The sequence below is a fragment of the Pagrus pagrus genome, assembly GCF_965226575.1.
Source record: "Pagrus pagrus genome assembly, chromosome: 21".
Taxonomy (NCBI): Eukaryota; Metazoa; Chordata; class Actinopteri; order Spariformes; family Sparidae; genus Pagrus; species Pagrus pagrus.
In genome coordinates this window covers 20,841,010-20,969,627 of record NC_140208.1, presented here as the reverse complement: position 1 = coordinate 20,969,627, position 128,618 = coordinate 20,841,010, and the positions used below count along the sequence as shown (strand labels likewise).

The 128,618-nt window shown below is 39.9% G+C and overlaps 2 protein-coding genes across 3 annotated transcripts; both read left to right on the top strand.

The window, feature by feature from the left end:
* Positions 1-9,012: 9,012 nt before the first annotated feature.
* On the top strand, positions 9,013-71,546 carry abcc3 (ATP-binding cassette, sub-family C (CFTR/MRP), member 3). 2 transcript variants are annotated; one of them, XM_084341635.1, is made up of 31 exons: positions 9,013-9,302; positions 28,199-28,375; positions 29,515-29,640; positions 34,240-34,377; positions 36,354-36,479; positions 36,768-36,829; positions 38,076-38,207; positions 40,536-40,787; positions 45,978-46,155; positions 46,276-46,437; positions 46,575-46,667; positions 47,280-47,483; positions 49,455-49,601; positions 49,688-49,775; positions 50,073-50,139; positions 50,229-50,355; positions 50,510-50,686; positions 50,898-51,065; positions 52,993-53,176; positions 53,285-53,393; positions 53,627-53,783; positions 56,549-56,756; positions 59,854-60,167; positions 64,099-64,298; positions 65,272-65,398; positions 66,203-66,304; positions 66,902-67,048; positions 67,139-67,297; positions 67,880-68,046; positions 68,171-68,365; positions 70,653-71,546. In XM_084341635.1, the coding sequence occupies exons 1-31, from the start codon at positions 9,267-9,269 to the stop codon at positions 70,762-70,764; spliced, it is 4,641 nt and encodes a 1,546-aa protein (XP_084197761.1). In that variant the 5' UTR covers positions 9,013-9,266; the 3' UTR covers positions 70,765-71,546. The 2 variants fall into 2 exon arrangements, with proteins under 2 accessions (XP_084197761.1, XP_084197762.1); XM_084341636.1 differs by lacking the exon at positions 59,854-60,167 and adding an exon at positions 57,288-57,598.
* An 8,072-nt stretch (positions 71,547-79,618) lies between these two features.
* On the top strand, positions 79,619-82,586 carry LOC311250086 (WAP, Kazal, immunoglobulin, Kunitz and NTR domain-containing protein 2-like). Its single transcript, XM_084341602.1, has 2 exons — positions 79,619-79,997; positions 80,312-82,586. Exons 1-2 carry the CDS (start codon positions 79,812-79,814, stop codon positions 81,854-81,856), a joined length of 1,731 nt encoding a protein of 576 aa, XP_084197728.1. The 5' UTR covers positions 79,619-79,811; the 3' UTR covers positions 81,857-82,586.
* The last annotated feature ends 46,032 nt before the right edge of the window (positions 82,587-128,618 follow it).

Below are 128,618 nucleotides of genomic sequence, written 5' to 3'. Positions count from 1 at the left end.
AGCAATCATAACCAGATTTTATTTTGAACCAAAATACCCATAATTATTTATTGAAATAATAACGATATTGTCATATCAGCGTTATTACCAATATCTGACTTGTAAAAAGCGGTCAGCTTCCAAGTTACAGTTATGACTGGGAGACCATAGTTTAGTGTAAGTGTTTGCAGTCAGTCATGCTATGCGGGGTCGAGGTGAAGTCTGAACAAGTGAATCTTGAGTCTTTTGCAGAAGATGGCGAGTGACTCTGCTGTCCTGACATTGGCTGGAAGCTCATTCCACCACTGGGGCGCCAGAACAGAGAAGAGTCGTGACTTCGTTGAGTGGCCTTTGTTTGCTCTCAGTGTTGGAAGCTGGGGCTGGGGCGTGTGGTCATTTGTGCAGGCCTTTCTATGATGATACAAGTTTCAGTCTCAGTGATCCTGTGTGGACATCTGCCTTTGGCATTTGACCAAGGGCAAAAGCCACAGGGCAGCAAACTCGAGACGTATCTGTTTTATTGTGAGAGTTTTTGGATATTAAATCCGGTGTCTGATTTCATCTTTTAGAGTGATCCTGGACCTGGGGTTTTCTGCAAGCCTGTTTTTTTTCTTTTCTTTTTTAAAAAGAAGTGTTAATGTGAAATGAGGTTAAGCTAGCCCTGGGCTTCATATAGCCACAATTGGTTTGGCTATGAGTGATCTGATAAAAGAGTGTGATTGATTGTATCCTGAAGGGTTATTTAATTTTGGCAAAATTACCTCCAAGGTCTTGGTAAGATAAAGTATGAGTTGTAGAGTTGTTGTGGTCCTGCAGTGCATAGCAGCTGATGATAATTATCCATTACATTTGTGATTTTCATGGAAAAACACCCTGAGCAGTATGTGCATGCATATTGTAATTAATTTGTATTATCCTTGTCATGGCCCAGGATCCAAAACCCAAAGACAAAAGCCATTAGAAACAATGGAAACTTTGTCAATGCTATGTCATCAGCATTTTGTCACAGAAGAGATTTGTTTTAGAGATGTGTTACAATAGGAAGAGCACAGCTGTAAATAAGAAATGAATAACACTAGAAAATATCAAATTGTTTGCTGTGAAAAGATCTCTTGCTTGCTTTCAGTTTTGGGTAAACATTTAGCCAACAGTAACAGTGTAAAAATTAAACATAAAACTCAAAAAATTTTTCGTAGGATTAATTTTTGTTTTCAAACAAACCGTTTGGTCAGCCCCATCATGTGGCTCTGAGGAGGACAGCTGTGGTTTTGGAGTCAAGCAGGGAGATGTCACAGCCTTCAAAAGGTTTGCACTGCAGATGCAATCCCTGGTTGGCATGCTCCAGACCTTGGGAACTGATGGACATATGGAACTTAGATGTGGCTCACATACTTACATGTTGCCCGTCTTACTACAAAACTCCCAATTGAGTTGACCCTCCCAGAGGTGTGTCATTCCGCTAAGTCCCAGCTGCTCAACCAAAAAAGGGCTTAAGAGTTGTGCGAGCCTTCATGTTGCAGCACCTTATTCTGGCAGAACACTCCAACCCCATCACATCTCTGCAGAAGAAGTACAAATACTGGGTGTCGTCCGGTACACTACTCCCTTACTGCAGAAACAGAATATGCCCCTCTTCCAAGCAACTGATGAGTCTGTGATGCCAAGTCTCAGGAGTACAGAAGGAAGGCTGGAAAGGACCCACCAGGTTCGTTGCCTCAATTTTAATGATGTTGTGCTGCCTGGACCATCCCTAGGCATCTCTCTTCTTGGAGTCTTACTGCACTTCAGACAACATCAGCAGTTGCCGGCAGTGCCAACACACAAAGTATGTTCCATCAAGTAAGGCTCGTATCTGAACACCAGTCACTTCTTAGCTTTGTGTGGAGAGACATTAGGTAAGAAGACCCTCCAGATGTGTACAAGTGGCAGGTCTTGCCATTTGGCACAATCTGCTCATCATGTTGTGCTACATCTACACTTCAGCTGCGTGTCAGGGAACACAGCTGATGGCGATATTAGGCAGTCTGTAGAGCAGTGTTTCTACGCTAATAACTGTTTGCAGATTGTGCCAACAACTGAGGAAGCCAAGAGGCTTGTGAATAAACAGCAAGCTTCTAGCCTTGGGTGGCTTTGACCTCCGCCAACCGGCAAACAAAACCCCAAATATTGTCAACCACTTGCTTAAAGATGCAAAGTCAGACAGTCTCGGGCACTGGTTTTCACAGGCTGATGCCACCCATACTGAATCAGCCCTAAGGCTTAGTTGGAGTCGGACATACTTGGCTAGCTCGACAATGCAATCCCTTGGGGTCCATTCTGCCATACATGACAAGGGTAAAGATACTTGTTCAGAGCCTTCAGGATAAACAGTGCAACTGGGATGATCATTTTATCCTTCAAGAGCCACTGCAGTACAGCTACAGCAATACATAGCAAAACATCTGGTAAATACCTGGCGAATCAAATCAAAACAAAAACAAAGAAAAAATTATAGCTGCTGCGCAGCGATGGGTCGGGTCCGGGCTATTTTTGGCAATTCTGAGCAACAAAACAGGAGAATAGGAAGACAAGACAGTTGACAACAATGCTCATTTTGGACCACTTGAGGATTGAACCCACAACTTCTGGAACCAAAGACTGTCATCTATCGCTCTGAGCTAATTGGCAAGTGGCAACACAACAGTGGCTTCACAAATTGAGTAAGCCAGTCACTGTTGCGCAGGCAGATTTGAAACCACCGTAAAAAATTCAGTTATCAAGACAAAAATCTGAAAATACACATATTGCAGCATGGAGATGTTGGTAATTTTAAAAATGATTGATTTGCTCCATAAGTGAATAACTGGTGTTTAGCTATGTCATCATTGCATTGACTCCAATTGTTCACATGAAAGAAAAATTAAAAATGCTGTGAAAAATTCAGTTTTTGAGGCTCAATTTTTGATAAATCAAAGGAGGAGAGAGGAAATAGGTTTAAGAAGTTTTACAGTTTTTGAAAAAAAACTGAGTGATGTACTTCATAATTTTTAATAGGTTTAAATGTACAAAAGTTTCTTCAATATTGAGGCTACAGTTTGATGAAAGTTCTGAAGCTGTAGCAAGTATGGTTGATTTGTTATGAATTTTCAAAGTTTTGAACTTTAGACACTTGCTGTAGCACCACCATCAGGACTATTGGCTTGGGTTTACAGCTGAGGTAATCTGGCATGAGACTGGACCTTTGTGCAAAAATTGGTTAGCTTTCTTCCATGGTCCAGTTCAAGCTCTTTGTTTTTATTTAATTTAGAAGCTTGCTGCGATGCCACCGTCAGGACAATGGGCTTTTGTTTTATGTTGAGGAGATCTGACATTTTGATCTGTCGTCATCATCATCATCCTTGCTGGGTCTTGAACCCACAACCCCTGATACCAAGCACCAGCTCCTAACTCACTGAGCTAATTGGCTGGAAGTGAGACCTGCTGTGTAGCTTGATTTGTCGACTCAGGGAGTCACTGTCTGGGCAGCTGTTGTCAAGGCAGATTTCAAAAATGGTCAAAATGTCGGAAATTCCTTGACTTAAAAAAAATCTGATAATACATAAATTGCATCTTGACAGCATGGAAATGTTGGTGATTTGTTTTTAACTTAAAGTGTTTTGCTTCATAAGAGAAAATTTGATGTTTAAAAATGCCACTCTTCCATTGACTCCAGTTGTTCCCATGAGAGCAGAATTCAAAATGTTCTCAAAAATTCAGTTTTTGAGATAAAATTCTGATATTTGCCAAACTCCATCAACCATGACTGCAAAATATTCTCAATTTTTTTCAGGAAGATTGAAAATGTATTTAGCAAGAATTTGATAGTATATGTTTACAGTACTGTTTACAGTCAAACATTTTGATGCACTGTAGGCTTAATTTTTGATAAATCAAAAATCCGAGAAACAAGTTTTGTGGAGGACGGTCTGAAGATGCTCTCTAGCAAGTTTGGTGACAATTGGGCAAAAATTGTGGGAGGAGATAGGTTTTATAAGTTTTACAGGTTTTGAAAAAAACTGAGTGATGGACTTCATAATTCGTAATGAGTTTAAGTGGACTAAAGTTTCAGCAGTATTGGGGCTACAGTTTGGTGAAAGTTTCAAAACTGTAGCATGTACTGTTGATTTTGTAGGTATTTTTAAAGTTTTTAAATTTAAACGCTTATTGTGCCCCCCCCAGGAGGAATATTGACATGTCCTTGGAATTAAGTAAATCTGGCATGGGGCCGGACATTTCTGTAAAGTTTGGTGAGTTTTCGCCCATGGGAAGTATGATTTCCTCGGAAGAAGAAAGAAAGAAAGAAAGAAAGAAAGAAAGAAAGAAAGAAAGAATTCCTAGGAATACAATAGGTTCCTGGCAGCTTAGCTGCCCGGACCCTAACAAGAAAACAACAAGCCAACGCATTCACAGTTAGATATTGATACAATTTTCACAAGTGTCAATCTATACTGACCAGAAAAAGACCCAAGTCAAGAATATATCAATTTCTTTCTTAACAACAGAGATATACCACAGCTCACTAAAAAACAAATTGACACACTTGAATCACTAATAACAGAGAATTAACTTTCCACTGCCCTTATGCAAATACCAACAACAAAGCACCATGACCTGATAGCTTCCCTGCTGAGTTCTATTAACATTTCTGGCCCATTTTACTTTCAAAAAGTAATTATGGAAACAAAAAAAAATTCAAGATTACCCGCTTTTACTTTTCAGATTAATGGATTATTCATCACAACGACAAGCAGGAACCATCATAGTCACCCTAGATGCTGAAAAAGCCTTTCGAGAGAAAGTAAGTGAACTGGTCATTTCATATATTCACATTACAGAAATTTGGTTTTGGGAAATCATTTATTAACCAAGTTAAATTCTTTACACTGCACCTTCAGCCACTGTAATGAACGGACCAACATCACAAAGTTTCACACTCCATTGGGACTAGGGAAAGATGCCCACTCTCCCCTCCCTTCCTATTCACAATTTTCATTGAGCCTTTGGCTGCAGCCATTCACCAGAACAAAGGAATAAAAGGAATCCAGACACCAAAATGCAAGTCATAAAATTTGTCTTTATGCCCATGACATATTGCTTTTTTTTTTTTTTTTTGCAAAACCCCTAACTTATCACTTCAAGAAACCTTAAACTCATTTAACTCATAGAAACATACTCCAACATCTTTACTGACTCGATGTTCCATCCTCCCACTACAAGGTAACAACATGGATGTGGAAGCCCACACACCACCTATCCCTTTATGCACAAGTCACATCACATATCTGGGCATTAATATCTCCCCCAAGCTGGCAGAGTTGTTCGGTCTGAACTTCACCCCACTACTTAAAACAATATCTGACAACCTCCTCCGCTGGATGTCCCTTCCACTCTCCTCTCCGTCTTTTCACTATGATCTCAACCCAACTCACCATCTCCTGGTTCAAATCTCTAGACTCAATCATCTCTAAATTCTATTGGAAAACAGGACAACATGAATCAAACTAACATCTACAAAAACCAAAACCACAAGGAGGACTTGCAGCACCAAACTTTTATCATTACTTTCTGGCTGATAAACTTCAATACATATTCAAATGTATCCACCCCCCCAGATTTACCATTTCCCAGCCAGTCCAGACTATTAAATCAGCAACTCTGAAAGCATGGTGGTAATTCCACAAAGTCACAAACCCCACCTTAGCACCATCTAAATGTTGAAACAACCCTGATTTTTTAAGCAACAAGAAACCAATCAATTTCCACTCATGGTCCAAAAAAGGCATCACACAGTCCCAACACATCTTCCATAACAATAAACTGGTTTCATTTCACCACCTGGTACAGAAGTACAGCATCAGAAGCAATGAGGTTTTGGAATATCTACAACTAAAATCATCTGTTTGAAACATATGCAACATTACAGTTACCACACTAGAACTTCCTCCCTCAAGCTTCGAGTTATTAACATCTCTTTAAAAAAAAACTGCTCTCCAATATTTACAAAATGAAATTTAAATCCAATAAAGCACCATACAGTACATACCATTATTGAAATAGGAAAAAGACCTCTCCGTTGCTCCTTATGCTGACTACTGGAACCAAATTTGCAAAAACATCTACCTCACGACAAGAAATGCCAATGTACAACTCATACTAAGATACTTCACCGGACAAAACATTTTTGAATATTGGATCCTCATCAGTAATTTGTTCAAGCTGTACACAAAACAACCATGACGGCTATATTCATGCTACCTAGCATGGCACACCTGTTCATTGCTTTTGTTCATTCGTCACTTTCAGTCTTCCTGGGCTGCCCTTTCATCATCTCTTTATCCCCCTTACTTTGCCTACTGGGTGACATATCATCCCTCAACCTAAACAAAACAAACCGTAGATTATTCCTCGTAGCGCTAACTATGGGCAAGAAAACAATCCTCATGTATTGGAAATCAACGAACAACACACATATCACACAGTGGAAAAACTAACTTATGGATCACTTCATCTAATCTTTCTGGAAAACTGATCCATCTCTGTACAAAGTGTGTACACACACACACAAGCACACACTACATACATAAATATAAAGAATTCAGAAAGGAGACATTGACCCACAATGCTATGAGGATGATGGTAACAACAATAATAACAATACTGATCATAATATGTTTATACATTTATCTTTTTATTTCATTTCCTGTACTGTATTTATAGCATATAGGAAAGTATAGTAGTTGGTATATTTCTTACTTTTTACATTATGTATGTTTTTTTGACTCCTTTTCTTTTACTACTATAAGTAGTAGTCATAGTAGTAATATTATCATTATTATTGTTGTTGTTGCTGTTGTTGTTACTATTACTATTGGTTTTATCAGTATTACTAGTATTGTTGCTATAATTACTGCTATTATTCTTATTCTTCCTATTGTTATTTATGTAAGACTTCACATTATACATACATAAATACATACAGACACACATACATATATTCAAACATGCATACATACTATACAACTATGTATTCATTCATTTACATAGTGTCTCTTTATCACTCCCCCACCACCACAAATACAAGTTCAACTGTTGGGGCTGTTCTCAGCTTTGTCCCAGGCAGCAGGAGCTCAATTTGGGGCACTCTGATGGTTCTCTCTGGAACAGGCAGCATGGGAAAAGAGGGCTTTGTCAAGCTTACTTTTCCATTAAACCAATATCAAACAAAAAGAAAATAATATGACTGTTAAACTGGCCCCCTCCCTAGGGTGTGGAGGCAAACGTCTTAAGGCAATCAAAGGCACTATGGGCCAGTCCCCTCCTATTAGGGCCTTGGGGCAACCCTAAGTTGGATTAACCAGTCTTTATTCTGTACAGTAAGTGTTCGTTTTTTCTCTGTCAATATTGAGTATTGCAAAAAAAAGAAAGAAGAAAAAACGGCTTGACAAAAAATTTAACTTCAAAAACAAACCTGCCCAGAGCACCTGATGCTCTACTAATTTACGCTGCCTTGTCAAAAACTGCAAAAAAAACCAAAACGCAAATTGATAGTACTACCTCTCTCCCTTAAGGATAATTTATGCTCCCTTTATGTACTAAAATAGATACATCCATTGCAAAGGATATAAGTCTAACTCACCACATACTCACTCACTGACATTGATGTTAAGCAATACATCTGGATAAGGGCAGCCTACAGTCAATCGTTTCTAACAACAACAAACACAGCAAAGGTGGATAATGCACCTGTTCAGAAAAATTACAGTGAAAGCAGCTTGGTAGACGGTGGTGTTTTGTGAGGCCATTTAAAACACTGCTATGTGTCAACAAACATTCTTTGTTATGTCCTATGATTGTCTCGTGTGAACTATTGGCTACACTGCCCTCACAATTTTCAGTGGTAATGCACCTTTCGTCTGTAACCGTACAGTAAGCTTTTATGCCGGATGCGGACAAAGGCTTTCCGTCTATATCAGCATCTAATGTTGAGCACAAATCAGCCTTTAGATGTGAGAAGTAACACATCTCGATAGGTAGCAAGAAATGAACAGAAACACAAGATGCAGCTTCCCTCAAAGAGCTGTAATAACCCCAATCTTCTCCTCTTGTTTATTTATATATATGTATATATAATATTTATTATTTATATCAGCAAATGTGTTGATGACCTGATCACTGTAAGATGGCCAAGATCATTCCCCAATCAGAAGGCCTGTATGAACGGAGGGCTCAGCCAAAAAAGCTGCCTTTCGGTCAGGTGACAAAGAAGCATACATCACCACCAGAGCAAGAGTGAAAGCTGGTATCAAGGAGGCAAAGAGGAGACATCAGCAGAGACTGGAGAGGGTGGTGGTGCACAGAGAACAATCTACTGCTCACCATCACCAAGGAGTTTATTGTTGGTTTTAGAAAAAATGGAGGCAAAGACACACCCCCCCGAAAAAGGGCTCTGTTGCTCTATTGCAAAAGGTACATAAGTATCCACTGCCATACCACCAGACTACAGAGCAGCTTCATTCCACAGGTTGTGAGGCTCCTGAACTCATCCTCAACACTCCATTGTCTAAAATAGATGTAGCAGGACTCGAGGACTCAATTTTTATTATGTTTTTTATAAACCTTGTTTAAAAAATGACATCTACCTTCTTGTACTTGTACCATGTTCACATTCATTCTTTCACATTATAACAAAAACATTTTATGTTCTTATGTGATAGTGTCAACATTACACAAGGGATGGGACTTTGCTTCTCTGTTGACCATTAATTAATTTATTGATTTGAGGACCACGAGGAACCACCAAGTTCCACCTTAGACATTACCGATTACTATCTCTCACATGCAAACTGTGATATGACTCATCAACTAACTGCTGAGTCATGGTGTGTGTGTGCATGTTAAAGTGAGGGAGAGAGAGACAGAGAGAGAGAGAGAGAAAGGGGGTGGGGCCTAGTAAACGGATGCCCCGCCTTGCCATCACGACAGCCTCCCATAGAAATAATTCTTCTCCTGCCCCAACTTACTTTCCAATTCGTTTTTCAGCAGAGCGGAAGAAGCGGACCGTTTCCTGCCGCTTGACGGTCCACGCTGACGGCGGACACCGAGACCTGAGGCGCCGACACAACACATACCTGTCTGTGTGGCATGTGACTGTCGGCGAGCGTGTTTTTCACGCAGAAAGGAATAGGAAAAGTGGTCGGCCAGAAAAGGGCTCGACCTGTAGAGAAGACACACAGCTCTCCGGTGGTTCCCGGTATCCCGCCGTGACGGAGATGGAGAAGCTGTGCGGACCGGAGCTTCCCTTCTGGGTGAGTACGTCACCCATCGCCGGTGTCGGCTCCGGTGGTTTGTCATGACTGCTGCCGTGTATGTCACAAGATCTCCCATGGCCTTGTGTGTACTTCGCGTACTACCTGACAAGGTTGTACCACATTATGTCATGAGCTGCTTTTGTTTTGTTTCCGGGCAGCCATTCAGAGGTACACCACCGGCCACGGCGAACCATAAATAACCTACTTAATAGCATTTACTGTGTTAACGAGCTCCCAATTAATGTCATGTTAAATTAGGTGGTTTCGTTTGGTGTGTTAAGAAGTCGCACACGGCTGTTCTATCCCCGAGGAAGGACAGTCATGTAGTAAAATGTCAAACACAGCTTAATATTGATACTGTTTTAGTATTTATGATGCACCTCCGACACGATAACGACCGTAAACTTATCTCAGAGTCAGTATACAGTAGCTAGACTACTAAGCCCCTCTAGGAATAATAAAGGGAGAGCATAGTAGATGACAAAAGCAGAGAGTAGGAAGTACCGAGCCTAATAAAACACACCACAGTCCCACTGGGAACGTTTCTGTATGGTGATAAAAGCTCATACACTGGGCAGAGGGCCCTTTATAGAGGTATCATAGGAGGCAAAATCCCCATCAAGAAATTTTAATATCACACTCTGTTTAATTATAAGTATCGTACTACAGGCTAGTATAATGAGGTTGCTAATCAGTAGCACAACAAACACACAGTAAATCCCAATGGGAATATTATGGAAGTTTTGGATTTGTTTCACAGAGACCCACAGTAGCACTCACAACACCATGTAGACTGCCTGGATGGTGTCGCTCTATTAGAGTTATCTGAGGTCATGTTCGGTATCCTTTTCTCGCTGTGGTAATACTAATGTGGCTTTAATCTCGCAATGGTTGTTCTAGCCCTGTTGCAATTGTGTATTCCTACAGCTGTGAACCATAACAAGAAGTCCTACAGTACAGTTCACATATATTGATTTCTTGGATCCTGAACATCACAATTTTGAGAACTCAATTGCTGCAAGGTCCTTGATAACTTTTTGAATTTCACGTTGTTGTGTGTGTCGTGTGACCATGGGGAAGTGTCATTGTAGAGCTGTTGCAGCGGTAAATCACACACAAGGGCTGGGCAGTGTGGAGAAATCATGACGAGAAAACATGTAATGTGTGAATGTTGTGATTGGGATGTGAGATGTGACCAAATAGTGGTCTATCATGCAGATTCCGTGTGTCTGTAGTTTGTGCTGCATTTATGAATACGATATAGTTTACAACATACTGTATTTACAAGCTTATTTAACTTAAATATCATATATGAACATGTATCATTACAACTATATTCAGCATGTTGAACATTCATTGATATCCTGATACATCAACAAAAAAGCACACCCAGTCATTATCTCTACACTTATATGTATGCCAGAAGTCTGTAGCTGCTTTAAAGTAAAACCCTTCCTGTGGTGCTTCCATACATCATGTCCTATCACTTTTGATTGTTTCTTGGACTTTGAAACGCTTATACAAGTGATTTTGACATCCTAGACTTAGGATAGGACTTAGGATATATGTACTTCACAATATTCACACTCCTCTTAGCTTTGTTGTGGTCTCCATGAAAATATCTGTCTATTCAACAGCTAAATGCACCACTGTTTTCACCAACTAGTTTCTTACGCTGTAGAGTTTGGGTGGCTTGTTTCAAATTAAACACAGTCAGTTTTTTCTCTTAAGATACAAAAATTTTGATTTGTGTTTTTAATGTTAAAACAAGGAATACATAGATCAAGGTCTTTCATTTGTCATTTTATAGCACAGGGTTGATCATTGAAATGTAAGTTGTAGCCCCTTCATGCTAGACACACAAATATGCATATGCATAGAATACAATTACAATAAAATAAAACAATATAGTTATTTATATACATGCTGTGCATCAGAATCAGAATCCTTTTTATTGTCTTTGCACAAGTGTACAACAAAATTTTAGCAGCATCCGAGTATTCCACACAAATATAAAATAAAGTAAAAAGTACAAGTAGTAGTAGATATTATTCATACATACATACATTCATACATACATACATATAATATTCATACATATCTAAGAAATTATACAGTAGATATGCACATATACACCCAGAAAGTAACTATTCTGTGGTGCATGTTTTGAATTCATATCTGGGGGAAGATACTGTACTGTACCATAGTGTTGATTATGTAGTCCGTATGAAGACTGCAATGATCATTTTAATTATTGATTATTGTGCTGATTATTAATTGATTAATTGTTTTGCCTATAAATGTCCAAAAATCAAAAAAGCACTCATCCAAAACCCAAAGCCTCTTCATTTACTATCATAAATGGCAAAGAAAAGCAGCGACTCCTTATATTTAAGATGCTGGAACCAATAAGTGTTTTACATTTTTGCTTGAGAAATGACTTAAATATTAATCAGTTATCCAAATAGTTGGCATCTAATATTCTTTTAGATTAGTCGTCTAATTGAAGAAGCACTAGTTTGCATCTTAAAATTAAAAACTCAGCATAATCCAATCTTCAGTTTGTTGGGATTATGTATGAGTCCTGTGTTCCAGTTTCTGATTTCCTGTCGCTGTGTCAGCCTCAGTCCCTTTTTTTCATTCCATTTTCCTGTGACCAAACATTAGCCCGGAATTGGCTGGGTAGTAGGGCTGCATGACTCACTGTAAAACATCACAATCTCGATTCATACATCTATGTGGTCTCCTTTCTAGTTGACAGCGATTCACTTGCCTCCATTTCCCTATGCAATTGACATTGTTGACTTGTTGATTAATTCAACATTCAAGCATACAACTCAATCATCTGTCTCATTTCTCTTCCTCATTCACAGTGCTGTCAATCTGTGTTACCATAGTAACCTGACAAGCCAGCACGTGTAGGACAAGCAGGGAGGAGGCAGTCAAAAACAGTTTAGCCAGCCTCAATGTTTTTGCTAATGTGAGTAAATCTCACTCTGCCTTTGACCCCAACTTCACAGAAAAGCCCTGGCAGCTGCTGAGAAGCTCAGAGGTGAAGCACTTGTGCGGTGAAACAAACAAATGCTGGATGTGGGTTTTGACATTAGCTAGGTAGCTAACTTAATGCTATGTTAACAGAGGGTTGCCTTCACAGCTAACAACAAGTTTACAACATGTATGGTGATAAAAGGACAACAGTCATAAGTAGCATCTAGGGTTCGACTTCTGTCTGTGCTATGATGTTTCTGGCCTAAACTCATATGAGAATTAGATGCTTTTATCACATCTGATGAACATAAAGTTAAATGAATCACAACCACGTAAACCTCTAAGATTACATTATCAGAAGCGATGCCTCCCTCCTCGTCATCACAGGGCTTTTCAGTATCTAAACTTTATTACTTAGCAAGAAAGCTATCAGTTTAAAGTTATTTGTAGTATGTGAATGCCCTGTAGTGCACAGAACTTACAACCACATGCTGACATTGGCTTTGGCAATGCATAAGCGTTTGTATACAGTGTAGAGGTACATAATAAATATTCATAGTATTCTAAATTTGAGCATTTAAAATTTGAAAATAATGTGAATATTGAAAATATTAAATAAATAAATATTAAAGGTCCATGCTCTGTAGCTTAGCTCTTATTCTGGCACTTTTCTATCCCTTCATGGGGCGATCACAATGCTGATTGGGTGGTCTTAATGCTGTTGGCAGTGGTCGTCTCAAGGTCTGCTGAACTTAATCCAATCACCTGAACTTCCTTTTCCAATGCAAGTGAGTGCAGTGATAGGCAATGCATGCTTCAGCAGTAAAGGCAAATAAAATCACAAATAACACCATTATGTTCATTGGAGCAACAGGTTAAGGTACCACCAGTGCCATGTTTTGCTTCTATGCTATTTAGACTTTAAACATCACAACACTTTAAACTGTCTGTCTGAAGGTTGAGAGGCTTTTGTCCCACACTGCCATGACAAAACCCCTATGTGTACCAAACTCAAGAGCTTTGAGGCACTTTGTTGTTTCAAAAAGGGTTAAGACTGTGCACCTGATTTTCCACAGGCTGCATATCACACTGAGAGCTGGCTTGTTTATGGGGCCATCTGAGGTGACCCAAACTAGTTGCTGCTGTTTATATCCACTTGAAACAAACTGGAGGCAGTTGTTATCCTCCAGCACTCAACAGTGTGTAGTCAATGCGAGTCAATGTGAGTCAGGTTGTGGGCTTGGCCAAGGACTTCATTTTCAATGTCATTGTTTGTAAAAGGTGTTCCATGTAACCTAAACCTTTATATCTAGCCGATTGCTCAATCAGTCTTTACATAAGGAAAATCTACACGTGTATTGTCCCGTACTCCTTCAGCAGATTTATTAATAAACTTTCAAGTGACAGTCTGCATGCACTCTTTATGAAAAGAGGGTTTGAAAGCCCTCCCACTCTGCAAACAATGGCAGCTTTAATTTCATTCACTTTCATACTTGACTGACACAAGATCAGGATAAATTATGTCTGATTCAGGTCACTTTGATTTTACCCCAAAGCATACCAAGCGTGAGTGACTAAAACTGAATATTGGATCTGATGCTGATACCGGTATTAGGCAATAAGAAAAATATGTCATTGATATAATAGCATTATTCTTCATATATTTATACATTGTCCAAAATAACATCAGTGTACTAAACAGTAAACCTAAATTGGAATAAATACTTGTAAGTAGTGTGCGTGTGCGTGTGTGTGTGACTTCTGATATGTACTGATATTTCTGTGATAGGCCAATATCGGCTGATGATATCAGCTGCCTGACAAATGGGTTAGACTCTACTTGAAAGTCACTGAAAAGTCCTTGAACTGACGAGAAAACATGCAGTGTGTAAATACAATGATAGTGGTATCAGATTGTATTTGTGAAGTATAAGGCTGTCAAAGGAAACGCTTGTTTTTTAATCCTTATTGAATACCAGATAAGAGCAGCTATGAACTCTTGTTTTACTTATTGAAAAAGGTGGTGCTTATTTTAGAAATACAAGAGTATCAAGTTTTTGGTCTTTTTATTAATGAGTAATTTACTGTTGAATGACTATCAATTAGTCATCTAATCTCTGCACCAGTTACACCATAAGTGCAAATATTCAGCATCATAAATATGATCTATATCCTGTTCTGATGTACTAACAGCAAGAGCCTTTCTTGTACAATGTTAGGGCTGCACAATTAATCGATATATTATCTAAATTGCAATATGGCCAAGTAAAATGTCAGAGGCCGCAGATTTTTTCTTATAAAAAGGTTACATATGTGACAAATCAGCATTATAATAAAGTACTGTAGTGCTGCAGAGATGCCCTGGCCTACAAATATTGTTCTTTTGTTTATTTGGTACAATGACTAGAAATGTTAATGATTAATCATTGATTGATTAATCTCAGTTAAGAAATTAACTGATTAAAAAACACAAAAACATCCAAAAGTATCTTGTTACAAATGACAAATACATGCTTATCAAATATGTGTAAAGAAAATGTATTTCATTCAAATACAAGTCATTTGTAAAAACGAAAAAAGACTTTGTATACAAACTGATGTTATTACATTTTGGCCATTTAGTAGCCTTAATATACACACTTAAAATTAAGTCATTGATACTGTGCGATTTATTTGATCATTCAAGTACCTTGGTGTTTGCTTTATCCATCCTAATGTGGCCCTATCTGATTTTGCATTTTACAAAGATCATGTCAGTGTCCCAAACAGCTGTGTAATGGAGAAAGATCCACCATATTTCCTATGTTGGTATTGATGAACTGATAATCGATTGTTAAGGCAGCCGACTATCGTATAAAGAAATTGCTTAAAATTTGCCTTCCTAGTACTGACTCCAATAAATGTCACAACATCATGATTTCAACAGTTTTTTCAGTGAAAATGAAAATTATTATGCAACTGTGGTCATTACCATTGATCATGAATCATATCACAGTCATAATATTTCTCAAAATTATCACAATATGAATTGTTTTACCATATTGTGCAGCCCTATACTGTATGTGTATTTTATGTGATGTCTTCCTTTTACTTTGCTCCTACTGTCTGAGTTGACTATATTGTTGTTCTTGTTTTATTGATTTAACCCATTTCTTTTATTCTTTTTCTTATTCTTACTTATGTTCTTCTACTACTACTCTCAAATCTGTTCTGTTGTCCTCTACAATTTTGCATTGTCTTTGTCAAAGCACTTTGTAAAACTCTGTTTTTAAAAAGCGCTATATAAATAAAGTTTATTATTATTATTATTGTGTGTTATGCCTGTAGCTGCTTCACAGTAAAACCTTTCCTGTAGTACCTCTTGCATTGGATTGTAAAAATCCAGAATGCAATTGTGATTAAACATTGTGCAGCCCTATCATAAAATGTTGATAGTAAATGATGTATTATTGTGATATTAAGGTAAAATATTGTGTGCACTGGCTTTCTGGCTAGGAGACCGATAACTGATAATTGAAATCTTAATCTCAAACTGGAGAATAACCAGTGATGGAATGTAACTCAAGTAATGTGCTTATGTATAATTTAGAGGTACTTTGCTTCAGTGTATCCATTTTCTGCTACTTAATACTTTCACTCCACTTCATTTACTGTATTTGATAACTTTAGCAAGCAAATTCAGATTATTCAGTGCTGATCCGCGATTAATCCTGACGGCAGAGTGTTGTGGACGCTGAGACCACAGAGTGGTGACCACTCATAGAGAAAGGTTGCTACATCAGAGCCAGTCAAGTACAACATTTTTCAGTTTTTTATATGTCATTGGCAATTAGACACAAAAAACACAGATACCAACAATCGTAAAAATGCTGAATATCAGTCCTGACAATCGGACAGACCGATAATCGGTCCGGCCCTAGTACTGGTTGTGCATCTGCATGTGGTGTACAGGATGGGTTAATGTGTTACTCATCACAACTATTAATTGGATGCTTTGGCTGGGATGTGACTTGCATGTTGCATGAGGAGACTCATGAACAACAGCTCTGGTGGCCCTGCATTCAGCATGCCAAGTGCACGCGTCCAAACTTGCGACATCTTTGGCAATGTGTTGGTTGATAGGGCTGCACATTTTAGAATGGCCTTTTCTTGTGACCACCTCAAGAACATGTGCAATGATCATGCTGTTCAATCGCATCTTGATATGCCACACCTGACAGGTGAATGAAATATCCTGGCAAAGGTGAACTGCTTAATAACACAGATTTTAACACATTTTTTTTTTTTAATTGAGTTGAATTAATTGAATTGAGTGAAATAAGCCTTTTGTGTGCACAGAAAAAGTGTTGTCGCTTTGACTTGAACTTGAACAGGAAGGCATAGCAGAAGCAGAACAGACAGACACGTAGTACACACATTAACAGGCTGATCTAAGGCCTGTTTATGTGCTGCATTATATGCCAACAATTCAGCCTGTCAGCAGCAGCTTGGATTAGAATTGTGTGTTGCGGAAAGGTGCAGCCAGTAGCCAAAGTACCAAGCAACATTCACTAACTGAATAAAAACTAGGATCAGATGAAATCAGGAAAGGCAGAGCGTACATGGCAGAGTACATTTTAAGCACAGATTTGAGAGAAGCCTGCCATATTTCCTCCATCAGGGTGTTGCAGAGCCTCAGGGTCTTCAAAAGCTCTGTCCCCCAAAGTCTTCAGCTGGGAATGTCTGGAATAGATAAAAGCCCCCCCACCAGAGAACCTTAAAGTGTGAGCAGGGTCTTACAGGAATATAATATCAGAGAGGGATACTGAGGAGTCAGACCATTTAGTGCCTTGTACAGATAGAAGATACCTGTTTAATCCGGTTAAAAGCCTAGCAGCTGAGTTCTTTATTGTCTGTTGCTGGTCTGCATTTTTAGGCATTTAAAATGGATGTTGTAGTTATCCAGGCATGATGAGCTAGAGTCATGTAAAATACATTCTGTACCTTTAAATCTTAACATACTGTACTGTAGTTTGAATTCTGGCAATGTTCCTTTGTTGAAAAAAACATGTTTGTACATGTTTTGTAATGTGTTGCTGAAAGCTTAAATTTAAGTCAAACAACATTTCTACACCAAGATTTCTAGCAACAGCTTAACTGCTTAATGTATTTAGACAAGTACCAAACAGATGGCTGTATTCGAATGTTTGTGTTGCTGGCGCCTCTAAGAAGAATTGCTGTTCTGGCTGAGTTCATTTGAAGAACATTCGGAGACATCCAGTGTATTACTAGAGCCCAACTGATGTGAGTCTGGAAGTGGATTTTTGCAGCCAATGCCAAGAGAATTTTCTGTCTGAAGATAGTATTGATGATCCAAAGTACTGTATTCAATATGCCCAGCCATATCCACAGTCTATCTAATCAACTGATATCGATTGTGTCAAAAGCAGCACTCAAGTCAAGCAGTATAAGATTGGAACGAGTCAGCATCGTTGGTCATTAAGAGGTGTCATTAGTGAATTTTAGGAAGAGCAGTCTGTTATGATGGAAACTGAAAAAGAGGAAGCTGTTTTGATTGAGGAAGTCAGAGAGCATGATGACAAGGGACGTTCCCAGCTTCCCAGTAGTTGAACTTGAGAGTTGTGAAACTGTCTCGTTTGCATCTTACAGCCCTGTGACAAAATGCTGATTAAAAACTACTAGTGTATGCAAACTACATTATGTCAATGTGGCAAGTCAAATTCCTTTCAAACCTTCAAAACATGCGTGGCCCTTTTCTGTTATCCACATCCTACTACAGTAGGCTGCTCTGTGATTTATTATCCTTACAGTCTGCAAAGTCACTTCCCAGTCACTTCCTGTGTGTTCTGTAACTTTTTATTAGTTTTCATTTCCAAGTGACCCTGCAAATTCTAAATCATAACTTTTTGTCCACTCTGAAAAGGAATATCTATCCTATCATTCACATTTAAGGAATATGGTGTCTAGTAAACTATAAAGTATGCAGAAAAACACAGATTTAATGTTTTCCATGTCAGCGCCAACATGGCCAGCAGCAATTCCTGTCCTCCTGCAGTCTTTACTGTCGTCGGCCCCACATTCATACGACTCGACAGTTTTTTACTCTAACATAGAACAGATGGAGAGCCTGATATACTTTATTTTCTCAAACCTTGAAATACACTAGAAAGCATAAGTGAAATCTGTCACCCCCACACAACCATTCCATTTTGCATGGAGGATACTCTAAGTCAGTCATCATCATTTGAGGGCCACTTCTGCTGAAAAGATCGAAATCCTCTTAATTACCTGCTGTACGTTTACGTTAGATATGCAGCAGCCATACATGCCTGCCACGCATTACTCTGGCCATGGGTTTAGAAAATATGGGCTGACATTAAATCTTAACGGACTGTTCAAATCAGTAATGTATAAGTCACTGAGCCATGTACAAGTGTTCAAATTAAGTTTTGTTAGAGTAATTTAAATTGTCGTAGACATGGCGTCAGCTTGCTGCCAATGGCTTTACCACTAATGATGTCTCAGTCAATTATTGTCCATAATGCCCACTCACAGTATAGGTCTATATCATTCTGTGACATGACATCCACAGAAAAGGTTCATAGCAGATTAAATTTATGCGAGCAATGTGATAGGTTTGGATTGTGTAACATCTTGAATTCGAGGCACTTTTGAGTACAATGAAATTCTTAGAGCTTGGAAGCTGGAGAACATGGATTTATGTCGCTTGTGGCCCTGTCTACACACAACATCAAGTCACTGAAACGAAAGAGCACATGCAAACAGGAGCAGAGAATTAACTGAATCAATGTAAGTCTCATTTAAGTCTCATTCCTAGCTCATCAAGTAATGACGCTCTGGGTTTCCCAACTCGTCAAAAACTGACACGTTTGGGATTGTAGGACGGGTTGGCTGCCATCCCAAAGTGTCGAGTTGGGAATGAGACTCAAAAATCAACTTTTCTTACAAATAGCACCTTTAAGCTTAATTTTTGCAGAGAAATTCACCCATTATTTCTCTTCATGGTATTTGAGTGGCTGGTTCCAGTCTGCCATTCTTCTTTTGAAGCACAATGGAAATATTTTTTACAGAAGTCTTCTAGTGGGACACTAGTTGGGGCTTGTTTTTTTAATTTTTTTTTTATCTTGGGGTTGTCTGATTTTACTGTTTGTTGGCCCACACTACCGATAATATCATGATACAGTGATTCTGCGATAATCGATATATTGCAAGACATACAACAATACATCACGATATCTGTCAAACTGAAGAATACACAATGCCTGTAAGAAGGTAAAGTGCAGGATTTCTCTATTTATTCACTGCAATTTGGTGTCAGTTTCCTAGAATTTGGCACAAACTGAGATGAAACGCTGAACAAAAAGTGCATCAAGTCTTTGCATAGTGCCTCTGTTAGAAACACACTGAATGTAACTTGTCAGTCTACATGTGCCATCACATAAACTGGCAAAAGTCCAAACTGTCAGAAAATAGCACAGTTCTACTGCAAAACAAGTCTGTAAATAAAATTAACAGAACCATAGAACTATGAAAAAAATAAGTGTAAAAAAAAAACTTTCTCTATAAAAGGCACATATAAAATTACAAATTTTAGTTTGGTTGTAAACTTGTCCACATTTTATGCTTATACTTTTTAGAAGCTTAACAAACGTGTAACACATTTTAGTACATAAACGTAAAAAAGCTTTGCAAAGTAGTTTTTTGTATATCTGGACATATTTAACTGCTTATAAACTTGTTTTATATATAAACCTGGAACATTTCAGAGTTTACCAGCTTGCTTTACATAAACCTGAGAACATTTCAGTGCCTTGTAGTAATTTGTATTATGTAAACCTGAGCACATATCCATTCATCCTCAAATTTGCATGTTCGTCTTCCGAAACAGCAACTGATCAGCATGCTCAGAGGTGAGTGCACTTCTCTGAGCTTTGATAAGCACAGGTATGAGTCTTGTGCATCCCCCTGGTTTGCAGCACGTAGGAGTACATTTCCCACTCATTATCAATAAAATGGTCATAGGGGCCATAGAAAAAGATGATGTTAGCTACTTAAATGCACCAATCAGACTTAACCAGCATTTGAATCTAAGTGTGATGACAGTGGCGGTTTGTTGATAGGCCATTGTAAGTCCAATCCCACACATACCTGACTAAGCGCTTGAGTTTTCTACTGTTGAACCCTTAAAAAATAACACCTAATGGGCCATGTCACCAATTTCCCACATAACATTCAGTTTGCTCATCACAAGGAGTAGTACTTAACTAGGGTTGTGCTGTTACAGCCCTGCGCCTCACCCTTTTCATCCCACCTTTTGTTGAAGTTTCAGGTTACAAGTGTAATGATCACTGCCTTGAAGTCGAAGTGAAAAAAGGCCAGACACTCTGAATTTAGTAAGAACTACAGTTTGTTAAAGACGGCTTTTCTCTTATTTTTCATGATAATTGTCAGTAAAAGTCTGTTTTGTTTAGAAATGATGGTAATTTCTACTAGTTTCCATTTAATAGCTTTCCTTTGATATGCTTCTCACAGTCATCTCTTGACTACTAAGGCTTCTTGTCACTTTTCATATTTAATTATCAGTTTGCATGTGAATAAATATTGACTGTTGACTTTCTCAAGGCTCCACAAGCTTGTATTTGCAGTTATCAGTTCATTTTAAGATTGCATCGGTAAGCTCAAACCTTTTAGGGCCACAACTTTGATAAGCAACAATGAAGAAAAACAGCCTCCTTATCAGATGGAAGAATGTGAAAAGGGAGTGAGTTTATGCAAGAGCCACATTCTTCCATAGCAACCAAACAGCTTACACAATGTAGCATTTAATTTTTCTTGTATTAATAAACTGTGTACTGTACAGAAAAAACAAAAGTGTAAATATCCATCATACGAATAAGAATTGTTTTATATGCTCAGATGAACATTGCATTTGAAGCAGAAATGAATTAAACCAGGTCTCATGTACATTTAGTGCCTTGGGCAGCATGATAAGTATTGATGTGATATGTGTGAACAAAGAAAAACTCTTTGTTTCGTATGGTCAGTCATTAAACATGGGATTTGCTCAAGGCCTCCTACCCTGTGTGCAGTGGAGGTAACTTAATGCTTTTAAATTTGAAATTTACTTTTCAGTACTCTGTTCCATGCTGCGTGAGATAGGTATTGTTGCATGTAGTGTAAACACAAGTAATGTGCTTTTGGCAGCAGGAAGTAAGGAGAAATAAGAATGGAGGACATTTAAGTTATTGTGCTGTGCACACATTTGCAATGCAAACACTGCCACAGCCATTACTGCTCACAAATATATAGCAGAGACAAAAGCCAGTTATGAAAATGGAGCATTAGTGATGTCCTTTTTGGCTCTAGTGTGATGTCTTCAGTTAAACTGAATTGATATCTTTGAATAATTACATTTTTTTTATTGTGGTTTTGCTTTCATGGCTGTGGTACCACTGGTGTCTCTTTTATTTATTTAAGTCATTATATACAGACAGCAGAGAGATGACAGTAAACAAGGGAAAGAGGTGGGGAATAACATGCAAACATGCTGTAAATGCCTAGAAAACTGGGGAAACAACTAGCCTGGCTCTGTTCAGCAGTAAGTCTATAATCAACATTTGTTACCTCCGCTGAGGAGGTTATGTTTTCACCCCTGTTGGTTGGTTGGTTGGTTTGTCAGCAGGATTACACAAAAACTACTGAACTGATTTCCACTAACCTTGGGTGGAGGATGGCCCAGAATAGACCCTATTAGTTTATTTAGGTGGCTGGTATCTAGGAGTGAGTACAAGAGGGGACTGTTGGACCTTGGCAGAGGCATGTGCTCTCCTGAGTGCCACTCGAGTTTTCATTATGGGTTGATCTGCCAGATACAGTATTTCCTTAATTTGTTGTTTACTCTTTAAAAAAATCAGATATTGGTCAAAAATGCCCATCAAAGTACAGTTAAATATACCTTGTTTAACTGTACATCTTAAGTTCTCACATTTTGGAACCCGAAGCCATCAAACATTTGGCTTTTGTGCTTGTAAAATGATAATCAATTACCAAAAAAACTAAATGTTATAACTATCTCGTCTTTTTTCTATAATTCCAAGGTCCAGAATGTCAAAATGTCAAACTTGTATTATGATTCGCTGCCATATACAGTATGTTGAAGCAGCCAAGTAGTTCAATCAGGAGAGACTGAGTGAACATGAAGATTTATGGCCATGTGTACTAAAGAGAATGTGAAAATCTTTGGTGGTTAGACTCCATCGTGATGAAATAATATTTTGGGGAGGTGATGAAGCTGTGTGTAGAATAGAAAACCCCCTGATGGAGTCTCGATGCTGGTGGTTGTGATGGAGGAAGAAGGATCCTGGAGATCTGACAACAGGGGGAGTTGATTCTAGTGAATAGAACTGAGCCACTGGATGAAGAGCTGGAGGAGGAGGGGATGGAGGAGGGTCGTATGGATGCCTGAAATGACAGCTGACAGCAGAGAGGGGAGCGGTTTGAAGTTTGACAGCAGAAACATGATTGGCTGATCTGGTTGGTTAAATGGAGGAGAGAGAGTACATGAAGAAACGCCTATGTCAGGTGAATTAGAGGGAGCAGGGGGAGAGGTGACTGAAAAGATAGAGATGTAGTCAACAACTGACTGTATGAAATAAAGTACAATTATATATTTTAGAAATTTTGTAGGTTCCCCATTGGACTGAAGTGATTTTAAATAAGCACTTGTATAATAAATGTTCTGTACTCATTTTAGGGAAAATAAGGGCTGCATTTTAAAATACAATACATAACGGAGAGCTTTTGAAAAATGTTGCCTTTTAAAATAAAAAACAAAAACTGAGTACTTTGTTTTTCCCTTTTTCTTCATTTTTAACCCCATTTCACATCTTAACAGTCTCAGCCAACGTTATAAAAAACAATTTTATCTGGGCTGTAATGGTGTCAGTGCCAGCACATGTAGCTGGAGCAATATTATGTTTTCAAATAAAGGCGGCTGTCTGCACTATCAGCATTATTCTGTACACATAATTCAGTTTTGAGTGGGTATGCCTGCTTAAAAGACTTCACATTGACACTTTTAATAATCGTCACAGTCCCGACTGCCATGGTCAGACTGATTTTGAACTGCCTAATTGACATGTAAGAGTCCATTCTTGATTAAGCGTTCTGTTTTCATTGTCTACTTTTCTCGTTTTAGCTCATGCCATGTGGAATGTCTCTTTTCTGACTCCCATATTCCTTCAACAGCTGTCAGTGCCTCTGTGTGTGTATTTTCCTTTCCATCTCCAATTTCCACCTTCAGAGGTAAATGGAATGCACGGCTATGTTAAAATTTCAGTAACAACTAATCTCTACCTATCAACTACTTTGTGAGGTGTAACCAGTTTATGTTTGTTGATGAGTAAATCTCCTCTAAGTAAAAACTTTAGTCATAACTATGCTCAGTTTGAGCTGAACTAGGGCTGGGCGATATGGCTTAAAAATTTAATCTCCGATTTTTTCACACCAAACTCGATTTAAGATTTTAATCGATTTTTTTTCCTTCTCAAAAACAAACTACAAATGACAAAGAAATTATTAAAAGTATTGCTTTAATTTTAATGCTTTTATTGTAAACAAAATGGCCCTGCCATTGTAAACAGTGCACCTTCAAACTCACATGAAAAAATAAATAAAATTGCCTCTTAAAAAAAAAGTGGCCCTTTTTGATAAAATGCTTTTGTAAACATAACTTTAACATGTCAGATTGCATGCTGTTATAAAAACAGATCACTTTCCCCATTGGGATTGATAAAGTGTTAACATAACTTTCATTAAATACATTTTTTGCAAATAAATAAAAGGTGCCTTTTGTATACAATAAGTATTTTGTATCCCTGAAGATATGTAAACAAAATTAACGTCTGCATGCATTGCATAGTAAATATCACATGTTGGTAGATGTCCAGACATGGGGAGTGTGCTTGCTGTCTTTAGTTTCAACATTTCTTTTTTTTTTACACATTTTTGGCCAGGAAGACAAGCATGTCTACTACCTCTGGCTTTAGACATGCCCTGTTGCCGCTTTCTTAGCACATACCTGGGGTCAAAAGTTTTCAGCATGTGAATGAACCCCAACTTTTCCACTGTATATATGGGCACCGTATCTTTACTGATATGCAACGTGACTGCATCTGTAAAAGCTGTCCACTGGGCCCCTTTCTTGTCATACGGGATACAATGATAATGATTCTGCTCATGTTGGCTGCTTTTAGCGGGTGTTTGTGGGCTGCCGCGGTCTTGTGCATTTCGTAGTGAACAACATTTGTCCAGATCTGCTGCATGCTTCTGTTTGAGATGCTGAAATAAACTGGTCGTGCCACTGCCTTAAGCCACAAAAAAAACTACTGACGAGATTGTACCTTTTTGGGAACAAACTCTTTGCTTGCTGCCATGTTGTTGTTTTTGTCTCTCTTTTAAATAACTTCTTAAACCACAAACTCGAATTACCGATTAATCGCCCAGCCCTGAGCAGAACCAACAGTCGGTGCAGCTGTTGTGTTCTTGCCATCATGATGTTGCCAAGCAAAAAAAATAACCCCTCATACAACCTTCCCATTAAAAAACAGAATTTGTTTTATTAAGACTTCAATTTTCAAACAGATTGAACAGATGAGATATATCGTGTCAAAGCTGCCGTCGTCATTTTAACTTCCTGTCTGTTAGCATTGCTTCATGTTTACTGCACAGACATGAGAGTGGAACTGATATTCTCACTAAACTCTCCATAAGTCCATTTCCCTAAATGTCAAACTGTTCCTTTAAAATAAAAACTAAAGCCTTCCAATATTAAATGAATTACAGTACTATTGTAGAGACATTATTATTTGCCCATCAGTGAGATGCATCATTATAACAATGAAAGTCTCTCTTCTTTATCACTTTGTTAGCAGTTGCATCAGATGCTGGTGATGTGCAATATTGTCACTTTTTTCCATTTATACTTCTCCACTTCTTTTAAATGGCATCTGTTCATTTAGACACTGTAGGCTAGTTAAAATGGGAAAAAAAAGCAGACTGAATTACATAATGTTTACATCTGATCTAAAGTGTTAAGTGTAAACTTTCTGTTGAATCATCATGGGAAAAGACGTGAAATTCAAAGTTCACAAAAGAAGTCAGAAACTTTTCTCTTGTGATCTTTTAAATTGCTGCTGTTAAGAACAGTAATGAAACCATCAGTTCAACACTGCACAAGTGTTAAGGGCTTATGAGCCAAAATGTTAAGAACTTCTGAGGTAGAGTGGGACATTTTACAGCTACCCTTCATACCCCACTACACACACACCAACACACACACACACACACACTAGCATGAGCAATTACCCGTCACCTCCTTACCACCACACCACTTTCACACACACTTAGCCATATACACATGCTTCAGCAGATGGGTGTGGCGATTTATGGAGAGTGGCTAGAGGCGGGCAGCTGTGTTTATCTTGGTTCCATCTGCGGGTGGGCGTTCAACAGTGTTTGTTCAGGGGAGCACGATAACAGTTGTGTCAGGGCTGCATCTTGCTACGATCCATATTTACTTTACCTTTCTTCTGCGGATGTCCGCTGGATCACTCGTTTATTGTTCTTCAGCAGCAGAATAAATGAGTCATACTGTTTTCATACTATGTCATGGAAAAGTTTAACCTTGATATATCAACACGTGAAGCTTGTCTCACAGACTTCTCTTAACCTTAAGCAGCCCATGACCGTGTTTTCAGTGACCTAGATTTATAAAAGTGTATGAATTGGGGCACACAAAAGTATATATTGGAATGACCATGACCACAATGCTGACAACTTGAAGGGTCTTTTCAATCAATTTACAATAAAATCTACAGTGCCTATAAAATATATTAAAAAATTAATTCTTTAATGTCAAAGTGAAAACAGATTTCTACAAAGCAATGTCAATTAATTAAAAGATTATAATAAATAAGTGACTGCATAAATATTCACCCCCTTTAAAGTGATTGACCTAATTCAAAAGAGGACCAGCCAATTGGTGCTCGTAGTCTCATAAGTATTAGTATTAGTGAAATGGAGAGAGCGGTGAATGTATCTCAAGTGATTGTAGTATAAAGACACCTGTGTCTGAAGGTCCAGTCACTGGTAAATCAGTATTCCTAGCTACAATTAAACCATGTACGAAAAAAAGAACACCCAGTTCCGTTAAATCAACCATTAAGAAATGGAAGAAATGTGGCATATGTGTAAATGTGTAAAAATTCAGTCTGCACGAGAACTACGACTTGGGAGAATATTTATTTTCCAGCAAGACAATGATCCGGAGCATACAGCGAAAGCTACACAGAAATGGTTTAAAGAAAATAAGGTGAATGTTCGTAATACGTTACCCGTTTTATTTTCTTTTTCTTCCAGTTTTTTCCACTGCAAATTAGCACACAAACAACTTGGACCGTTAAGGCCGCGTCATTACCTTGACATGTTTGTGAGATCTTGTAGTGTGTGACCCCCTGTCGCTGATCAGTCACACAGTGTGAAAACCACATCGACTGTACAGGACAGCTATCTGACGACTTTGAAAGTTGTGTAGTGTGTTCAAGCCTTATTATAAACTAATCATTGGCTTCCACAGAACCCCTTTAAACAGAAAATCACAACCGTTCACCGTCTGAATTCATGTTTCTCTCTTTCACCAAACTAAGATTAGCTTAATTGCCTTGTTTATTCATCTTAAAATACACTTTGTCAAATTTGACAAAAAATAAATAAACACTCACCAAAACTGTCTTGGTTAGTTTTTCCACAAAGACAGTATCTGTATGCTCCACGACCACTGGACGAAGTGTGAAAATGTTGGAGGTGACTGTGTTGAAAAAGAAATGTGCTAGGTTTTCTGAAATTAACGGCTTCTACCTTATAGGCTAGACACACTGGATGCGTGTGCAACGCTGCTGCGTGGCGTTCTCTCTTGCTTTTCATTTTGGCATCCATGTTAATAGGTTAGACTGTTCACGCTGGATGCGCTGAGACGTGCTTCTGGAGGCTGCCGCGTCAGGTGATCTGGAGATTCAGAGTCTTGCCTATTTCTACCGCAACACATGCGCGGTTCTCAGCAAAAATAGACCTGAAAAGGACCTGTAGATGGCGATAAGCAGCAATTGCAGGTGTATTTTTGCTGTCTTGCAACAGAGAAAATAAATTAGACCTCTCCCGTTCGTTGTTTGCAAGCCAAATAACGTGGGAACCAGCTACTCCCTCTGGCCGACCAACCACTGCTCACTACTGGGTGAACGCATCACTAACTGTATGCTGCTTGGGATTTTTTTCCACGAAAGCTGCCACCGACACCCAGTGTACATCTTTGCTATTACAGCAAATGCAAGGCCTTTCATCAGTGGACCATAGGCTCAATCATCATTGAGTTACCTCACTCGGCAATAGATAGTGACTTAACAGATATTTATTTATATGTAAATGTTCGAGATTATTACTTTAACTTGCTTCATGTAGGTTGCTTGTAGAAGTCATAATCTTGGAATTTGAGGTTATTATGTTCTTGCTCTGAGGCTGTCAGCCAACTTTCTAAATGTGAACAACTGGCTTTCATATCATCTTTCCCAACCCTGACCACAGATACAAATATTAACACAGTGTTTACAGATTTCTGTTCAAGGAAAACATCTGGCTGAATGAAGTTATGGTGGTGTGTTTGTGTGGGTGGTGGAGGCGTGGTGATGCATGTGTGCACTGTCTGAAGTGTGTGTAGTTGTGATCTCTGCTGGTCAGTGAGATGGTTCAAATTGCACCTTTTGGGGTTGTTATTAAGAGATGCAGGACTTAAAGCTAAAGTGCTGTTCTCCATGTGTTGTGTGTCTCTGCAGGTAGCCAATCAAACACTCCACACAGATCAGCCGGACCTGCCAGATTGTTTCCAGCTCTCTGTACTGTCATGGCTGCCATGCATCTACCTTTGGGTTGTGTGCCCCATCTATCTCTTCTATCTCAAGAGGAACAACAGAGGCTACATCATGATGTCCATCATGAACAGATTCAAAACGGTGAGAGGGGATGTTGTTGTTGTAATTTTAATCATAGGGTACACAAAAGCAAGGTTACACTGATGCATCTGGTGGTATCGGTCACTCAGCAGTGTCCACTTCTGAGAACAGTTGGTCAATCAATACTTCACTGGTTGTCTCCAAAACAATTAGTTAAAAAGTAAGTAAGATTAGCTTTTTTTGGACATATTTGTGGAAACAGCATCAAGCTTTCGGCCTGTAGGGAGGCAGTGGTCTGATGTTTAAGTGCCGATCGTGCTAATAAAACTTGATTTCCATGGTATACTTCTGACTGAAGCACGTCATAGCCCTGTGGGCTACAAACATACAACACATTTTCCCTCCCTTTTTTAAAAAAGCCAACAGTTTTGGTTGTACTGATTTAAGACATCTGTCCCTGCATAACATTTAACATTTAGCAAAACAAATCATGCTGTTAAGTTGTTTGCATCCAGAAAGTGGAAACGTCTAATCTGTGCCAATTAGCCTAAGTTAGTAAACCTTGTTTCTTAATGCTAACACCATGGATGTATTAAGGACGACTGTACACCATATTCAGAATAAAGTCCCTTTAATTTCTATCAAAGTTGCCCAGAACATCATTGGTACCCATCAACCAAGCGTCAGTAATAAATGTCAAGGGAGATGTCTGCACAGAGGCCAAAGGATACTCGAAGACAAAACCCACCCCAGTCACAGTCTGTTCATCCTGCTGCCATCTGGCAAAAGATCTGGCAAAAGTATCCACTGCCATATCACTGGACTACAGAGCAGCTTCTTTCCTGAGGCTGTTATGCTATGTTCAGATCAAACACTGCGCACATTTTTTGCACGATTTTTTATTTTTTATAATTGAACATATATTCAATCATTTTGTTAATGACACTTTACGTCAAATAAGTATACACCAACAATTGTTTGCAAAAAAGGAAAATAATAACAATTTTGACTTGAAATACAAATGGTTATACTACACTGATGAATGAGCACAGAACTGGACAGAAACACCCTACCACCCTCTGTTGTTTGGATGAGTTATCAGCCAGCTCACAGTCTCTTTTACTTAAATGTATTTTTGCAGTAAGTAGTGTAATGAATGTTTTTTCACGTTGCTCCTCTCTCTATCTGTCTGCTCTCAGGTGTTTGGCTTGTTGTTATGGATTGTGTGTTGGACAGATCTCTTTTACACATTCCATGAGCTGCGGAATGGTCAGACCCAGCCGCCCATCTACTTTGTCACCCCGCTGGTTCTCGGCATGACCATGGTGAGTATATGTCCATCCAAAAGCAGTTGCACAAGAATTCACATTGTGAGAAGAAGCCTCTTTTGTAGACTTCACAGCCAAATGTGTCGTCAGCAAGGGTTCTGAGAAGAGGGAAAAAAGACCTTATCAGAGCTATGAAATATTAAATCAGCCTCAAGTGTGAATACATAAACGTGATATTTATCTTATCCTATTGGCACGAGAAGCAGGTAATTATCAGTATAAACTAAAAAAAACACATCATGCATCCCTTTTTCAAACATTTCTTTTAATAAGTCATGGCTTGGAGAGCCTCACAGAGCTTGCACTGTTGAAACCTGTAAACTTAGGACAGAATCGCTCATTTGACACATAAAGACAGACTGCTCTCATCGGTTTAGTATTTAAATTACAACTTTATCTCAGTTTATTACTTCTAAATGTGGACCTAATGTTCTTGTATGTCTTCATCCACTACTACTAATGCATTGAGAAACAGCTTGTGGCGCTAATTCTCCATTTGGTACCATCAAACCATTGCAGACTATGAGCGCACAAATTAGATGACACCAGTTAAACCTCAGATGAACAAAGATGATGTGGAAAACATGATGGAAACATTTCATGTTTTATGTCAGGGCGCTCCGATTGATGGGACACCGACTGTTATTGGCCAATATTCGTTGTAAAATGTTCGATTGGTGGTCTCTAAAAAGCCAGATCAGAAGAGCCGATCAGATAAAAAGATGAGACAGTTTCTCCATGCGCCGCTATTATGCCATAGCGTGCTGTAGGGCTTGAGACAAACTGTGACGCATCATCCCCCCAGACAGAAAATGTACTGACTAGGAACAGAAAATCCCAAATGACAATTTGAACTGACTATTTCTGACTACGGGGACTCGTATGCTGCTGCCATAGTTACATCTCTCTCCACTGAGCTGTTTCAGTACTAGTTAAATCACTGGCTGGCTTCTCAGAATGAGACATAACGTTGTGAGAAATGTTCCCCAGTACATATGTTGTGCTGGTGAAATCCAGCACTGCTAATCTGTATGTGCGTGTGTGGGTGAATGTGACAAGTGTTGTAAAGCGCTTTGAGCGGTCTGTAGACTGGAAAAGCGCTATAGAAATGCAAGTCCATTTACCATTCCATTTATAATCTGTATTGAAATCGACAAGAGGGGAGCTAGTTAGCTGTTAACAGCCGGGGAGCAGCAGAGTCCTGTGGAAAAGCAAACGGCTAACGGAGCTTAACACACAATCAGACTGAAAGTATCTTTTCAGAGGAACATGAAGCATCAAACAACTGCAGTTTAACAAATCAAGTTTACACTGAAAAAATGTACTGAAGTACTTTAGCTGAGTACAGTTTTGAGGTAAAAGTACTTTCAGTTTGGAGTAAAAGACACTTAACATCAGTGTGCATTTTATTAATCTTCTGTTAGAGATGAAAATAATCAGATATAAGCAGAGAACAGCTGGTGGAGTGGCTTCACGTGACAGAGACCTCTGTACAAAGACAACTTAGACTGCTAAATTTGGTGTCCTATTTACTTTTTAGTAATTCACTTCTTACAGTTCACAGATAACATTTCATATTGTTTAAATCTTTTTCTTCAAAACTATCAAAATAAATGTCATTATTTCCTCAACATTTAAATGGTAATTTAATTATGCCACTAATAAATAATGACTTTAGATAGCAAAAAAAAGAAACAACTTTTGATTGGTGATTGGTATCTGCCAGTACTGCTTTCTAGCATGCTTCAAAAATCCTGATTGGAGCACGCGTAGTTTCTTTTATTCATTTAAAAGAGGTTATAGTCTCTACACAGATCTTGGGTCTCATGTATAAAACCCTGTGGAGAAGCCACACTTAATGTTTACATATGTACAAATGAGGAAATGTTCATACGCTAAAAGAAATATTCATATTTATCAAACCTGGCATTTGACCAACAGTGCGCAGTTTCCTTTTATAAATCCCAAATCATCTTGTAAATTTGTGCACAGCCCCTTATCGCGCCCTCTTCATTCCCACATTCAACCATAAATGGCCAATGCAAAGTGCCTTAGGAATGTTAATGCATGGAAATGAGCCGCTGATCAATGGTTCTTTGCAGTGACTCATGGCCACAACTGAGAGGAAAACTTTTAGTTCTTTCATTCACGTTGTCCTCTAGCAGTGTTAGGACAGTGAAAGTCTGTGCATCCATCATGCAGCATTACACGAGTGATACCAGAGTAGCCTATTTACAAGTTTACACTGATCAGACTGACTGCTTCACACCTGCCAAAATGATCATGACAATCAGTGGTATCCCCCACCCTGGGATGTCATTTGAAAATGGCCTGCACCATGATTAGGACTCACAATGGGGATAAAAAGTGTATTGTGTGAGCGAGCAGTCGCTGACTTAATTTCATAATATATACAATCCAGATGTGCAGGTGGTGAACATACCAGGTGAGGTGACTAGAGAAGGCAGAGCGCATGTAAGGCAGCCACCGTGCTGTCTCCAGTGCGCTCTGATGGAAACTAACATGGTATATCAACATGATGATAATTTCATCAGTGAAGTTGATATGTGCGTGTCCTGCGTCTCTAAGGCATTAAAATCTGAAAGGATGCGGTGAACTCACTATCCGTGCATCCAGGGGATGCACCATATTTTATGCAACAAGACCAATCCACACAGAATTTTGACAATCAAGTTACAGACTTGGTATTGGTGAACAAACTAACTGGGCCACTGTCAACAGTAAGTTCCATCATCATTACAACACGTATGTTGATGACCACATTTTGATTGGCATCGACTCTGCCCTCTGTTGGCAGCATGCAACATGTGACCCTCAATAATTGTTTAGCCAATGTTGCAATTATCTAACTAACTCAGTGTTTCTGCTTTATCTGCTTTGCTCACATTTATCTGTAAGTAATCTTCAGTGTTCACACGACTCTGCTGTTAAGAATGCAGGAGAATGCAATAGTAGCATTTCATAACAGGGACAGCAAACACAATGCGTGCCTTTCAGTATCTATTTTGCTAATCTAGCCATGTTAGAGCTGACTAAAGCAACTTAAAAACCTTTTATACTGTAGCAAGAAGAGCTTTTCTGTGACTGTGGCAATGTGCTGGTACTTCTCTCACACACTGGGAGAGACTGTCTGCCCCCCACAAATCCACCCACAAGGCCACCTTTCTGAGGGGACGGGGCAGTTAGGCTGTGGGTGTGCTAACCTAACTTGTTACAAAACACAGTAACTATATTTATTCATATACTGTAATAACTGTGTTATGGGTGTTAAGTCTGCTGCCATCTAGCAAAGGATACAGATGTAAAGAAGAAAATCTGCTGCCATACCCCAAGACTATGGGGCAGCTTCTTTCATCAGGCTCTGAGACTCTTTTTGTTGCTTTTATGTAGGATAAAGGGACTTAAACTATTTTGTTACCCTGCTGTTGTAAAATGACAAATAAATGAACCTTTAACCTTGTTAATTCCATACAGAAATTGATAGATAATAATCGCCATAGCAGATTGTCTGTTCTAGCTGCTAGTGTACAAAGAAGTCAACATGCAGGAAATTATGCATTACGTGCAACATCAGATTAAACCGCAAATGTGAAATCTTTAATCTCTTATCTCTTATTTCCTTTGTACATTGCATTTAGAGGAAAACTGTTGCCTGCACAATCACAAGCTGAGCGTATATAGTCTGCATTCCTTCTTGTTTGACTCACTTTTAAATTGTGAACACACTACATACTCAAAACCTGTACAAGCAACATAGAAAAAGCAAGACTGAAATTATTCAGATAGAGCACCATAGCTCTTCTGAGCTCAGACGATGGTTTACCTCACATGCCCTCAGTGATTCTGTCTTAGCCAATCTAAAGCCCCTTTCACAAATGAATTCCAGACCACATTCAGAGAATCAAATCAGGATATTGTCCACATTTGCTTGTTCACATATGCAGCACACAACAGGAGATTGTCCGATTGATTGGACGTATCCGCGTTATCAAAGAAAGAGTGGAAAGTAATATACAGGCACGCAGAAACGGCTACACACTGTGCATGAAGATCCCAACGTAGAATGGAAGCCGCAGCATTTTGGATCTGTGTCCAGCAGCAGCGTGAATGGGCTGTATGGAAGCTTGAGAGACCGAGAAGGGACATATTCTGGGCAGATGTTCTATAGAACTTTGACCATGAGCAGTTTAAACACCATTTTCACATGTCCAGGTGTACACTTCAGTATATGTCACAGCTGATTAAACCAGCACTAACTCTGAAGATTACACGTTGTCTATACGCCCACTCACTCTCTGTGAATTAATTCCAGACAATTGTCTGCTCTATTCACACATATGGCTCACCTAAGCTTAGGACTAAGGAGCTGGCAGGGTAAAGTCTGGGGAAAATAATGCAGACATTTGTGTCCATACATACAGTTCCTCTGGATAAATCCAGAGTTAGTGCATGTGTGAAAGGTGCTAAACTCAGTCTCTCCCTCCACCCCCCCCTCACCCTTTTCCTCACTCCATGTAATATCCCCCTCCCCCCTTTTCCTCTCTCCATGTAATATTCCCCTCCCTCCTCTCTCAGCTGTTGGCCACATTTCTGATCCAGTTTGAGAGGTTACGCGGGGTTCAGTCATCAGGGGTCCTCTTCATCTTCTGGTTCCTGTCCGTGCTGTGTTCCATCGTGCCTTTTCGCTCCAAGATCCTACAGGCCTCCAAAGAGGTGAGAACATGCATTAGCCCTCATATTCCTTTCTACATGTCTGTCATCACTTCTCTGTCTGGTACCCTTTCATCTTCCTCGGGTCATTATCCCCAGTCTTCTCGTCTTGATACCTTTTTGTACTTCATACAATCTTTGCTCTTGCTTTTCTTTCCTAGTTTCTTTACCCCTGCCTCTTATCCTTCTCAGTGCTCTTGACATTGAAGAATACTTTGTTAGTCAACTCTGCCTCCCCACCTCACTTTCTTGTTGTCTCTTGGTGTCGAGCTTACAGTGAGTGGATGTTTTGAAGGGGTAAGCCCAGTACACCACTAAGCAGAACTGGTATAGTAGGTCTGTTGTTCCAACTGTATCTCACCTCTAGTGCTGCAGAGGTGCAGCACACTGCAAACAAACCCTGCAGGCAACAAGATAAGCCAGTGTATGGTGTAAGGGTGGTGCAAGATACAATGACAAGACAATTTGAAAAACTTGAAGGAAAATGTAAAATATGTATTAGAAGCAGCCACATTGCACAAATTATCAAGAGAACAATCACTGATAAATACCGCTGACCCAGGTGACTACTTGGCTAGGTGCTGAGAATTTTGGCTTCCAAGGCTGTATAGCTGTAATCTACTGGAATTACAAGACTCCTAAATAGATAAGTCCGCTTTTCTTTTGGGAGCAAAGTGATTAGTGACCTATTAAACATTTCTACTACAAAGGCTGGAATGTGTTGTTTTCAAGCAAAACAAGGTTACCTTAAAGCAGCTATAATATATATTTTTTTGCATGACTACTTGTGTATGAAGGGGTTACTTATAGTGATGACACCCACAGACAATTATCACTTGACTACAAAGATTTGTAGAGTCTTTTGAGCCCTAGAGCTTGAAAACCCTGACGATGCGCCAGGAGTCCCATTGTTGATCTTCCCCGAGGGGCCTCCCAGATGAAAGTTTTTATTTCTTGCGTGTATGAGCGTAGCAAACGACAAATTTAACCGAGTGCAGACCATCACAGAGTGCGTCTTCTCACGCTGTTATCATAGTAGTCTCTTTCTCCACAGCGCTGTTGCAGCACTGGTTACAGTCACTGGCTGGCTACCGAGCACGAGACGTATGAACAATAGTAGAATTCAAATTCTGAACGGACGTAGTAACTACCAGGCACAGTCACCATCAACAGGGGAGACATCATATGTTTCCCCCTGATTTTGGGACCATTTACATTTAGTACTGGACGTGTAAGGATCGCTATTTGGGATGATGGTGAGAAAAGTAAGTCTGGAGCCCCCATCCAGCAGCTACTGTTTTGTGTCACGCTTGCTGCTCTTATCAGTGTTGTTTCCAACCACAGCAGGCTGTTGTTTTCAGTGAATAAGCTCAAGCTGTGGATTTCAAAATGGACTCTGAACTCAACTCAGTTCCCCAGAATTCTCCAGTCTTCACACCTAGGTGCATAGACTGCCCATAGACCCAATTCTGAGCCACTATTGGTCAGAGTTACAGACCCCCCCCACTGACAGGTTATCAAAACTCCTGCTCCCTTTTGCGTTCTCTCTCTTGTCCCACTGGGTGGCCTGGCCCCCAGCTCCTCTCATAGACCCTCCTGGGCTCAACAGCTGCTGGGAGCTGCCAACAGCAGTTCCAGCAGGCCCACAGAACTTCTCCCCACAGCAGCGACGCAAGGTCCTGCTAGTACCCAAGCTCAGTTAGCACCAGCAGCTTTGACACAACGCTTGTGCACAATACTAGCCTGCAGTTTCTATCCAAATACAAACACACAAGGATTTTAGTACTTCTAACCATGTCATCCTTGCCGAACCACCACAAGAGCAGGCAGTTTCACAGCTGCAGTCTCTTACTTTTGTAAACTAGAACTATTTGTTTCCTGCATGTAAACACATTGCTCGACTGTGGATACTTGCAACTTTATGTCTGAACTGACCTCTTTGTTTGTGTGTATGTGTGTATCCTTCTTTTACATTGCAGAGTGCAGTGACAGACAAGCTTAGATTCACCACGTTCTACTTCTACTTCGCCTTGGTGGTCTGTGAGCTGATCCTCTGCTGCTTCAACGAGAAACCTCCCCTCTTCTCCAATGTTGTCACAGACCCTGTGAGTCGTACACTGCTGCTACAGTGTAGTGCAGAATCCATGGAGCGTGTGTGTGTGTGTGTTTATGCTATACAGTATAGCTTATGCTTCCTGCTGACATTGTATGTTCAGTGTTGTGAGCAGTTTTAAGTCTCAGTGTGTGTTCTGGGGCTGCTTCGTGCTGGTTCAAGCAAGTCACACACTCACTCAGAGAGCACGGTTGTTATTGGCTGCTCACAGAAGTATGTCCTCCTTATCCTCGTATAACCTCTCTGTCCTATTTTCTGCACATTTTCAATATCTTTTCAGAATCCCTGCCCTGAAACCACAGCAGGTTTTCTCTCCACCATAACGTTTTGGTGGTTCACGAGGTGGGCTCACACTGCACCCAGCATCCACAGACACACACTTTGTTGTATGTGTGGTGATTTGCTTTTAATCACAGCGAATAGTAATCGTTCTATACAGTATATATATACAAGCATGTATATGATTATTTTATAATTTTATAAGTCTTTTTTAATATTCAACACTTTTGTGCTCCCTACAGTATTTGCTATTATAAATCACATAATTGCGGTTTGGAATACTGAAGAGGTTATGTAACATTTTACACTATAAAGATAAAGAATAAATGTGAAATTCTGCCTTTTTACCTGTATTGTAAACAAATGAGAGCATGTTTGAGATAATTGTTGCCTCAGTCTCACACCACCTGTTCTATTATTTCCATTTTTGTTATTTCTATGCCTCTGCGATAGCCAGGGCCTGAGGCATTATGTTTTCAGGTTGTTGGTACGTCTGTCCCATTTTTTTTAACTTGATATCTCAGAAACACCCTGAGGGAATTTTTTCAAATTAGGCACAAATGTCACCTTGGACTCAAGAATGAACTGATTAGATTTTGGTTGTCAATGGTCAAAGGTCAAGGTCACTGTGAGCTCACAAACGTTTTGAGCAAAATTGTTCAACATTTTCAACAAAGAAAAAACACTGTGACATCATAATCAATTTCATTTTGTTTTTGTTTCATTTCACATGTCTGAAATAACATTTTCATTCATTTATTCATAATGTTCTGCAGAAATGTTCTGGCCATTATTAAAGGCAATAACTCAGGAACAGTCACTTGATTTGTTGTGCGGAGGCATACATCCATTAAGCAGTAACTCTAGTTGATTCCCACAAGAAGCAGGATATTATTCTTTTTCTGATGGAAGAACCGCTTCTTCTTTCTCTTTTCTTCTGTAAGCCAATCTCCCCTCATGCTGGAAAAAACATCAACCAAATTTCCGGTGTAATCCAATCCAATTGTATATAATGATGATTAGCAAATCCAGGAAACTCAATTAAGTGTCTTCGTGGAGGGCATTCCTTCTGAGTTGTCTCTGAGATAAGAAGGATTTTAGTTTTAGAAAATGATTTTGTCCAGAGATGAAACACACAAAAGGGGGCATAACAAACCTTACAATAATGATAGCGATTCAAAAAGCACTGGGACAGGTGGAGGCTGACAACCATTTAACAAATGTCTCATTTGTTTACATTAATTACCCTTGTTAGTGTTGAATTGCTAAATGTACCAAACTGAATTAAACTGCTGTTATTATCTCTCAGTATGGCCATCAAAGGCTACAAAATGCCCCTGGAAGCAAAAGATCTTTGGTCCATGAATCCACGTGACAGCTCTAAGGTGATGGTGCCGAACCTCCTCAGAGAGTGGGAGAAGGAGCAGTCCAAAGCCAAGAGGTATGTTGATTAAAGAGGAGGTGAGAGGGATGGACGAATAGTCAATGTATTGTTAAATTCTGGAATAAACAGTACAAGCTGTGTCCTCATGAAATAGCTTTACTTGGAGTCACGGTCTATCATTATAGTTTATAATTACAAAGTTACATTTTTCACAAAGGATCAATAATTTCCGACAATTGGATTTGTCGGGGACTGCTTTCACCTATCGAGTAATAAACATTTAGTACATTAGTGAGTATTTCTAGCGGTGTAACAGTATGGCTTACTAATATGTTTTTAAATTAGTTTTTGGACAAAAATGAAGCTCTTTGGCACAGAGGAATAGGATGTCAGACTTTGGATACATACACAATGCTTGTTAGTACAGTAAGATCAATTAATTGCTGGCAGGAAATCCGGTTTCTTCAGCTGAATTTAAGCTGTGTTAACCAGGTTACTCCTTTAAATTATGTTTAGATGACTGGTTAATGGAGAAATCGGACACTAATCAGGTTACTTGAGTGCATATAAACCAACTGAATGAGACTTGTGGTCTCAAATAACTGTAAGCTAATTCTAATTCCCAGAGTGAACTGTTTACTCTGAATCACACACATCTAAAATATATATAAAGAAAAATCCAAACGTTGTCACACTCAGTGGCCCCACCTTCTACTTCCTTGTCACAATAGAGAAGGAAGAGAAAGTTGTCTTTGAGGGCAGAGCTATATGTGTGTGTGTGTGTGTGTGTGTGTGTGTGTGTGTGTGTGTGTGTGTGTGTGTGTGTGTGTGTGTGTGTGTGTGTGTGTGTGTGTGTGTGTGTGTGTGTGTGTGTGTGTATAGACTTATGTTCTCCCTTTCCTGTAAAAGCAAAGCTATGAGCATGCTTTTGTAACCTCAGCAGCAGGAATGCTGCCCGTGCGCAGAGATGAGAGACAACATGCATGCATTGCTTTGCTTTCTTTTGTAGCATTGTTGCTCTTGTGTATTCTGTACAATTGTGGGGTAGTTTGTTTTGTTTCTTACTGTTAGAGCCTTGAAGGATTAAATCCACCCCCACTGTTCTGCACAATGTGCTGCAGAATGATTACTTTTCTCATGTCTGCGATATTGCATTCCACTGTTCAAGTATGAGTGCGATGAATGTAGTTTCTTGGTCACTGAGAACGGGACTTCAGCTCCTCGTTGTGCTACCCCAGTGAACAACCACACTTGACAATCTTGGTGAACTCTGGCCTCCAGGCTGCTTCCTCTCCCTGTGCTGTGGTTTCATTGTGCTTTCTCACTGAGAGCAACATGTAAAATGATATGGGAAAGCATGTTTAGGCCTTTTCACTTCATCTGGAAACCAGTTTGGCGTTAAGCCGAATGTCATCACAGTTGTTGAACTGTTGGTGTAGTTGCCTGTTCACTGCTGGAATCCGACTCCTGCGCTTGAAGTTGGTATTAGAATAGATTTTGTTTGCATTCCTTTTACTGAACACTTGGAGCATTTTTGTTGCATTATTATTTTTGTGCCCAGAGCTCGTGCACTGACTTCAGACTAAGATTTTGGCTCAAAAAAGGGTATTAAATGGGGCACCCCATTAGCTCAATTGGTAGTGCATGTAGCAAAATTGTTATTCATTTGAGGTCATATATCCAAACAACTGGTGAATGTACGTCCAATAATCACTTTGAATCACTTTTAGCTCTGGCTTGGTCTGCACATAACCTGCAAATATTTGGCTATTTAGCTACTGCCTACAAGCTTGTTGCTAACTTTGTCCGTCTGCTGTTTTGTGGTGGGCAGGTAGTGTACAGGGGTTTTATTATAGCTATTTCTGTGAAAACAATTGCCTGCTAAAAATGACACTGATGAGTGCATTGAGACAGAATCAAAACAGCAAAGTTGTGGCCCATTGAACCAAAACAATGAGCCAAAAGTGGCTTAAAAGTTCTGAGCTGAGTAGAACTGCAGAGTTGGGTGATTATTTTCATTTATCACTACGTGACCCTCTTCACATACATTTAGTGATTTGAGCCATAGTTAATATAAAAATGTTGATTTAAGCACCTTTACAGTAAATTGTTATGAAATTGGGGCCCTGATTATTGGTGTTAATAGCATCACAACTCTGGTATAGCTTAGTCTAAGCTTACTTTTAGGTTGTAATGTAATATATTTCTAAATTAATAGTCTTTTTTAAAGCAAAATATGAATTTGTCCAACTAAGAAATATTTAATAAAAATATAGTCTCTTGTCTTACTTACTTACTTATGATGAAAGTTCCCTACCCTTACATTACTGTTATTCTCTGTGTCTTTTCTATCCCATCCAACCTCCCAAATTCCAAATTGTCCAGTGAACAGAATCTGTCCAGCCAGGCTGTGTACTCCAAGCCCCCACCAAAGACCACCAACCATATTGTTGGAGAAGGAGGAGGTGAAAGCAGCCCAGAGGAAGTAGAGGTCCTGCTGTCCAATCAGAAAGCTGCTCCTCACCAGCCTTCTTTCCTACGAGCCCTCATCAAAGCCTTTGGGCCTTACTTTTTGATTGGCTCGGCCTACAAGGTCCTGCAGGATGTCATCACCTTTGTCAACCCTCAGCTGCTCAGGTAAAAATACAGGTGACATGTTACTGCTGCCTGCTTTTTTTTTTGCTACGCCACATTTGCAAGTTTCCAACACCAACAAACTCTCATTGTTACTACTGTTCCCAAATACTATTTTCAGGAATTCTTTTTGCATGTTGTATTTGAGTTTTGCATGTTGGTTTACTTGATCCAAGCATGATGGAGGTCTTTATTTAAAATGCATACTGTCCTTGTTCAGGATGCAAAGTCATTATGTAAATAGGGTATGTTTCCTTTCAGCTTCTAATAGAAGATTGAACCGAGCGATAGCAGGTCCCTTTATATAGATAAGGTATCAGAGATGGCTGACCACATCGTTTTCCTGTATGTTTTTTTTTCAGTCATGTGGTTTGATAAGGCTAGTTAGTACCGAGTTGTTGTGTCACTGCCACATGAAAAAAACCATCACGTTTAGCATAAGAATATTTTAATCTGATATTATAGCTGTCAGATTCTTTCACACAACTTATTTTATATTAAACCTATGTAATATTCGTAGACTAGTATTGCAGATCTAACTTTTCTCCTTTTTTAAATGTACATGCTGAAAGCTATGACCATTGTAGTACTGCTGCTGCTCTATTCAAAAAACGAGTTCATGATTTGCTGTATATTTGATTAATTTGAGTCATTTAAAAATAATTTTGTCTAATCTGACACAACAGAGAAAAACAAAGAAAAGAAAGTAAAGTTTTACACCTCTGCAATAACAGTAGTACGGTCAGTGCTGAATTGGCACACTCGCCAGTCAGGTCAGTATGTAAAGAAGTCACTTAATATAAATATAGTGTGGGGCTGGGGGTCACTTCTTAGACGTAGGGATTCAAATGTATTTTACATATCCAGATCCAGATATAATAGTGTCCTCATTGTTTTCAGTGAAGATGATCCATTTGTTACACTATGTCTAAACGAGAACAGGACCCAAACGCAGACAACACACAGGAGGCAGGATTGGGGGAAGAAAAAGCGAGCTTTAAAAACACACAGTTGAAATACAAAAACCTGGATAAACCAAAAATGAGTCACAAGGACCAAAAACAGTAGCAACTAAACAGCTTAAACAAAGTGCAACAGAAAAAGCAAAGTTCAAATCAAACGAGAACCAAGAAACCAAAATCAGAAACATACCAAACGGGAGGCACGAGGAAACACTGGGAGGCAACACGGGAGAAGACGAACCAAGACAGAGTAACGTCTAACAACACGGAACGAACTGACAAACACATGAGGGAGAACAAAGACTATATACACAGACACACTAACGAGGGGATCAGTAACAGGTGGAGTGAGGAGGGAAGAGAAACAGGCGAGGGAACGAGCAGAAAAACACAGGAGGAACTGAAAAGCAAGAAGTGACACATGAGGGCATAGTACCAAAATAAAAGATACACAATAACAAGACACTGACTCATGACACCATTCATCCCATTTTCTGAAGAAGATATCTCCTTTATTGGTCAGAAAGCTGTCAGTTATTCCATCACATAGCCATCCCTTGCGATGACCATCCATTGTTTAAGATCGTCTGAGAGATACTTCCACGTCCAGTTGCCTATGATATAGCACTTAGAATTACCATGACCCGGATGACTGAGAACCTTCATCAACATCTCATAGCGATACTTGCATCCTTTTGATTCTCTCCCACAGCCATTTGACACTTGATTAAAAACAATTTGATCAAAACCATTTTGATGGTACAGTGTCTTGTAATACCCAGGGTAGGATCACAGTGTTAAAACAGTGTTTTCAAGACATAACATTGTTATGACATACTTAGTTTTGTTTGTTGTTAGCACCTACATTACATCTGACAAATTATTACAGATGTGGGATTCGTATTTATGATGGTGGTGTTGCACTCAGAAACTGTGGGGGGCACCAAATCACAAATACCAATTTCTACATAATGTTGTACATTATGTACATTATGAACATCTGAGAAACTCAGGAGGATCTTTAATAAACATCACATCTCAGTTCACTTTAAACCTACCAACACACTGAGGCAGAGACGTGACCCTCCTAAGGACAAAACACCCAGGTATAAACAGAGTAATGTAGTTTATGCTGTTCAATGCAGCCAGGACTGCACAGATTTGTACATTGTGGAGACAAAACAACCTCTTCATAAACAAATGGCACAACACAGGAGGACCAACTCCTCAGGTCAAGACTCTGCTGTCCACTTACATCTGAAGGAGAAAAATTCATTCATTCATTCCTTTGAGGACAACAATGTAAACATGTTGTCCAGAGAAGACAGATGGTTTGGAAGAGGAGTAAAAGAATCCATCTATGTCAAACTGGAACGACCGTCTTTGAACAGAGGAGGTGGCCTAAGACATTACTTATCACCCACCCACAATGCAGTACTGAGTTCTAAAAGTAAAAGTGTTACTTGTAAATTGACGAGATATATATTTGCACACAGTAATCACAAAAATTACAAAACTTATAGCCAATTACTCTCCAAGGCACAACAGAGTAGTCTTTGTGAAGTATATGTGGCAGCAATGCTGAAGCCTTCCTGGTTCAACTCTGACCTTTGGGTCACCTGATCTCAGTAGACTAATCACAGTGTCAGTACAAGAAAAACGGAAAATGCACATCCTCTGCTACTAGGAGGCTCTGTAAAAAGATAATAATTAACATAATATGTGCCATGACAGACATTAACACAACTTTCCAAACAGTATTTGTCAATACACAGTAAAATCTGCTAAAGGTTTGCTTTACTGAAAGCCCAGTATTCACCTATCACCAGGCGCTGCAGTTGGTATGAGCCCCAATGATAAGCGACACCACTCTGTAACTCTGCTACACCCTTTAAGCTGCCTTTAAATCCTATACTCACCCTAGCAAAGAGCAGATACTCAGCAGCTTGGCCTCACCTTATATCTACATTGTATCTACTTAGGCTAAACTACAGTGGCTGGCCCAGCTGGCTTAATTAGGCAACTTTATCTGAATGCCATGGCCCGCTCAGTATTCCAGCTGTCATTCCTGCTTATCTAGCTCAATTAGTCTTTCAGGTAGTGACTTGTTATATCAGAAAACCTCTCCACATAATTCTCGAACCTAAAACACCTTTAAAGTGTTGTTGGATCCTATCCTCACTCAAGCAAAGAGCAGATACTCAGCAGCTTGACACAGCCTTATATCTACATTGTATCAGCTCAGGTTAAACTACAGTGGCTGGCCCAAATAGCTTGATGGGTAGCTTCAGCTGAACGCAATGGCCTACTCAGTCATCCAACCACCATCACTTCCTCTATTATTACTATTAGCCACTAGTTAGCAACCCCTCTGGTATAGAATATTAAATAGAATATGCCTTTATTGTCACTATACACATGTACAATGAAATTGTGAATGGCTTTCTCTTCAGGTCAGTAGAAATGAATAGTGCAAAGTAAGAAAAGGAAAGTATACCAAATAAAATATATAGTAAAGATATATATGCATATATACAGTAAAAAAAGAAAAACAGAATAAAAATATATAAGTACATACACCGATCATCAGGCATAACATTATCACCACCTGCCTAATATTGTGAAGGTTCCCCTTGTGCACCCAAAACATCTCTGACCTGTCAACACCTGGACTTAAGACCTCTGAGGGGGTCCTGTAGTGTCTGGCACCAGGGCGTTTTATAGTGGATCCTCTGGGTCCTGTATGTTGTGGGGCCTCCATGGATCAGACCTGCTCCAGTACATCTCACAGATGCTCGATCAGAGTGGGATGTGGGGAAATGGGAGGCCTGGTCAACACCTTGGGCCCTTTATTGTGTTCCTGAGCAGTGTTTGCGGTGTGTCAGGGCACATTGTCCTGCTGGGGGGCCTGTTTGGATGGGTGGTGCGTGTCAAGTGGCATTCACATGAATGCCAGCACCCAAGGTTTCCCAGCAGAACATCGCATTATGATGAGATAATCAATGTTATTCACGTCACCTGTCAGTGGTTTAATGTTGTGGCTGATCGGTGTACTGTATACAGAAAAAACAGAGGTAGCAGCTTTAAAAGTGTAACAGCTATCAGAAACGTTTCCTAAATTATGCCCCTTTAAATGTCTTACCAAAGAAACAAAACATTTTTTATTGACTTGGGCCCACAATACAGGGAAGGTTCAACAGTGTGCTCCAGCATCTCAGTACCACCCCCCTGATTCTGTGAACCTGCACACTCAATTCAGTGCCACAGATGATATTTTGTCAGAAGACATCTTAAGTTTCCCGACTATAACTTCTGTGTTGTCAGAAGTGTCAACAATGTGTTGCATGCCAGCAGCCAACTGATGAAAATACTTTGCATGTTGTATTTTAGGAACGATCAGCACGTTAGAGAAAGCCACAGATGATTATTATCTTTGGAGGGCATGCAAATGGAGCTCTGACCTGCTCTGACCTGCTCACAGCAGGGAAGCAACAAGGCTGCTAATGTCTCTGCCAATGTGAGAAATTCTGAATAATTATTCTGGGAATGGTTCCGTTGTCAAGTGAATGCTTTTAAAGTGGTATTTGGGGTCAGCAGTTCTTCTGAGTGCACAGAGACCAGACTGTGTCTCATAAACAGAAGTGGTATTATTTCAAGACGTCATTGAAAGTTTACAGGGAGGGCATGAAAAGAGACTGGAAAAGGTGTCATGTGGGATCTACATCTTGTTTTTCAGTAAAGCCTCACTGCAGTGCTCTGCGCGTTGCTTACCATAGACCGTCTGAGGCAGGTAGACAGACGGGTGTTAGCAGTGGAATTGTTGAGGCGCGATTTAATAGAAGAATGGAGGGAGTTCTGCATATCAAAGGTTTAGTGTCTAGATGCTTTTAGGTAAGTAATGAAGTACTGAATACATTTCAAACTTTTCACTTTTCTACATCCAAATCCCATCATTTAACTGAAGAACAACACTGTCTTTGTACAGCACACTCTAGGCCTGAGGCTCAAACAGCAAACACATTATTATTTACATAAACTCCAACCTAGAGATAGTTTAGTATAGTATAGTATAGTTTTGCATGGAAAAAAGATGTGTGTGTATCTACAGACCAAGTGGGCATTGCATAAAAAGTTAACTATATGTCATTTATAACACAGCTGTTTACCGGTTCCTTTGGTGTTGTGGGTGTAATCTAAAGGAATCGTCCCTTTTGTCACTCTTATACTGTAGGATGCTGATCTCGTTCACAAAACAGAAGGGTGTTCCTGATTGGTGGGGTTACTCGCTGGCCTTCCTCATGTTTTTCACAGCCTTCCTGCAGACTCTCATCCTCCACCGTCACTTTCAGTACTGCTTTGTCACAGGCATGAATGTACGCACAGCTGTCATAGGAGCTATCTACAGGAAGGTATCCACAAAATTCTCATGCATAGCACATTTCCTTAACAGATACAGTACTGCTTCACAGAAAATAATCTTGTTGCAATGTTGAGTAAAGTGGTTTTTTCCCCCCGTCATTGCTCTGCAGGCGCTTGTGATAACTAATGCTGCCAAGCGCTCGTCTACGGTGGGAGAGGTAGTCAACCTGATGTCTGTGGACGCACAGAGGTTCATGGATCTTACCACTTTCCTCAACATGTTGTGGTCTGCTCCACTTCAGATTGTTTTGGCACTTTATTTCCTCTGGCAGGTATGCTCACACATTATACATGGATTACTGTAAATAGCAAAATACATCTAGTTATTGAACACAGGAGACTTTTGCTTTATCTCTGTATGTATTTTGAATTATATTTGCATTGATTTACTGACTGCTGTATTTTATAGAACCTCGGTCCATCTGTGCTGGCTGGGGTGGCTGTAATGGTCATGCTGATCCCTTTTAATGCTGTCATTGCCATGAAGACCCGAGCCTACCAGGTGGGAACTGTCAGAACAGGACATGGTTATAATTGACTGTTAATGTTTATTGATTGTCAATGGAACTGCAACTCATAAGCAGATATTGTTTTTTGGCAGTTTTTTTAAAACTTAATCTTTCATTTTTGTGCAGACGAATGATATTGTCCCCTATCAGTTACATTGGAGGCACATTAAGGAGAGACGGCTAGTATGAGCAGGTTGATTACAGCAAACAAAACTGCTTCAGTGTTCATATGGGCAACTGACTATTGTTTTACGACATTGTTTCATTGTGAACCTATCCTTTAATTCATGATACTAGTGCCTCAGTCAAAAGCACGTCTGGTTTTGTGAATACCAACATCAGCCTCAGCTTTTCCAAACAACAGAGTTCAACTCTCATTTTGTTTTAAGTACATTGAAATACGCTGATTCCTTTGCAAAGTGTACTGTAATTCAATCAAGTGTTAAATATGTAATTCTGCATGATTTGACATTATACATGGAGTCAACACTTGAGAAGTATCCTTTGTCCACTTTCCAATATGTTTGTTGTATTGTTAGTCTATAAATTGCCAGATAAGGAACAATATATCTTCTTGTCTCCGTCTTCCGCTTGCTCTCTCACAGGTGGAGCAGATGCAGTACAAGGATGCTCGCATCAAGCTGATGAACGAGATCCTGAATGGCATCAAAGTCCTAAAGCTGTACGCTTGGGAGAACTCCTTCAAAGAGAAGGTCCTAGCCATCCGACAGAAGGAACTCAACGTGCTGCGCAAGACAGCGTATCTGGGAGCGCTGTCAACTATGGCCTGGACCAGTGCCCCTTTTCTGGTAGGCTCAGTCCTCATGTCTGAATACTGTCTCTCCCTCAAGTATCTTTGTTATGTGAAATTAATTGGTAATCTGTTCCAGAAAATCCGCACAGGCTGCCTGAATTTCTTTAAAAATGTCTTTGTATTTGCTATTTCCTGAAGATTACAGCATGTTGTTTGTCATCAAGGGCTTGTCAGAGGAACTCTCGTTGCCTCTAGCAGCTTATAAATCATGTTTGACAGCTGTACATACAATTTGCCAAGTGTTCAGATAGCCTGGTTTGTGGTCCAAAATTACAAAGGAGATTTTGTAGAATCTATTTCAAGAACCTGGTGATAAAAAAGCTACTTTGTTAAGAAACTACAAGTAGAAAAGAATATATGGGCCAGTTGTGTAATTGATATAATTGAATAGCTTAACTGGCTAAAAATTCACTTAACGAGGGGTGATTGAAAAGTTCATGGCCTAAGGCGGAAGGAGTCAGAAACCTAGCACATTTATTTTTCAGCATAGTCCCCTCCTACATTTACATACTTCGCCCAGCACTGTGGAGCATACAGATCCCTTGTATGAAGTAAGTAGAAATCAGTATCTTTGACCTCCAGAAAGTGGTCCACGGCAGCAATAACTTCACGATCACTGTTAGAATGGTGACCACTGAGCTCCTTCTTCATGTTGGGAAAGAGGTCTCACTCTAAAGCGGGCAAATCAGGTGAATAGCGTGTGTTGTACAAGTTCAAATCTGCATTCGAGGATGTCGCTGCTGTTCATGATGCAGCACATGATCGTTCATTTACATATAACACTCATATTAAACCTTGAAAAATGTTTTGTTAGCAGAATCACATTGTGAACACCACTCAAAGTGAATGTGGATACTTAAGTAAGTATTTGAAAGCAGCATTTGGAGCGCTATAGTTGCAATGCTGTCCAAATGCACAACGTTTAGAGTATAATTGTATACAAAAACAGTGACCCATTGTGGGCAAATATTGCACTTACAATACAGGGTTAACTTAACCCAGTACCAATGGGGTGTTTGATGCATTATCAGTTGTTTTAGTCCAGTAATCCAGTGGTAATGTAAAATAACACTGACACTGGGTCATAACATCTCATTGGTACTGGGTTAAAGGTCCAATATTTAAAAGTTTACAGCTGCTGTAAGTGAAACATTTTTTTTTAATTAAAATACAAATTAGATAGCAGGAATGCACTGAGAGCAGGATCCTCCTGTTTGCTGCTATGTATGGTGATTACCGCTGCGCATTCATGTGGTGATGTAGAAAGGAGGGAAGGGATTGCTAACTGCAAAACGTAAAGGAAGTTAGCTAAAACAACGACAAGGCTTACAGCAGCTTTGAAACATTAAAAATGATCACATTATCAACAGAATGTGAAAAAATAATAATATAATATAAAAAACTGATGTTTTGATGTTATATTATTATTTTTAATTAAAATATATAACCGTAAACCTTCCATCAAGTTTCTTTTTTTTTTTTAACTAATACTAATTGAACTGCCTAGTAAGGTCAGTGTAAAACACACTCCATTCAAACTCATCATAAAATAAATAAAACTCACAAACAATCTCACACTTTTCCAACAATCACTGTGGTTTGCTCAAAAATAAATCCCTAATTTACTGAGTTAGATAAGAAAATAGTTCGGCTGCTTTTCCAAATTGGTGATTAGCCATGTTCTTTTCATTACTCTCCTGCTTCACGTGTTTCCTGACGTTGCTTGATGTGTTTTCTTGTCCCTGGATTAAGAGTCCTCAGAGCAAGTGTAAATAACTATGTCCCCATTATCAAACTGGTATCCCTCAATTTCAGTAACTTTTGATAATGAGGTCATTGATGAGTCACTGATTGAATCACATTAATATGTAAATGTGTGAAGCATCAGCAAACTGACTGCTGTACATCTCTCCAGTAAACTGACAGACCTTGTTGTTGAGTGGCCTGTTTACCGATGTGTTTCCAGGTTGCCCTGACAACATTTGCTGTGTATGTGACTGTGGATGAGAACAACGTTCTGGATGCGGAGAAGGCCTTTGTGTCGCTCTCGCTCTTTAACATCCTCAGGTTTCCTCTCAACATGCTGCCCCAAGTCATCAGCAGTATGGTACAGGTAGGATCTGTTTTTTTCTTTTCTTTTACTGTATGTGTTTGCTTACAGGTTTCATTGAGTGCCTGTGTGTTTATTCTACATTGCAGGCCAGCGTCTCACTTAAGCGAATCCAGTCTTTCCTGAGTCACGATGAGCTGGACCCAAATGCTGTAGAACGAAAGAACACAAGCACAGGTAAGATTAAACACTGCTCCTTTTTTCTTGTGTCATTGCTAATGCTTTTAACAGACCTCAATGTGTGCATTTTTGTTATATGTCATCATTCTTTTGTGTTAATTTCATAGCTCTTTTAATTCAAGGCTTAAGGGCAAAATCACCACATTCCACTCCCACCCAGTGACTCAGAGCTTGAAGAGCTTTTGGATGACTCATAGTTCAAAATCATCTTTTAGTATTTTGTCCTGTCAGACAGACTTCATCACACTGTCGCCAGTTCAAAAGGAAATAACGTGACATTTTGTCGGTCAACAGAGTTTTCAGTGACAGTCATTAACGGGAAATTCACCTGGGCTAAAGAAGATCCTGCTGTTCTCCACAAGTATGTCATGAAAAGCCACATAATGTCATATATCTGTGTTGTCATCTCTGAGGCTCTTCTAAAAACATGTGTTGACTATGTGTTTGTAGTATAAACGTGATGGTGCCCCAGGGCTCCCTGCTGGCAGTGGTGGGTCACGTCGGCTGTGGGAAGTCCTCCCTAATCTCTGCGCTGCTGGGTGAAATGGAGAAACTGGAGGGAGACGTCTCTGTTCGGGTAAAACTTCACTTTCATGTTTCATGTTTTTAACATACCAGCAAGTAACAGTATTAATTTATTGTCTTTTTTGTGCCTTTTCATTCTTTATTCACTCAATATTCTCATATTAACAATGGATCAATTGAGCATGTTTGTGGGCCTCTCTCCTCAGGGGTCAGTGGCATACGTACCTCAGCAGGCCTGGATACAGAATGCCACGCTGAGAGATAACATCCTGTTTGGAAAACCCTACAATGAGCAGAAATACTCCTGCGTTCTGGACGCCTGTGCCTTAACTCCTGACTTGGAGGTCCTGCCTGGAGGAGACATGACTGAGATAGGCGAGAAGGTACTTTCATTTTCCGTTCTCTGACTGAGTAAACACTTTTTTTGTTTGTGTTTTCACGTGTCAGGTTTGGTTCTGGTTTCCTTTCAGCAAGTTTCTTCACATTTTTCCACCATTTGATTGAGGCTGTGTCATGAGAAACACCTTTTGTCTTTTACTGAAAAATCCACATAGTATCTTAACACAATTCCGGTGACATATCTCTATCCTGCAGGGCATCAACCTCTCTGGTGGGCAGAGACAGCGGGTGAGTCTGGCCCGATCTCTGTACAGTGACTCTGATGTCTACCTGCTGGATGACCCACTGTCTGCTGTGGATGCCCATGTGGCTAAACACATCTTTGACAACCTCATTGGTCCGGAGGGGTTGCTAAAAGGAAAGGTGAGGAGAGTCCTGTAACATTCGCAGGAGATGTATCATATTTTTTCACCCAATAACAATGATAATGTCTTGTCAAAAACATCTAAAATACAACCAGTAGTGTTAACTAACATAGCTGGGATCAACCTGGGGCTAAGTCAAATAGCAAAGTCCTCGATTGTTTAAAAATGAGCCGGATCTGTTTGAACTAAAGCCTCATTATTCTTGATCTGTTTGACTACAGTAACAATGTGACTGCTTTCTTGCGGAGAGTCTCCTTCTCAAAATACTTCAAATTCTGTTGCATTGCATAATAAAGATAATTATTTTAGCAAATACATAAAAAAAAACAACCAAAGTTAAGCCCTTTTCAGACCAAAGCTATGAGACGAGTTGAAACTTGCAACTTCTTGCAATGTGCCAATCTGCAACATTCTAAAAGCCTGCCAGTTCACACCTAGGAGGCAAGACAAGACAGTGTATCATCTCAGCTGCAGCAACTGTTTGTGCCTACGTGTTAACCATAGACTTTTTAGGCTTTTTGTGGCGGGCTATAATTTGATGTGCTAGAGTTACTTGTTACATTTGCATTCTGTAGTAAAGATGAAATGGCAAAAATAAAAGATGTGTGCATTACAAAGGGAGTGTGCAGGAGAGAAAGAGAGTGGTGGAGAGAAGTAGAGTCGAGTGAGCGAGCGGTGGAAAGTGGATGTAAATGCGAGCCGAGCAGAGGAAAAGCAGTGAAGTTGTCAGTTAAGCAGTAGACGCTGATTACATTGATTACATGCATTATGTTCTAAAACCGGACTTGACAAGCTGATTTGCTTGTCAAGCAATCAGCCGGCCTGAAACATGCTGCAACTTTCCCCTGCAACGTTCTCAGTGAGTTTTGTCACGTCACAAATCTTTGGTCTGAACTGAGCTTCCACCTTTGGTCATTACTAATACTAATGTGAAATAAGTACATCGTAATGATAATCATTTTTCACTTTTTACTGCACTGTGTTAGAACCACAGATTTATACTCATATTTATTATTTATACACTGCCCACACTGTTTATAATTACACAGTTTATACTTGTACATATTATGTATATATGATTCTATCTCTATTCCTTCCTTTTTATTATATTGTTTATTTTTTACTATTGTTATTGTTTATTGTTATATTGAACTGTCCTTTGGCTGCTGTGACGCATAAATTTCCCCGTTTGCGGGATTAATAAAGGAATTCTGATTCTGATTCTGATGAGCCTACAACAATGCGCAGTGTGTTCACACAATAATTGACCAGTTGAATATCAAAACCATGAGTCATTTCTGTGAAGCCCCCGGCTCAGTGTAGAAGGATTTTTATCCATATGCTAGTGACGTTACTCTGTCTGTTTTCCACCAATTTCGTCCGGACTGAAATATCTCAACAACTGTCGGATAGACTGATAAACTTTTGTACACTCGTCTATGATCCCATGAAAATGACAACTTACTGACCAACTGGTGATCTTGATGTTTTATTCAGCACTATCATCAGGTCCCATGATTGAAGTTTATCTCCAAATATCTCCCAACATTCCCATGAGCTTCAGTCGTAACCTTGTAAACATTATACCTGCTAAACTTGTTTTATAGCATACCGACATCAGCTGTTGGCATGGCTGTAGACTCTTGTTCCAGTGGAAGTTGCATCTTATCTTTTTACTAGAGAGGAGGCTGCTTCTTTTATTAGTTTATTCCTTGTTGGTTTTTTATATTTATTGTACCATTTTCTGATAAGAGCTGTTTGACTTCCTGTGTGACCTGATTCTGCTGGGAAAGCACACACTGAATATGTCATTGAAGTTGAGCTTATAATAAAAGGTGTGCCTATGTTTGACTGTGGGTTTGTTTTGATATCTGTATGTGTGTAGTTTATTAGATAACAATGTGTATTTTGCTGTTTGTCTCCAGACACGTATACTAGTGACACATGGCATTAGCTTCCTGCCCCAGGTGGATAACATCATGGTGATGGTGGATGGCAGGGTGTCCGAGATGGGCTCCTACCAGGATCTGCTCAATCAGAATGGAGCCTTCGCTGAGTTTCTCAGGAACTACTCCCTGGAGGACATCATAGAGGAGGACGAGGCCACTGGTAGAGAAACATCTGCTTTTACTCTTTTCTCATATATCTCATATCATTTTTATGGTTGAGTTTCTTTGAAAAAAGCTTTATGACATAATGCTCGCGATGCTGTTACAGATGAGTTAATTGAAGATGGAGAATTGTTCCCTGAAGATGCCCTCAGCAACCACACAGACATGGCGGACAATGAGCCGGCGATCAATGAAGCCAAGAGAAATTTCATCAGGTAGTGGAAGGATTTTAAGATTTTAGTTTCTTGACCTGTAAGGCTAGACTTTTTCATACATTCTGCATTTATCTGGATATGATAAGGCACACAGCCACTGAGTGAATATTATTATTTGTCCATCAAAACTCACAGCAGACATATTCTTGAATGCTCTTCTGGTGAAATTTTTTTGTAAATGGCATCCTCCGAATAAGTTCCATACATTGACATTGTTTTTCCTCACTTTACAGGCAGATCAGCATACTTTCAGCAGATGGAGAGAACCCCAAGTCCCGCTCAGTGAGGAGACACGGATGCAGCCAGAGGAAACACTCTGAGCAACAAGAGAAAAATAAATCTCATGATAAGGAGAAACTCATCCAGGCAGAGACCGCAGAAACGGGCAGGGTCGGTTATCAAATCTCTTTTCTCTTCGCATGCAAATATCTTTAACTGTCTATTTTTATTTTCAGATTTTTTATTTACAGATAGACATTTTGAGGAACTTTCCTCAGAGACTAGGAACTTTTGGAGGAACTGAGGGCATTCACACTACAGGGACCAGGGTCTAAATTACAGCTCAGTTGGTAGTCCAAAAGTACAGGAAGTTTGGTGGTGGGGCTCATAACGCTTAACATTTCAGCCACCATTTAAATAGAAATTGGCATTTTGTGGGATTTGACACCCCCCACAGTGTGAGTGCAACACTACAGTTCTAAAAACAAATCCCTGGTCTGCAACAGTTTGTCAGACGTAATGTAGGTTCTAACTACAAACAAAACTCATTACATCATAGCAATATTATGTCTTAAAAAACTTGAAGTAAACATGTATGTATCACTGTGATCCTACCCTCTCACTGAAGTTACATAGTGCAGAAACAAGTCATAGGGGGGGCAGAGTGGCTGTGACAGAGACACCATTCATCCAATTACAAGACACTGTAGCATCAAAAAGATTTTGAAGTTGTTATTTTAAAGTCAAATAGTTGAATAATGTTGCTTTAAAAATCTGCAACAACAAACCATATTGTTTTTTTAATTGTGCTTTGATAAATCATCAAAGAGTTACAGAAGAAAGCATACGACAGATGGACCGACGACAAAAAAACAGTCATCGCTTTTTCATACATCAGCAGACTAATTTGCCTGATCCTGCTGGGTCTTTAGACTGCAGTAAGAACACAGACAACAGACTGAAGGAACCTAAAATAAATTAAATGAAACATGGACCCATAGAAATGTTTTTATCTGATTATATTTCCCATTTAAACATTACAGATCATAGACACATCATGCTGCAGACATCAAATCAAACACAATCTGATATCTGCATCACAACGTAATTAATGTTGCTCCAAGTCTATCATCAAAACTGACCAATCATGTTTTGTAATGTCATAGTTTAGTGATTCACTGAAAAAGACTCACATCTACTGAGTGGGAGTCCTGTACACAACCCATCAGCCACCACAACATATTCCAGGTGTTGTTTTCGATGCTGTTTTCGTAAGCTGATACGATCGTCCTGGAGCAACATTAATTGTGATGTTGAGGAACAAAACCAGTGCAATTCTGTAAAGAAAAAAATGTATAAAAAGTAATATGTTGATAGAACAAGTTCTCAGCAATCATGCAGTATTTCAGTGCAACCTCCTGAGTTTTTACTTTTGTCAACAAATATGCTTTTTTCCTGTCATTGCTTAGTTTTTGTCAACACCGTCAGACACCGTAAAAAACTAATTATTCCTATTTATTTATAACGAATGCCCTGATTCCCTGAATGCATTCATGCCCTTCATCAGGGCGTTAATGTCATTCACTGTTTTCTCATCCATATTATATTTACTTAGAACTTTGACATTAAAATGTTTGAGTTTTGTTATAACCAGCCACGACAGCAGAAACTGGTAATGTTTTCACCATGTCTGTATGCGTATATGTGTCATCATGGTAAAATATGGTCCTGAAGACACTGTGTGTCACAGGAACTACCACAGAAGCCGATTGAGTATTTTGCCAGGTGTTTACGTGTCTGTCTGTTTGTGGACAGATTTTTATCAGCACGAAAGCATCACAACTGTGCAAGATGCAGTCGTGAAACTTCACAGGTGTGTAGGCTAAGTTTAAAGATGGGTGTGGTCTGACCCATGAGTACTGAGCACCGATGTAATGATGGATTGACTACCGAGTACTCATGGGTTTGACTGTCTACATGTTGACGGCTTTGCTGCTGATGTGATCCCCCTGCAAGATGGGCTCCAGTCTTGGAGCCCAAAGTTTGCTCTTTTTGCCAACTATTTTCCACTTTGTTTATCTTTATCTTTCAAGGCTTTCATGTTTTGAAACTTTGAGCATCTTGGTTTTCTTGGTATTCTCTTCTTCTTTTACATCACCCCTCTACGAATAGCTGCTGCCTAGCCATAACTTCCTAAAATAAACAAATGAAAATTCAGAATTTAATGGAATTACCATTAAATTAGTGTGGAGGTAATTTTATTTACTACATTTTATAAAATGCTTGTTAAATGGTGTGACTAATTTAATTTATGGTGTTAGTCAGTGAGGGTCACATGTTGGTATATGTAGGCCTATGTGTGGAGGAATAGGGGAGTTCATGTATATTTATTATAATCAAAGAGGGTAACATGAAACATTACAAGCCATATTACTGTTTATTGTGATCATAAATTATATTCAAAGCTCCATTTAGGGAAGATTTGGAAGTTTTTGTCAACACCGTCAAACTATTTGTCACCACTGTCAGACAGCAACTCTGAGGGTGTTGACGTCTGACGGTTTTGACAAAAACACCCTATATTGACATATGGATACGCAATGATGATTGAACAAATAGCACACTTATTAACAATAAGTTATAAAGCAATGGTTATAGTTATATCATTTGTGTATTCGTGTATTCTTGTGTGAAAGATCCATACATGATCAACCATGATTATATTAAACAAGAAAATATTATTAATTTTCAACAGAATTAGCACTTTTCTGTTTTGCTGTCACAATATACAGTTCTTTATCGCCTCCATAACATTGCGATAACACACTATTACACTGTTATTTTCAAGAAACATAAAATCCAAAAATACCAATTATCTACATAAGAAAACACATTTGTGATTTTTGTCTGTTAACTGCTGTGTCACTTCTAACCAGGTGAAAGCAAAGGTGTACCTGGAGTACATCAAGGCGGTGGGACCCCTGCTGTCGGTGTTCATCTGTTTCCTGTATGGTTGTCAGAGCGCCGCGGCCATCGGAGCAAACATCTGGCTCAGCCAGTGGACTAATGACGCCTCAAACAATCAGACTCAGGAGAATGTTCATATGAGGGTGGGGGTGTACGCAGCACTGGGCATTGCACAAGGTAAGAAACACTAAGTGTTACAGTAAGAACTGAATGAAGTAGGGCTTAATTTTAGAGTTAATTTAATGTGCTTCCACATCAAGGTGCTAAAATGATTTTTTGAACCTGAACTAGTTCGATGCTTCTTCCGCCCAAACAGCTTCTTGTTGCAGAGTTTGTTGAAATTGACTGAATGTATTTGCTAGCTAGTCATTTTAAAGGTTTCTTTATATAAAACAAGCTCAGGGGAGAGCTCAGATGCTTTGGGCTAAAGGATATTCACCAGAGATAGCTTTAATACACACACATTACATCTACATGCAACAATAAGTATGCATTGATATTGTTTGCTGTTTTGTGTTGGTTGAGTGCATGGAGGCTGTGGATCTGGAGCATAATGTTTGACTGCAGTTCTTTTACAGTGTTGCATCTCTACTTTCAGGACAGACACTTCTTGTGTCTACTAGTAATTCCATTGCTTTCTCATTCCACATTATAACCTTCCTCTCACTATCTTACTCCTCCTACTCCTCTGGTTCATCCCCACTTCAGGTATCCTGGTTATGATTTCTTCCTTCACACTAGCCATGGGAAACATCGGTGCAGCCAAGAAGCTGCACAATAATCTGCTGGTCAACAAACTTCACACGCCCCAGTCTTTCTTTGACACCACGCCTATAGGACGCATCATCAACCGCTTCTCCAAGGACATCTACGTCATAGACGAGGCTCTCCCAGCCACCGTGCTCATGTTGCTGGGCACCGTCTTTGTGTCTCTCTCCACCATTATAGTTATCGTTTCCAGCACACCCATCTTTGCCGTTGTCATTGTGCCCCTTGCTTTCATATACATATTTGTCCAGGTACTCGGAAACTTTTCTGACATCAGATGATCCTTTATGCCTTCATGTTCCTCTTTTTTTTATTCTTCCTCTTCCTGGAATGGCACGCCGCATGCAAGTTGGTGCAGCAGCTTTTTTTTTTTTTCAACTTTCCCTTTTTGGCTTTTGTTTCTCCAAAGCCTGTGATGTTGTCCCTGACGAGCGTCCAGGGCTGTGATTATCTCCTTTTCAATCATAAATTTTCTTTGCTCTCTCCGCAGCCAAAACACTTCCTGTCCTGCCCGCAGCCTGCTTTCACACACACACACCCAAACACTCATAAAGACATGCACACTTTCATGTTGAGCAACACAGCCAGCCCCAATATGCATACAATATAGGGAAGTTACTTCAATGTAAGACCTGATCTTAGAATACCAATTATCAGAAGTAATTTTACTCAGGCTTTAGTGATCTATAACCTCCCTCTAGTGGTTGAGTGTTAATACAGCTGGATCTACTTAGTTTAGTGGGTCTTTACTGTAAGCCAGTGTGACTGAGATTTGATTTACATTTTTCAAAGTAGTGTCGATGGAGCTGTTAATGTCACTAGTGTGTGATGCACATGAGAATTATGTGTTTTTTGAAAGTAGAGGAGTAGTTGGCTGTCCATACTCCAGGAAGTTTGTAACAGTGTCTGGGGTTTTTGTATTCGAAAATGTTTTGTATTTTAAGTCACTGGTTAGGGTTTGATTCAGTACTTCCTGCAAGAAAGAAGATAGTGACATATACAAATTTGTTAGATATGGTGATAGTTAAATTAAGCAAAGATGGAGATACACATGCAATGACTTTGTGCCCAGCAGCTTTCATAGATTTTTCATTTGCTATGCAAGACATCCAGGATACTTAGTGCGAGCCTGACTCGCAGATATTTGTTAACTTCCTGATCAGAAGCACAATTCTATTTTTCTTAAGGTGCAGTTGTATAAGAGGTTGGATTAGGAGGGATGCTCTGATCCAACCATTGGAGAAGTATCAGCCATGATGTTACAGATACAATTTCTTTGACAGTGTCATCATAAAATTCAGTGTTTCTGCTGTAGAGCGGCAATGACTATTCAATTAATCTATTAGTCTATCGTAAGACAATTGGTTAACAACTATTTTGATAATCAATTCATTGATTCAGTCGTTTTTCAAGCTACAATGTTAAACATTTGCTGGTTCCAGCTTCTTAAGTGTAAGGATTTGCTGCTTTTTCTTGTCATTTATGACATCAAATGAAGAGTCTTTGGGATCTAAGAAATTGTGATGAGCGTTTCAATTTTTTTTTACATTATATAAACTGAATATTAACAGATTAATGAAAATGCTCATCAGATTAATCGATAATGAAAATGATTGTTAGTTGCAGCTAAGTTATATCCATTCAGTTATAGCGAGCTTCAGGTTTTATTCTTTTTTTTTTTTTTTTGACAAGTTTCATGTAGTACTTGTATGTTGGATTTGTGTAGCTCTAATTAGGACAAATACATTAAGTGAAGGTAAAGTAGTAGCTCACATCAGTCATTCCCAACCGACACTACTCTCATCAGTGTATGTTGATGATGGTTCTCAGTCATGCAGGTCATGGTTATTCTATGTGCTATATCGTAGGCAGTTGGACTTGTTTCAGTTTCTTGAAAGGTGAGGTGAAACAAGTCCAGACGAATCTCGTCAGTGTAGCCATTGCAAACATATTTGCTGCTAATGTGTGACACCCATAGGAGGCAGATGACTGAATTCACACTTCTGCAGATATTATAATCCCCTGTGAGTGGCCATGTGTAGCCACTTGTCATGAGACATTATGATGATAGTAGTAGACTAGTAGTAGTAGAATCTCTTTTTTCTGATACCACTTTGCCCCCCTCTGCTTTCAGGGAACTGTGCTGGCCCACAAGAAGTGATGCATCTTTTGTTTTCTCTTTGTTTAGAGCACACACTTTGTAAATATCAGAACTGGTATTTAGCTCTAGCAGTATTGACCACTGTGGAAGCACACACTAAAAGGAAGAAGGCACACAATTGAACGTGACTGAACAATGATTTAAAAACAAAGCACTCTATCTTACTTTTGTTCTCATAAGGTTTTAAAAAAGCCACAATCAAGTACTGAATGTGACTCTGAAACCTGTAGTGACAGTGGAAGCTGCCATTTCATTAGACATCGGAACGGCTCCTAATCTATTTAACGCAGGTGTTGTTGTGTTGTCACACTTGACCCCTCCCCCTCCCCTCCCCCCTTCTCACAGGTGTGCTGTTGTTGGTTAACTGCCTGCTGTGCCGGGCCTACAGTATGCTGCACGCAGCCAAGCTCATGCACTGCAACATGCTTCAGGGGGTCCTGCGAGCTCCGCAGGCCTTCTTCGAGAGCACCCCCACTGGGCGGTTACTAAACCGCTTCAGCAAAGACGTGGATGCTATAGATGCTCACATCCCAGACAATATTGACATATGGATGCGCACTTTCTGGTACACACTGAATGTGCTGCTCATATGCTCTGCCCTCACCCCAATGTTCCTCATAGTCATAGCCCCATTAATGGTGTTCTATTGGTGGGTTCAGGTAAATAGGAAACGAGTCTGCTAACTCATTAATATGACATGCATGTCTGTGAGTGATGTTGAGTGTGTGTGCTGGTAGACTGTTGCATGTGGTTGAAGCGTTGATCATTGCTGTTCTAGTGCTGTAGGTGCAGTGTAGTTTGGTCCAGTAGTCCTAGCTGGCAGTGGATCAGCGGCCAGTCTATAGCTTTAGACTGTGGAAGCTGTAGTCTTGGATCAGTTGGTGACACCAATCATCTTTTAGAATGAAACAAATCATAATATTTAAATCTAAATTGAGTATTTTTTTTTTTAAATTCTAGTTATATGACATTAATCATCAGAGGCAGGGCTGCTCTGGAGGCAGAAGTTATCTCACTAGATTTACTGAATCATAGATTTATCTTATTTATACAGGGAGTACAATGTCCAGTCGACTGTTGATTTGCTACTCAACTTTCTACAAACTCCTTTCTAGAATGGGTTAGATAGGATCATTTCTAATTATACTCGCTCATCTGGTAAGATCATGAGAAAAGGGACGGAGGGACCTGTTTACCAGTCAGGCTTGCTACAATAACTTCTGCCCACTGAGATTTAATGAGGTTACTCCTGCCACAGGAGCAGCTCTGTCTGACAGCAGTTGTTAATAGTGGTGTGTGTAATGTTCACCACCTCACAGGGCTCAGCTCTTACTTTTATAAGTGGATACCAGGTATCAGCTTTTGGTTCCTGAAACTAAAAATATGGTCGCCATTTTTAGTCACCTTATATTTTGTATTGATTAAGATACTATTAATGAAAATGTGACATAAAGGAATGTTTAAAAGCTCGATTACAGTAACTAAACAAAATCTGATACCTCACAGAACTTAAATCGTCACCGGCCTAGTGACTTTAACAGCAGCAGTTTTGGGTCAATGTTTAAATATCACTAATGCAACAAACATTGATATTTTGTCTTGCTTTGGGGTGCACGATTTCCTTTTTTCTGTCATTATCTTTTTAAATATGTAAAAGGTCGCATATTATGATAATTTTCAGGTTCATATTTTCTAAAAATGTTAATATGCTTTGATATGAAAAAAACAACAACATATTATTCATCCCTCATACTGTCCACTGCTAAAGCACTTCTACTCACCCTTTCTCTGAACGTTTCGTTTTAGTGTTGCTTTAAGGCCCCCTGCCCGAAAAACCCAGTCTGCTCTGATTGGGTAGCTCTTACAGGCATGAGCGGGCACCACTCAGCATGTCGTCACATCGGCTCTGCCGGTGTTTTTTTCAAATCATAACTGTGCTCGGGGTGTGGCTGAGGGCGATGACTGTATAGTTGTGACATCACAACTTCCTGACGACTTGTGTGAAGGCACAGTTTCACAGGGCTGTGTGTTACAGTTTTTATACAGCACCTAGACTTGCTTTATAGTCAAACAAGAAATGGGAACCAAACTTTTTATAATATGGGAAGTTAAAAACGTGGTTGCCACTGATGGCAATCAAAGGTCAGGAGTTGGATGCCAGTTTCTCAAAAGGTTGCCAATGGCAACCTGGCAATCATTAAAACTATAAATGCGGAGCCCTGCTGTAGTACCAATAACAAGGCAATTTCCAGATCATCCAACATTCATTTCTGCTAAATAACTGCATGATGTAGAATTTTGAATGTGAATCTGAATATTTAATTACGACTCAACAAATTCTTATTTGTGTTAATAGGTATTGCATCAAGTTGAGTTTGTGAATGTAGGGGTTAGCATGAAAAACTATTATGATGGCCATTTTAGATTTGATAATACAGTTTGTAGTGACCAAAACACACTCCTGTACTTGACCTCAAGATGGCACAGTTTGGCATATTTCTGCTATTACATCTAGTTAAAGGGCCATCCACCAAATTGACTCTTGAAGTTCAGTTTGTTTGTTGTATTTTATTCTATTTAAAAGCATTGCCAAAACATAACTACACTTATCAATCTATTCGATTTCAAACACAGATAATCTTGACTTGAAATCATCAGTCACAAATCAGTTAAAACACTGTTCAGGTAGTCTTTAAAGAGATTTTGGAGCAGAGATTCATGGGGCGTTTAGGGTCTGTATGCTCATCTTTCACATTTATACTAACTGGATGTCCAAACGACTAAAATCAGCCGTACTGACACAAGCTCATTGTATTGCTATGGTTTTGTTATGGCCTCCATCCTGCATGGCCCTTTATCTTTGCTGCATCATTTCTCTGTAATGACCGTCACTATATCAATATGATGGCACATGTGTTTAAAAAGTTTCCATACACTTTTAAAGAAAATATATATCATGGCAGTCTTGAGTTCCAATGATTTCTACAACTCTTATTTTTCCGTGTTGGAATGAGTGGAACACATACTTCTTTGGTTCAATAATGAATTTATTATAGGTCTTCTGAAAATAGAGGAGGTAGTATCAGAGCCGCAGCAGAGGCGAGCCGGCATCTGTGTGAATGGATAAGCCGGAGGCGCGGAGCAGGGGCATGTCAATCTGATGGTGCTCATAGTCTGATAACTAAACAGGTCCTTCACTCATCAGATTAAAGAGAAATGACCCACAAAGCAACATTACAGGAACAAACAACAGTAATGTGGTAACTAGTAGTGTCGTTGGCAACTTATATGAGGAAAGAAAATACTGCAGTTATACGTGGAGAAGTTTCTGTCATCCTACCGATTCTTTGTCACATTTCTGCCCGAAAAACAGCGTATGTCCCTGGCAAAAAACTTTAACTCACCAATTGTTTGTCTCCTTCCACTATTGTGTTGTTGTAGTTACTGTCTCACGGTGACCGTCTGCCCTCCCGACCAAGATGTAATTTAGTGCAGAAAACGTAACTGTCACTTTCCAGGATGCATGGTGGGTCAGGATCTCAATCACAACACATTATAACAGCAGCCATATGATTATAAACAGTCAGTGGGTACATGTTTAGATTAACAGGAGGACACTGGGGAAACACGTTGAAAAAACCACACAGATCTGAACGTCATGATCTGTACCGTCATACTTCTTTTGGATCCGCAGCGCCGGTGTGCTGGATTCATTGACACACCGATGCGGCTTCACAGACTGAACTCTGTTGTCAGATGAAACAAAAATTGCTGCATTATTTGGCCATAATTAGCAGCAATATCTTTGGAAGCGAGAAGGGGGGGGCTTTAACCCCAAGAACACCATACCTACTGTCAAACATGGTGGTGGTAGTTTAATGCTGTTGGGTGTTCCAACAGGACAATGATCCCAAACACACATCGAAAGTGGTAAAGGAATGGCTAAATCAGGCTAGAATTTAGGTTTTGGAATCGCCTTCCCAAAGTCCAGACTTGAACCCCATTTTCAGAAGATATATAATAATTTAATTATTGAACCAAACCTCATGAATGTTTTTTGTGACAAAGTAGTTTGTGTTTGACTCATTTCATCACAGACCAGTGAGAGTTGTAGAAATCATTGGAACTGAAGACTGCCATGATATGCGTACATGTTCTTTACAAGCGTATGTAATCTTTTGACCACCACTGTAGATACAATGGGGAACTAAGTTATTAACATTTTCAAAGTAATCGCATTATTTTTATTAGGCCAAAAATTTGCTTTCAATGCAGAAATATGTGTGATGAAAACAAAACACCTGCGGTTTAACATCTCCTAACATTCTCCTAACTGAGGTGAACTTTCCACCTCTGAGCAGCTGATGTGACATTGGTTGGCATCTTATAAAACATGAGTAAACTGGAATATCAAATGAGCACCGCAGGTGTTTTGTTCATACAGGCTTCCTTTATTACTCAGCGTGTGTTTGTGTTTGTGTGTGTATGTGTGTGGGATCATCTGTGTGCATCATAACTGTTTTTAAATATCTGATCATCTGAGAAGACCTGTTCAGTTGTAATGTTGTGTTTGTTTCTCGACCTCTGTAGAGATTTTACGTCGCGACGTCTCGGCAGCTAAAGCGCCTGGAGTCAGTCAGCCGCTCTCCCATATACTCCCATTTCTCTGAGACCGTCACTGGCTGTAGTGTAATCCGAGCCTATGGCAGACACTCTGCCTTTATTCTGATGAGTGATATGAAAGTGGATGACAACCAAAAGAGTTACTACCCTGGTATAGTGTCCAACAGGTAAGTGTCCTGTTTCAGCTCAGCAGAACAGCAGCAGCACCACTGTCATATCTGCACCGGAAATAGATATACTTTGGTGTCAGTGACAAGATATAACATGCTAAATTAGCCTGGCATCGGCAGACTAATTCACAAATGTGTATTAGTCTGGAAACTATCAGTTCAAGGGCATTATTAAGGGGCACAGACCAACATGCCCCTGGATACAAATGAATAGGCCTACAACTGTTAAAAAGACAGTAGAGTAAAGTAACAATATAGTGTATAAACTCATACAGGAGCTAAATATGATTTCACTTGCTGCAGTGTTCACTAAGTACTAGTCTATACTAAATATAGAGAGCACAACTTCCACCTCTGCTTAAAGGTGGTATTGACAACATAAATGTTGTTCGACTCATCTGCTCCCTCAAGTGGTTGACAGTTTTTTGCACTAGGTAACGTTGCTAAGGCTAGCAATCAGACGTTAATGTCGCTAATGCTAGGTAGCTAACATGAATGTTGCTAATGCAAGCTAATAGTAACTTTGCAAGCACTAGCTAGCTAACTTTAGGGGAGTACAGTATGCTGGGTGCATACTCACTTAATCTTAACTTGATACAATCAGCCTTGGAACTGGAATATCTACATATGATCAATAATGTTATTAATTACACCTATGCTTTTTCTGCTATGATATGTCAAAATATCTGTGGTGAATAGAGCTTTGAGTAATTGTAAGTAATTGATTAGCATGTGAATGCGATCTGATCATTATTTTACAATCAGGGTATTACTGCAGGTGTTTAAAATTAGCAATCAGAGCACCAGCTGTGACAAAAGCTAATTTTGGTGTAACCAGAACTACAGCATGCCTAAAATAATCTTATAGTAGTAAATTATAATATCTCTGCACTTACAGAAGCTGAGTTCCTCAGTTCTCCATTAAATCCGATTTATCAGAACTTCAACCTGCTGTAATACTGTCATACAGGTGGCTCGGAGTGCGTATTGAATTCATTGGGAACTGCATCGTGTTGTTTGCTGCTCTGTTTGCTGTGACTGGAAAGGAAAATCTGAACCCTGGCCTTGTGGGTCTGTCAGTGTCCTACGCTCTACAGGTACGTAATATGATCTATCTGTAGCATTTAACTGTTTACACAACAAATAACATATATCAGCAGCTGAGGTTAGTTTCCTTTAAAGTCCTATCATAGGTCAGAAAGGTCAATAAATGGTGTCTGTTCATGTGTAAAAGTGCAAGTTACCCTAACACTAACCTGGTCACTGACAGTCCAAATGTAAACAAGCTAGCAGCTGCTTTCATTTTACATGGATGTATGGTGCGTTCCATTGCAAGTCAGAAGTCGGAATTTGCGAGTCAGTATTCCTGACTTCAAATCTAAAAGTGTTGCAGTGCATGTACCATCCTTCCATTGCACTTTTCCATGCCGTAAGTTTGACTACAATGGAACGCAAGCCATTTAATTGCCAGGGCTCGGCTCCCCATGTGCAAAATATGTTCCCTCCGACACCCTTTTGCAGCGTCACCGTCACTGCATTCTGGGTTAAGTGCTGCCCAAGCCAATTGTGATTGATTCAAAGAAGAAACATGACTCCACATTTATACTATTGCTCTGTATTAACTGTGCTATCAAGTTCGCTGTCAATTTTCCATAAGGTGTCAATGTTGTGTTCTGCTGCAGATCTGTAGGTTTCAGTCAGCACTAATGAACCTTTATTACCAGTCTTTATGTTGTATTAAATTGAATATCTTCGGTTTTGGACTGAATTGAATACGTCATAAGTGTGCTCTTGTTATTTTCAAATGTTTTGAACTACTCCATAATCTTTCCACATAGCCTCAGGCAGCACCTACTGGGGATCACTGAAATACATTCGAGCGTGTTTCGTTTTTTCTTTAGGTGACCATGTCTCTGAACTGGATGGTGCGAATGTCTTCAGATCTGGAGAACAACATCGTTGCAGTGGAGAGAGTGAAAGAGTACTCTGAAACAAAGACAGAGGTATCTGGTGGTACTTACTCTACCTGTGTATGTGTGTGTGTGTGTGTGTGCGTGTGTGCGTGTGTGCGCGTGTGTGTGTGTGTGTGTGTGTTCGTCTGTGTGCATGCATATAAACTGTGTCCACTTCTGTCCCTTATGGAGCTAAAGTTGGACTGTGCGTGTGTTTGCTTTCCAGAGTAAAATAGTGTTGGCTTTGTGCTACAGCTAAAAAGTAGGAATTTACCCACATTCCGAGAAACTGTCCTGCTGCCAAGGCATGTTCTCAAACAACACAGGTCCTATAAACTAAAACTAGATCCAGAAATGTGAGACTACCTGGTGCCAACAAGGGCCCCTCTGATACATATCTGTACACAGTGTACTGTACAGCAGCCATCATTCAGCAGCGTGTGCCCCTTCTAAAGCTGGTATAGTTGTTAGTGAAAGCCTTTGTTTGGAGCATCCAGTGTGTCCCAGAGGTGACATAATATGTTTGGCAGCTCTGAGTGACTCTGCACACACAGAGTGATAAACAAATCAGTTGTGCAGAAAACCAAGCAGGCTAATGAGTTGTTCAGAAAGTTTTCCTAGTCAGAAATGCTGCGTTTGTGTTCACAGGCCCCCTGGGAGGTGGAGGATAAGAAGCCCCCACCTGAATGGCCGATGGAGGGTAACGTGGAGTTCCACGACTACAGCGTTCGCTACAGAGAGGGACTGGACCTCGTCCTAAAAAGGCTCACACTTAATGTCAAAGGAGGAGAGAAGGTAGAGAGGGTGTGATGAGGTGATCAATAAACAATATTGGGTCAATAGGATGGCTTCATTAATCACAGCTGTGTGTGTGTTTCTGTACAGATTGGTATCGTGGGTCGTACAGGAGCTGGCAAGTCCTCCATGACGCTCTGTCTCTTCAGACTGCTGGAAGCCGCAGCAGGAGAGATCACCATCGATGAAGTGAAGATAGCTGAGATAGGCCTGCATGACCTGAGGTCCAAACTCACCATCATTCCACAGGTACACAAACATTCATACACATTCCACAAAAGACAAGTGATGATGAAAAATGATCGGGTTTGACAAAAATGTCATTTTAAAGCCCCACTCCAGACGGTTTTACTTCATGTTTTTATGTTAACCTCCTTTTTAAAACCGGCAATAGGGGCATGGTTACTAGTCGAACGTAATCCATTACCATGGCAGCCAGACTGCCATTCTGGCAATCAGAATTGTTTCTTGCTTGGGAGCAATGACTTGTTGTCATCATAACGTTGTCAGCAGCAAATCCAGGAAATCACTTGCTTGGCCAGTAAATAGTTCCAGCACATAACTCTCAGTGAAATCGCAAATTGTTCTAGCTTGCTAGCTTTAGAGGTGCAGGTCAGTGAATTACTGGATGTAGCTTCATATTAAGTGTACAGATATGAGAAGCTTAAATCTCTCATCTACCATCTTTTAAAATAAGAGTCAAATAACAAAAACAGCTTTAGTTTTACTGAAACTACTACCAAGCCACTGAAATACCAAAGATGAAGAATTGCTCTTGTCGGAGTTGTATCTGGTTGGAAGGTTATATTCAAAGTCTTCTCTCTGCCACAGGAGCCTGTGCTTTTCTCAGGCACACTGAGGATGAACCTGGACCCCTTTGAGAAGTACAGTGATGACGAGGTGTGGAAAGCTGTGGAACATTCTCACCTTCAGAAGTTTGTCAGCAACCAGCCGGCAAAACTGGAGCTGGAGTGTTCAGAGGGAGGAGAGAACCTCAGGTAGGCTCAGAGGAGAAGAAATGCAGCAAACCAGTGATTGGACAAATATTTGTTGTCAGCAAGTAAGCTAAAGGTTCTCTGCAGCGCTGTGTTTCGTGTGATTTATGTATTGTTGTATGTGCAGTGTGGGCCAGAGGCAGCTGGTGTGTTTGGCTCGAGCTCTCCTGAGGAAGACCAGGATCCTCATCTTGGATGAAGCGACAGCTGCTATCGACTTGGAGACGGATGATCTCATCCAGTCCACTATTCGGACTCAATTTGAGGACTGCACCGTCTTTACTATTGCTCACAGACTCAACACAATCATGGACTACACAAGGTTCAGTATATTTACTGTACTGTATATGAACACTTGGTTTAAATTGCTGGTATATATTTTCTTGTAAAGGAAGCACAGGCACTTATTTCATCATCACCAAAACTCAAAGAACAGTACACAAAGAACAGTGATAATAATAAGGTTTCATACCTTCTCTGTGATGTCCAAAAGCATTCTGGTATATGGAGGACATCACAAACTGAAGTAGAAGAAGAATTGCAGTATGGTTCCACCACGGAATGACGTATTAATAAGTCGTCACTAAATGACAACTTATTGACTTCATATGAGAATATACACTGATATTTAACTGAGGAGGAGGAGGAGGAGCGCTGCTGCGTGTCCCTCTATGTGTAAAAGTGATGTGTGGATCTCAGTCTATGGATCAGGTGGGAAGGGTCATAGAAATTATCATTTTAAACAATAGCAGGGGGGATGAGAGGCGTGAAATACGTCCTTAATGAGGAAAATATTAATGACATTACCTGCAGTGATCCTCCAGCAGCTGCAATGATAAGTGTATCTCAACTTGGGCATTTCCATTCAAGGAACAGCAGATAAACATTATTTAAAACTCCTGACTCGCCAACAGGATTATGTGCTGGAATTGTTTCTTGCTTGGGAACAATGACTTCCTGGTGTCTTGTTGTCATTATAACGTTGTCAGGCAATCAGCAGCAAATCCAGGAAGTCACTTGCTTGTCCAGGAAATAGTTCCAGCACATAACTCTCAGTGAAATCGAGTGAAAAATCTTCTAGCTTGCTGGTTAGTGAATTATTTTAACTCTTTATGCTAAGCAAAGCTAATGGCTTACTGGATGTAGTAAGTGTATTCAACAGGAAATAAATAAAATCTACGATGAAAAAAATGAGAAAAAAAAAATTAGATGTAGCAAACAAAAATATTAGGAAACTGGTACTAAGCCTATGGAGCTTCTGTCATAGAAACTACGTAAACAACAAACTGAGGACTATTTACATGATTAGCCATGCAAAAAATAATAAAATGCCTCTCACGGCTGAATACAAACAAAATGCCTTTTTCTGATGGATTCATTGGTGAATGGTATGAAGCCTTCAAGCCAGCCAGAGTCGGCGCCAAGAAAGACAAACACAGGACAGTATTAGGAGAACACTGCATTTGGTTGATCATGTAATTAAGGAAAATATTAGCGCAACACTAATCAGCTTAGACGCAGACAAAAGATGATATTTTGCTGAATGAGTGATCCGGAGAGAAGTGTATCCAAATTGACGTCCCTTTTGAAATTGTTTGGTACTTACTCAGGATACAAATTGAATACACATACGTTTCAAATAAAACTTCAAAACTGTGACTCTTACCTGCAGAAACTAAACCAATGGACCACGGTAGCCCTTAGGGTATGGTTCAAGACCTGCAAAAGGTTTCACCTTGAGAAACATGCAAGAATAGTGAAATGGCTGTCATACCAATTCACATTTTTTAACCGTCTGGTCCAGATATGTGATTTAGACTGTGTGTACACACAGTATGGTAAATCAGTAGCAGACCACTTTCATACACTTTGGGGATGTTGTCCAATCAAACCATTTTGGCAAGAGATTGCTAAAGAAATAAATAACATTTTTGGAATAGAAGTTGATTGCTCTTTTGTCTCGTTATACCTGGGCAAATTCTCTTCTCTCGTGCACAAAATGTTTTTAATAAAATCTTCAAATTTCAAAATGAGGAAATGCTGCAAATGATCCAATGTTAGGTTGTTGAGCAGATTCTTCCCATGTTTTACTATCTCTGCACACTCCATGAAATTATGAATATCAAGCAAATCACAATTTTGCAACCCTTGTGGCTCTTTCCAGTCCTGTCATGTCTAAATGAAGTTATGACAAATATTTTTGTGACCAACTCCTACAATATTTCTGAATGTTAAAAGCCATCACTTTAACAGGAATTTTTTTCCGTGTAGACCTCCAACTAATGATTATTTTCACTATTGTTTAATCGCTTAGTTTAAGTGTCAAAATATTCTGAAAATTGCTGAGCAGTTTATCCCAGCAGGTCCATTTCCCTAAACTTACATCTACAAATTGCTTCTTTTGATCAACAAAAGTCTTATATAGTAGTGTGTGTGTGTGTGTGTGTGTGTGTGTGTATATATATATATATATATATGATGATATGCCACACTGTTAGAAGATGGTGTCACTTGCCTTTAAATGTATTGAGGCTTGAGCCCTTTTAGCATTGTTATGAAGATGATTCAGGCTTTGTGAATTATTCATTCTTTTCTCTCTCTTCTTGCAGAGTGCTGGTGTTGGACAAGGGACAGATAGCAGAGTTTGATACTCCTGCGAACCTTATATCACAGAGAGGAATCTTCTACAACATGGCTAAGGATGCAGGGCTGATACAGTAGAACCACCTTTTTTGTCCCAATGTTACAAACCAGGGTCGAGGACAGCTCAGCTTGGTTCAGTGCGACTCTGAACATCAGAGCTGGCAGTGGAACTGAAGAGTACCTTTATGTCAGGGCACTCACTGCTGTTTTTCAGTTTAGCCTGAGCTCCTTTACAGACTTGGATAAATTAGCAGTTGCAAACAGTTTGTTTGAACCCACATCAGGACATTTACATCCTCTTTTGTGATTGTCTTAAGTTTCTTGCACTGACTATAATTTCCTGTGTGGGAAACTCGCTTTGGCATCTAAATAGGAAAATAACAAGCCATATGTGCAAGTACTAGTTGGTCCAATCCTGTACTTTAGTGCCTTCTGCCAGTGGGACGAAAAAAAGCCAGTGAATGTATCGTTTTTTAAATCAGCTGTCTGCTGCACAACAATCAACAACAGAGGAAGGAAGGAAAGAAGGAAGGAAGGAAGGGAAGGAGGGCGGGAGGGAGAGAGAGAGAGAAAGAGAGAGAGAGAGAGAGAGAGAGAAAGAAAGAAAGAAAGATTTTTATTTTATTTTTTCTACCAAGACAAATACTGTGCCACTGTACTTTCCTCATAAGAAAAAACCTACACTTTTGTGATACACCCACTTATTTTTGTACTGTACCATTATTTAAGTTACTTTTTAAAGAATTGTTTCATCTAGGGAAGTTTGCTCTGTTAAATATATGATTCTTTTGTGAACCAAATCTATAAAAAAAACTTGAATTCTGTACCACCAAAATATGAGATATGAAAATGCCTTTATTAAAAAAAAAAGGAAGAACAATGTTTGTGTCCTGTCTTGAAATTACTGTAGGCATTGTACAGTAACACCCGTCATGATTTAATACATCCATGTCAGTCTAATAGTCATATGTGTACCACTCAGTGTGTGACATACTGTACGTCATCAGGGTTATGACAGCTTAACACAAATCCTATTTGACAAACTACGGATTTGAACTTTGAAAGACACAAGCATTTATGCTGCCTCCGTGCAGAGGCGGCAGAATGTGAAAAAAACAGAAAACCCACATCGGAGCACTCACAAGACAGTTGACCCTTCTGCTTGCCTTGTAGTTACACCACAAACAGTGGTGGAGGAAGTGGTCAAAGCCTCTGCTTAAGTAAAACTAGTAATACCACAATATAGAGATACTATAGAAATACTTGTAATGTAAGTAAGCAAGTCTTACTTATTAGAAGTACTAAAGTATTATCTGCAAAATGTACTTAAAGCACCAGAGAAAGTATTTGTGCTAAAAACAATTTAATCTGGAATATATTGATATCTTTGATATATTAAATATATGATTAAGTCCTGCAAATGTGTTGTTGCACTGAGGATTTCTGTTTAAAATGTGCCCTAGAGAGAAAACAATGAGGCAGATTGCTACACTAGAGTTATGAAAACAAATTTTAGAAAATACTTGAAACAAGTTCATTGGCATTGTTCTTGGCACATCATGTTCTACAAGCTGTCCGTATCTTTCGAAAGCAAACTTTTAGTATGCAAAATAGCTGTCAACCTCAGGTGACAAATATTTCCCGCAAAGATGTAGTGAATTAGAAGTATTTCTTCTTGGTCAGAGGCTGACGTGAACAATTATTCCCACTCATCTCCTCCATGAAGTTCACCAACTTCATGGAGGTCTTATATTAAATGGTTCCAGTGCACACATTCAGTCCCCCTTGTATGACATTTAAACTCAAGCTTATCAAATCTAATGTATAAATGAAAGATCAGATTTAAAATTTAGAACACACATCAATCAATAAATCCTTGTATATCCGTTGTATAGCGCCAATTCACAACAAAAGTCATCTCATGACACTTTCCAAATTGAGCAGGTCTAGACCATACTCTTTGATTAATTTAGAGACCCAACATTTCCCAAGAAGGGGGAAAGCTGTGGAAGAGACAGGAGGAGGGGGGATACAGCAGCCACAGCAATAATAACAGCTTTACAAATTGAGATATTATATAAATATAATGATAGTAGAAGTCAAGCAGGACCACAGCAGCAGGGCCAACCACCATCCATGGGAACGTGTGAGACAAGAGAGCACAGGGACTCCAGGGAAGAAGCAAAGTCAGTAACATGCATTAATGAGATATGAATGTGTACAGATAGAGAGAAAGAGAGAGGAACTCACAGCATCATAGGAAATCCCCTGGCAGTCTAAACCTTTGGCAGCATAGCTAAGAGCCTGTGAAGGCCTTAACTGTAGGCTTTATCAAAAAGAGGTTTGAAGTCTACTCTTAAACATAGAGATGGTGTCTTCCTCCAGAACCCACACTGGAAGATGGTTCCACAGGAGAGGAGCTAGATGGCTGAAGGTTCTGCCTCCCATTCTACTTTTGGAGACTCTGGGAACCACAAGTAACCCTGCATCCTGAGAGTGCAGCGTTCAAGTGGGGTGATAGAGTACTATAGGATCCTTAAAATATGCTGGTGCCTGGCCATAAAGGGCTTTTTATGTGAGGAGGAGGATTTTAAATTCAATTCTGAATTTTACAGGAAGCCAGTGCAGAGAAGCTAATATGGGAGAAATATGTTCTCTAATATGAGTTCTTGTCAGAACACACACAGCAGCATTCTGGATCAGCTGGAGAGTTTTAAAAAATGTATTATCGCAGCCTGATAAAAGGGACTTACAATAATCCAGCCTTGGTAACAAAAGCGTGGACTAATTTCTCTGCATCTTTTTGAGACGGGATGTTCCTGTTTTTTGCAATGTTTTGTAGGGTCGAAGAAGGCAGTCCTTCAAATCCTGGATGAGGGACAAATCCTGATCAAAGATGACTCTCAAATTCCTTATTGTGGTGCTGGAGGCCAGAGTAATGTCATCCAGAGTAGCTATATCATTAGATCATGTGTCTCTAATAAGGGCCCAACACAATCATTTCTGTTTTGTCTGCGTTTAGCAGCAGAAAACTGCAGGTCATCCAGGTTTTTATGTCCTTAATACATGCCTGAAGTTTAGCTAACTGATTAGTGTCATCAGCCTTAATGGATAAGATAATTGTGTATCAACTGCAAAACAATTACAATTAAGGGAGTCTTTTCTAATGATGTTCCTTAATGGAAGCATATATAAAGTGAAAAGTATTGGTCCGAGCACAGAACCTTGTGGAACCCCGCGATTAACTTTAACTTGTACAAAGTGAGATCTGTCTGATAAAATGGACTTGAACCAGCTCAATGCAGTTCCTTTAGTACCAATTAAATCTTCAAGTCTTTGTAATAGGATGTGATGGTCAAAAGACTGGCACAGAGACAAGACCCTAACCAATGCTGTTTCGGTGCTATGATGCACTCTAAAACCTGATTTGAAATTTTCATATAAACTATTGTTATGTCACACAGCTGGCAACTGTTTTCTAAAGAATCCACATCTGACGCCACAAGCAGAGACAAAAGTGGCTGAACCAACATGGCAGGAATCTTGGGGGGGCAACTGAGGAGGCAGCAGGGTTGCCATCCTGTCGGTGTCTAAAAGGTCAGGCAAGTCATCATGTGGATAGTAGTAGTTTGCTGGGATGCCATTATCCTTAAAAACAGAAACCGGGTCATATTCCTGTTAGACTTGGTTGTCATCCTGCTTATCGTAGCTAGTGCATGGCTTTGACCAAGCCGTCGCACCCAATTCCACCAGCACTGGGCGAACATGGAGGGAGCAAACAGACTCATTGAAGTGAAGCCGCCATTTGTGCTTGCCTCAAAGAGCGCAAGACAGGTGATGTGACAGTCACCCTCAGCCTAATGCTATTATAGGAGCTAGCCTATTACCTAGCCACTGAGATGTCTAACCCCAGCATGACCTGGTTGATGCGCTTCGGTTTGTTTGATGACCATACACTGTGTGTTGCGTTCCTCACAGAATCCACCAGCATGATAATCTCTTTATTTCTTCCACTGTGCATAAATGTGAACAATGTCCATTTCCAGTTCCAACAAACACCCAACACTCAGCTTACAGTATACAACCTTAGCATAACAGCGGTCAAAAACCCTTTGCTCTTCCAGGGTCAAACACGTAAGGTCAACAGGAACTTTCCGACCTTTATACCTGAGCCCGTAGGCTGGTAGTACAGTGACACCCAGTGTTCAAACAGTGAATAACACATTAACTTCTTGATCGTTTCAGCACACATTTGGCTCCTACAGCCACTGACCCAGGCAGAGCAGCGTCGGCAAGGCACAGGTGACCCAAAGCTTGTAAGAAAAAGACATGGTAAAATCCTTCTTTGACACTGGATGGTGAGGAAGGCTGCAGGAAAAATCTGCTTTTCAAGGTGGCTGAGTGAAAAAGAGATATGAGCCTGCAAGTACTGGGGTTCTATAGAAGGAGTCAAACCATTTTAAAACTAAATTATAAAACTGAAACATAACCTTCACGAAGATAGGATTTGTTGGAGTGCCTAATAAAGTGCATATTTAAAAATAAAAAGCCTAAACCTAAAAGAATGATTCAGTCCTGGTGAGCCAAGTAGACATGGTGAAAAATAATAAGGACTGTGAATGAGAATGTCATTATTCCAGTTATCCACTAGAGTGAGCTCACAGTCAGCTAGGGACTCCTACCTCTAGTCCGGTCACTAAAGCTTGGTCTCATTCAGTATCTCTGACGCTTAATCTAATCTTTACTAATCTAAAATGTTTCTACCTGTAATTTCTCACATGGACTGGCACCAAGTCACATCTGTGCTGCACACAAAGTTGTCTCAAACACACACATAAACAAATATATGGTTCTGCTGTAACACCCAATAAGGACAACATGACTTCCAAATGTGAATATATTTAATCAGTTGAATTGAGTGGCACATATTGTTCAGACAAACAGATGAACAAGGGTTGTGTATTTACTTTTTGCATCAGCATCAACATCAACAGTTAGAGACTCAATGGATTTTTATGGAGGATGTGTTTCATCACTTACAGAGAACTACTACTACTTGAGAAATTGGTTGTTGTCAGGATTTATTTGGGATTAAGGAAAATCAATCAAATCCAGTAGAAACTCACACAGTATAGCACCATGGCAGGATTAAAAACACAAGTTTACCTCAGATCCCTCTGCAGCAAGATGTCTCTTGCCCCCCACACAGACACACCGTGGCCTGATGTTTTACAGAGAAGCTGTGGTAAGCATTTCTCAATGTTCTCTTCCAATTATCGATGCCATAAATACACTCTCTTTGTCTCGCCAGCATTGACTGATGCTGATGGCCCAGGATGAATGAGCACTTGGCTGCCAGCTACTGCCTATGGGCAAAGCTACATGAAATGGCAGGGAGGTTTGGCTCGACTGGCCGTCTGTCGACTTGCCGCATCAGTTTGTGCTGCAGGCACACCATCCAGAATTGAGAAGATTAAAAACAATTCCAGCAAGAAGCTCTTTGTCTTTTTTTCCACACATTATTCAGATTCTGCGGAGTATTGCTCAATGTTATACTTGTGTATACCAAGGTCTTGAAAGTTCTTTTGCTATAGTTGGACCACCTACAGTTGTCTAAAATGGTTAAAGGAATAGCTCAAAAAGAAAACTGCGTATTAGCTTTCTTGCTAAGAGTTCAATGAAAAGGTTGATATCATTCTCATATATGTACAATAAATATAATGCTAGTCAGCAGTTAGCGGCTCTGTTCAAAGGTAACCAGCACTCCTAAAGCTCACTAATACACAAGTTACATTTTGATTGTTGAATCTAAATTATACAGCCAGGCTACATGTCTCCGCTTGTTTTCACTCTTTGTACGTTGTTTCACTCTGTATGAAAACTAGCATAAAAACCACAAGTTGTATTATTTTTAGTGTGCTTTAGAGGCGCTGGTAGGCGCCCTTTGTTCCCATAGGATAGAGACAGGCTAGCTATTTCCCCTTGTTTACAGTATTAATGCTAAGCTAAGATAACTGGCTACTGGCTGTAGCTTCATATAAATTGGGCATATATAAATATACGTCTCATCTAACTCGTAGCCAGGGAGTGAACTGGCTTACTCCTAAAAATGTTGTCATATGTTATTCAAAATATAATTTAGCTAATATTTGTTGTATTCTCTATGTCTAAGTAAATTTGTATCTTTTGTTTTGTTTTATTTTTATTATTATTTGTTGTTGCTTTTGTGAATATTTGGTATGTGTGTGTGCATTTACTATATATGTAGGTTGTTCATGAAATGTATTTATTTTTTACTGCAAATGCAAACTACATGGTACAGTAAGCTCATTATTAGGTGCTTAATAGTATAATGCCAGTAGTAGTTTGGAATTGGACTCATGAAGCCAGTGACCAAGGATCATAAAGTTGCAGCCTACATTGATCTTACTGTGTATCTTGTGTATAAATTCAGTGGTGTGAAGTCCAATTCTCCGAATTTCACAGGAATCTAGTTGAAGAAAGTTTCCAGTAGCTGCTACTTTTATTGAGGCTTGAATCCTCAAATAACCTCGCACCTGAGGGCCTGCCATTGGATGACTCTGTGCTTTTCAGCGTATAAAATTATTTTATCCCACAGAGGCCCTTGTGTGTTGAGTTAAAAAGAATAAGCCTATCATTTCCTATGTTTTTGTTGCCCCGAGATGTATCCGTCCTCACTGGGTTTGACAGGAGTTTATTAATTCCGCCTCCGTATGAAACATGTCATTTGTACACGGCAGGTTCAGACTGTGTGAGGGCCATGTAAGGTGAGCCGACTTCTTCTAGCCTTGAGGAAGTGACAAAATGTATTTTTTCTTTATTCATGTCAGCAAATTTGACCTCTCCCTACTTATTATCTAATTTATAATATCTATATGTGTATGTCAAAAAGGAATTTTTGCAGTTTGATTGTACGGAAAGTGAATAAAAAAGGGAACAAGAAGAGTGTTGGGTTTGCAGTCAGTTCACGGGAAAAACCAAGACACAAATGGTTGTTATGATAAGCTGATAATCATACATGCAGAATATGTGCAGTTGTTTGTCATTGGCAGTGAAATGGAGCAAAAATAATCCTTCTTACAGGATTGAGACCTGCAGCTCTGGAAGCTCGGCAAGCTTGAGATAAACAGGTTTTATTTATTTGCTTGTCATGCACACACACACACACACACACACACACAAACACCATGTCTGCATCAGGAACAAACAATCTCCCCCACCAACACTTTGACACAGCAGGAGTCCACTGTTATTGCACTGGAAGGCGGTGTAATAGCTTCCCTGTTCTCAGCTGAACTGTGGAGGAAACCAATCGAAGACACAGAAAAGGAATGAACAAATCCTAATAGCACCTTCATTCATTAAAACGCACACGCCAGAGCACATCACCTGATCACATTTTTTTTCGTACTTGTATTGTCCTCATCTCACCTCTGCAGGCCTACGAGTCAGTTTTGAAAAGACATGTAATTAAAGAGTTGTGTTTGCTATTTTAAGTCCTTGATATGAAGCCAAACACATAAATCAAAACTTGAGTGTTGGTTGATAACCTGTTATAATGCTGCAGTCAAGATTTTCTTGTCAAAATAATGTCCCTCTGCCTGTCCTTGCAACAGTTTTTCTGGAATTTGTTTGTCTAGAGAATACTTTCATAAATCCACACAAAGTGGTCGTATGGCACAACTAATCCTGTGTACAAAGACATGCTTTGTAGAATGTAGAGCATGTGTACTATAAAATCCACGTCCAAGAATCGAAACTGTTATGCGGCTCACTTGTCACATGTAGGCAGCCTTCTGTCGAGACTGGAAAAACTCTCAATCAATATTACATTTATTGTAAAAACAGTGAATTGAGAAGTTCTCAACATGTCATTGTAAACTTTAAAATTACGAGCACTTCACTTATTGTGAGCAATTTGTTAAAGACTTTATTAACAGTAATTCAAACATTTTACATTTTATTTTTTGCATGAATTGAATAAGCATAAAGAAAGAAAACCTGTCATTTGTATTGAAACCGCATAGCAACAGAAGAACCCAGGTAATTATTCAGTCTGTTACAGTGAGACTTTTCAAACAACATGTCAGCTGCCTCAGTATTTCAGGTACTTCTTTAAAAAGCTGCATGAAGACATATTTAACTACAGACTTTGTGATAATGTACCAAACTGACAAGAATAAATGCATCTGTATTTATTAATTAATATCAACATATTTCTCTTTGTATTATCATGTCAAACCTGAAGGAAATTAACTCAACATTTATTTTATTGTTGATCACAATTCTAAACACTAATTTCCCCACTTTATGTCAGGATGACTAAGTTTGTTGGATTTATAATGAATTTGAAGAAGAGTTTCTATTCTTTCAATAGGTGAGTAAAGATACATTGATTTAATATTTACAGATGAAGTTTCTACACATAGTGTAATATCGTATCTGCATTTTCTGTACACTTTCAAAACAAAGTGGGCTGCAGTTAAAGTGCGTGCATGTGCAGCATCACTTCAAATTACAACAAGTATTAAATGAAATTAGAAGAATTCAGACATTCTCAATTTGTATGAACTGCAGATGAGGTTCTAGCCTGTACAATGGTTAAATAATATGCATATGTTTTTAAAGCAACAAGATGCCTTTGAGTTCCTTCTCTCCGTGCGTCCTTGCGCACAGAGCGCTTTTCGCGCCGCTGGAGCCCGCAAAGGGTTAAACGGGGTTACCAGCAATCCTTTTAACAGGCAGGTGCCCCGGCAGTCCCAGCCCAACGCTCACCACGGACTTCTGATAAAGCTCAGGAGCTACTCATAACTGTCATGTTAGGAGTAACTTGGCGAGTCATGCTAACGGTGACTGCTGCAGATCGGGAGTATAAATAGTGCATCACTGCTGCAGGAGTGGGATATTAAACTGGATCGATCAGCTGTCACACATCCTCCTGGCTAACAGACCCACACGTGTGATGCGTTTTTGAGGTTTTGTCGTCGTTTTACCTTTATTCATATCTAGAGAAGTGGAGTTTGACTACTAGCGCATAGAAATCTCCACCTTAAAAAAAAACAAAAAAAACTTCACCACTTGTTGAGTTGTGTTCCGCTCTGGAGATGTGGTGGATGCTGTTTCCACGGTGGATCTGGTTCCTGGCGTGTGTGTCAGTGTGGATGGAGCACCAGATCGGAGTTTTGCCTCAAATCACCTACTCACACGCCGGGATCTGCCCCAATGACATGAACCCCAACCTGTGGGTGGATGCAATGAGCACCTGCACAAGAGAGTGTGAATCTGATCAGGTAATGTCATCAAGATGTCCTTAACCTCTTTTTTAGTGTGAATGTTAAAGTGTGAATGGGTTTTGCTCGCACTTTATGTATTATATATATATATATATATATATATATATATATATATATATATATATATATATATATATATATATATATATATATATACACATACACATATATTATCCAATTGCATACTACAGTGAATGCCATTTATAAATAATCTATTATCTGTTTTATTAATTATAAGTCAACTGTATGAAAATGCATCACAAATACATGCAGCCTCCTGTGTCCATAATGTCTCTCTTCTCCTCTTACAGGAGTGTGAGTCCTTTGAGAAGTGTTGCCAAAATGTTTGTGGGAACCGGAGTTGTGTGGCAGCCCGTTACGTGGACAGGACGAAAGGTACCGTGGGAATGCCCAAGGAGGCCACCTGCGCCAGTTTCATGTGCCCTCAGCAGGGGTCTGAGTGTGACATCTGGGACGGCCAGCCAGTGTGCAAGTGCCGGGACCGCTGTGAGAGGGAGCCACACTTCACCTGCGCCTCTGACGGCATGACCTACTACAACAAATGCTACATGGATGCAGAGGCATGCTCCAAGGGCATCACCCTGTCTGTTGTCACCTGCCGCTTCCACCTCACCTGGCCCAACACCAGCCCTTCATTGCCCCAGGCGACCACTCTTCGTCCTACCACTGCTCCTATGCAGGCAACTATCCCACCTCCCACTGAGCCTCAGCCTCCTATCGTGATCAGCAGCCCTGCTCACCAGACCATAAATGTGGGTGACACAGCCAGCTTCCTGTGTGATGTGGCGGGGCGACCCCGGCCTGAGATCACCTGGGAGAAGCAGCTACCTGAGGGGGTGGAGAGGGTAGTCATGAGGCCTAATCACGTGCAAGGAAATATGGTGGTTACTAACATTGGTCAGCTGGTGATCTACAACGCCCAGCCGCATGATTCAGGCGTCTACACCTGCAAGGCTCAGAACCCATCTGGCTCAGTGCAGGCCAACCACCCACTCATTGTGCTGCTCACAGAGCCACCCAAGATCCCCGAGCCCAAGAATGTGACTCTCTGCCTACCTGAAGAGTGTGTGAAACCCCCCGATAACCCAGAGGACTGTGGGAGTGAGCTGGAGAAGGTCAGCTGGTACTACGAGCCCAAGACCAACAACTGCTTTTCCTTCACCCACTGCCACAGCAACAACCAGCAGCCCAGGAAGGTGTTCGACACGTATGAGGAGTGTATGCAGTGCTGCGGTCCAGAGCTGTCGGGCCCCTGCGGGCTCCCCAGCCTGCAGGGCCCTTGTAAGGCATACGAGCCCCGCTGGTCGTACAGCAGCAGCCTGCGGCAGTGTCAGTCCTTCATCTATGGAGGATGTGAGGGCAATGACAACAACTTTGAATCTAAAGAAGCCTGTGAGGAGATGTGCCCCTACCCCAAAAACCACCACTGCAAGGCCTGCAAGCCCAGAGGTAAGATGGTGACGAGCTTCTGCCGGAGCGACTTCGTCATCCTGGGTCGCATGACGGAGCTGACAGAGGAGAAGGACTCGGGCCATGCCCTTGTAACTGTGGAAGAGATCCTCAAGGATGAGAAGATGGGTTTACGTTTCTTTGGCAAGGAGCCTCTTGAGGTCACCTTCCTCAACATGGACTGGAACTGCCCGTGCCCAAACATCACAGGTGCGGCCACTGAGGGGCAGGTCATCATTATGGGCAACGCAAATGATGGGATGGCTGTCCTTCAGCCGGAGAGCTACGTGGGTGCTTCCAGCCCTCGCAGAGTACGGAAACTGAGAGAGGTTATCTCAAAGAACACATGTGATATTCTCAAAGCGATCACCAACAGCCCTCAGTAGGGTTAGGGTTTGGGTTATGATCTGTACATAAGGTTTAGAGTTAGAAAACCTGATTCAACTGCAACAGGCTGTTTGGCTTTTGAGCATTAATTGCAGTAATGTTTTAAATGTTAGGACCATCCTTGCTACATTTAATGAGTGTCTTTCTGTTTTGGAAAGTTTGCAAAAGTCATGTGACATGCAAATGTCTTTTTATGTGGTCTTTTCGCAACAGAGCTTTTCTGTTATTGGTGTTGTTGATTGAAATACCATGAGACATCCATCATGATCCTCTTGTTACCTGAATCCCCCAGACTCTGACTTCCCTCATGCCCTCTCTTGCCTCCACCAGAAATCGAGGTTGCAGACTTGCACTGAAGCACAAAACAGACACGATTGAGTTTTAATGTACATAATTTAACTGTAACAGATCTTTTGATTCTTCTATTCGCCAGCCATATAACCACCTGGCACTTTTGATACCTGAACACACTCCTGTGTCATACATTGATAACATATTTCTCAGTTTTCATGTTGTATAAATACACCCATAAACCTGTACAGGGTATTACATATACAGTAGGTAGATTTGGGTCATCCAAATGAATGAGGTGTAATATATTTTATTAACCACTACATTTTTTCACAATCAGCCATGTATTTTTCATCTACTTGCTCATACCTTTTGGCTATTTATTATCACGTAAGCTTTTCTTTTGTCTTATTTTTTTGTATTTCACATTCTCTCTGAAATTAAGTGGCATGTTGTATAATTTTGTGTAATGTGTGAAGAAAATAAAGATTTGGGATTTTTCTTCTGTGTCCTTGTATTACTCTGTATATATATATCTACAGAAATTGAATAATATTTTGAATATTAAAAGTTCAAAAGTTATAAGGCAGACAGAATAGTTTTATCTTTTGAAACTTTCAGATGATGTAACCAAATTAGGTTAAATTTGAGTTATTCAGTCCCTCTGTACCTGTTGAGGGAAACACAGCAGCTGCTCCCTGTACCTGTGTGGTTACTTTGACAGACTGTGATGAAAGAGACTTGGGAATAACATATCCCTAGCTTAGATCACCCCCACTGCATCCCCCAAAGCCCCCAAACAGAACCCATCCATTCTAAAGACCCCTATGGCATTGTAAAACTTTCTCCTTATTTTGTTTTGCCTCCATGATCCAGTCTAATTGGATAAGGAGCCCAAGCTGTAAACCTCAGATCCACTCCCATACAAGAGTTATGTGTTTCATGCCGTGCCAGCAGGCATCTCTGGGTTACTAGGAACAGGCCTTGGTGGGCTTCAACGAGGGTGTTCTACTTCCCAGATGAGATTCTGTTTCTCCCATCCAGAGCGGCGAGGGAGGCAGGAGATCAGCCCATGTATGGTGTTCCTTTACTGGCAAAACCACCGGGGAGCTCAGACCTGCACTTCAGCAGCTGTTGAGGCCCCCGAGTAGAGACATTTTAGATATGCAGCACCTTGGATCACATCTGAAAGCAATATAAACAAAGTTCAGATCAACAACTCAAACCTACCAACAGCTCTCTTGACTGCCAGCCATTTAATGACTCTTTGATACCCAGTCAGAACACAGTTATTTATTTCAAAATCATATACTTCTTATTTGTCCCTTACACTTACTCATAGACAGCTCCTTTGCACATTCTGAGTTCAGTGGGTTGTATCGGTTTATTTATATAGTTAATTTGTGAGTCTATTAATGATTATAATGATACAATTTTATTTTTTATTATTTACTGCTGATTTCAATGAATACTTTATTGCAGCTTTAACAGAATTTGAATCTTGAACACTAAGAATAAACTATATGCTACTATATGAGTGCTGTCCAAAATGTTAATTTAAAAATATGAACCTGATAGAATAACATGAAATATAAACAATTAATTGATTAAATAATTGAAAAGAAAATATAAATAGGGTTATTTGGAGATTGGGAAGTGGTACCCAACCTCAGGTCAGGGACTGCCATGAGATGTCCAAGAAAAATCAAAGGGGTTAAAACATTTTTTTTTCTTTATACATCTGTATCTATGTAATGTATGGAAGCTCATTTCTGCCAAAAAAAGACGAAGATAGATGAAAATGTATGTATGATAAAAATCAAAAATACGTATGGTGAGTCAAAATTATGAGATATATATGTCAAGATTTTAAGACTGCCCCATAATTTATCATCAAATCACAATTTCAATTTTGTTTTATTTGCCATGAGTGTTTCTATTTTACTAAATATTATTTCCATATTTTTTTTTCTTTTGATGGCAGAAAAGAACATAGTTGTGCATATATAATGTTTATTTTATGGTATTTCTTCTCATTGGTGGGGTGTTCGTGTAAGTGGGATAGTTTAAGAGACCGAGATGGATAGATGGGGGTTTGACTGGGATAGTTTGTGATGGGGTAAGACAAACAATATTTATTTTTATGTACAGCCCAATGTGATAACATTACTAAACATTGCATGTTGTGCACCTACCTATGAATCTGCAATACTCACAGGTAGATGACATGGAAATGGAAAATTATTTGTACACAAAATGTTTTATTTTTTTTGTCCTTTATCTTTTTTTGTGAGGTATAGGACACTTTCATCTCTTTAGGTCTCTTCAATTCCTTAAAGATGAGCCTTGTCCCATCTTGGTAGTTGAATTGAGCACAACTGATGTCCACACAAAGACCATTTTGTGTGATAAAGGGTCACATTTTGCAACAAATTTTCAGCATTTTCTGTCTTTATTAGATAGGAGTGAGAGAAAGAGATGCAAGAAAGGTCTGCAGCTGGAGTCAAATCAGGGACAATTCTGATTCTTGATTGAACCCCAAATCTACAGCTGCATACCACTTTGCACTTTTTTTTATGGTATTGGCCAAAAGGTTGGGAATCACTGGGTTAGGATTTCTCAAACCACAGACTAGTACTGGAAACTTTTGGTTTATTAATGTTTTTTGGTGGCACATATGTGCATACTTTTGCCAGATTGTAGAAACCAGCAAGAAAGAACAAGTTAAATTTGGAAAGTATTGAATAAAAAAAAAGTCAAATAAGTACATAAATAATAGCGATTTAACAATATACCAAATTTCGCGATATTGCAATAAAACATGTCGTTATACCACGTGGGACTGATGATATCACCAACATATCACATGATTATTTTGCTCATAAAGTTTATTGATCTAACAAGGGAAATCGGTATAAATGCATTCTACTATCTCTCCTTGTCATTGTATTGTTCTGTTTGAACAGGAGAGGGTGCAGTCATACTGGTCAAGAGGACAGCCTCCCATTATTATGGGTCCCACCTCAGTTCTAATAGGACCTGTCCAACTCCGGTTGGTTGTCTTAGTTAGTTCCACTCTTTACGCTTGATTCAAACAGTTAACTCTCCCAGTAGCCGTGTTTTCCATGGTGTTGAGTTGTGGTAACTCTCCGACCTCTTCACACTGACAAGAGGACCACTTCGGCCTCTTTCCCAGTCTTCTGCTGCTCCTATCTGCTGCTCCTCCTCATTCTCTGGAGCTGCTTTGTGCTGCAAGAGTGTCTCTAGACTCGTTAGGTGGAGCAAACAGGCCGGCTGTCCAAGAAGCCCAGAGACACTGCAGCTACGACAGCCAGTCGACAGTGTGTTTACTGGTGGGTAAACTACAACTTAAAATCTGCTGTATCAGCCCTGCTGCTGGCTTTTTATTTTTACAAACCAACCGGGAGAAAAAAAAATAACATCAACCCATTAAAACTAGACAAGCTAGCTGTGTGCTTTATGCTCACATTAGCCGCTTAATGAGGCTGTTGTTGTTGCTTTTGTTCCAGGCATACGCAATGAGTGCAGAGTGCAAAAGGTGGAGTGGCAGGTGCATAGGTTGACAGACAGGTAGCCTGTCCAGTGTTTTCATACAGGCTGAATTAAATGATTGGATTGGCTAATTAGAGGCCTACAACAGCCACAGTTACTGGATTTTGATTGCTGTTGCGATGTTAACAGATTTTCTACAAGTATAAAAACAAAAGCCTCTAGAATAACTTACGAACTCTCTCTTTAATGTATTCATTGGTTCAGCCTACAGTTCAGCTGAGGGAACTAGCTCAGCTCTCAAACTGAAACCTCTCAAAACAACCGCAACTGCCATAAATTATTTTTCTCTCCTCTGATTTTCCATCCTATGTCTATTAAAAAAAACACCTTTAACCACTTCAATGCGTAGTCTGGGGTCTACAAAAGCACAATTTATTATCAATTAAAATTCAGCATATTTGAAACATGTGTGATCCTCGTAAGCACATTTATGCTTTTCTAATTTGAGCTGGGCCAAGTAAAAGGGTACAAGAGTTATGCTTTGATATGCTGCGCATGAATTTTCGCTTGCATACTTTTTTCCTCTCCTTCCTCAGGCTTTGTTGATTTGATGGGGTCATTGCGTTCACTGAGCTCGGTTCACACAAGGCAGGAATAGTCGTGTGGTCCATGCGAGGCTAAGATGTAGACCTGCACCAGGCAGAGAGGACACAGCACAGACCAGGACAGTAGAGCTGGTCTGACTATATGTGCATTTCTATGTGGTGCCTCAATGTTGTGTATCCAGAGGAGATCGGACAGTAGCACCTGTTGAACACATCAGCTAGCCGGGTGGTTTAAGACCTTTGATTCATGACCTGCATCTGTTATGGTCATATCATTTGGAACGTCTATTGAAAAGATACAGTAGCCACTCACACGCATTGACTGGGGATGGACAGGATCCCATGGCAGTATATCATCCTGGGGCAGCAGCAGCTGAAAGGTTTGCAGCTGGTAGGTAGAGGCTGATCTGAGGTTCAGATCATCTGCTCTGGATGGAGAAATGATTGAGACATGTTGTCACTGCCGGGAAATACACTCAGAAGTGGCATTGAGCAAAGCACTAGTATCAGGCTCTTTAATATGCTTTCCCTGAAAATGCAACAAGTCCCATGATAAGTGAAAGCCAGGAAAAGATGAATTCATATAACAGCATTAAAGTAAAAAGTAAAAGTAAAAATACAGCATCAAGAAAGAAATGTTTTGCTTAGTTGCGATAACATCAAATTGTTTCAAGGATGATCTCATTTTCACACTCTGGGAGATTGTGTCAATACTTGAGACTAAACTACATTTCTTATGCAACTTCATACTAACATGTTAGGTTATCTGTATGTTTTTGACTGATTCAGCCATAGCTCATAATGAAAGTTGATAAAAACATCAGTTGCAGCTATTAACCAATCAAATCTAATGCATCTTCCATGTGCAGAAGTGGAAATGTATACATTAGGTACATTGTAGCTGGAGTGTTCTTTCTAATTCAAACACTTATGGAATATGATGCATGTATTTACCACAGTAAACCTGATGTCATTAGTGCAGAGCAGTGTATTTGCAGTGAAGGTAACGTGGCTCTGTGTTTGTAGATGTTGTGTGAACTACAGCATCCTCTGGTGTTGACTGAGGCTTGTGTACATAAAGCTGTTTGGGCTTCTTCAAGTGTTCAACACAATCCAGGCTAGCATGCATTCATTGATGGGAAGTTGGAAATATTTAGTAAGTCCTTAGGTTGAGCTAGTCTAGCTAGTGTTATGAACTGTTCTGTGAACAGAAATCTGAGTTTGATGCAAATGCTGGAGGACATATGAGTCCTGAAACCTCGCTACAACTTGGAAAGATGGAAATATCTGATTAAAACGTGTTTTATCTTTAGCTATTTTAGTATCCACACTGCATTTATATAATAAATACAAATGTCTGCTTTATATTGATAATTATTTTAGCTTTTATCCATTTTGTTTATTGCTTAAAATGTGGAATATATAACAAATATTTCTCTTTATTCTACCACTGCAGCACTGTGGGCTATTTTGAAAACTATACAGCTTGAAAAATAAGGACTTACTACTACTAACTGCTACTTTGGTTCAGGGTCCATTCTGGAATTATTTCTTTAAAAAAAAAAAAAAATAGCAGCTCGTCATTTTTTTTGCATAAACAAAACACGTATTGTTTATATAAAAAATAATGTCAAAGATGTCACTTGTAGACGTCTTTTGGTTTTACAGCTCTTTTAAGCAGTAAAAGCTCTGATACACCCACTGTACACTAACTGCTCAGTACCAAACAGCAGACGGACACAGTTAGTGACCAGCTGATCAACATAGTTGAGCATTTAGCAGCTAAAGGTAACAAAAAAATAATGAATGGTGAAAATGAATGAATGAAAAAAATCATCTCACATTTCAAGGTTAATTTAATATTCATTTTACAAGCAAGGGTTGTAGAATGACATGCAAGCTGTAGCCCCTTAATGCTACACAAGAAAAAATATTTTTATGGTGGAATGTTGAGGATGAGTTCAGGAGTCTTACAGCCTGAGGAAAGGAGCTGCTCTGTAGTCTGGTGGCAGCAGTAGTTCTGGATCTTTTTTGCGATTGCAGCAGGGTGAACAGACTGTGGCTAGGGTGGGTGATGTCTTTTAGTATATATATATCACTGATGCTTTGTAGATGGGTACCTGTATGATGTTCTGGGCAGTTTTAATCACCTGCTGCAGAGCCTTCTTGTCCATGGTTGCGCACAAACCAAGCCAGTTTGTGATGTCAGTCAGGACTCTATACTCATACAGAACAAATTAGGCATTGTGGCAATTAGTTCAGTGTTGTTCCTCCCCTGCTGGTGCAGTTTCCTGGCAGCATGATGCTATTTGAGGCACTAAGGAACATAAAAGAAACTCAGAGCAATTTGGTGGACCTTTGAATGTGTCTCTCAGTATCTGTTTCCAGCAACCAGCACTTATGAAATCATGAAAAACTGCCAATGTAGGTATTACACTTGTAAACTATATTTATGGTGTCATTAAACTACTCCACTGCTGATCAGCCAGTCTAATAACAGGCTTCTGTGATAAGGTTTTTTTGTTGTTGTTGTTTGTAGGTCTGCACCACCACAGTGCCTTAACGCACCACCCGCACTCAAAATGAATAGGAGGACTGGTGTAAATGAAGCCTGATGACCATGACTTTGAAGGCACTGAATGTGTACCTTTCTGCATTTGTTGGATACGTTGGAATTTTATATTTTCCTTATGTTGCAGCTTTACATTTCTTTAGGTTAATTTTTCAATTCTATGTTGTGATTAAGCTGTGTTTATGGTCGGATTAGGCTTAGGTACAAAAACCAATGGGTTAAGGTTAGGAATGGATCATGTTTATGTTTTAAATAACTGGTTTTGTCTCTACAAACATGGCTATAGACGTCCCAATTCCCCATCAAAAGTTTAAGTTTTTGTTTGAAGGCCCCCTTAAAAATATCCAGTCATGTCACACATACAAATGTTGAAACTTCATGGTTCATCATCGAAAGAATCCAGTGGTGTCAGCCTTGTCACCTGGAATTCCACCACCATCCCCTACACATCCCAATATAAAAGTCAGGTCATAAACATGTAATGTGAACATGATATGACACGTATTTTTCAATAATTAGTGGCTAATTTCAATATGGTTGCCTGTGTATGACACAAACAAATGTGAACTTATCAATAGTTTGCAGAAACATAAACAGCCAACATTTTATCCTGGTCACTGGACTGACTGACTGGTACAAATAACATTACAGCTAACACTGACCTGCCCCTCAATAAGAAAGCTACGGTTGGACTCATGTCTTGACCCCTTCCTCACACATTAGTAGAAGTTACAGACACAGCCAAACCGTGCATGTCTCAGCAAGTGCCATTGAATATGACAGGTGCCCTAGTTCCCCATAGTGCCGCTAACCAAAAACAGTTTTGGCACAGCTCAGAATACTATCTATTTGTAGATTCTATGTTTAATTGAATGTTTTTAATCATATGATGGGATTAATGGGGTTAATTGTGCCCCGTCCCCCAGATAACAGTTTTTAGCATAACAAAACTATGTAAGATGTAGCTCTGATTTAGCTGAGCTTTTTCTCTTAAGATTTGTGATTTCTGATCATATTTTTAATAAAGAAAAACATCTGCGAACATAATAAATGACATATTCATTTACAGAACTCACAGAAAACAGCCATCAATGTTTATAATTTTACAACATAAACTAAGCCATTGTATTTTTACTTATAGTACTGTTAGTATATTTTGATGGCAATGCTCAAGACTTAAACTTATAACAGTATTTCTACACTGTAGTATTGTTAGCCTTGCTAAAAGAAAAGATCTTAGTGCTAAATGCCAAGAGAGAAGTTTGGTCAGCAGTGGGTAAAAAACAAGGATAGCAACTGCATTAAAAATAAACATTTTATTATATAATATATCCAGGGAGAATGTAGATACGTTTTTCTTTAAATGGGCAGTCTTCGAAGAAACACCATCCTTCAGGGAGTGACATTTAAGGTTAAATGTAGTCCAACTAATATTTGATCATGGTAAAGTTAGCTAATTACATTTTGTTGAGGTTACCTAACCAACTAATTGCGAATATTACCTAATTAGCTAGCTGGCTATGTAAAATAACAGTATTCAGTAGATTCATGAAGGGTCAATTAATTTGTCATTTCATCATCATTCCAGCCAGCACGCTCGGGAAACACTGAAAATGAATATGTTTGAGTGCTGGAAGTATTCAATCTTTAAAACTATCAGCTGCAGAATGACAGGCGTGACATCCGCTTTCTCAAATTACAACAGGCTCCTATGGGAGTGTCACAACTCTCATATTTAATGGCACTGGTTTCAGCTTCCAAGGATCATGTGATCAACTGACGCAGTAACCCTTTTGTTCCACTAGAGAGTAGCACAAGCTCAAGTAACCTGTCTAATATCTTCACTGAAAAAACACAGTGGCACAGGACTGTGCGCTTGCAACATAATGTCACTTCCTGTCTGTTAATGTCTTTTCTCGTGGATTCATGAATCAGTTAGACAACCTTGGAGCCCAATGGTCCATTGTCAGAATGTTATTACCTGCAATGCACGAACATGTTCAGGAAAAGTAGTTCTGGTGCTGCTCGAGTTTGACTGTCCTCTGGTGGGAAAGGGTGCCGTCTCAGGCCCAGATAATTGACCATGTATTGAAGACACTAACGGGAGCTATTCAAATGGGCTGCAGGCTCCTGTCTCCCATCCAGCTGCTAGATTAAGCTTTTTACAACCTCAACTTGTAAACCAGTTACTGAGCACGTGGTCACTTCCGATCCACTGCTGTAACCACACACACATACACACATACACACATACACACGCACGCACGCACGCACGCACACTCACGCACACACACACATTGCACACTCAGCAAGATTCAGATTCGATGCTTGGAGCAAAACAGTGACTGACTGGTGGAAAGCGAGGGGAGAAAGTGCATCCTCCCTTCATATATTTTCATGTTATGTGGTGAAGAGATAAACGAGTGACACCTTCAGAAGCAGTAGATTGTCCTTGATTGACTGCTCCTGAATATTTCATTGGTATGATTGTTTTTCACGCATAACAAGATCCTGTGCCGATCATGTGATATGGAAATCCTTACAACAGTAAACGTTAGATTACATAACGGTGGAGTGTATTTCAAATTAAACATTTAAATCAGAGCAGTCATGTGTTTGATAACTGATGGTATAAGGAGATTTGTGTGTCAGGCGGTGTATTTGTTACACAGGTGACATAAGCAGATAAAGGGTATATGCATGTGTGTGAGCTGTAGAAAACAGAACATAACATCTAACACCATAAAGCACAGTTCACCTCTTATTTTCTGTTCGAGAAGCTTTACAGAACTGACTCAACTTTCTAGGAAAAAAGCTTGTTTACTTTCTTTTGTCTTTGGAGAAAAGTGGAAGTTGCTTCAACATGTTCAGCCTCCCTAATCAAGCAGCTAGCTTAACTCTAAAGGAAAGAAATATGCCGGACAGCACTTATAAATTAAGTCATTAAATAGTTCCAACATGTAACTCACCCCTGAAATATTGTGGTTGTTACATTTCTGTTTATATGTGTGGCTCGGGCACCACTTCAGTCATCCTGCTGGATCCACACACTTTACATATATTACATTATTTGTATCATATTTTCTGTCAGTGCAATTTGTAAATTGTGATTTTGTTGTTCTGTTCTGTACATGCGACATCTGCTGCATGTCTGTCCGTCCTGGGAGAGGGATCCCTCCTTTGTGGCTCTTCCTGAGGTTTCTCCCCCCCCCCCCAAAATCGTGGGTAAACTGTAAGTGAAAAAAAGTTTTTTATGTGTATGATTTTTCTCTTTTTGGATCTTTCTTGTCAAATGTGCCCTTCAGGTGAACATTTGGATATGTTTGTTTTATTTTATTGATGAGTTTTACATCTTTACATCTAATCAATGACAATAAGTAGGAGACATTTGTGTTTGTTCTGAACGTGAGTAGTAAGTGTGTGTACAGCATATGTGTGTGTTTTTAGGGGAGGAGGGGGAGTGAATGCAAGTGCTCGCCCACCCCTTCATAGTGTTTTATTTTTGGAACAGCACACAGGCTGGTCAGGAATAGAGCAGCAGCCAAGTGGAGTGGGTTGACAGCCTGGAAGGCCGGCCTCTGCTCTGTCTGTTTCTCCTTTACTTTCCTCCATCCCTCCTCTCCAGACAGGGAGCAAGCTCCAGTTGCCTGAGTGTGTCTGGTCTAATCACTCACACTGGCTCCCAGAGCCACCATGACCTGAATCCATCCCTTCTCCTTCCTTATGCAATCCCTTCATCAGAGAGAGGGAGAGGGAGAAAGAGAGTGTGGGAGGCTGCTGTTCTAAATCTCCACTGCCCCGCTTCTGTTGTATGTATTATGCAATCTGCTTTAGAAGTTTAATCAGGGTGCTGGCAGACCAGGAAGGCACAGTGTGTGTGTGTGTGTGTGTGTGTGTGTGCGTGTGTGTGTGTGTGTGTGTGTGTGTGTGTGTGTGTGAGAGAGAGAGAGAGAGAGAGAGAGAGAAAGAAAGAGATCAATACATGATCGATCAGCTATGTTACACACTCCTTGTTACCAGCAGACAGAGCATTGTAAACATCTGAGTCATACAGAATATGTCTGATGTAGTTTCAGGTTAGAACAGTATGGAGGGTAAACTCAAACAAAACATCTATTTTTGGCCCAGTGGAGTTGATCCACCTTGAGCTGGTAAATCTCTGTGACATAATTTACTCATGTAAATTGGTGCTGCTAATTGCATAATGTTGTGTCAGGGCAGGACCACACCAATGATTGGTCGTTTGAGCTAGAATTATTTTTTGTTGTCAGTGGTGGAAAGTACATGTTCCTTATGAACTGCACTTATACATTACATACATTTACATACATTTACATAATAATGTTGCTGTATGAATCTATCACATAAGAAGTACTTTTACTTCAAATACTTTAAATTAGTGCTGAATTGACTGATCGATTAATTGATCAGTTTGCACATTTGAACATTTTTGCCTGAGTCAAGTCAGATAGACCTTCATCGGCATTTGTACATACTGTGACTTGTTGACCGTCAATACGTCAAGTGTACAAGGGCATGAGACTGCAAGGCTATTAGGCTGCTGATAGACGGGCCTAAAGACTACAATAACAACATGTATGGTGATTAACTCTGTACCCTGTACTTCCATGTATTTCAGTATCATAATGTGGTTGAATATTACTTCTGTCCTTCATGACTAAAGTATTGTTTTAATGAAATAACTGTTTTATACATTTGTAATAAGTTCAACAGATTTAACAGTCAGAAATTGGAAACACTACAACATCATGTGTATTGCAATGAATTGTGGGTAATTAACTTAGGGTACACTTAGGGTACCTTGTTGAATGGATTAATTGTGGGTTTCTAAAGCCCGCAGCAGCAGGCAAGTCCAGACATTCGGATGCAGCCATTGTTTTGATTGATATTGAGATGATTGAAATGACATACTGTGCATTTTGAACAGCTGCCTGCCAGGGTTGGGATAAGATTGCTTGATAAGAGCAAAACAAAACAATGAACTAAAAGGCGCTAAAATCTCAGTAGAACTGAGAGGAACTGAGTCAGGTGAAATTATTCTGAGTGCAGCTTTAAAGGATAAGTACCGTTTTTTACAACCTGGACCTTATTTCTGGCAAAACATATGGTCATTTACTCACCCAGATAACTTTGGTGTCATTCGGCGTCGTTAGGACGAAATTAGATCCAGTGTAGCGGCGATATATCCATATAATGGGAGAGACGGGGCAGCGACACACAGCCTCTATATAACGCATTATCTGCCACGAAACTAGTTAATTTCATCAATATTTTGTTATGAAATGCTAGCGCTATTCCCCTCTGAGTCCGGGCTCGTCCGTTATCAACATCCGGGGTCAAACTAGCAGTAGCAGCTACAGGTAAACAAGCCGCGCTGTCACGGGTGCGCGCGCAGCTCAGAGACGACATCTTCCAGGTCAGAGGTAGTAGATCAGCCTACAGACCCCAGATGTTGACAATAGACGAGCCCGGACTCAGAGGCTAATAGCGCTAGCATTTCATAACAAAATATTGATGAAATTAACTAGTTTCGTGGCAGATAATGCGTTATATAGAGGCTGTGTGTCGCTGCCCCGTCTCTCCCATTATATGGATATATCGCCGCTACACTGGATCTAATTTCGTCCGAACGACGCCGAATGACACCAAAGTTATCTGGGTGAGTAAATGACCGTATGTTTTGCCAGAAATAAGGTCCAGGTTGTAAAAAACGGTATTTATCCTTTAAGTGTGAACTGACTTGACTTTCACCTGTAATAGCATTTTTTCAATTTTGGCAATTTTTACTTCAGTTCAGAATCAGAAAACTTTTATTACCATTTATGCAAATACATAATAGGAATTTGCTTAAGCGATCCACTGAGTGTGTCACACAAAAAGACAGTGTAAGAACAAAAACAGTGCAACAAGACAAGACATAGACCGTTAAGGATCTCAGTACTTGTTTGACCACAGTTGGTGGTTGTTATTACTGGTATTCTGCTGTAAGAAGTACATGACAGTCACCACATACAAATAATACTTGACTAAAAGTCCTAAAGTGACTGATATCAAATATACTTAAGTATTTTGCTGGCAATACATGTACTTTATTATAGTATGAAGAGTACTAGTAAAAGTAAATTATGCATGTATTCATATGTATGTACTGTATATATTGTATACTATGGGTCGACCAATCATTGGCCAAGCAGATTATTGGATTTGACAGCCAGCGTCTATTTTTTTTCATTTTTTTTTTTTCAGATTGCCCATAAAAGAATTTGACAATGTGCTTCTGCAGGCAGCTCTGATGCAGCATTTTATCTGCAAAGTAACTAGTAACTAAAGTTGTCAAAGTGTATCCCAAGCGTAATGGAGTGAAAGTATAAAGTAGCAGCAGATAGCAAGACTAAAGTTAAGTACTTGAGTAAATGTACTTAGTTACATTCCATTACTGCTTGTGATAGTTTAGTCAGCACAGTCATCACTGTTCATGACGACACTATTCGACACAGTTGTCGTTGCACACTTTCTCACTTCTTAGCTTAATTTTTTAATTTTACTATTTATTTTCTGACATTTTGTGTTTGACATTCATCAGGTACAACTGTCCTAGCAAAATGTTAATAGAATAACAATTGTCATTCAGCAGAATGTCTATGCAAACAGATGTTTTAATTCATCTTTGTTAATTGCATGACAAAATTCAGCTAGTCTCCATTAGTAAAGCAGTTATAATTGGAAAATGAAGTATGTGACATTTCTATTTTATCAAAACACAATTAGAAGAGTGTCTCAAGCTTCCAGACTGTCAAATCTCTCTGCTGTGTGTTGGCGGAGAACTTCATTAATTCTTGCATGGTGTTGATCTCAGTTGAGTCCTCTTCGTCTCTTGGCTCTATTGTTTGCCGGCTCTGAATAATTTGCTCGTGTTAAAGCGCAGCAAAGCTCTTAAACCCAGAAATCCCTCGCTCATCCCGTCAGTTCCCTCATTCCCTCGTTCATCTCCATCTCTCACTCCTTACACTCATTCCTCTCTTTACCTTGCTGGGCCCACCTCCCCTCTCCATTACAGTATTATCCAAAAGAGCTTGTACTGCAAAACAAAATCCATCTTAACACGTTATTTAATCTCGTTTGACACCTAAAATCTCTAGCAAGTTTAACTTGGAGCTATTTAACTTGTCGCATCACAAATGCTCTTTCTTAATGCTAGAATTTTCTTTAATAATCTTTGATTTTCTTGAAGGTGGATTGTATCTGCTTTGGTCGATGCTTCTGCTGATTGATGCAACAAATAGTTATTAAATCCAGTGGCGTGCCCAGACTCTCTCAGGGCCAGGGACTTCCAGCTCAGGCAGTATTGAAGGTTCAGTTTGGTTTCTGAGTTGGCTGCAGACATCTAGTCTGCAGCCATGTGTACAGTGTTTTCAACCATTAATGTGTACGTACTGCAGCGATTTGTCCTCACCTGGTGTACCTTTGAATGCTTTTGCTCAATGCTGACTACTTGGAGCTGTTAAAAGAGACTAACTTAATGTTTTTTGTTTTATTTTATGAATTTGAAGCATAGGCTACACATTTTGTGAGAGCATGACACAATTTTATTATTTTATTTATCGTATTTCAGCAGTGACGCAGTGGTTAGCACTGTTGCCTCACTGCAAGAAGGAGCTGGGTTACCTTCCCCCACCATCAAAACATGTACACTAGGTTGATTCTCCAATCGGTACCCTTGACCAACACACTGGCTAAGATCTGGAGTTGGTCCCTGGGCACGTACAATGCCTACTGCTCCCTCAGGACGGGCTAAATGCAGAGAACCAGTTTCACTATGTTGTACATTGTATGATATGTGATCAAATAAAGATTCTTCTTCTATCTTGATATTTATTACACATATTTTCGATAGCACACCTTCAAATTGTCACATACTCGAAAGCAGATGCAGAAATGTTAAGATGATGTCATCCTAGCCTGATAATCAGACTGAACTGCCGTTTCATTCATGTCATTGTGTTCATGCAAACCATGTCTATATTCTGAGTACATAATGACCTATTTATCCATTCAGCTGATGCAGTAGCTTGGAACAGTTATCTTAATATTTGTCATATTTGTGTTATTTTTCAACTAGGTGTACCTCATTGACTGCCAGTGATGGTCAGCTCACCCCCTGTGTTGACAAGCAGCACATAGTACCTGCAGGGAAGCAAAGCATTGCAGTGGTGTAAATGGTACCATCAGCAAGACATCTTTTAGCCACCTGAAAGAAAGCCTAAAAAAAATAATAAAGTTTAAAGTCTAGCTTAAAGTCTACCACATTACAATAGCTAAAATGGCTGAAAACCTGCTTTTAGTATTGTTTAAAAAAGATTCCTTGCACTGTGCGATAAAACAGTCATTGCAAAGGTGATGCAACCTCCGTTTCTCTCCCTCCACTTTCTTGCAGTAGGCGTGGCCTATGGGCCAAACAAGTACGGGCAAATCCAGTTGAATCCCCCTTTTCCAGGGGTCAAAAATCTCACTTAAACCTGTTAAGATTGGTCTTTTGTGTGCAATGGGAGTGTACACTCATTTACATTTACACCCAGGTTAATTGAGTCTGCAGCAGACACAGGTTTTTATCACCTCGGCTCAGCCTGGATGCAAACATAAGACCCCGGTGAACAAACTAAATTCTGATGTATTTTCCACCACGCGAAGTGATGACGCGTTATCAACATCTGGTGGTGGTGCGTAAATAAGGAAGGAATTTGGGATGAGATCAATTGTTTTTTTCTCTCTGTTGCAGCTGTTTCTGGCACATTTGTGACGTGAAGGGATGCTTGCTAAATTTACATGTTGGACTAACTTAATACTTTCTCTTGTTGAGTGGAGACAGACATGTCCATTCAAAACTGATATATTACTGAGTTAAGGCACATCTCTGTATTTTCAGTTATCAACTGCCTTAAACATGTACATGTCACAGACTTACCTTTTTGTGTAGAAAAGGCTCTTAATTTCAGGCTCTAGAAAAAAAACCCATGAATCATTTTTTAAAATGCATTTAAATCCATTAAATAAACTGATCGACTGAATTGTGGAGAATCTAACAGATCTAACCATGTATTTCATGGCCATATTGACATAAGTTGAAAAAGTTTTATCGTTACAAGTTGCTTTGAACAAGCTTAAACAGGGTACCGGCAACCCAGTGGGTTTGACCAGGATGAAAACTTTCAGGTGGTAATGCATTACTGGCATAGTAAGTGTGATAATATTTATGTGAATCCTATTAGAATGCGTTATATTACTCTGTAGCTGCTTAAAGTAGCTGTACTGGCTTGAAAGCAGAGAGTGTGACCCTCATCTCTGAGGCAAGTGCTGCAATGATTGCCTGTTGTTGACAAAGGAACCATTCCAACATCTGTAATGTTGGTCCTTAAGACGTCTATGTTGCAGAGAAGTCTACTGAAGTTTGCCTGCTAACCAGTTAACCCCAGCCCGCCCTGTCTTGTAATACAACTTTGTATCTCAATAGGTAACAGTCTGATAGCTCAGAGCTACTGTAAATAACCTTGTACAGTCCAGTGGTCCAAAGTCCTGTTCTAGCGGTGTAGATACCAACATTCCCCTGGTAGTCCAGCTAGCTGCAAGCTAAGTCAGCCAGCTAGCTAGCAGCAGCTACAGACATGGATGTATAATGAGGATACAGTTAGCAGCAGTCAGGAGTTACTCTGGTGAATAAAAAAGACTGCAGCTGTGTCAACCTTGTCAAAGTTGGCTCCATTTTTCTGTTGCTAATTCTCCTGAATGTGTCTAGAAAGCTATTCAATTGTCAATTGTGTCTCTTAAGGGCGAAAAAATGTGTAAGTGGGAGCAATACCACACCTGTATGAATAACAGATCTAAGATGTAGGCAGCGTTTCACAGATCTGGAACTAGACTGAATCTACCCACAATCCCAAACACCTTGTCTGACTGAGCAGATGTAGATGTTGGTATAAGTCTGTCATTGCCTCACTATTTTAGTCGGCAGTTTCTCCCCGTCCATAATCTACAATATGTGTTACATTTCAAAGTTCCTGTCACAAAGAAAAAGAACAAGAACAAGCTCAGAATGCTTAAAATGGTAACTTACCCTCACACTAACTTGTTCGCTAATGGTACCAACCTAGCAAGCTTGCAGCTCTTACCTTTACTTTTCAGGGGATTTAGCCATTTTAATGCCAGGGCTTGTGCAAAACAAGTTCCCACTGACACTTTTTTCCTGGGGCACTGTCACTGCATCATGGGTTTAGCGCCAACCAAAAAGATTGTGTTTGGTTCAAAGAAATACAGACAAGAAAGAGCATTTTTCCCCTTATAGCAGATGAATAATTGGTGCACCCGGACTATTCTCTAGAGTTGACACAGTGCTAATATAGGTCTGGTTATGTCTTTTTTAATGCTGCTCTATAATCTTTTATAATGCTGCTCTATAATGTTTGTCCATGAGGAAAAAATGCTTTCAAAGCCACAATGGATGTTTATGTTGTAGTACCCTGTTTGATCACAGGCTCAAATTGGCAGCAAGGCTGATACTGCCACACCATAGCCACGGGTCTTTCCTGGGAAAAATACCCCAGCACAGAGGAGTGAGCGTTCTTTGAATGAACAGAAGAGAAAGTGTAGTTGGAAACTTCATCAACAGAAAGGTGTGGGCCACAGAGCCAAAACACCACCGTAATGACCGCTACCACCGGACATGTTGCCAAAATAAAAACAAGGGGATCTCAAGGATTACCACTTTAAATTCACAGTGCACGTGTTAGTGTAGTGCTTAAGAGTGTGTGTGTAAGTGTGTGTCAGTGTGTATTTTTTGGGTTTCTTTTTGTCTTTATGCCAGTGGCGCCAGCCTGCATGCTTGGCACAGGACACATTACTCACCTCACATGACCAAAATCTCACTCCACGAAGCTTCCAGAGGACAAGTGAAAGGTAGGGAGGGAGGAAAGACGAGGAGGGGGAAAGAGAGGAGGCGTTGTAAGTGGAGGAAAGGTGGGGGTTGCTGTACAGAAACAATTAAGGGGCTGCCAAAAACCATGAAAGCACTCAGGTCAGGTTTGGAGTACAAGGGCGAATGCGAGGGCAGAAGTGAACAGATAGTGGGACAAGAGAGGAAATGAAGGGCATTGGGGGGTATCAGTGCCAGCATGTGTCAGGGGGTGGAGGTAATAGTGAGGTCACAGGGGTATATCAGGTTAGGGCGAGGACAGAGAACAGGGACGACGTGATTGGAGGTGTCCCCATAGTACATAGCTGCAAGCAGACTCCCACACTTGGACGCGGCCCAGGAAAACTGTGCCTGGGTACATCATGTTCACTCTCCCATTTCTCTCTCTCACACACACGCACACACACACACATACACGCAAACGCAGCATACCAACACCCCCAGACTCAACTTTGTCCTTAATTGTAGAGACATATTGACACAAATAACAACCTAAACACAGAAAACAATCTGTTTAGCCACGCATACTCACACACACACACACACACACACACACAAACACACACACACACACACACACACACACACACACACACACACACACACACACACACACACAGCACATCTAAACTGTAATCAGGAACAACATTCAAAGAACATCCTGAGTATTTCTACAGCTGATCTTCTAATGGTCATAAAACATTACATTAATGTGATCCAGGAAATGTCATGAAGGGACAATCCGTGATTGAAACAGAAACATACTTATTATTACAATGTATGTTTTTCCCTATTTATTGACAAGCATTACAAATTAACATTGCTGGTGGTAAATGGAAGATTGTTTCCGTTATTTGGCCTAAACTCACTGATATAAGTGGGGTGGATAAAATAACAGAAACACCTGTCAGTATATAACAATTAAATGGCATCACAAACCACATCCTCCAAAATGACAACACGGTATCAAATCTAAATGTGTAATAGCTGTGTTGGTCCCTGCCTATTATTTTTTTTACTGTTCTGCGTCACGTGACTGTCTGTGAAACAGAAAAATGGCAGACATTTCATTCAGTAGGTTTCTGCATTAAAATACATTTCATGATTATATCTCTAGTGAGAGTAGAACAATTACTCCAGGTCTCGCCAGAAAACAATTACATCGCAACATTTTCTTTTGTTGCCATGGTGGTTGCTATGGACTCTGATGAAAACACATAGCGTAGACTCATTGTCTTTATGTTTGCAGTTATCAGGGCTGTTATGCTGTCTGTGTTATGTCTGATGATGTTCTTCTTATTGAAAATTGAGACTTTAGAGCTCAAATTTGATTCAAAATCTGGCATACTTGCCGGAGTGGTGTTTATGGTGCATTGCTTACTGTTATGGCCATTAGTTTTCTGTATTTCTGCTTTGATTATGAGAAATGGTTTTGAGAAACCCAAATTACCCGTAATCATCAGCCAATATCAAAGTATCTCACAATTTTATAGCCACTATTGTGAAACTGATAATTCAACAAAAACCTGACATTATAATCTTCATGAATGCACTTTTTATTGCATGACTGTATTAGGCTGCATTATTTTTAGCTAGGTGTACCTAATAAACTGGCAACTGAGTGTAGATAAGAGAGGGTAGGGTAGCTGCCCCCAGGAGTTAGATAAAAAAACATGGCATTAAAAACACTTTACACTGGTACTTATGTGATGAAGAGATGTGCAGAAGGAGTGAGGATGAAGAGAGGCTCCAGTCCAGTCTGTGAGATTTGGCTGTCAGCCTGAGCTGATGCCACGGCAGCTCCTTTCCTCTCCGCCGGCTGAAGACGACTCTCTCCCCCCCGGCCCCTGAAGAGCAGCCTGATGAAACTTAAATGAGTCTGTCTTTTTAAAAAAAACCACTCGGCTCCATTAGAGATTTGCTGTGATGCAGCACATCCACTTGACTGGGAAAGCCTCAGCAGCCACAGTTCTGTGTGAACTCACCGAAGAGTGGCACAGTGGATCCACAGACAGACTCAATCCAGGACGACTGCTCCGCGTGAATACAGATTGAGACAGGGTTAAGACGAGATGAGATGACTCACTGCCTTTTCATGTTTCTCATTTGTCTTCTCAAGGTTTAAGGTTCGTTTCGGGGGAAGCTGCCAATATGAAATCTCTTCTTCTTCTATCAAGCTAACCTCGGGCCAAATACTCGTTCACAAGTATTCTGTGTGCAATTCTCCCATGAATTCATTCCAGCTGCACTACAGCTGATGCTAATGGCTCAGTAATCATACAGGCTTTGGTACACTATGTCCCTGTGTGTGCCTGTGCATGTTTGGAGGTTGAATAATGTAATGTAATATAATAATTTCTGATCACTATCACAAGGGATCTGCTCAGTCCGTAAAGGCTTGCTTTGCCAGAGTTAAAGAAAACATGGCTTTCACACAGTGGAGATGAATGGAGTTTTGTTTGTGGTGGTCAAAGCATTGAAAATTTCTAATCAAAAGCAACTGTCCTTCAAGAAACAATCTCCTGGTTACTCTGGGTAAACCACAGACTTTTCCTTGACTTGACAGACACTGTCTTCAGAGAAACCACTTTCTACTAAAGAAGTAGAGAAGACAACTGGGATGCTTGTAGACTTCACAGGGGCACGGACACACTGTTCCCCCCTCTGCAAAACTGGAGTGCACATCACCGATGATCTGTTGTGGTCCTTGAACACCACAAATCTGATGAAAAAAGCTCAGTGGAGGATACACTTTGGCCCAATCCCAAGACACCCCCTGCCCCTACCACTCAGCCTTACACCTCTGTATCTTGGATAGAGGGGTAGGGTGAAGAGTGAGGGCTTCATGGTCCTCCAAACAGAGGGTTTTTCAGAGGCACACTTCATACTGAAGATTGTGAAAACTCTAGCATAAGGAAAATTAAACTCTGGTCCTTTTCTTTATGACAAACATACAACATACAATGTTATACTGATTTGTGTGCGACAGTCCAATATTTTGATGTAGCACAATATTGTATTCCCCCGTTTGATGGCATTTGATGCTCCAAAACTTCCAGCATTGTAGTTGGAAATACTGACATGGATGTTTACAGATGTAGCTTACTGTATATTTGATTCCAAAGAGGTATAAAGACTTTTTCTTTATTTTCTTCATTATTTTGTACTGCGTTATTTGGTTAGTGTATTATTTCTGTTTCGAAAGGCAGCAACTGTTTAAAAAAAAGCCAACAAAAACATGTTGTGGGGACAAAATACAATAAAACCTCTAATTAAAAATGCTCATGTGATTTTATACATCCCTAGTGTTGTGAAATAAATTAGTGCATTATAATCGCGAAACCTTGAAGCAGATTTTTCCTCAAACTAAAATCGTACCATCAAAATCTATAATCGTTGCATCCCTAGTATTGATTTTCAGAACTCTACCCATCACAGCACTTGACTGGACAGGACTGAAGCTGATGTCTCACTCAAAAGTGGTGGCGAAGAGGCTGCCATCCCTGTTCTGGCAGCAACTCAATGCCTTACCAATCTCTCTTGAGATATTCAGTGTTTTTTTTGCGTTTCTATGTAATTTGTACATGATGAGTCAAAGCTCACACATTCAGTCTCTCCTCTTGTTGTTGCACTCAGTAATACACACAGAAGGTGACTTACTGTAGGCAGTTGGTTTAAGAGTAAAAAAGAGACCTTAAGAGAAAAGTACAAACCTTGTCTTCTTTCACACCTACACACACCTGGCCAGTCGCTGCCATAAGTAGGTGTTAATGTTGCTGGAAGTTCATCAAAACAACGCAGCCCCCCTGACTCCACCATTGGCAAAACAGGTTTCGGCAGTGTTTTGTTAGTGTTTTTTGCAGGCTGAATAACATTGTTCATTTAACCTTTAGAAGTGTACAGTCGGACACTACATTGTGTTAGTATTACGAAGGAATGTTACATTCAGGTCAGTATGCCCATCTGTTGTTGCTTGTTGGGCTTGAGTTTGCCATGTAATGCTCTCATCATATTTTCTGTGCATGCAGTATCTTTGAGGTTATTCTGGAGAATATTCTGGAGAAGTATTTGTCATTGTTTTGGGTTGTTGCAATAATAATAAACATACATTTGCATAAAGCAAACACATTTGTCCACTTCCATGTTGATAAGAGTATTAAAAACTTGAAAAATAGCCCTTTAGGATACATTAAGAACAACCGCGAGTGAAATGGACAATCATACGATTAATTGCGATTTAATATTTTAATCAATTGACAGCCCTAAAATAAATAAATACTTGAAGAAGTGGTGGAAAATAAACTCAAGTGTTATACAAATTTGAGCTACTTTTACTGCACTTGGGAATTTCCATTATATGATATTTTAGACTTTACTTTAAGTTCAGATCATTTTCAAACTAACTGTAGTATATAATGAGTTAAAGGGGAACTATCGTTTTTTACAACCTGGACCTTATTTCTAGCATAAAATATGATCATTTACTCACCCAGATAACTCTGGTGTCATTTGAAGTCGTTCGGACGAAATTAGATCCAGTGGAGCGCCGCTATATCCATATAATGCGAGTGACGGGGCACCGAAACACAGCCTCTATATAACACATTATCTGCCACGAAACTAGTTCATTTCACCAATATTTTGTCATGATACGCTAGTGCTATTCCCCTCTGAGTCCGGGCTCGTCCGTTATCAACATCCGGGGTCAAACTAGCAGTAGCAGCTACAGGCAAACAAGCCGGCTGTCGCGGGTGCGCGCGCAGCTCAGAGACGACATCTTCCAGGTCAGAGGTAGTAGATCAGCCTACAGACCCCGGATGTTGACAATAGACGAGCCCGGACTCAGAGGGGAATAGCACTAGCGTATCATAACAAAATATTGGTGAAATGAACTAGTTTCGTGGCAGATAATGCTCATAGAGGCTGCGCTTCGGTGCCCGGATCACTCGCATTATATGGATATACGCAGCGCTCCACTGGATCTAATTTCGTCTGAACGACGCCAAATGACACCAAAGTTATCTGGGTGAGTAAAGCATCGTATTTTATGCTAGAAATAAGGTCCAGGTTGTAAAAAAAGGTAGTTCCCCTTTAAAACTGGCCCCAAATCAACCAGCTACATCAGTGAAACACTATTATACTTATATGTATTTTTTAACATAGTAGAATTTTAACGATCCCCTCTATAGCATACAAAAAAAACTCTATAATGTGTTCTACTCCATTGACTGGAGGGGGTCTTGTAAAATGCAGGAGAGGTTATATATACATTGTGATATTGGTACTTTCATAAGGATCAAAGAACTTCTTCCACCACTGCCTGGAAATTAGTGAAACAATGTTTCTTTATTTGTATAACTTTGGGTGAACTGACCTTTTAACTTTACAATAACATACAATAAGTCATTTTGCTGCTAGGGTTTTCTCAATCTAAACAAAAGAAGAAATGCTCAGTGATGTGTGTGCAGAGTTGCTGCTCAGAGCCACCCAGTTCACGAGGAGAGTTGGGTGCAGAGCCAAACCTTCTGGAGGAATAAACACCCAGACTCCCTTTGGATACTGCTGTGATCCAGGGCTGCTTACCAACGAGAGGAGATCTCAGAGATTAATTTAACTTTTGGAATTAAAAGGTGGATTTATCTTCACCCCCATTTATTAACCTGACTGCAGCAGCGATCCACAGGTGACCTCCATTGTTGGGTGTTTATGTTCTTGACTGGAGCTGGAGGGGAAATGTACTTTACTTCATGAACGTTACAGAGAGGGGAGGGGAAAAAAGATAGAGAGAACCAGAGTCTCTGGTGAGTGCTGAGTCTCATTTTCAGATATTAAATGCAGAAGCGTCGCATCTTTACCATGATAAATATACTACAACAAAATTAACCCCCCTCAATTATATATATAAAAATACAAATTTGGTATCATACAGCACGTGTAAATTTCAATAGCAGTGTTTGTGTGACGTGCTGCAAAATAGTGAGGACCCAGACACAAGACACTTAGGAGGCAGGGTAGAGAACAAAAAGCTAGCTTTTAATAACAAGATCTGACAAAATACCAAAATACAATGCCGAAACACAAAAGCTTAACAAAGTACTAACCGAGAAAGGCAATGTTCAAATCTAAAGGCAAAGTACACACCAGGAAAAACACGAGGAATAAAAGCCAGAAAACAAACTGAGTGCACAGACTACAGTATATATACAAGGGCTGATAAATAACAGGACACAGGTGAAGGCAGAAAGACATACTGTAACACATGGGAACACACACACATGTTCAGTTGATCCTGATCACTCACTCCTCCCTTCTGCTATATTTGGACTTATTTGCAGGCTTCAGCTAAACATTAAAAAGTGAAAAGAGGCACGGGGAGGAACACATCTCGTGTGTAGGTGTGTGATTATGGGGGCAGCTGGGACATGATTACATTCACAACTGGGAACAATTCCTGCTGTGAACAACATAAACTGTGTGACGTCAATGTGAACACGTCAGAGCTGAGGAGACTGCTTATTTGCACAGTGGTGCTCTCCCCTGCTGTTTCCAGTCGTTCAAGTAACGCAGCATTTACACGATCTATCATGCTGCTTTAAGTTTGGACTGAAGCTGCACCTTGGCAACAGCGCTCTGACAGCGCCAGGTCCCAATGTGGGCCTGCTCTCTGGCTTGATTGGAAGCAATTAAAAGGATTACACCGATTGCACCACATGGGAGGTTTTAAGTTAACAACAGTACTATGGTCTGTAACACCAAAATAGATCACAGCCTGTTTTCTTAATGCTGTCTTAAGCAATATGAAACAGACAAAGATATTTGAACTTGAGGATGGTGACACACTGAGAAAATACATTCCAATGTTTCATTTTAAACAGCTTCTCTAGCTCATTAGACTGCTGGTTAACTCAGACTCTCTGAACAATAGAGGCCTCAGCATCTATTTCTCCCTCCTGCTGCGTTCCAGCACTTACACTCATTATTTCTCTGATCCTACACGGTAATTAGATGGCTATTTCTCCAAATCAGCACGCTTGCTCCATTTTAATGTGACCAAAATACACTGATGTTGCCACCCTTAATCTCTCTCGCAGCACAATGATTATATGAGGGCTCAGAAGAACCCCAGGAGGGAATACACTCTGAATATGCGTGTGTTTTTGCTTAGAGACCTGTTCATCAGTTTATTTGTCAGCTCAACCTGTTGACCGGGTGGTTACTATATATACACAATGTGATCAGCAAAGCCTTGTGACTTTTACTTCACTGTGATTTCATTTCTGCTGCACTTTACTTATCAAGTAAAAGGCCAATGCAGAGAGATAAAGTTACACTGCAGCACTGACAGTGGGTGGGTATGTGGGTCTTAATATTCTGAGGTTAAAGATATTGTTACCTTTGTAGAACCCAATCTCCATGTACATTTCTGTACATTAGAGATATGTTAAAACTTATTGGTTCTTTAGGTATACTTTTCTATTTTATCAAGTGACAACGGTGTACTTATGCTCTGGTTAGGTTTAGGCAACAAAACCGCTTGGTTAGGGTTAGGTCATGTTTGGGCTTAAGATATCTGTTCTGGTTGCCACAAACACAGCTGGAGATGTCCCTAGGTCTCCTTAAAAACACCCAGTTTTGTTGCCACAAACATGGCTGGAAATTGACCTGAGGTCTCCTTAAAAAATATCCTGTCATGTCTACAAATATTGAAATGGCTTGGCAGCCTTCTGACAGCAATTATTGATCTGTGTGTAGGTTTTCTGTACACCTCAATGTTGAGGCTTCTGTCTTCTTCAGTGTGTACTGAACAGTCCAAGAAGGGCAGACTGTCTCCTCTGACAACTTCACACGTGAACTTGATGTTATTGTCCACAGCATTTATATGTTCTGTGAAGGCTTCCACTTCCCTTGTTCTGATTTTGACCCAGGTGTCTTCCACATACCTGAACCAGTGGCTAGGAGCAGTTCCTGTGAAGGTAGTCAAGGCTCTGCTCTCAACTTCTTCCATGTAGAGGTTGGCCACCATTGGGGACACCGGTGAGCCCATGGCACAGCCATGCATCTGTCTGTAGAAACCTTCACTGTACTGGAAGTGAGTGGTCGTCAACCGCTTCTTGAGTGGGAATACATGTAAAAAGTGATGTGACATCATCAGAAACCATTGCTTTGTCTGAGTCCAGTGTTATTTCTCTCACCTTGTTGGCGAAATCCTGTGAGTTTTTCATGTGTTGCGTTTTACTGACCAAAGGAGCTAGGATACTGGCTAAGTGCTTTGATATGTTATAGGTTGCTCAGTTGATGCTGCTGCTGATGGGTCTGAGTGGTGCTCCTTCCTTGTGTGTCTTGGGGAGTCCATAGATACACGGATGGCTTCCCCGGGGTACAGTCTGTAATATAATGGCTTTGCTCTTTTCCAGTTTTTGCAGATATTCTATAACCTTCTTTTTGTAGCTACTAGTAGGATCTCACCTCACTGTCTGTGTTAGTATCACTAAGCAGATCAGTGACTTTGGTGTGGCAGTCTGCTTAGTTTAGCACTACAGTGCATCTCCCTTTGTCTGCCGGCAAGATGGTGATGTCCCGGTCTCTTTTGAGTGATGCCAGGGCCTTCCTTCCCTCAGTAGTGAGGTTGGAGGGGGGTGCTTTTGCATTAGCAAGAGCAGCTGATACCTTCGACCGTAGCTGTTCTGCCTCTCTGTCTGCCCACTTGTTGTTTCTGATGGCTGACTCTGTTGCTGTGATGAGATCTCCTATCAGTATCTGTTCTGGTGTTACTGCAAAGTTCAGTCCTTTGGCAAGGACATCCTTCCCTGGTTGGGTTAGCTCTCTGTTGGGCAAGTTTTTCATCCACTTCTCTTGTATGTCCGGATGTGTTTTGTTGTTGACGTCCTTATTTCTCCAGGTGAGAGCTTCTGTTCTATGCAATATGACATTTGACGTGTCAGTAACGTCTCTGTGGCAATGTCATTTTGTGATTTAAGCTAACGAGCTCATAGTGACATAAAATTCTCACTCACTGCAGCTTTGACTTTCTCTCCTTTATAGTCTTGCACTCTGCTTTTCCTCTTCTCTGCATCTGCCTTGATCACCACACCGATCCCCTCCTCCGTTGCCCATCAGCGTCACTTGTTACCGTGGGAAGAACAATCCTGACATCACACTCATTATGCAATTCCATCAACTTGGAGCAGGGAGAGCTTCTTTTTATAGCAACCACTTAGAAACAACGAGTCATTCAAGCCTGCACATCTGCCCTGAGCGGGTGTGTGTCTGCGTGCATGTGCTTGCGTGTGTGTGTGACCGCAATTTTACGTGCATATGCTAGTAAGCACGTCTGCATGTTTATGTCTGATACAATTACCCGGAAGATCATGAGAGAGATTAATAAAGGGCCACAGAGAGTGAGGCAGAAATACTGCAGTAACCCAAGGGCAGGTTACTGCTCAAGTGGAGAATGATGTACTTCCTAACACACACACACACACACACACACACACATAGAGAAGATAGCCGAAAACAAACAGCTCCTCTGACTAGCGAAGGTTAGGTGTGGCGCATTGAAACACATGTTTCTCACAAGGGAGTTTGCTTCCCTCTGCTATAATGCTACAGGCTCTCAGACGCCGTGTCACATTGCGCTATTGTACCCGCATGCACTTTCACGAAAAGCAGCGCAAAGCTAATATAAATTCTCAGATATTAGGCTGGTTTGAATGCGTGCATGCAGAAGAAAAGCTTCCCATGCGATGGAGAGACTGTTGGCAACTTGTGTGTGCCTGCCATGCAGCCCCTGGAGTGCTGATACAGAGAACAGTCTATCTCTCCTGCTCTCCCTGCTTCACACAGACAGAATAGAAAACAGAGGACGAGGAGTGGAGCTGAATCCCAATATTCCTCCTGAGTCGTCTGCTTCATGCGCCGAGGTAAAGGCCCTCTGTGCTACAGAGAAAATAAAGAAATAACAAAAACATTCTAATTTCCATCTCCCCATACTTTCTATTTATCTCTCATTTGGTCTGTCTGCTCAGTAATTGTTTTTCCTCCCACATCTACATTTGTGTTGCTTGTAATCCATGACAACAGTGTGGCTATATTGATGGCAATGTTGGTAGGTATGTTGGTTGGCCCAGCACTGTAGTCCAGACTGAAATATCTCCACACCTGTTGGAAGGATTGCCATGCACTCTGGCTCCAACATTCATGTACCTCTCAGGATGAATCTTAATAACTTGATTCCCTGATTCTTCCTGTAGCTCCATCATTAGGTCAGCATTTCAGTTTGTGGCAAATATTAGCATGCTAACACACAAACTAAGCTTTACACACTAAACCCAGTAATTATTTTTTTCCAGTGCTGAGGTCCTCTAAATGTTGTTGATTGTTAGTTTCTCCACAACTTAGAGAAAGACAGCAGACACAGTTCACCTGGCAGATCCACTCTCTCATATTTAGACATCAGCAGGACAACACACACACACACACACACACACACCCACACCCACACACACACCTGTCCTTGGGGTGAAATGACTTGTAGGAGACTGCTCTTTTTTCTAGCCCCTTTTAATGAAAGCTATAATTATCACACAGCAAAATCAATACAATAAGTTCCTCTTAGGGAAAGACGTGGAGGGTTGCCCTGTTTGAAGTAAGACCAGAATGAGCCATGGGACTCTGCACAGCGCAAGCCCGAAAATAAGATTTATGGTAAGGCTGTGTTCATAGCTGATTGGTTCTAATTGTCTCCCAGCTAAGCAAGAATCCCATTCTGTTAAATGAGCGAGAGATCAAATTCAGATTCATGTATTGGCTGGTGAGCACACTGAATCTCTTTACTGTTCTGCAGAGATAGTTTCTAGCATTTCTTGTGTATTTTTAAGGGCCAAATAAATAAAAACAGTCAGTGTAACAGTGGTATGGCTGAAGATTCAAGAGGGGCAGCTAATGCCTGATCGGGCTTATAATGCCAGGAAACACTCAAAACTGAAGGACAACATCAACTTATCTGGACCTTTACCTGTTTCTCACTTTACAAAATATGACACCAAGTCATCCATGCATCTGATGATTTCCAGTAAGTCACACTTTATGAAGGGTTTATTTATTGTAACTACTGACTTTATTACCTGTTAATACATAATTTAGAAAGGCTTTATAGATCAGTTATAAGCCATTACTCAAAACTCAACTCATGACTCAAAAATTCAAGGTCAGGTTGAACTTCAAGAACGAGGTGCAGCTGATATTTGCTCATGTGCAGCACAAACCTGTGGGAATAATTATTTCTCAGCCTCAAGAATAGGGTTTTTGCGAAATCCCAATTTCAGGGCGGTATTGTGCCGGTTCGTGTGCTGTTGTGCCATGTACGTCTGAGTGGCCTCTGCCAGTGTGGGAGAGCACTCAAGATTTATGACCTTTACAGTTACTGCATTTGGAGATAAAGCCAACAAAAGGGTAGAATGGAGAGGTGGCCACAGGTCAGGATGTCATATTGGATATTAGAGGACGGTGGCTGTTGCATGGACAGTCCTCTACTTTATCCTTTAGCCTGGTGATAAGCTCCACACACAACCCTGAACTGAGGAAATACTGTATACTACTTCTCCTTGTCAGTAGGAAAGCTGAATTGCCGTGCTGGGAAATTCACTTTTATTTCGACATGTGGACATCTGAGATTAAGGATTATCCTTATGAACAAATCTTAAATAAAATGGGACTGAAGGTGTATTTTATGGGACATTTGAGCATGAGAAATCTCCCTGTTGAACACCCAAATATGTGCAGCTCCAATGCGAGCAATATAATTAATGTTTGTGCATCTTTATTGTCACCCTTTCCTATCAGAGGAGAATAAGAGTCAGAGTTAGAACCCTAACTCTAACCCAAACAAACAGTAAGATACTCATATAATTACTAAGGCTGTCAAAGTTAGGGTTACATTTTTTGATGCGCAATTAACGCATGCACATTATGATCCCAGCCTGTAATTTGGGAAAATAGGAAGCGATGCAGCAGTAATGTTTTGGAAGGCAAGCAGAAACAAACTTCCATGAGCAGAAATGGATAAAAAAAAAAGAGTTTTTTGAATGGCAGTATTACTAAGGAATGTTGCATTCAGGTCAGTATGCCCTTCTGTTATTACTTGTTGGGCTTGAATTTGCCATGTTATGCTTTCAGCATATTTTTTGAGCATGCAGTACCTTTGAGGATATTCTGGAGAACATTCTGGACAGATTTTGTTTAGGATTGTTGCAATAATAATAAACATACATTTGTATAAAGCAAACATATTTGTCCATTCCCATGTTGATAAGAGTATTAAAAACTTGAAAAATATCCCTTTAAGGTACATTTAGAAGAGATAAAAAATCAGACAAACAAACTGTAGTACAAAGCACTGTAGCAGCAAAGCTATTGAGGTCATTAATTAGAGTAAAAATATGTTGTATTGTTTCTGAAACTTGAACTTGAAAGAGGAAAATGTGTTATTTATTCCTTCAAAAGTTACACAGACACGCTCCAAAGGGTTGGTCCACTACCATGCATTGACTAATAACGAAGAGCAGCCAAGACTTAAACACATACGTACATAAATTTTTTATATAATCATAAATTTAACGATTCATTCAGTTCTGTGCAGAAATGCACAAAAGAACAGTTGGATGGAAACACTTAATGAGTAAGCTCATCGTGCTACAAAATCCAAACAAAAAATCAGTCAGTCAGTCTACCCAGTCAGTTATTGTCTCAGTGTATGCTTTGTTGAATTTGCATGGTATGTTTGGTGTGGAGTATCATTTCAATTTGACAGTACAATATAGATAATTTACTCCAGGAAGACATTCAAAGTAGGAAAAGCACTAGTGTAAACAATCAAATGAGTGATGGTTGGGTTCTATTCACCTGCTTCAGTTTCAGGGTCCTGGTATTGTGAATGCTGGTTCACTACTGGGACAATTGAATGTAATCAATAACAATAATGAGCCCTCACACTATTAAAAATCATTACTTGCAAAATCATTGTGTTTCTCAACCCCTACTTGCACAGATTATTTGTTGCCTAATGACTGATGGTCTGCAATGACTCTTTTATGATATAAAGGATAATGAAATTCACTGGCAATCCAGAATGAACATTATACAGGAACTTCAGGACCAGTGAAAGCCATAACTGTTTAGATATAATACATACAGTAATAACACATTTTCCAGATTTTCATTCTCTCACTTAGTTGATTTTATTAAGAGCGTCTTTTCACAATTCTGGTTTAATTATCTCAACTTCACAGATAACGTTAATGTTGTCATTACATACATTTACATTTCTTTGCACCTTAAATGGCCCTTGTACTCTCTAAAATCACCAATGCCTCCATAGATTTAACCACAACCTCCCAATCTCCTTCCAGGCTGCTGGCATTGCCCTGTTGAGCCCTGGTTATTTTTTCCAGCAGGTCAGGTGATAGGGGCAGCTGGATTGTTGGCTATTTCCCCTCATCATGTGATAGGTTAGTGGTGCCGTGGGTGCTGTTTCCAAGGCTCAGACTTACTGACAAGTCGAGTGACGTTAGAGAGGCAGTGGACTGAGCTGGATCTATTTATAGGTGAGTGCTAAAAGTGTATGTATACGTGGCCATGTGTGTGCCACACAGGAAGCCAGCGGAAAGAGTTTGCCTATTTGTGAGTGTGCCTGCATTGAGAACACTATAGCTTTTAAAGCTAAACTGAGATATCAGAGGACTAAAGGAAATGATTACAATGTCTTGTCCCTCTACAGTAAAGTTAGAGTGACAGTATGTGGGGAAATACTCAGAATTTAATTGATTGTCAGTTGCAGTACTTAGCTGCATCAGAGGAGTTGGAGTTGAAGCTGGAAGAGTTGCAGCACACATTTAACAAGCAAGGTGAGGCTCATCAGTAAACAGCAGAGTCTATTCTTGTGCTGTTTTCTCACATTGACACGCATTCACAAACATTAATCAACACACAAATAAACATAATTGTACCAATGCACACTTGCACGGCAATTAATTGGCCTGTTGGGGACGATAACACAATTCCAGGCGCCACAGTACTGAAAGGTAATTTCAGGTAACTTCAGTAACCATCATGTGCACCTCAACAATGTGCACCATGTGCTGGAATAACAGCATTTTTCCATAATTTGTTATTCCAACTAAATGGAAGCAGCAGCAAGGGCAGCAATATATTAAAACCAATGTACTGGCAAGCACATGCTGTTTCTCTAATATAATGGATTTGAATACTGTTAAGGCCAACTGTATTCACAGAGATGGATATCTAAAAACCTGGACAAAACTCTGCATAGCTAAAGGGAAAAATCTGGATGAGCTTAAGGTTAGACTGTAGTCTGTATAGCAATTTTTCAAGGAATAGTAGTTTGATTCTAACTGGCTTTCCTGATAAAAGTGTTGATGTTGATACCACTCCATACTACACCATGAAGCTACTGCCAGCAGCCAGTTAGCTTAGCTTAGCATAGAGACTGGAATCCCATAGCCTGGCCCTGTCCAAAGATGATATGATCTGCCCACCAGAACCATAAAGCTCAATTTTGTTTTCATATAAGTTTAACTTCATTAGACCTGTTGTGGCCTGTTGCCTGAGTACAGTATGTCCTCTGCTTAATTTCAAATACATTACTGTTGTCCCTATTTCTGTATTAGATTAGATAGGCTTTATTTATCCCAGAATGGGGAAATTCACTTGTTACAACAGCTCAAGATGCAACAGGAAGTAGTACAGGATGAAGTACAGGAAAAAGAATCAGACAAATACGCATAAAGTTAAATAGAAAATAAATCGAAAAAAATAAGATATTTACAAAAAGCAAACAAGTGAGTGGAAAGTGATTGTTCAGGTAGTGCTTGAGTTTAACAGTCTGATGGCTGTGGGGATGAATGATCTGCGGTAGCATCCAGCATATTGACTCCAAACTATTCATCCTGGTACCCTGGTTCTAATAACAATGGTATAGGAGAACCACTCAATAACACGGTAAATGTACCTTTACAATAGACAGTCTCTAGCTCGATGTCTTCAGGAAATAACTCATCAGAATGGACTCTGCACATTAGACTCAAATATCCCAAGACAAGATAGGCAAAATAGACTAAATGGACAGAAATATATAAAATACAAAACAGTAGCAGCTTGTTTCTAAATAAAGAAATCAAAAATACAGTACAAAGTTGTTTAGCCACATCACTTGTTCAGTAACTGTACATTACGTCAGTAATGCAGTACCTTGCATTCGTGAACAAAACAATAGAACATATACAGTGCAACCATTTATACGTGATTCCAAAATAAACTTCAGAATAAAATAATAAACTCTCTTTCACTCCAGTGTGTAGCCTGCACGCAAAGGCACACACACCTGGGACTCAACACGACATATCTTCTTCTCTCTCCTCTAAATTAGGCAAAGCATACAAAATACACAGAAATCAATAAAACTACTAGCTTACAGCGCAAGATACTTTGCTTTTTTTACCCACAAGTGTACTTAATTACCACTTATGCCGCCCCACTTCTCAGTGTTTTCCTTAGCGTGGTGGAGATATCACATAGTCAACACGTTTCTACTATCTACAAAAATCAGGAAGAATACAAAATCATCATTTATCAATCTTGCTGAACAAGCTGAAACATCATCTCATCTGCTGATGGTTTTTAACTATTTTTGTATTGCACTCACGTCTACGTCTATTTGTCTACATAGAAATACACACCTCAGTGGTCAATTGTTTCCAAGGAACTTAAAAAAGGAGGAAGGCTCATTACATCACTGAATCATGCTTTGGGGCCAGACTGTGGTGTCAATGGGAGATGCATGGAGAAACACACTAAAAGACATATTTACGTTGTATGACTCGTCTCTGTGTAGGAAAGGCTCCTGTTTGCAGTGTAAATACAGTCTTATCAGTGGAAATCAGTCAGCCCTGTTTGATCACAACATTATCAGCCCTGTCCATCATTTGAAAAAAAAACATTTGTTCCAAAAAAACCTTTAACCTTTAAAAATCGTTAACCTACTCTCTGAAGTGTGACCTTTAATTTGTTTTTCTTAGAAGTTTTAGCAATCTGAATCACATGAGTAAAACAAGACTACCTAGCTTAAAATTCTGGTGTGTATGGTGCTAACTGTGCCATGCCATGCCTAATATGCTTTGAAAAAACATGATGATAAATTCATTAGCTTGAAGCCACCCAAAAATGAAGTGGGGGTGATTAGATAATGACTGAATTTTAATTTTGGGTGAACTGTTTAACTTAAAGAACCTATGGATATAGAACTATATCTTTTAATTGTGGATAAAATGTAAATCTGTGCAAATTGCTAACGTATTCACAATTTTGCATACCTGCTTAAATATGGGATCCAAGTGTGAGGCATGTAGTGTCTCGGTCCTTTGCTGTGGAATGTAGTTAGTGTCTTGTTTTATTTTGATTTTTTAATAGTTTGAGGAGTCTAGCTGGCAATTCTAATAAATAGTCAACTACCGTCAGTCACACGACCCTCACAGGGGTCGATGTAATGGTCCCTCATAAGCCACTGTTCGCCTGGGGACACGTGCTGACGGTTGTGTTATTGTGACCTGCCCTTTCTGAAATAGGATGCTGAAACTATAATGTAGAGCTACATTTGGACTATGACTTTGGAGCAACATCTTGGGTGTTCTGGTCTGGCAAAAATACATTAATGTGCATTGCTAACATGTCTGTGTATATAGCTTATAGTCACATGCCTCCAGTCTGTCAATGAAACATAAACACACACACACAGACACACAAGAGGGAACACGGACAACTGTATTTGTGTGTTAACCCTGGGCTTTCTAGCACCTGCTATGTTTCATATTTCATATTCAGTGAGTATTCTAATCAGCTGCGTGCTCTCCTAACTGGAGAAAACAACCATGAGAATAGAACATCTATTTACAACCTGAGCCCCACCGTCCAATTAATCATCAGGCAGCCAACAGGCCTACTAAAATTAAAAAGAGCAACAGCTGTCACAGCAAATACAGAGTGAGAGGGAGAGGGTGAAAATGAGAGAGGAAATGTGAAGAGGGAACTGAGTGTATTAAAGTTAATGTGAGACTGAAGAGGAAGAGCAGTAACGGAGGAACACAAGCAGAGAGACGTGATACACACTGCTTACACATCCATGACCTTTACCCTCAGATGAATTCATCAACAAGAGGTCAACACAAGTGCTCATTTATTTTTGGATGCTGGCAGAGACACGTGTGATGTCCTCCACCTCCAGTACACTCACACACTCTCTTTTACATGTGTGTCCCTCATTGCTCTGCACTGAGGGACACACACCCCCGCACTCTCATGCAGAGCCCCTGAGGCTGGCATCGACTTAGCCCTCAGGGTCCAAACTAATTTGCTCACAATCTAACGCAGTAAGTCCCTGGAAACTACTCTGGACAACTGTCTAAATACTCACTTTGCTGCAGGGCACAACTGAGATATAATGAGATACTATTTATTACTGTGGACTGTGGAGTGTGTGTGTGTACCTTAAAGCATTGTTACAGAAATGGATATGTGTATTTGCTCATGCAATATGTATTATCTTAACAGCCTCTCATGCTTTCCCCATAGTGTGAAATGTTACTATCAAGCATATATGAGAAATGTCTTATTTCTTCATTTCTATTCATTTATTTGTTAATTGTGTTAATCGAATATGTATTTATTTCAGAGTTTGTCATGTATTTCTTTTTTATTAATTGATGAGAGTAATTAAAGTGGCAATGTAAAAGATTTCTGTAAGCAGCAATTGCAGGTGTATATTTGGACCTCACTGCTTCCCAGAGATCCAGTGTCGCCTGTGTGACGTCAGTCAGTTGACAGTTGGCAGCTTTGCCACGCCTCCATGGACCAGGACAACCAAAATTGTTATGTCGCGTGCGAACCAGCTACTCTCTCTGGCCGACCAACCACTGCTGGGTGAATGCGTCACTAACTGTGCGTCGCTCGTGATATTTTCCGGGAAAGTCGCCATCAACACCCAGTGTACAACTTCGGTATAACAGCAAATGCAAGGGCTTTCATCAGTGCGCCACAGGCTCAATCATCATTGTGTTACCTCATTCGGCGAGAGATAGTGACTTAACAGATATTTATTTACATGAACATTTTCGAGATTATTACTTGAAAGTAATTTCAGTAACACTCTATGTTGACCGTTTATAAATAACTTTATAGTTAATAGTTATTTAATTGTTAACAAACAATGAAATGCTTTATAAACCATTTATTAAGCAACTGTTTATTGTAAAGTTCCAACTGATGTTTATAATACTTTGTAAATGGTTAAGAAATACTGTGAAGTTCATCTATTAATTGTTATTATTTGGATGGCCATTAAAAAGTTGCAACTGATGTGAATAAAGTTGTCTAACGAAATTACTATTAAATACAGTTTAATTAACTATAAATTGACCATTTATTAATGATGGTTAAGTCTTAGTTTTTACTCCTTTCAATGATATTGACAAAATACTTAAATGATCAATCAGTATCATAAGAAAATATGGGCTTTGCATGAACAAATATACAATGTGTCTCTTTATTTTCAAAGGGTCGGGTAGAGGACTTTTTGGCAAGGTAGGACTGCATTCAGTCATTATCAGCATCAATTAAAGGTATAGAGAATCGCTGTCCTAAGAAAAACATGTACATTATCTCAGAAATGTCAGCCTTTAATGAGCTAAGTAACAGAATCTTTGTTTTCAGCTTTTTCACAATGAATCTCAGTTTTTGAAAGTGACAAAATCGGTTGTTCATAACAAGGTGTGTCTGATATTGGCGTATTGGTGTTGTTTCTACAATATCATAATCCATGTTTTTCCAGGACCATCATTTTAATTTATGACAATGCGCCAAAGTCCAAATCTCAAGCACATTATCATGGAAAATATTGTCATTCTGTTCACTTATTATTTGAACACTAACTTCACTTAATATTTTCTATTTCAAAAATACTAGTTTGGATTAAAATATACCCTTACACATTGTTAAACACGTGTTTGAAGTATAACTTCTTCCATGTGTGCATTTTTCTGGTCTTCTTCCCAGAGTTGCAAAGCTTTGAGATTACAATGTCTTTTGAGCTGTCAAAGAAGGCCCGAGGTTTCCAGGAATGCAAACACTAGGGTTAGGCATGGGAAAAGATAAGAATAAGCAAAGAACAGGAGGGAAGAGAAGGAGGACAAACAGAGCAGTAAGTTGAGGCAGATATGACCTGTGGCTGTTTCTTAGCGTGTCTAACTGTCACATCTCACTTTGTTTACTGCTGCTGTCCTGGGTTTTTTGTAACAGCTAAAGTAACTCCCTCCCCAGGATCCTGTATCCTCATCCTTGACTGCTGAGCAAGGACATTTGCATAATCCTTTGCGAATGCATCCCTGTAAAGATCCCTCGTAATCATCGCAGTGTGGCGGTATCAGTTTCTATACGAATTCCTCCAGTAAGCCGGGCATCATTGAATAAAGGCACAAAGACGTAAACAAACCCTCTATGAAGCCTACAGGCTGTCATTGCATTGCATTAAACAACTATATTGTGGAATTTAGGTGTATTTTACTTATATGAAATGATGATACAGGCAGAATAGCAGTATTTGCTTAGTGCTTCTACCTTGTACACTAAACAACTTGTTAAGATGCGTCTTTTTTTGCAGCGCAGTCGGTCGAGGGAAGGTGAGGTGTGAGTGGAAACACTGACCCGATCAACCTGAGACAGTGAGCCCAGTGTCTGTTGACCTACTTGTCTCTGGTTTCCCTTCCGTTCACCTGAAACCGGCTGTCAGTCAGTGCGCAATGAGAACACACATACACACACGCATGATCCCCATATGTCCCGCTGGTGAGAAGGCTGCTCTCATTCATTCCATTGGACTGTAACATCAACCTCAATCACATCCTCCTTCCTCCAAAACAAGAGATCAGCTTACTTTTTGTTTTTCTGACCCATATTATCCCTTATTGCGGCTGTATATGACTGGCTAGATAAGCAAGGAGAACATTTTTTAAAAAACTGTGCCATATTTACATCTCAGACGTTAAGCTGGCAGTCTTCCTGAGAGCAGCTTACAACAAGTGAGTAGGGCCAGTGCTTTTGTTCAGGGTCACTTTGACAGGATACATGACTGTTGATGGACACACTGGTTGTTACTGTAAGCACTGGACCTCTGACCTTTCTCTTCAGGGACGTCTCCCTGACAATGAGCCCAGCATGCAATCCATTTTAGTCACTGGTCATGCATTAAGTTGATGCTCAGCATGACTTACAGTGACTGAGCAGAGTGGTGCACTATCTTGCCTACTGACAGCTTAACAGATACACTGCCTTTTGATGGATGCATTTAGGAGTAACAAGGGTTTTGAAGTGCAACTTTCCAGTTTTCTGCTTTCTTCCTTCTTCAAAAGGTGTTTAGCTGACATTTGATGTTTGAAAGTATCCTAAAAATGTGGCCGCCATTAATAAGCAGTCATTACAAACTCGTGTTTTGCAGCCAAACTTATTGAAATCCATAGAATGTCTTGTGGACATTCCAAAGTTGCTGAAAATATTAAATATGTCAGACTGCTTTTAATGAAATAAGGGACAAGGCTGACTTCCGTGATGAGTTCATTTATCATGCTAACAGCTGACAGGACGGGCCGTGCTATCTGGTTAGCATGATACCTTTAGTAGATATCTCTGCAATACAGTCCAAAGGCTTTTGAAATTTGTTCATTTCTTGAATGTTTTCAACTAAAATTCTGACCGTATCTTACAAATTGCCTCTCAAACAAAGGCTGTGAAACACAAGTCACAAAGAGTTTATAAGATGTTGTGAGTGTGCCAGTGGCTATGTATTGAGATCCGAGCAGAGTTGTGACCAGATCATTTATGGCAGAATCCAGGGTTAGTTTTTAATAAACACTGCTGTTGCTGAATAATCAGGCTGGTCAGCTCACTAACATTGAACTGAAGTATTTCATCAAAATGACAGCACATTTAGGGTTTTTAGAGTGCTGATTGTACATTGATCAAAGGGCCAGCTTTTTGTCCAAGTAAGATAATTACTGGTGATGTGTCATTAGCTTGAATAGATTGGAAATCCACTGGATTGACAACTAGTGAGATTCCTTTATGGCACAAAACAGGTTAGAAAGCTTTTACAGCTTAGTCTAACAACAACCATTGTAGGAAAGAGTGCCAGGCCAATGGGAAAAACTTTATTTCAACACTGGAATGTGGATGATATTGAATCCAACCACAAAGCAATCAGTTCAAATTTTGTTGTAATTAAAATTTTAAACATGATTATTTTCTGGTTGCTTTAGTATCGACCACATGCCAATCTTGCATAACGTATCTCAATGGCCTGGAGTATGTGATAGAATAATACAAGAAAAATCTTATATTGACGATAACATTAACAACATCCACATTGGATGCTTACATTTTGTATGACAAATCTACAGGTCAGTTAATGTCGCTACATTCAGCATCTTTAATAAGTGACAATAGACAATGAAGAGTGAGCAAAGTGTACTACTGTACACCTCCTGATAGTGGGTTAGCAGTAAGTGGTAAAGTGTGTGAGTAGTTTACTCCCTGAGTAAAGGGAGGGAGTAGAGGGATTGAATTAGTTGCAGTGAGAGGCTCAGCGGGGCTAATTGGGAGCGACAGGGCCTGTTCAGCGTCTTATGGTATTTTTCCATCATATCTGCTGGCCTGGCTCTACTTGGTTTGACTCGGCACATCAACAGAACGGAACATCATTTTATTATGAAGCAGCAAAATCCGGAAATGTTGTATAATGTTAAAAACAACATTATGTAACTGTTTTACCTTAAACTAACAGCTTCAAAATCATTTTGATGGTACAGTATCTTGTTATAGGGTGAATGGTGTCTCTGTTTCAGCCACTCTGCCTCCCTATCACTTGTTTCTGCACTATGTAACTTCAGTGAGAGGGTACGATCACACTGTTTCATACATGTTTACTTCCAAGATACAAGTTTTGAAGACATTGTCATGATGCAATGGGTTCTGTTTGTAGTTAGCGCCTACATTACATCTGACATATTGTTACAGACCTGGGATTTGTATTTACGACAGGTGTTGCGCAAGGAAACTTTCATGCTTCCACTAAGAAATTGTATTCAAAATTGAAACCAGTCATCACCCTTTCTACTTTATCACATTACTTTAAGATTATCGTACCTTTAATAGGTTTGTAATCACACTTTGTAATCACAATTTTCCAGCATCAGCTCCTCAGCTTCATAGGAAATTCAACTGTCTCACTGACACCAAAAAGAAATGTAAAGTACTTAAAGTGCTTACACTTATATTTATGCTCACTGCTCTCACCCATTACAGGGCAATGTCAATCCTGATCTGATTTTTTTCTTTGACAAGCAGTTCAACCGCTTCCAGATCTTAGACTTCAAATAAAACGTCATAATTACTACCTGTAACCCCTCTGCTCCACAAGTGTTGGAGCAGAATGCTAATGTGCTGCTGTTTAGTGTGAGAAAGCGGAAGTTGGAGTTGAATGTGATCTTTAACTCTGAGCCACAATGCGTCCATACAGAGAGGGCATGGCTGTGCATAAAGAACCCCACTGCACAATGGGTTAAACATCTCTCACAATCACAGCCTCTCAGGGGAAGCACTCTGTACTGTAATGTGCAACATGACAGATTAGGCAACAAATCACACATTAACAAAATCACATTGTGTGGAAAAAGAAGGCGAGGAAATAGGGGAGGGCGGGAGATGCTTTGACCTGGAGAAGGGAAGGGGAGCAGTCCTGTTTAGTGTGTAAATCATCCAGGTTGAAAGGCTGCCAGTAAGGGTGGCAGCTTCTCACAAAGACACAAGGACTGAGACAGACTCAAGCAGAAGGGGCTTCAAATCTTCAGGCAAGAAGGCAAGGAGCTGCAAATGTCTACTTTCCTACCACAAATGGGATTGAGACACTGACCCCAGCCCTTTACGCGATCTAGAGGAGCTCTCCTGTGTGAGAGGCAGCCCTCAGAGGATCAGAGTTTGGAGTCAGCATGGAAACAAATCATTCCCTGGCTAACGGGTAGAGGTTCAATTAGATGCACTGCCTCAAACGGACTAGAATTCAATTATGTAAAGAACGAGTTACGGTTGAGGGATGGAAATAAACAAGGTGCTCTAATGTTTTATTCATCCCACACCCCAAAATACCTCCTGCATTAAACAACAGCAGCAGGCAGCTTTGGCTTTGGAGTCCAGAGCCTTTTCCTCCAGTGCTGTTTGCCTGTAAGTCTTCAAATTAGAAGGATAGCAATTTACATATTTCCAGAGATTGAGATACTGCAAGAAGCTAACATAACTACATAGTGTTCTGATAAGTGGACATGTTCTTCTGAGAGATTACCCCAGACAATAATTCAACACAGTGACAGCTTTTTTTGACTGCTTCACCAGAAAAAGTCATGTCACACCACTTTAATGCTTTTCCTGAGAGGGAGCATTGGTAGGAATGTGAGGCCAATATCAATGAGATAAAATAACAAACAATAACAAACAATTATATGCTGCACTGTGTCCTGTGAGTATTTTCAATGGCGGGAGGAAAGGGAGGAAAAACAGATTGTACAGTACATCTGAATGGCTAACGCTGAAAAAGTGAATTATCATTATTATTATTATAATTATTATTAATTTTATTATGGTTGTTGTTAATATTATTATTAATTTTATTATCAATAGTATAAAATATAGGATTATAATAACAATAGTATACTAATAATAATAACAATAATAATAATAATAATAATAATAATAATAACAACAATATTAATAATAATACAAAAATAATAATAGGATTATAACTTTAATGTAACTGTCATTCATCCATTGCAATACTGTACACAATATGCAACTTATGTATAAACACACACTTCACACATATAAACTATTTCTTATAAATAATGAATATGAAGTATCTAGTACTTCTTGTTGACTCTCCACATCAATGGAGCAAACGCCATCCTCTGATGAAGATAGATAGGAAATAAAGGACAGATGGCATAGCTCTGAGTGCTACTATTACCTAAAGGGACAGTAATCCAGCCTTTCCTCCCAACTGTGGTGTCCTTTTCCTGAGCTTGGTGCATGCTGACCCTCACAGCCTGTGGCGTCAGTTTAGCATGCAGAGCAGCAACTCTCCCCACACCCACCACCAATGAATCATGCACACTCTACACACACACGCAAACACACACTCACACATAACATTTAATCTCATCCGCATAGCCGACAGCTCGTTAATTTTACACTCCATAAAGGCATGAAGAGCATTGCATCAATATTGAACACAATCACTTTGCTGAGACCAGCAGATAAAACACACACACACACACACACACACACACACACACACACACACACACACACACACACACAGACAGAGAGAGAGAGAGAGAGAGAGAGAGAGAGAAGTAAATACAATACTTAATCATCATAAATGATGTGTGTGCTGCGTGTTATAAATTCTCATGTTTGTACTGTAAGTAGGTACATTGTGTACGCCTGCAGTCTGGTTAGGTGTGAACCTTTAAAAGATTGAGGAAGTAAATGTAAAAATCCTGTAGCTGAGGTGCTGTGCTAGGTTGTTTTGGAGATGCTCTGGAGCAACCCAAGCAAAGCACCTGTAGCATCTTTACAAATAGGAATGGTGGAAAGTGCATTATATTTGCTTCCTCGAAGCGAGGAGCAACCTGAGAAAATAATAAAAACATTTGTGCTCAGACTGTCAACAGGTTGATCAGGCCCGACAGAGAGCACAACCTGCAGAAGTAAAGGAATGCTTCTGCTATGAGGAAATGAAAAGATGCCCACACCCTTCTCCAGGAATAGCCTTCTGTATTATGGGATTTTTTTTTTTCATTTGTGACATTTTCACACAAATCCAAATCTACTTCCTACTGTAATTACTAAAAGATACAACACAATAAAGTATTCAGTGTTTCAAACGCTTGTTGACTGCCTCTTTACTGGGTATACTGTATATACATTTTTTCAGCATGAATGTGGCTGACCAATGTGTGTTAAAATGTGTCAAAAGTGTCTTAGTAAGGTCACCATTAGCTTTCAGAACAGGTTGAGCATCATTATTACATAACGTAATTTCTTGACAAAACAAATAAAACAATGTGTTACTCAGATTTAGCTTTTCACTTTGAAAAGAGCCAAGCTAGCTGTTTCCATCTGCCTCAGCCATTATGATAATCCAGCATGAACAGAAAATTCAAGGAAAGTGAAAGCATGATATTTTTTTTGGCTTACAAGTGATCTCTGACGAGTACGATGCAAGTTTGCTCCATTAACACCTAGTGAGAAAAACAGAAATACAGTGACTATAAAAAGTATTCACCCCCTTGGATGTTTTCCCCTTTTACTGCTTTTATAAATAGAATACTGGTCAATATAATTTGGCATTCATGACAACAACAAAAAAAACTCTTTATGTCAAAGTGACATAAATTATGTCACTTAATTAAAGATATAAGTGATTGCACAAGTATTAATCTCCTTTAAAGTGACTGACCTAATTCAACAAAGGTCCAGCCAGTTGGTGCTAGTTGTCTCACAATTAGTGAAATGGAGTGCAGTGAATGTATCTCAAGTGATTGTATTCTAAAGACATCTGTGTGTAGGTCCAGTCACTGGTTAATCAGTATTCCTGGCTACAGTTACACCATGACGACAAAAGAACGCTCCAAGCAACTCCGCGAAAAGGTTATTAAAAAAGTATTAGTCAGGGGATGGATACAAAAACATTCCCAAGTCACTGAACATCCCCTGGAGTTCAGTTAAAAACCATAATTAAGAAATGGAAGGAATATGGCACATGTGTAAATCTGCCTAGAGCAGGCCATCCTCACAAACTGAGTGACAAGAAGGAGACTAGTGAGGGAGGCCACCAAGACACCTATGACTACTCTGAAGGAGTTAAAAGCTTCAGCAGCTGAGATGGGAGAGACTCTGCATACAACAACTGTTGCCCTGGTTCTTCATCGGTCAAAGCTTTATGGGAGAGTGGACAAGAGAAGGACTGTTGAAGAAAGCTCATAAAATCTCCACGACAGTTCACCCAAAGGCATGTGGGAGACTCCAAGGTCAACTGGAAGAAGGTTCTTTGATCGGAGGAGACCAAAATGGAGCTTTTTGGCCGTCAGACGCTATGTTTTGCGGACACCAAACACTACACAAAAATTGCAGTGTCCAGATGTGCAGGCCTGATTGAGACTTGTCAACACAGACTTGCAGCCAAAGGTGCATCTACTACATACTGATTTGAAGGGGGGGAATACTTATGCGATCACTTATTTCATTATATATTTTTAATTAATTGACATTACTTGGTTACATTTATAAAAGCAATAAAAGGGGAAAACATCCAAGGGGTGAATACTTTTCATAGGCAGTGTATATATGGCAATACAACAATACCATCCAAAAAAGAGAACTTTTAAGTTTTATTTTGCCATCCACACCTTTGGTTTTGTCTGTAAGGATGGAAGTTTGAGAGCTCGATGGGCCTTGGGTCTTGATTGAAAACCTACAGTTGACAGAATCATGGGAGAATTGACCTTCTCTCGCTGCTCTCTGTACCTCAAGGCATCTTAGTACCCATCACTGCAAATGATTCATTGGCTCACAAAGTGGGATTACACACACACACACACACACACACACACACACACTCACACACATGCACGTGTGTGCACATTCACACACAAATGCTTACAAGCTTAGCGTGTAACCTCAGAAGGTCAGTATATGGAAAGATGGAAGGTGACACCTCCTGACACAGACCCCCCCCCCCCCCCCCCCCCCCCCCCCATCACCACTGTATCCCCTGTTTACAAAGCAGCCGGACAATGAGGAGGATGATGAGGTACAGATACACACATACACACACATCCCGGTATGAGTCCCAATCATCAGCCATGTCTATTCCCAACATGCTCTCATGTCTCAGGTTGATGTAGAGCTGAAATACACATTATGTCGTCAGGCAGATGTAAGTAGCTGTACACAGAGCTGCTCATTTTCCCACTGATAGCCACGCCAGCAGAATGTAACTCTATTGATTTGCTATAGCAGGAACTGGAGGCTATTAAAAAGAGAATATATCTCTGGCCCTGTGAAAAGGCCAGTACACTGGAGGAGGAGAGGAAATAACACCAATTTGATGGAAACACTTGATATGCAATGTGATCTCACCAAGTTGCTGATGAAAAGCCCACTGGTGAGGGAGAGAGAGAGAGGTGGCTGAGTGCACAAAGCAGACTCAAACGCTCCAAGTGAATAATAGACTCATACTGTGTTGTTGGTGTCTTGTACATGGCTCTGTTCTCTACTGGCCAACAACATAGCAATTTGCAAGGGAGCATATGCATGAATGCAGACTCAGGCGCTCATCTCAACCCTTCCACTTTGGTTACATAATCCAAAAACTAGTCCCCATCCAATGTTGCACCTCTCTCTGCCCCCCGTTCAACTCTCTCTTTCACCCCCTCTTGTGCCCTCCACAGGGCTTCCCTCTTTCTCCTCACCTCATATTCCGCCCTCATCTCTCCTTCCACTCTGCCGTGTCCCTCCATTCCCCTCTGATCTCCTCTTCTCCTCCCCCTCCTCTCGCTCAATCAAATGGTAGTATGTATCTGCTCGCCCACTGCCGTTGGCTAGGGCGGCGCTTTGAACCCAAGGATGAAAGAGCTGATCCTGTAATGAGAATCTTAATGCAGAGAAACTGTTTGGCTCTAACAGACACACACACACACAAACACACACACACACACACACACACACGACACACACTCAGCCTTTGAAAAAGTGAATTTTACAGTGCTACTCTGCTCACAGCTCGGCTGCATGTCTAATGCGAGCTATTTTGAAATTCTGCTGCCGCATGAAAGTTAAGTTAAAGTGGTTATGTAATTTCAAAGTATCAATCTCACTTGTTGGGGATGGATTGCATGCATACATTCAGAGCACGGAACTGGTCTTTTTACAGAAGTAAACAACTGACATGGGTGTTAGGCTTGTAAGCTTATAAACAATGGCACGACGAAATCCACTCGCGTTACAGATCCTCTAAATTTGGACTCAGGCATATGTATAGAAACAGGACAGACGGTAAGACATGCATTAGGATTGTGTTTTTGGCATCATCTTCCATGAATGAAGTGTTATTTAGCAATCAAAGACAAGAAGGTAGTTCATTTTGCAACAACCCAGATCTTGTTTTGTAGGTTTGGCCATCCTTACCAAAATCTATTTCTCATACTGTCCACAGATAGATAGATAGATGGATAGATAGATACTATATTGATCCCAAGGGTAATTTAGACATCCAGTAGCAGCATACAACCTACAACAACAAACATGACATGAAACGTCTGTCACATCTAACATCTAACACACCCCACCCCCACCTCCCAACTCCACCAAGTTAAAAACCGTAAAAACATAATCATGCCAGAAAATATTAAATTAGATTAAATCTTTGCAAAGAAATACATAAATACTGTAAGAACCAACAAAACAGCAGTTCCTTAATGTAGGTTGTAAAAATGAAACAGGTTGAAACAATTTGAAAAATGCTGTAGCACCTCTATTCGCCCTCTGTCTCTATGCTCTGCTTTAGCTCCTGTGTCTTTATGGCCCCCCCTTCGCTAAAAGCCCAGTCCCCTCTGATTGGCCAGCTC

Bases quoted from the DNA above. Each gene is read 5' to 3' on its own strand.
- LOC311250086 (XM_084341602.1), top strand. From the start codon at position 79,812: ATGTGGTGGATGCTGTTTCCACGGTGGATCTGGTTCCTGGCGTGTGTG. The intron at 79,998-80,311 runs GTAATGTCATCA...CTCCTCTTACAG, and splicing joins GAGAGTGTGAATCTGATCAG to GAGTGTGAGTCCTTTGAGAA.
- abcc3 (XM_084341635.1), top strand. From the start codon at position 9,267: ATGGAGAAGCTGTGCGGACCGGAGCTTCCCTTCTGG. The intron at 9,303-28,198 runs GTGAGTACGTCA...GTGTCTCTGCAG, and splicing joins GACCGGAGCTTCCCTTCTGG to GTAGCCAATCAAACACTCCA. The intron at 38,208-40,535 runs GTATGTTGATTA...CAAATTGTCCAG, and splicing joins GAGCAGTCCAAAGCCAAGAG to TGAACAGAATCTGTCCAGCC.